The following is a 121950-nucleotide window of genomic DNA, read 5'->3' on the forward strand; positions in this document are numbered from 1 at the left end:
TTATATCCAAGTTTTATTTCTATAGTGTTGTCCCATGAAAAGATATAATAAAATATTTGCAGAAATGTGAGGGGTGTACTCACTTTTGTGATACACTGTAAATATATAACCCCAAAGATACACTCATAAATGGTAAATAACCCCAAAGATACACTCATAAATGGTATAAAACCCCAAAGATACACTCATAAATGGTATATAACTCCAAAGATACACTCATAAAAGATATATAACCCCAAAGGTACACTCATAAATGGCATATAACCTTAAAGATACACTCATAAATGGTATAAAACCCCAAAGATAAACCCATAAATGGCATATAACCCCAAAGATACACTCATAAATGGTATAAAACCTTAAAGATACACTCATAAATGGCACATAGCCCCAAAGATACACTCATAAATGGCATATAACCCCAAAGATACACTCAAAAATGGTTTAAACCCCAAAGATACACTCATAAATCGTATATAACCCCAAAGATACACTCATAAATGACATACAGTGGAACCTTGACTTACGAGTTTAATTCGTTCTGTGACCAAGCTCGTAACTCAATTTGCTCGTATATCAAATCAAATTTTCCCATTAAAATGAATTGAAACGCTATTAATCCGTTCCAGCCCCCCAAAAACCACACAGATTTTTTTGTTACGTGTTTTTAAATAAGAAAAATGTATTTTATAAATAACAAATAATGTATCAAAAATAATAATACATAATAAAAGAGAATGTAGAGAAATAAACTGTTTTAATTAAGTGTATTTACCTTAAAAATCAGACGAAGATGCTGGCGGAGGTGGAGATTGGCGGAGGAAGTTGGGGGAGTGTTTCATTTCGTGCTCCATCACTTAACTTACTCGCTACACACTTAATGCTACAATATATTGCTAAATTTAACTTACACACTATGCTACACTTTATCGCTAAACATAATTGCGACTTTTTTACTTCACTTAATCTTATTCTTCACTGACTTTTGGCTTTTTCGTCACATTTTCCTCTCTTTCACTTGCTTGTACGGCAAGATAACCAGGTGAACTGAACTCAGCTGAGCTCGTAACTCAGATCTCGGCTCGTATCACAAAGCAAAAAATCGACCAAGCGACAGCTCGTATCTCAGAAAATTCGTAAGTTGGGTCACTCGTAAGTCAAGGTTCCACTGTATAACCCCAAAGATACACTCATAAATAACATATAACCCTAAGATAGACTCATAAATAGCATATAACCCCAAAGATACACTCATAAATGGTATAAACCCCAAAGACACACTCATATATGGTATAAACCCCAAAGATACACTCATAAATGGTATATAACCCCAAAGATACACTCATAAATGGTATATAACCCCAAAGACACACTCATAAATAAAATATAACCCCAAAGATACACTTATAAATGGTATATAACCCTACAGATACACTCATAAATGGCATATAACCCCAAAGATACACTCATAAATGGCATATAACCCCAAAGATACACTCATAAATGGTATATAACACCAAAGATACACTCATAAATTGTATATAACACCAAAGATACACTCATAAATGGTATATAACCCCAAAGATACACTCATAAATAACATATAACACCAAAGATACACTCATAAATGGTATATAACCCCAAAGATACACTCATAAATGGTATATAACACCAAAGATACACTCATAAATGGTATATAACCCCAAAGATACCCTCATAAATGGTATAGAACTAATTAATGACATCAAGTCAATACAGATTCAAGATGACTATAATAAAAAGAATTTACTTTTTGCAGCATTGTGGTTCATTTTTGACACAGCACTCTTGGCAAACCATCTTACATCCATTTGATCAACTCCTTCACCTTCTTTTTTTAAATGAGTCCTAAGTATGTGAGTTTAGTTTTGTTGTTGAGTTGTCATCTTGCTGAAATGCCCAAATAATACGAAGTTTTATTTAAACGTACCCTGGTACATCACCTTAATAATTATTCTTTCCCTTATCCATTTTGAGATGGCTCCATCTTTCTCTGACTCTGTCAACCTCTTCCAGCTGTACCAAACCCATGCCAAGATGGATTTCTGGCCAATCCAGGCTGTTACTGATGTGTGAAACCACTGGCTGCATCTCAATACCGGCCAGCAGCAGAACATTCGGGTGCCTTGATCAGACAGAATAGAGTTACTGCTGAACCAGCAAGAATGTGATTCCCCAAGTGGTAGACACAGCTAATTAAGTCTGTAGAGTACCAGACCAGGCTGGTGGCACTGCCAGGACCTGAACCTCAGTCTCAGATCTGGGCTACTGTATTGCTTATCAATTATGACTTTTAAACCTATCTTTGTTTATGCATTAAATAAAGTAAACAAAAGCGGTTTATTACTTGTTTTTCCTCACCCTATTTGACAGTTTTACTCTACACCGATCAGCCATAACATTAAAACCACCTCCTTGTTTCTACACTCACTGTCCATTTTATCAGCTCCACTTACCATATAGAAGCACTTTGTAGTTCTACAATTACTGACTGTAGTCCATCTGTTTCTCTGCATGCTTTGTTAGCCCCTTTTCATGCTGTTCTTCAATGGCCAGGACTCTCCCAGGACCCCCACAGAGCAGGTATTATTTGGGTGGTGGATCATTCTCAGCACTGCAGTGACACTGACATGATGGTGGTGTGTTAGTGTGTGTTGTGCTGGTATGAGTGGATAAAACACAGCAATGCTGATGTAGTTTTTAAACACCTCACTGTCACTGCTGGACTGAGCATAGTCCACCAACCAAAAATATCCAGCCAACAGCACCCCGTGGGCAGCGTCCTGTGACCACTGATGAAGGTCTAGAAGATGACCAACTCAAACAGCAGCAATAGACGAGCGATCGTCTCTGACTTTACATCTACAAGGTGGACCAACTAGGTAGGAGTGACTAATAGAGTGGACAGTGAGTGGACACGGTATTTAAAAACTCCAGCAGCGCTGCTGTGTCTGATCCACTCATACCAGCACAACACACACTAACACACCACCACCATGTCAGTGTCACTGCAGTGCTGAGAATCATCCACCACCCAAATAATAACTGCTCTGTGGTGGTCCTGACTATTGAAAAACAGGGTGAAAGCAGGTTAAAAAAGTATGTAGACAAATAGATGGACTGCAGTCAGTAATTGTAGAACTACAAAGTGCTTCTATATGGTAGATGGAGCTGATAAAATGGACAGTGAGTGTAGAAACAAGGAGGTGGTTTTAATGTTATGGCTGATCAGTGTAATTGCCATTAATATACTGTCTAGGTTGTAGTCCCAGTGCTGCGCTCAGTGGTTTAAAGGTCACGTCTTAAACTAATGTGACCTTAATCATAATGCACCAATTACATGAGTAAATAATGTGACATTTCTGATCTTTGGGCCTTCAAATACTGCATCTTTTGGTTTGGAAAAATAAAAAAGGCTTTGGTTGAGAAATGTGTGTGTGTGTGTGTGTGTGTGTGTGTGTGTGTGTGTGTGTGTGTGTGTGTGTGTGTGTGTGATTAATGTCTAATGTTCACGTCATTATTCTTGCAGCATATCAGACAGAGGAATTTCATGGGTCATTAAAAAGGTCAAATTCCAAAGCCATCTGAGTGGTCTTATCAGTGCATACCTCCATTACCTACAGCCAGGGTAGCACAGAAAAACGTATTCATTCATTTGCACTTACTGCTTCATCCTGGTCAGGGTTGCAGTGGAACTATAAACTCTTGGTGGACCAAGGCAACAAGGCAAAGCATAACTCACTCACTCACGCACTTTCTTAACCGCTTATTCAATCAGGGTGCTGGAGCCTATCCCAGCTTTTCAATGGACGCAAGGCACACCCAGTCCATCGGAGGGCAGACACACATACACACACACAAACCCATTCACCTATAGTGCAATTCAGTGTCTCCAGTTAACCTGACTGCATGTTTTTGGACTGTGGGAGGAAACCGGAGCTCCAGGAGAAAACCCACGCAGACACAGGGAGAACATGCAAACTCCACACAGAAAGGACCTGGACCGCCCCACCTAGGGGTTTAATCCAGGACCTTCTTGCTGTGAGGTGACAGTGCTACCCACCGAGCCAACGTGCCGCCCCAAAGCAAAACTGCACACACTAATTTACTCACTTACTCGTTTCTAGGTGCTATGCAGAGAATACATACAACCACATGTGAGGTGGACCGAATTCATTTGGCTAATCTTGCTAAAATCCGGGGCGGCACAGTGGCTAAGTGGGTAGCACTGTTGCCTCACAGCAAGAAGGTTCTGGGTTCGATCCCCAGACGGGGCGGTCCGGGTCCTTTCTGTGCGGAGTTTGCATGTTCTCCCCTGTGTCTGAGTGGGTTTCCTCCGGCAGTCCAAAAACATGCAGCCAGGCTAATTGGAGACACTGAATTGTCCTATAGATACCTAGCCGCTAGATGCACAAACCAGTGCATTGTAGTGCAGGTCCCAAGCCCGGATAAAATAGGGAGGGTTGTGTCAGGAAGGGCATCCGGCATAAAAACTGCCAGATTAATAATGTGGATCTTGATGCGCTGGCGACCCTTAACGGGAAGAAGCAGAGGAAATTGATTGATTGATTGAATCTTGCTAAAATCATAACATTAATGTGAGCCCTGTGAGCTACCATCTTAGATTAAAGGGGGTTTAATTTCCTGGCAACATAATTTAACCCAGTGACCTGAGCCACAGGCAGAATGCTAGAAATGCTAATTAGCTAGGGGCTTCTTAAGTAAGAGAAGAAACGATGTTTTAATGTTTTAATGATGAATGTGCTATCCTAAAACAAATGTTCACATAATAAAGCAAACACTTGAGCCCGAATGTCGCTTAGAAAATCTCTCAGCATAAAGTGCTACAAATTTTAAATGTGTTGTAGTTTTGAATGTTAGTGTTTCTGGCTAGCTGGGTACACCAGACCAGAACAGCCAAACCCCTTCCCATGCTGATTTCACAAGCTGGCAGGAGTGTGCTTAGTTATCACAAAAAAAATGGACAAAACATTGCCGCTCTGTTTGCATGGATGATGCCAGCTCACTGGATGCAAATCCAGCTCAGCCCTTATTTCCTAACCCTGGGCTGTGTGAGAAATTTAAATACACAGAGCAAAGCGGCATTACGTCACGCCATCCATCCTCCCCGTTCTCGCCATCCCTCCCTGCTCCAGGCAACTCCAGGGTTCTTTCTCTTACCGTGCCTCTTTATTGCCCCTTGAAGCTTCTTTAGGAGGTCTTTGAAATGTCAAAGAGGTCTTCAGGTGTAAAGCTGCACTACACAGTTGCTGCAGCTGCCACAGTCTGTTTTTTATTAGAAATAAATTAAGTCAAGCTAAGTGTCTGTTTTCTGTCTCGCTTGTAGAGCGACCTTGCTGTGAGGCTGATAAATCAACCACAGACACTCCCATATCTCTGTTTCCAGCCATTGGTAAGTACCACAAACTACATACCTTCACACAGTGCTCATCATGGAGCAATTTTGGCTCTGCAAGGTTTGTTGTGAAGCTGTGGTTTACAGAAATTTCAAAGTCTCGCCACTAGTGTACAAAGAGGGGTTAAGATCAGGACTCTGACTGGGTTGCAAAGCTCAAGGAGATCAGTTTACTTAATGAAGCTATTCTATTATTGTTTTGTCATGGTTGCTTTACATTGTTAATAGAAAGCAAATTGGCCCAGATTCCCAGTATTGAAAATCTGTCCACCGTGTCGTCTGTTCATTTTCCAATTGACCCTGTTAGTCCCTGCTGCTAAACAGCATTCCGATAAACATGATGCTACCACCACCATATTTTACAGTAAGTTCTCTTCCAAGAAGCCTTTCAAGGAATGTTTTGCATATTCTTTGTATTAGCTTCTTTCAGTTAAAGGTCTTTTTGTTGGAGTCTTGTGGACCCAATAAAGAGTGGCATGTGCTGTCACCATTCTGACGTATGCCATTCTAGTTGGGAGACTAGGTTTAGAAAGACTGCCTGACCTAGACAGTGTGAATGTAGTTTTATATTTCTTCTACATTTCTGTATGATGGACTAAACTGAGCCCTTAGGTTATATTTAATGCCTTTAAGTTGTGCTTCTCTAGATTTGTGTTTTTCAACGATAGATGCCTGACTTGCTGAAACTCAAGTTACAGTGGTACCTTGAAACTCACGTCAGTTGGTTCTGGGAGTGGCGTTGAGTTTAAAAGGCGTTGAGTTTAAAAGGCGTTGAGTTTTAAGGTATTTTTTCCCATAAGGATGTATGGAAAACCTGTTAATGTGTTCCATGGTCTTGTGGAGCTGCATATATTTAAGGCTAATGTAAAATAATGGGTTATCTTTGACACTTATACACTGAAACTAACACAAGTATAATATAAAAAAAACACTGAAATACAATTAAAACAGTTAAAAATCAATAAAAAAATATAATAAAACCTGCACGTTACCTTTACTTCTTTATTGTTTCCTTATGCTTCTTAATTAGTGAAAATACCTTATCAGCAGTAATAATTAAGAGAGGTTTAGTGTTTTAATCTCGTTCTTTTAATACATTAATTCACATTAAGCTTTTTTTAACAATAAGTGTTTTAGACTCCCTCAGAAAAGCTAATTCTCACAATTTCTCAAAACCTTGTGCTATAACACAAGTTTAAAAGTGAAACAGTAAGGAAAATCCAGCAAACACAGGTACATGTGGACGCTTTCAGGCTGGATTTGATGGTTATTCCACACAAATGCAGACTCGTCTCACATTCACACTTTGATGACGTTTTACCACACAGCTCAAGCCGAGCGCTGAACAGAGCATCAGTCACACACACGTTGAGTTTAAGGAAAATGTTGAGTTTAAGGGTACAAATTTCTTGATGAAGGGTGTTCAGTTTCAAAGATTTTGAGTTTAGGGGACGTTGAGTTACAAGGTACTACTGTACTTAAAAAAGTTGCCAAATAATGCAAAAAAAACAAGCAAAAGAAAAAAGACTTTCATAATATTTTGTAATATTTCAAATGTAAAATCTGAGAGCTTGGGGTGAATGCTTTATCATGGCACTATACTGGGACTACATACAGTTACCTCTTGTCTGTCTTTTTTCAGAAGGTACTAGTACATCTGAGGCATCGGTTCTTCTCTCCTCTCTGATTCTTCTTCTCTTTTTGGTACCCGTGGCTGGTGCAGTGGTTGGGGTGTTGCTATGGAGACGGGGACCTTGCACCTCTTCTCGGAGTGAGTCCTGTGATTTGTCTTTGAGTCTCGCTCCAGTGTTTCTTGTATTGATCTGAATTCTGGCATCTCATCATGATGGATCACGATGGGAGGAGACTGAGAAGGGAACTAAATTAATTTGATATTTTGTGTGTGTGTTGCGTTGTGTAGATGTGGAGCGGACACTGTCTCACTATTCTGGAGAGGTGGAGAACATTTATGAAAATCCTGAGGACCTGCGACAGGTGATTCATCTTGTCCATCTCATGTTTTGGTGCAAACACACCTCCAAACTGTCACTTTTGTTAACTGTTTTCTTTTTATTCTTTTGCATTTCCTCAGTCTCCTCCAAGTGCAGTGTATATGGTGAGTTATAAATGCCTGTCAAAAATACAGCAGATAGACTACATTTTCAAAAGTATGTGGACACCACTTTAAAACCAGGTTTGAAACTATCTCTGGGGATTTGGGATTTCTTGGCAAAGCAGTTACATACACAGATCAGCCATAACATTAAAACCACCTCCTTGTTTCTACACTCACTGTCCATTTTATCAGTTTCACTTACCATATAGAAGCACTTTGTAATTCTACAATTACTGACTGTAGTCCATCTGTTTCTCTGCATACTTTTTTACCTGCTTTCACCCTGTTCTTTAATGGTCAGGACCCCCACAGGACCACCACAGAGCAGGTATTATTTGGGTGGTGGATCATTCTCAGCACTGCAGTGACACTGACATGGTGGTGGTGTGTTAGTGTGTGTTGTGCTGGTATGAGTGGATAAGACACAGCAGCGCTGATGGAGTTTTTAAATACCGTGTCCACTCTATTAGACACTCCTACCTAGTTGGTCCACCTTGTAGATGTAAAGTCAGAGACAATCGCTCATCTATTGCTGCTGTTTGAGTTGGTCATCTTTTAGACCTTCATCAGTGGTCACAGGACGCTGCCCATGGGGCACTGTTTAATGGATATATTTGGTTGGTGGACTATTGTCAGTCCAGCAGTGACAGTGATGTGTTTAAAAACTCCATCAGCGCTGCTGTGTCTTATCCACTCATACCAGCACAACACACACTAACACACCACCACCATGTCAGTGTCACTGCAGTGCTGAGAATGATCCACCACCCAAATAATACCTGCTCTGTGGTGGTCCTGGGAGAGTCCTGACCATTAAAGAACAGGGTGAAAGCAGGCTTTCAAAGCATGCAGAGAAATAGATGGACTACAGTCAGTAATTGTAGAACAACAAAGTGCTTCTATATGGTAAGTTAAGCCGATAAAATGGACAGTGAGTGTAAAAACAAGGAGGTGGTTTTAATGTCATGGCAGATCATGCACAATTCCAGGAGTAAAGCACAAAAATATTGGTCTCTGGGGTGATGGATTACATTTCACAATCTAGCAGCTTGTCCAACAATTCCTGTTTTGATTTATTTTAAATCCATAGTGCTGTCTTTAATATGTGGTAGAGAATAAATAATAAACAGAGGCTATTTGTGATGACGAGCTCTACTGTAAGATGATCTTAATGCTAAAACATTTAATAACATTGTAATAAATTGGAGTTACAGTGGCAACGTTTGGGGAAGGCCCTTTCCTGTTTCAAAGCAGGGTCAATAAATAAATGTTTTGTGCTGTGAAAGAACTTGACTGGCATACAAAAAGCTCTGACACTTGCCCCATCCAACAGCTTTGGGATTAATTATAACAGTGACATGTCATAATTGACATTCAACTGACATGCATCAGTGCTCGAACAGAATCCCTGCAGTCAAGCTCCAAGATTTAATGAAAAGCCTTCCCATAGGAGTAGACACTTTATTAATTAATATCGATGTTTTTTTGATGAAGGCGGTATGATAGAGCAGTGGGGAGCACTGTCACCCCATCGAAAGGAGGATCTGGGTTTGATTGCCCAGCCAGGCATCTAGGGTCAGCCTGTGTGAAGTTTGCATGTTCTCCTTGAGACTGTGTGGGTTTCCTCTAGGACATAGAGTCAGGCAGTCAGGCCAACTGGAGCTACTAGAAACTGCTGTAAGCATGCGCGTGTGTGTAATTGGGTATGGGTGTTGGTGTGTGCCTGCCCTGACTGGCTGGTTCTTACCTTTTTCCCAATGAATCAGACCCACCACAACCCTGACCAGGATAAACCAATGGTAAAACAAACAATAAATGAATTAATAAATGTTGAAACGGTTAACAAGCAGAGGTTTAAGCAATTAAACGTTTGGGTGTCCGTTTGGGGACCGTTCTGTTAACATTGTCAAACCTGCATTAGCAATATTACCAGATGAATTTGGTCAAGCCAGTGTCAATCCATAAAGCTAAAACATAGATAGAGAAGTGGGTAGCACTGTCGCCTCATAGCAAGAAAGATCTGGGTTCGATTTTCCTGCCTGTGTGAAGTTTGTATGTTCTCCCTGAGTCCGTGTGGGTCTAGGTGCTCCAGTTTCCACCCACAATCAAAAGACATGCAGTCAGGTCAACTGGAGCTACTAAAAACTGCCCTAAGTACGAGTGTGAGTGTGTAACTGGGTATGGGTGTTGGTGTGTGCCTGGTCTGACTGGCTGGTTCTGACCTTTTTCCCAATGAATCAGACCCACCACAACCCTGACCAGGATAAACCAATGGTAAAACAGACAATACATGAATTAATAAATGTTGAGACTGTTAACAAGCAGACGTTTAAGCAATTAAACGTTTGGGTCCACATACTTTTGGAGTTTGCATGTTCTCCCTGAGTCCGTGTGAGTCTAGGTGCACCAGTTTCCACCCACAGTCTAAAGACATGAAGTCAGGCCAACTGAAGCTACTGGAAATTGCCCTATGTATGAGTGTGAGTGTGTAACTGGGTATGGGTGTTGGTGTGTGCCTGCCCTGACTGACTGTTTCTGACCTTTTTCCCAATGAATCAGACCCACCACAATCCTGACCAGGATGAAACAATGACAAACATTGATAGACAGTAAATGAATTAATAAATGTTCTGTGATTAATTTAATGTCTGGGTGTCCACATACTTTTGAACCCATTCTGTTAGCATTGTCAAACCTACATTAGCAATATTACCAGATGAATTTGGTCAAGCCAGTGTCAATCCATAAATCTAAAACGCTCATCTATCTCTCGCACTGTTTATAACCATCCCCTCCCCTCTGTTTCCCTCCCCTCTGATCCCCTCCCCTCCACCCCTGCAGGATTTGAAGCTCACTGGAGAGACAGATGTTTATAGGGAATTAGACAGGTGAGAAAAGATTGATGCCAAGTGCCATGAAGAGCGTGACCTAGTGATGTCACTGTCCCTATAACTACCCCCTTCAGTTCATTTATCATTACAGATCAGCACCAATATCACTCCTCGATCAATGTGTGTGTGTTTTCATTGCAGATATGACCAGTGTTGCGGTTAAACCACAGCAGGATGGATACAGGGTGGCAAAGGCCACATATCTATGTAATTAATCAGTATTTTATGGTTATTGATCATTACTGCACATTAGCTTGGTATTGTAAGCAATAAACACAGATTCAGTCCTAATAAAATATGATTTCATGTTGCTATGCAGTGGTATCATGACCTGCTTTATGACCCTGTTTATGATTAAAAGCTAGGCTGTCTGACACAACCAATAAATACATTCTCTACATGTTTACAACAAACAAATCAGTATTATGTAGCAGACATCCCGGAAGTTCCGGGAGTCTCCCGCATATACATAGCGGCTCCCTGATACCCGCAAGTCAGATAAAATCAACCGGAATCTAGAACGAGCGGCCAAGAGCGACACAAACGCGCACGCAGGCGACACTGACTTTTTTCCCGATCGCGTATTAAATCCGTTATCTGATATACAATCTAGCGCACTGTGTAGGGAACATAAATCAATTGTCTAATATACTGTCTAGTGCACTATGTAGGGAGCATAAATCCAGTATCTGATATACAATTTAGTGCACTATGTAGGGAACATAATTAATTATGTAATACACTATCTAGTGCACTATGTAGGGAACATAATTAATAATGTAATACACTATCTAGTGCACTATGTAAGGAACACAAATCATCATCTAGTTATACTTTCTAGTGCACTATGTAGTGAACATGAATGCATTATCTAATACACTATCTAGTGCACTATGTAGGGAACATAAATCCGTGATCTGATATATAATCTAGTGCACTGTGTAGGGAACCTTAATCCGTTAACTAATACGCTACCTAAAGCATTATATAAGAAACATAAGTCTATTATCTAGTACACTATCTAGTGCACTACGTAGGGAACATAAATTCATATCTAAAATACTATCTAGTGCACTATGTAGGGAACATAAATCCGTTATCTGATATACAATTTAGTGCACTATGTAGGGAACCTAAATCCGTTAACTAATACGCTACCTAAAGCATTGTGTAAGAAACATAAGTCTATTATCTAGTACACTATCTAGTGCACTAAGTAAGGAACATAAATTCTTTTCTAATATACAATCTAGTGCACTATGTAGGGAACATAAATCTATTATCTTTCACACTATCTAGTGCACTATGTAGTACACATTAATGTGTTTGTGATGCGAACAGTTAGCTTAGTAGCTCAATTAGCAGCTCCTAAAAGTTCTGTTATCACCCATATCCTTTGGTGTGTGCGAGAGGTTTTTTAGCTTTTTTTTTTTTTGGGCTTGGGGGGTCGAGGTCTGGGTCCGGGGGTACCTCCCTGAAATGAGTTTTTGCTAGTCTGCTAGTCACCCAGAGAATCCGCTTAACCAGGCTCTGAAGATCCATGCTCTGTCTTCCTGACTTAATTCACATCTACCATAGGCTCTTCTCTGGATCCTGGACAGCACAAGCATGGATCTTGACTCTTTGTGCCGAGTGGTTGGTTAGGAATATTGTATCACAGCCTCTGTACCACAAGTAACCATGTGGATGGTCTAAACAATTAAGCCCAGGTGCCCAGTCTAGGATTTCCATTGCAATATACACCGATCAGGCATAACATTATGACCACCTCCTTGTTTCTACACTCACTGTCCATTTTATCAGCTCCACTTACCATATAGGAACACTTTGTAGTTCTACAATTACTGACTGTAGTCCATCTATTTCTCTGCATACTTATTTAGCCTGCTTTCACCCTGTTTTTCAATGGTCAGGACCCCCACAGGACCACTACAGAGCAGGTATTATTTAGGTGGTGGATCATTCTCAGCACTGCAGTGACACTGACATGGTGGTGGTGTGTTAGTGTGTCTTGTGCTGGTATGAGTGGAGTTTTAAAACACCTCACTGTCACTGCTGGACTGAGAATAGTCCACCAACCATAAAGTGGGCTGTGTCCTGTGACCACTGATGAAGGTCTAGAAGATGACCAACTCAAACAGCAGCAATAGATGAGCGATCGTCTCTGAATTTACATCTACAAGGTGGACCAACTAGGTAGGAGTGTCTAATAGAGTGGACAGTGAGTGGACACGGTATTTAAAAACTACAATAGCGCTGCTGTATCTGATCCACTCATACCAGCACAACAAACACTAACACACCACCACCATGTCAGTGTCACTGCAGTGCTGAGAATGATCATTAAAGAACAGGGCGAAAGCAGGCTAAAAAGGTATGTAGAGAATGGACTACAGTCAGTAATTGTAGAACTACAAAGTGCTCCCATATGGTAAGTGGAGCTGATAAAATGGACAGTGTGTGTAGAAACAAGGAGGTGGTTTTAATGTTATGGCTGATCAGTGTACATACTCATTATGTCTCATTATGTCAGACCACATTAACTATCCTTCTGCAGTGCACCCACTATTTGTGACTGGATCCTGTGGAATTCAGGTTGCCATGCCAGCTGAGCCATTCCTTCTGGACCTCTGTAGGAATTTGCAGAGATGGCACCCACACTGAACATAATCTTAAGAAACTAGGCACTTGAGCACTTAACAGACACAATTGGTCAGATGGAGAATCACTTCCTTGCTGCTGCAAAAGCAACTCCTGCTATTTGGTTTAGGCTTTGGATTGGTGAAAAATACAGGGAGTATAGTGTGATCCTCCATATGTGTTAGGCTTTCTGTGAGAAACTGGCACTGATCAGCTTTAAAAAAGAGGTCTGCAGCTTCACACAGATTTTAGGAGTAGTGCTCTAGTGTGTAGCTTTCTTGGCCAGAGTAGGTGTTGTGCAATCAGCAGGGGTTACCAAAGTTCACATGGGAATTGGATATATTCAAGGAAAATGCTGAATAAAAAAAATATAATGATCCAATTGTCCCTGTATGTTTGAATCCAACATTATAAAAAAGCCCTTTACTATTAGTCATGTCTGCATTTGAATTCTGGCATGCTGAAAAACTTGAGCAACATGCAACATACCTGGGTACCTGGGTTTAATAACCTAGCAGGGTGGCACGGTGGCTCAGTGGGTAGCACTGTCGCCTCACAGCAAGAAGGTCCTGTGTTCGATCACCAGGTGAGGCGGACCGGGTCCTTTCTGTGTGGAGTTTGCATGTTGTCTGCGTGGGTTTCCTTCAGAAAGCTCCAGTTTTCTCAGACTGTCCAAAATTTGTTAGTTTGTTTATTGGGATTTTAACGTCATGTTTTACAATTTTGGTTACATTCATGACAGGAACGGTAGTTACTCGTTACACAAGATTCATCAGTTCTCAAGGTTATATCGAACACAGTCATGGACAATTTTGTATCTCCAATTCACCTCACTTGCATGTCTTTGGACTGTGGGAGGAAACCGGAGCACCCGGAGGAAACCCACGCAGACATAGGGAGAACATGCAAACTTCACACAGAAAGGACCCGGACCGCCCCACCTGGGGATCTAACCCAGGACCTTCTTGCTGTGACAGGTGACAGTGCTACCCACTTAGCCACCGTGCCACCCCATAGTCCAAAGACATGCAGTCAGGTTAATTGGAGACAAAATTGTCCATGACTGTGTTTGACATTGAACTTGTGAACTGATGTATCAAGTAACTACCGATTCTGTCATGAATGTAACAAAAGTGTGTAAAACATGACGTTAAAATCCTAATAAACAAATAATAACCTAGCATTTCTACTGGTGCTCTGGTATCATCCTACATGTGCATATATGCATTGGCTTTTAGGAAATGATTTAGGAAGTGTAATTGTGTAATGCCTTTGAATGAACTGAAACCCTGTCCAGACTGTGTTTTGCATGGTGCTCAGTGTATTTAGGATGGGCTCCAGAGCATATTCCTTTACTCATACCAGGAGCTATTTAAAGTAGGGAGGTAGGAGGAAACTGAAGTACCTGGGGGAAACTCATTCAGACATTGGAGGGATGAGTAAAGCTTTGCAAGTATGTGAGGAACACATAAGCAGTGCTGAGATTTTAATTGATTTCTAGGTTGCCTGCCGTTGTGTCACCCAAAGGACAAACGTACTGAGGGAAATACGTGTTGAGATGGCTCCCCCTTGTGACTGTCAAATTTACAACCCTCAGCAATGTTTCTCGAGAGATTCAACCTCAATCTGTTAAAACAACGCTGAGTTTTCTTCTAAATGTTTGATGATAGAGCTGGGTGGTATGACCAAAAAATTGTATCACAGTATTTTTTGTATGACTGGGACTTTTTATATTTCTGTGGTTGATTCTACTGTCACAAATTTTATTGTTTACTTAATATTTAAGTATTATACAATTACCTTTAGCTCCCCCTTTAACAAATAAAATGACATTTGCAATCTCCCAGTCACCACTGATGAAGTGCACAGTTACACTGATCAACCATAACATTAAAACCACCTCCTTGTTTCTACACTCACTGTCCATTTTATCAGCTCCACTTACCATATAGGAGCACTTTGTAGTTCTACAATTACTGACTGTAGTCCATCTGTTTCTCTGCATGCTTTGTTAGTTTCCTTTCATGCTGTTCTTCAATAGTAAGGACTCTCCCAGGACCACTACAGAGCAGGTATTATTTGGGTGGTGGATCATTCTCAGCACTGCAGTAACACTGACATGGTGGTGGTGTGTGAGTGTGTGTTGTGCTGGTATGAGTGGATCAGACACAGCAGCGCTGCTGGAGTTTTTAAACACCTCATTGTCCCTGCTAAGAATAGTCCACCAACTAAAAATTTATCCAGCCAACAGCGCCCCGCGGGCAGCGTCCTGTGACCACTGATGAAGGTCTAGAAGATGACCAACTCAAACAGCAGCAATAGATGAGCGATCGTCTCTGACTTTACATCTACAAGGTGGACCAACTAGGTAGGAGTGTCCAATAGAGTGGACAGTGAGTGGACACGGTATTTAAAAACTCCAGCAGCGCTGCTGTATCTGATCCACTCATGCCAGTACAACACACACAAACACACCACCACCATGTCAGTGTCACTGCAGTGCTGAGAATGATCCACCACCTAAATAATACCTGCTCTGTGGTGGTCCTGTGGGGGTCCTGACCATTGAAGAACAGCATGAAAGGGGGCTAAAAAGCGTGTAGAGAAACAGATGGACTACAGTCAGTAATTGTAGAACTACAAAGTGCTCCTATATGGTAAGTGGAGCTGATAAAATGGACAGTGAGTGTAGAAACAAGGAGGTGGTTTTAATGTTATGGCTGATCGGTGTATACCGTTATACTGAGGTATGACTCCACTCTACAACTTGATCACAGGTCTGTTGTAGAAGAGTTGCTTCCAGCTTGCTTCAGTGTTGTTGGTATAACATCGGTATAGCAATTAAACTGAAGTACAGTATTTTTGGCCAGTAGTCGCTCCACCGTGGCTTGACAAACCGTACAGTATATAGTGTTTTAATCTGTGTCGGAAACAAAAAAAACTTTCAATGCAAATTTTTTTTGGCAGGTCCTTCTCGTGCAACTTTGGTCTCCCTCTCTTCATCCTCCATCTGTTTTCTGTTTTTATTTATTTTTTCCCCACCATATCAAGAAAACCACTCTCATCTATTAACTCTGTCATGTTAACGCTACCTGGCTAACTAGTGAGCTGTGCCCAATCTGCACAGCGCTCCATAGCGCTTTTAGCGACGAACAATATTATATGATTTGCGTCCTATTGAAGTCTATAGCTGTTGTATTAACTATGCTACTATCTATACCGTACGAGGAATTAAAGCTGGTATACCGAATGTACCATCATACCCCCCAGCACTGCTTGATGAGATTGAGAGCACTGATAAATCCAGAATCTCTTCAGATCCTTGAGATTTCTAGGTGCTCTCTTGTAGACTTTCCTCTACAGCTCAACATTAAGCTTTCCAGTGGGGTTTAGGGACTAAGATGACCATAACAAAAGCCTGATTCTAGTCATAGCAGATTTTTTTTAATTAAAAATCTACTGGTTCTTTGTGGAGTCCGAAAATGTATAAAAATAAAGCTGCCCTAACGGAAGCAGACGAACGAAGAGGAACTGTCACCTTATGATTCAGAATCAGCTAAATAAAACCACATTTGACTGGATGAGAATAGAAGGCTTAAAATGTGCCCAATCAGTTGATAGGGATTTGTGAGGTCAGGCACAAGATGTTCCAGTTTATACCAAAGCTGTTCACTGGTAAGGACTACTTGAGTTTCTCAATACCAAACTTGTCAAACCATGTCTTAATAGAACATGAATGCCTTTATTTGTCATATAGACATATACAGTTGTACAGTAAAAAGAAATTCTTTCTTCACATATCCCAGCTTGTTTGGATGCTGGGGTCAGAGCACAGGATCAGCCATATTACGGCACCCCTGGAGCAGAGGGGGTTAAGGGCCTTGCTCAAGGGCCCAACAGTGGCTGCATGGCAGAGCTTTCAATTGATAGTCCAAAGCTCTACCCACTATGCTACCACTGTCCCAGTGGACTATGCATTGTGCATAATGGCATGGTCGTTCTAAAACAGACAAGGCAATTTCTCAAACTGTTCCCCAAACAAATAAGTGAGTGTAGGGAGTGTAAGCATGCCCATATATATCGTTCCCTTTTTTTAGTCAAACCTGTAAAAATATCACCTGGAGAAGGCACAGTGGTACAGCTGGCAGTGTGGGTGCCACACAACAACATACACTATATTGCCAAAAGTATTCACTCACCCATCCAAATCATTGAATTCAGGTGTTCTTATCACCTCCATGGCCACAGGTTTATAAAACCAAGCACCTAGGCATGCAGACTGCTTCTACAAACAGTTGTAAAAGAACGGGTCGCTCTCAGGAGCTCAGTGAATTCCAGCGTGGTACCGTGATAGGATGCCACGTGCGCAACAAGTCCAGTCGTGAAATTTTCCTCGCTACTAAATATTCCACAGTCAGCTGTCAGTGGTATTATAACAAAGTGGAAGTGATTGGGAACGACAGCAGCTCGGCCACAAAGTGCTAGGCCACGTAAAATGACAGATGCTGAGGCGCATAGTGCGCAGAGGTCGCCAACTTTCTGCAGAGTCAATGGTGTGGGGTTGATTTTCAGGAGTTGGGCTCGGCCCCGTAGTTCCAGTAAAATGAACTCTTAATGCTTCAGCATACCAAGAGATTTTGGACAATTTCATACTCCCAACTTTGTGGGAACAGTTTGGGGATGACCCTTTCCTGTTCCAACATGACTGCGCACCAGTGCACAAAGCAAGGTTCATAAAGACATGGATGAGCGAGTTTGGTGTGGTACAACTTGACTGGCCTGCACAGAATCCTGACCTTAACCCAATAGAACGCCTCTGGGATGAATTAGAGTGAAGACTGCGAACCAGGCCTTCTCGTCCAACATCAGTGTCTGACCTCACAAATGCGCTTCTGGAAGAATGGTCAAAAATTCCCATAAACACACTCCTAAACCTTGTGGAAAGCCTTCCCAGAAGAGTTGAAGCTGTTATAGCTGCAAAGGGTGGGCCGACATCATATAAAACCCTATGGATTAAGAATGGGATGTCACTCAAGTGCATATGCGTGTGAAGGTAGACCAGCGAATACTTTTGGCAATATAGTGTAGGTCTGGGATTTGATCTTTACCTTCAGTCTGATTTTTTACTTTGTCTGCCTAAGGTTTTAATGGATACCTTTTCTTACCTCCTCTAACTGGCTGCTTAAATTTTGACACCGAATTGGCACACTGTCCTGGTATTACTGGCTCCAAACCAATTGTGACCCAGGATGGAACACTTAGTACACAATTAACGAATAAATTAATACTAAATGATTGAATATACAGTAAAACAAACAAATAAAGACAATGTCGTGAATTTGACTGGCAGATTTTGTGCTAAACTGAAATGATTCCCTCTAAACGACTCTTTCCATACGAATCGAATAGGTTGACATATCTGGTTTCGACTCGCGCTGTACTGAACCACACGGTTTCCGTAGTTGTCTGAGTAAGAATGGCTGTTTCACTATGGTTCCGCTGCTTGTTTGGTCCCAATCTGCACCGGATTCACCGCCCACCGGATCACTCCCGACCCGATCACAGGACCGTAAGGAGGGTGCGCAATCTGCTCTTTACCAACACCTCCACAAACCAACCGTTTCATCTTTAATTCAGTCCGGTTTCTGTAAAAGTGTTTGGCTGCGTTTCAACCCGCATACTACCGTACTAGTTTGCATAAATACTACTGTACTAGATAGTATGCAAGAGTTCTGCGTCTTTATTGGTATCTTACTGTCGTTCCATACTGCTTAGTACGCTAGTATGCGGTTTCTGACGTAGCCTGTGATGTTTGACAGTGCGCGGGGCTGCTTAGGCTCTGGCTAGTTAGCATGCTAATGTCAATAAAGGTTGAGAGCTCTGTCGGTGACTTCAAAAATAGGTTTTAAACTACATTTTAAAGCTGATATGAATTTATGTAATGCAAGTTCAGAAAAGACAAAACCCCCGAACATTTAGGTATATAAAGGTGGTTTTTCCATTCATTTAGTATTTATTCTTGGCTGAATCCCAAATGCTTCTTGACTCTCTACATAGTGCACTACAGTGAGTGTGAAATAAAGGCTTGTACACTCTACGTAGTGCACATCGGAAGTGTACTTTCTATACACACTTATTGGCTATTTTTTCAGGTACACCTACCACATACAGACGGGGGACACATAAAAGGAAAATTAGTATCATAAAATATAATTAAATGACTAATTAAATTTAGCAGGTTGTCAGGTAACAGAGGATTGTGCACTACATTTACGAGGTGATTTAATCCAAAGCGACAGTTGTGGCTGAATACAAAGCAAGCACTTAATTTCAACAGTGGATAACTTGGTGGTGGTGAGACTTGAACCAGTCTCATTCTGATAAAAAGTCCAGTACCTTTACAGCTAAACTAGAATAAAATGGCAGATAAGCATGATACAGATTTACAAATTTTATGGCCTATAGGATTAATTGTGCTAATCTGCTACAGTAGAAGTATTTGAAGATGAAGAACCATGCATAGGTCAGTTAGGTGTTGTGCATACCCTGTATCCCAAATTGAACAAAGAACAAGCAGTTTTGGTCTGGGTCCTTTCTGTGTAGTTTGCATGTTCTCCCTGTGTCTGGGTGGGTTTCCTCCAGGTGCTCCAATTTCTTCCCACAGTCCAAAGACATGCAGGCGAGGTGAATTGGAGATACAAAATTGTCCATGACTGTGTTTGATATTACCTTGTGAACTGATTAACCTTGTGTAACCGGTAACTACCGTTCCTGTCATAAATGTAACCAAAAGTGTAAAACATGACGTTAAAATCCTAATAAAACAAACAAACAAACCAGTTTGGGCAGTCAGGTGACGTAGCGGAGGGCTGACATCTTAAACTCATGAGTTCAAATCTCAGCTCTGCTACACAAACAATGATTGGCTTGTCCGTCGGGTTGAATGCCGAAGGGGACTCCTCACAAAAGATGCAATTATGACCTCTGCTGGCTAATAGATGGTGCCTGCAGAGAGACGGGGGATAATGGAGATCAGTGCATGACTCTCCGAGACCGAGCCCCATATGAACCCGCCTCCATGTGTCAGAGGGGGCTCTTCTCATTCAGGAGTGGAAGTCAGCAGCAGCTGAGATTAAGCAAAATCAATAGGCTAATTGGATAGGACCAGATTGGGAGGAAGAAGCTGTCTATATACACAATATATTCATTAATGGTCATGGTCGTGGCAGGTCTGGTGCCACTGGGAAACACTAGGTGCATGGCAGGAATACCCTGGACAGGGTGCCAATGGCTAGCTTAATAGACCACTACACCACCTTAGCACCCATTCACAATATATTCATATTTATTCGCAGGGTGTAGATTACCAGCCAAGAAGTTTGGAAAGACACACTGACAGTATCATTGGTTGGGTAAGTTGTTTTCTTTCAAAGTTTTAATCTCACACCACACCAACACATCTGATTTAACTTAAGATGTATTTAATGTAAGAGAACATAAAGTTTGTTGCCTCTATGATGGACTGAGAACAACTGGTTTACTTAGTAAGAATGCCTGCTTTTCTTGAGAGGCTTGTGTGGCTAACCAATGTATACATTTTTCTCTGCAGGCGTTATTGTTGTGGTCCCTGTCATATTACAGCTCCCCACTTCTTCTGTGCTATCTCTATAGGAAAGGTAAACACACACAACACTTCTGGATCAGATGAGATGTGATTTCCCTATTTTTGCATTCATTCATAAACTAAGTTTTAAATTGATACCAATACAGATTTAATTTCTTTTATAAGTTTATTGTGTGCCTTCTGACAATTTTCTGGGTCAAAATATACAGTGCTGTGATTTGTTCTCTTTCTGATTTCTTTAATATGTTTCAGTTAGTTGTTTTAATTATTAAATAAAATTAGTCACTTGACTGGCCTTGAGTAATCCAAAAAAAAACCTTAGTTACTTGATCAACTGGTTTACAACCAAATTTAATTGGTAATCTGTTTTATGGCTCAGAGGTCTTAACAAGCAGCACACAATGCCATGATTACACCGCTATTTCTAAGACTTTAGGACTCCAGCGAACCACAATGGGGAAAAATTACAACAGTGGTGATTCTTTCCAGTACTGAAATTCTACCAGATGCTCATATGCAGAGATGGGTCCATGCTGAGTCTGGTTTCTCTGAAGGTTTCTTTGTGTAATTTAAGGGAGTTTTCATTTCCTCTGCCACCCTTGGCTCGCTCAGCAGGGGGTTTTTGGTCTGTTGGTCCTGGATACTGTAAAGTTCCTTTGAGAAAAAGCACTGTACAAATACATTTAACTTGAATTGTCCAGTTATGATACCTGCTTGTGCATTATAGATGCTTTTAACAGTGCACAGAAGGTAGCATGGGCACTTTGACTGGCCTGCAACTACACAGCCCCATACACATAAGTCTTCGATGCACTGTGTGTTGTGACAGCTTCAGCTCAACACCAGTATTAAAATAATCTGCAGTTTGAGCCACATTAGTTTGTCTGTTAGTCCGTACCAGACGAAATAACCTTCACATTTTAGCATCAGTGAGTATTGGCTGCGTAGCAATCTGTCAGCAGTTCATGGCTTGTCCCTCAGTCAGACCACTGTCACTGGGTACTCACCTGCCTTTGAGCGCCCCTTGCTCCACAATGGCATATAAGCGAGAATTATTAAGATCACAGAGAGAAGAAAAACAACATTTCAGCCAACACTAAAATACAAGGCCCCCCACATTTTCAGCAGATGTTTCCAGGAATTACATAAAAGACTATTATTGTGTGATATTCTTAAAAGTCTAATATTCAGTCATTTAAAATTAAAATAAGTTACTTTTACTTTGAAATATTCAAGTTTTTCCTCTTTTTAATAAAAAACTTTTATTCATTATCTCTTTACGCTGAGTTAGTTGATTTCAGTTCTTGGAGAACTTTTTTTTACGTTCCACCTACTGTGTCAGGCAATCAAGGTAGCAGACTCGAGGTTGATTGCGTCTTTATGCCGGAACATTTGATAGACTGTGGTATGTCGCAGTATGAGAACTGATTATAATGGTGGTATAATCAAACCTAATCAGACCAGATGAGCCACGTGCTAGAGTGATTACTGTCGTACCTCTGCCTGGGAAATTCCTTAATGCCACTCATGCACACAATAGCATAAATATAGTTGTTTACAGCTTGTACATCTGAAGTGGCTTTATTAATAAATGATGAGAACTAGAAGGGAAGTGAATTGTCTGGGCTAGATTTACTGGTACACTTTACAGGCAATATACAGGCGGCACAGTGGCTCGGTAGGTAGCACTGTCACCTCACAGCAAGAAGGTCCTGGGTTCGATCCCCAGTTGGGGTGGTCCGGGTCCTTTCTGTGTAGAGTTTGCATGTTCTCCCCGTGTCTGTGTGTGTTTCTTACGGGACAAGACATGCAGTCAGGTTATTTAGAGATACAAAATTGTTAGTGACTGTGTTTGAACTGATGAATCTTCAGTAATGAGTAACTTACCTGTTCTGTCATAAATGTAACTAAAGTGTGTAAAACATTACTCTAAAATCCTATTAGAGACGTGTACAAGCAAGTACATATATATACCGATCAGGCATAACATTATGACCACTGACAGGTGACGTGAATTACGACCTGTTAGTGGGTGGACTATATTAGGCAGCAAGTGAACATTTTATCCTCAAAGCTGATGTTGTTAGAAGCGGAAAAAATGGACAAGCGTAAGGATTTAAGTGAGTTTGACAAGGGCCAAATTGTGATGGCTAGAGCTGTTGTGGGGTGTTCCCGGTCTGCAGTGGTCAGTATATATCAAAAGTGGTCCAAGGAAGGAACAGTGGTAAACCGGCGACAGGGTCATGATGCATGTGGGGAGCGAAGGCTGGCCCGTGTGCTCTGATCCAACAGACGAGCACCTGTAGCTCAAATTGCTGAAGAAGTTAATGCTGGTTCTGATAGAAAGGTGTCAGAATACACAGTGCATCACAGTTTGTTGCGTATGGAGCTGCATAGCCGCAGACCAGTCAGGGTGCCCATGCTGACCCCTGTCCACCGCTGAAAACGCCAACAATGGGCACGTGAGCATCGGAACTGGACCACGGAGCAATGAAAGTAGGTGGCCTGGTCTGATGAATCACGTTTTCTTTTACATCACGTGGATGGCCGGGTGCGTGTGTATTCCCTGATGGCTGTGGCCTCTTTCAGCAGGATAATGCGCCCCCACAAAGCAGAAATTGTTCAGGTTGGGTTGTGAAATGGTTGTGCTCAGTTTGGGGAGCACAACAACGAGTTTTGAGGTGTTGACTTGGCCTCCAAATTCCCCAGATGTCAATCCAATCGAGCATCTGTGGGATGTGCTGGAGAAACAAGTCCAATCCATGGAGGCCCCACCTCAGAACTTACAGGAGTTAAAGGATCTGCTGGTAACATCTTGGCCAGATACCACAGCACACCTTCAGGGGTCTAGTGGAGTCCATGCCTCGATGGGTCAGGGCTGTTTTGGCAGCAATAGGGGGACCAACACAATATTAGGAAGGTGGTCATATTGTTAATAGCAATAGATTGCAATAGATTCTCTTCATAACATTATTTTTTCTATACAGTTTTTATCTGAAAGTATTTTAGTCCTATATAGGTTTTAAAAGGATGCACTGTCACCAAAAATGAGTCTAGGAAATGACATTTTTCAAGTGCTTTACAGACATTTTGGTTAAATTGATTTGACTCATTGTGTTATGTGGAAATCTTTTAATGATTGATGCTTTTTTGTTTCAGGTTATATCTGCTCCAGTAAGCTTGTTCCTTTTAGCCAGTACGTTGGCACAGCACTGGTCTGTTTGCTGGGTGTGGCCTGTCTGAGAGGTGAGTTCTTCATTGCTAATCAAACAACATCTCCCATCTATCTGAAAATGTATGCATTGGTTGTGTGGTGTGATGGTTAGAGCAGTGGTAACATCAGTGCGTAAGTTCTGGGGGTTTGAATCCTGGACTGTGTTCACAAATACAGAACATGCATGGCAGTACATAGACCTAGCCATTCGGGGGATACATATCAGCGCAATCTTAGTGCTGGTTCCAAGCCCGGATAAAAAGGAGGGTTGCATCAAGAAGGACATCTATCATAAAAAGTGTGCCGAATTAAATATGTGGACTAATGAGTCACTGCGGCGACCCCTAACGGGAGCAGCCGAGAGGAATCATTATGGTTCATATGGCGAAAACGTACTATTGTGGTGTGTCATTATATCATTGTAACTGTATACATAGTTGAGCCAAAACATTAGGACCACCCTTTAAAAATGTGCAGGGCAATGAGTATTTCTTACAGTTGTACGTGTGATGGTTTATGTTGAGGGGATATATTGAATGCACATTGCCTCCTCTGACACCTGTGAATCTGCATTCTTTACACCAGCCAGCCAGAGCCTCATATACAGATGACCATGCTGTTCTTTCTGTATTCTTCAGCCACTCGCTGGCGCCTTAGCCCAGGTGGGCTAGCATATTAGACTCTAAACACCTCTGTTAAACCAGACTTCACTGTAGGCTAAGTCTGAGATTTTGATTTTCAATTGACAGCTATTTCATAATCAGCATGTTTGGCCTTGCAAGACTAATTTAGAGCTTCTACTCCTCTGCCCAGCTACAAAACTTAGTGTGGATGCACCATTGTCATTTATGTTTTCACCAGGAATTAGGTTAAAACTGATCTGGTCCTGATCCGCTGATATCCTCATCACCCTGTCTGAAATATTTCGGCCAAACCGAAAAAGTCAGAGTTTTGTTTAATACTTTGTATGTTTTTGTTGGGTTGTTGTCAGGCTTGGGACGCTGGAGAAACTCTGAGTATGTTCAGTTCATCTCCATCCTGGATGAGACCAGGAAGAACCACACGCCTAGCAACAAGGTGAGAACGGAGCCCCATGAGAACAACGTTCCCAGTGAGACCAGCTCACTGATGTAATCTGCTCGCTTGTTATGGTTGTACCTAACCATGTTTGTGCTCTGTCCTCTTCAGAAAAAACTTTCTGCATATGATTTCGACTTCTCACACTGGCCAGCAGATTTCAGCTGGAATGAAGCAGGCAGTCAGTAAGTTGTGTGTGTTTGTGATGGTGTCTGTGTGTGTTGGGAAGGCTAATGACTAATTGATTAACCAATAACTGACATCTAAATGAAAATGAAAATCGATTTCCGTCCACTGACGCTTGATATTTATGCTGAGACTGGAGCTGTGGATCTCGCACATCACTTCCACGGATAGAGAAATCTAGTACTGTCTGGAAATTGGCCTCGACCCCTCTGTGCACATACGCAGCTGTAGTGTTATGCAGAATTCTGTATGCGTGCTGTCAGTTGCATCCCCTATTTGGGAAAGCGCATTGCCATAGGGTATTATACACAGCTCATGTGTAGCTCTCATGTCTTAACAATTACAGGATATGACTGGAATGCAGAACTGATGACATGACATTAATCGTTGTTAACAGTAGCTCTGATATGCGTTTTGTATTTTTTTCCCTAATTTTCCTCCCAATCTAGTTGCATCAAATTACCCAATTGCATTATGCTTCCTCTCTACTGATGTTGAACTCTACTCTGACTGAGGAGAGCCATGACTAACACACGCCCCCTTCGACACATGTGCAGTAGCCGACTGCATGTTTTCATGAAATAGCTTCCTCTTGCTGCCACTCATCTAGAAAGGCCTGTACAGGATTTTGGACTGTCAGTGGCAATTTGTGACCTTTCAGTCAAAAGAACATTTTAAGGTCAGTCACTCATGATGGATAAAAAGGCCTGGTTTGCAATTGATGATCCAAGTCATTTAGGCAAAACGTAGCCTAGTGGTTAAAATTACTGGACTAGTAATCAGAAGGTCGCTGGTACAAGCCCCATCACTGCCAGGTTGCTGCTGTTGGGCCCTTGAGCAAGGCTCTAACCCTCAATTGCTCAGACTGTATACTGTAATTGTAATGTAAGTCGAGTTGGATTAAGGCGTCTGCTAGATCCCAAAAATGTCAATTAAAATTTTGCAGTGTGTGTGCTTGTGCCTGTTTTTTCATTGGCTTTTGTTGTGTTGACAGGAAGTCAAAAGGGGGCGTTTCACTGCTGAAGCCAGAGCCCAAACACAGAGGCGCAGCAGACAGTCTGCTGGGTTCAGTACGGACATTACCATGTCATATCATCAGGTAATACACACTCTTCTCGTCACTTCACCATAATTCTGAATTTGAAATCACTTTGAATATCAGGTCACACACCACTCGACAAAATCCACATCATTATTGTTATTATTAAGTGCCGTTGAGTTGATTCTGACTCCTGGTGCCCATATGGACTGTACTTTTATTTCGTAACATGGACACAGTGCTGCCTTTTGATATAAATGTGCCAGTTTTTAGCCCAAGTACCTGATCTAAAGACATGTGTGTGTCTGACACAGTGGCTCGGTGGGTAGCACTGTTGCCTCACAGCAAGAAGGGTTCGATTCCCAGGTGGAGCGTTCTGGGTCTTTTCTGTGTGGAGTTTGCATGTTCTCCCTGTATCTGCGTGGGTTTCCTCCTGGAGCTCCGGTTTCCTCCCACAGTCCAAAAACATGAAAGTGAGGTAAATTGGAGATACAAAATTGTCCATGACTGTGTTTGACATTATAAACTTAAACTGATTAATCTTGTGTAACCAGTAACTACCTGTTCTGTCATGAATGTAACCAAAGTGTGTAAAACACAACGTTAAAATTCTAATAAATTAATAAGAACAGATTTAGGCATTTAAAGTGCTTAACTGGTACCCAAAAGGGAGAAGGTCAACCACTTGGTATTTACCACATGTGGTAAAATAGACTAGGTCTTCCATTCCTTTTATTAGCAGTTCTAGTCACTGTGATTGGTGTATTTGTGTTGTAGCTATCTCATAACCCACTCGTTTGGTCGGAGGATGCTCTACCCGGGCTCTGTGGGGCTGCTGCAGAAGGCCATGAGACCCATGCTGAGAGAAGGCCAAGCCAAGCTTATTGAAGACGTAACTAAAACACACACACACTCACACACTAGCTCTATACCTGAATCAAATATGCAGCATTGGGATATAAATACATTTCTTTACTTTTGTACTTTTTCTATTTGCTTTAGTACGGTGGGCAGAGAAACAAGCTGATGGCGTGTGACGGAAATGAAATTGATACTATGTTTGTGGATCGGAGAGAAACCAGAGGTTCAAACAGCAAAACTTTGGTAAGACTGGTAGAGAGAGAATGAGACATGGACCTGTATTACATTAATGTCTGTATTTATACCATTTAGCGGACTCTATATGCCACATGTGTCAAACTCAAGGCCCGCCACGTCATTTTATGTGGCCCGCGAGAGCTTAAAAGACGTATGATTGTCTTAAAATACACTGTAACATCATACATAAACTCCATCTCCCACCGCAAAGTGACTGCATCCCGCCGCTAGATGGCAGAGTTTCCACATCAGCGTTTAACTGAGGTGGTTTTTCAACAAGTGATGTTGAGAAATATTTACAATTAATCCCAAAATGTACAAGAAGAGAAAATTGAAGCAGAAAGAAGGGAATTTAATTAAAGATGGGAAAGTGAATACAAGTTTGTGCTTCAAGAAGAAGAAAAACCGGTACGTCCCTTGTGTTATAAGGCCGTGTCTGTGGTAAAGGAGTACAATATAAATGTAGATATACATTATTAATATACAGTATAAATTTGGCATTTTGACACCAAACACAGAATTTAGCCTCCAAGAAAAACAACAAATTGTCCAAGACGTAAAAGGCAGACTGCAATCACAGCATGATGCGGGGCCACCATAATGCAGATGTGGCCCTCTGTGAAAATGAGTTTGACACCCCTGATATATATCACATAAAGTGATGTACTATTGTGGAAAAAATTACAATGCATGTACAGTGTATCACAAAAGTGAGTACACCCCTCACATTTCTGCAGATATTTAAGTATATATTTTCATGGGACAACACTGACAAAATGACACTTTGACACAATGAAAAGTAGTCTGTGTGCAGCTTATATAACAGTGTAAATTTATTCTTCCCTCAAAATAACTCAATATACAGCCATTAATGTCTAAACCACCGGCAACAAAAGTGAGTACACCCCTTAGTGAAAGTTCCTGAAGTGTCAATATTTTGTGTGGCCACCATTATTTCCCAGAACTGCCTTAACTCTCCTGGGCATGGAGTTTACCAGAGCTTCACAGGTTGCCACTGGAATGCTTTTCCACTCCTCCATGACGACATCACGGAGCTGGCGGATATTCGAGACTTTGCGCTCCTCCACCTTCCGCTTGAGGATGCCCCAAAGATGTTCTATTGGGTTTAGGTCTGGAGACATGCTTGGCCAGTCCATCACCTTTACCCTCAGCCTCTTCAATAAAGCAGTGGTCGTCTTAGAGGTGTGTTTGGGGTCATTATCATGCTGGAACACTGCCCTGCGACCCAGTTTCCGGAGGGAGGGGATCATGCTCTGCTTCAGTATTTCACAGTACATATTGGAGTTAATGTGTCCCTCAATGAAATGTAACTCCCCAACACCTGCTGCACTCATGCAGCCCCAGACCATGGCATTCCCACCACCATGCTTGACTGTAGGCATGACACACTTATCTTTGTACTCCTCACCTGATTGCCGCCACACATGCTTGAGACCATCTGAACCAAACAAATTAATCTTGGTCTCATCAGACCATAGGACATGGTTCAGAAGAGGCTTCCTTCTGGGGTGACAGCCATGCAGACCAATTTGATGTAGTGTGCGGCGTATGGTCTGAGCACTGACAGGCTGACCCCCCACCTTTTCAATCTCTGCAGCAATGCTGACAGCACTCCTGCGCCTATCTTTCAAAGACAGCAGTTGGATGTGACGCTGAGCACGTGCACTCGGCTTCTTTGGACGACCGACGCGAGGTCTGTTCTGAGTGGACCCTGCTCTTTTAAAACACTGGATGATCTTGGCCACTGTGCTGCAGCTCAGTTTCAGGGTGTTGGCAATCTTCTTGTAGCCTTGGCCATCTTCATGTAGCGCAACAGTTCGTCTTTTAAGATCCTCAGAGAGTTCTTTGCCATGAGGTGCCATGTTGGAACTTTCAGTGACCAGTATGAGAGAGTGTGAGAGCTGTACTACTAAATTGAACACACCTGCTCCCTATGCACACCTGAGACCTAGTAACACTAACAAATCACATGACATTTTGGAGGGAAAATGACAAGCAGTGCTCAATTTGGACATTTAGGGGTGTAGTCTCTTAGGGGTGTACTCACTTTTGTTGCCGGTGGTTTAGACATTAATGGCTGTATATTGAGTTATTTTGAGGGAAGAATAAATTTACACTGTTATATAAGCTGCACACAGACTACTTTTCATTGTGTCAAAGTGTCATTTTGTCAGTGTTGTCCCATGAAAAGATATACTTAAATATCTGCAGAAATGTGAGGGGTGTACTCACTTTTGTGATACACTGTATTTACCACATTGAGATTTGGGCTATGCTCAGGACCCCAACAGTGGAAGCTTGGCAGTGGAGAGGCTTGAACCAGAAACCTTTTGATTCAGTACCTTAACCGCTATACTAGAATGTAATAACTTTGAGTAAATCAAAGTGTCAAAAAATGGAAATGATTTGCTTTGCGTTGTCTACATTGAGTTTGTAATGTCACTTAAAAATGGCCGCTCAGGTGGCACAGCAGTAAAAACACACTCTGAACACCAGAGCTGGAATCTCGAATACATCGTATCGAATCTCAGCTCTGCCTGCCGGCTGGGCTGAGCGGCCACATGAACGACGATTGGCCTGTTTGTTCAGATAGGGGTGGGATATTAAGCCGGCTAGGGACTCTCTCATAACTAATGCAATTATGGCCTATGCTTACTGATTGATGGCGCCTGCACAGAGATGGGAGAGTGCTGTCAGGGTGTGTCTCTTCGTACACAGTGCTGATCCGAATTGCTCTTGTCAAAGTGTAGGTGACAAAATGCATACGGCTGCTGCCCACTTGTCAAATGGGGCGTGGGTTAGCTTAGTTCTCCTCAATCAGAGCGGGGATTGGCATTGGTGGAGAGGAAGCATGGGCAATTGGATGCGCTACAAGGGAGAGAAAGGGGAGAAAATGCATAAACAAAATATTTTTAAAAATGTATTTTGTGGCACAGGTGATCTGTTGTGAGGGGAATGCAGGCTTCTATGAAGTGGGCTGCATGAACACTCCACTGGAAGGTAAAAGATGTGGTTCATCCTGGCCAATGGCGATAAATGTTCATTTAGCATTTTAATTATTCTGTGCATGTCAACAAAATAGTGTATTGTATATGATGTCCTGAAAACACCTATGTAGTTTGCTTACCTCTGTCTCATCCACCCTTTTCTCAGGTGGGTACTCAGTCCTGGGCTGGAATCATCCAGGATTTGCTGGCAGTACAGTAAGTGCACATCACTGATCACAATTTCAGACGCACACACCTCTGCATCATAGCCATACTATGGTTTATCACACTATTAGGTGTTCCTGATGCTTATCTTGCGGCGGGTGATAAATCAAGCAGCGATGGTGAAACAAACCTCAGTGTTTGTCTGTAATAGTCATAATAACCTGTCTGTTAAAATCAGGAGTGATATAAAGCAAATCATAAGGCATTGGAGTTTCTTCCATCTGGCTATGGATACAATTTGCCATCATGTAAAACAAACTCCTTAGTCCTGGCTGCCAATGGCCTTTTAAATAACTCAATGGGATTTTGATGTTGTAGTCATATTCAAACCCAGCAGGTTAAATGATGGTCGCTTGTTTGTTTTGTGTGGAAACTGCTGACTGCACTGCAAATTGCTCCTCAGGGTAATGCAGTTATCCTTGATAACACATCTCTCACTTTCTATACTACCTTTCCTGCCGTGAATATAACCACTGTGTAAACACTGCAAAAAACATCTATAAATAAATAAACACACTTTCTATATCTATGTCCTTTCTTTTTTTTCAGGGTGTGCCGTTTCCTCAGAACGAAGCCAACGCGATGGACGTGGTCATCCAGTTCGCTGTGCACAAATTGGGATTCAGTTTGAGTGACATTGTTGTGTATGCCTGGTCAATAGGAGGCTTTACGGGTAAGCAACCCTAAGAAATAAATTACTATTAGGGACGTACCACGCTGTACCTCGCAGCAATAAAATGAAAATGAAAATATAAATGGACCCTCAATATACACTGATCAGCCATTATCTCTCTGGTGGTGCAGTTTATCATGTATACGTTTTTTGCAGCTTCTTGGGCAGTAATGTCCTATCCTGAGATTCAAGCCGTGGTTCTAGACGCTTCATTTGATGACCTCCTGCCCCTCGCCTTGAAGGTCATGCCCGACAGCTGGCGTGAGTGCACATGCTTAAAATCAGAACACACATTACAACCTGTTAAGCACTAGTGTACACGTTTTTTGTAATTCTGCTTGATTTGTGCTTGTTCCTGTTCAAACAGGACCGTTGGTGACTTACACAGTCCGGCAGTACATGAACCTCAACAACGCAGAGCAGCTGTGCAAGTAAGAATTAGCACATTAATACATGGATGGATGACAAATTAAAGAAAAATAACACAAGGTCTTTTTATGAGGTACTAGGCCATTCCGACCCACTTGAACCCTGATATGTTCTACAAGTCTTTGGAACTGTGTTGAATCTGGAACTGTTTTTTCCCCCAAAAAAGGTTTTTTTTCTCAGTTGGTGTTTTGAAGGTGATTGAGAGTGCAGTCTAACACTGGTCCAAAATCTTTTGTAGATATTTAACTTGATTGATATCTGGTATATCTTTATGTGATAACAAATAATTAACATTACATTTTTACATGCCATAAGGGATGCACATTTTTCCAATTTCTTATATTTCCCAGTCCCCAGTCTAGTCATTTTCAATTTTCAATTTTCAATCTTTGGCCTTTATTATTGCCCACCAGTGTTGGGTTTTTACACAGAGCCTTATTGCATACTGAAAGCTATGCTAGGCTTCAAGCAACCTCTTGTGTGTGCAGAAAGGTCTGTACCTTTAGATCAGCCATCAGAAATGAATTAAAGCATTTGTAATCGACAACATTAATTGAAAACTGTCTTTTTGATTGGTTATTGCTTAACTAATTATTGAATGAGTCCCTGCATGCCATAGGTACTAAAATGACGCTGATTGCCTAAATAGTAGTACACCTGTCTAGGGTTTTCCTTTAATTTAAGTCTGTTACCTGCATGTAACTCTATACATATGAGCTAAACTGAATTAAAAAAATTTCACTTTGATCCTTCCAGGTATAACGGACCAGTGCTGTTGATCAGAAGAACTAAAGATGAAATCATCACCACAACGTATAGCTCTCATGCACTACACCACAGCACTTTCAATAATCTTTTCTCATCCAAATAGTTCTTATTACAATCCTAATGTAATACTGTTATAATCTTAATATAAGAATGTTCATAATCCTTTCATGTCTGATATCATAAATAATAAGTAATAATGAGTATTACAACAGTGTTATGATACTAGGACAGCTCTGGTCATTTTCGTCACAACTACATAAGATGTGTCATAAACTGTAACATTACACTGAAAGCTTTCATGACAATGATACTGGTAATGTAACATTGAGTAGGTAGAGGATCTGACCACATATGGTCGCGTCTGATGTGTCAGGTTTAAGACATCATGTTAGCGTTAGGACTTCAACTAAAGCTTTACCCTGTTTTAAATCTGCACTGTTTGTGTGCTATGCTTTTATTTTAGGGGACCAGAGGACATAATGTCCAACCGAGGCAATGACCTGCTGCTCAGACTACTTCACTTTAGGTACAAGAGCACTTTGTTCATTTCTATTTTATATTACGGTGAGATATAGCTAGTGTAGCGAATGTAGCCGAGATTGTACTTTGTACATCTCAACTCTCTCTCTTGATTTTGTGATTCAGGTATCCTAAGGTAATGACCGAGGACAGCGTCAATGCGGTCAGAGAATGGCTGGCAGCCACTTCAACCCGAAATGCAGGTAGGTGTGTTCATATACACTGATCAGCCATAACATTAAAACCACCTCCTTGTTTCTACGCTCACTGTCCATTTTATCAGCTCCACTTACCATATAGAAGCACTTTGTAGTTCTACAATTACTGACTGTAGTCCAGCAGCGCTGCTGGAGTTTTTAAACACCGTGTCCACTCTATCAGACACTTCTACCTAGTTGGTTCACTTGGTCATCTTCTAGACCTTCATCAGTGGTCACAGGACGCTGCTCACGGGGCGCTGTTGGCTAGATGTTTTTGGTTGGTGGACTATTCTCAGTCCAGCAGTGACAGTGGTGTTTAAAAACTCCATCAGCACTGCTGTGTCTTATCCACTCATACCAGCACAACACACACTAACACACCACCCCAATGTCATTGTCACTGCAGTGCTGAGAAAGATCCACCACCCAAATAATACCTGCTCTGTAGTGGTCCTGGGAGAGTCCTGACCATTGACAAACAGCTTGAAAGGGGGCTAACAAAGCATGCAGAGAAACAGATGGACTACAGTCAGTAATTGTAGAACTACAAAGTGCTTCTATATGGTAAGTGGAGCTGATAAAATGGACAGTGAGTGTAGAAACAAGGTGGTTTTAATGTTATGGCTGATCAGTGTATAACATGCCTCATCTCTATCTGCTGCTGGTGCTCATCACTGAAAATGTTAGGGCATTAGACTACAGCAGAAGTCATTCATGACGAGTCATTGACACTGAATCATTGGGGATTTGACACTGTTGTCTAATGCTAAAAACCCTGAATCAAACGTGACATGGCCTTTAATTAGAAGATTTTATCAATTTCAATTTGTTAATGCATAATGCATATTATTATAAACTTGGCCTTAAATGTCAATTCTATAACATTATATTTTTATATATTTTGTATACAGACATCCTGATTATTGTTCTTTTGTTTGTTTGTTTTTTTCAGAGTTGGTGTACTCCAAATTTCAGGTGGATGATGACTGGTGTCTACCTGTTCTTCAGTCCTATCAGTCAGACAAGGAAGCACCTTTCCCCTGGAGTGTCGGTAATTAAACCAGCACTTATTAGGGTGTTCAGTCTGCAGTGTGGACTATTTAGTCTTGCTTACTTGCTTACTAAATGTCCAAAACAGGGGTCAAAAATTCTGAGACCACTAGTGAAAGGGCTTCTGTTTTGCTTTTTTGAATGTACTAGTGTTTTTAGTAACAGTAACACAAATTTCCTACTATTTGGTGCATTCATGTTGATAATAAGTGATCAAGGGCTGCAGATTTATGAACTTAAACAGCAATTCTGATGAGTCAATCAAATCTACCTGCTTAATGTCGTATGAGCATGTGCTTTTAATGGGAATGAATAAGGAAATCTGACCTTCATATAAAGGAATTAACATGGTCGATTTTCACAAATGTTTTAGTATACTGCAAAATTCTGAAATTCATATATTTCTTCCAAGATTCAACATTTTACTCAAATTGTTGATTTATTTATAATAAAACACATGATTACATTCGAGAAAAATACTACATTTGTATACTTTGCAGTAGCAGTAACTTACTAGGATGACAGCAGTAGAGGCAATAGTTTGATATAATTTGGTTGCCACATGGTGCAAAATCCACTGTATTCATAATCTATTCTGTTGTCAGGTGAGGACATGACAATGGAAGGCAGACGGCAGCTTGCACTCTTCCTGGTAAGGAAAAAATACACTTGATATTTACCAGCACTCTTAGTGACAGTTCAGTTGTACACCTAGTCAATGAGCCACAGCTGACATAGCTAATAAGTAGAACTGAAAGCTACTCAGTTTTATATCACAATTAATAGATCACTTAACTGAAACATTGCTCTTGAAATAAATCTCCATTAATAGGATGTAGCCATCAAGCCAGCTGTAATCATAAACTCTAAAGATGTACGCTGGCTAATATTTCATTGTTAATACTATTATCTGGACAACACAATAAACTAGAATTATTAAAGCAAGTGGTTCATAAGTCTGAGAAAACAGAATCTAAACAACACAAAGTTTGACCGGCTTGTTTACATTCTTTTTTTTAGTCATGTTGTAAACAACCCTTCTGGAGTCTTTCACGTTCAATACTTTCTTGCTAAATGGCTTTCATTTTGTGATACTGTGATTATGGATGAAAATGTAATCTGGGGCTTTAGAGCACCTTGTACCAACTAGAGCAGCAGGATATTTCACTAGCACACCAGTACCGAGATTCTGAACACCTCGGTTCAAATCTCGGCTCTGCTAATGGTCGGCTGGGCGCCAACTAGCAGGCACAATTGGTAGTGCCTGCAGCAGACAATATTTGGCCACCGTGTCTGCTGGGTGGGATGACTGGACTAAGTTAGTGGGGTCTTTAAGGGCTGTGTAAGGACCCTGGTTAGCAGATAGAGAAGAAGGTCCAAAGGGGGCGAAAAGAAGGGGTCCGCTAGGACACTGCGCATGTGTCTGAGGAGGCGTGAGCACCAGTATACCATCCTTGAATACAATCAGGGATCCCCAGCAGCAGAAGACAAATTGACTACGATAAATCAGGAGAAAATGCATAAATAAATAGAAAGAAACTGTCACAAAGTATTAATGACTCCACTAAACCAAGGAAACCTGGGACAGCTGAAAGACTACCTAGCCTGCAAACAAAATATGATTTTAAGGGCCTGGCAATAATTAATCCAAGAAGTTACTAAAAGCTGTAGATGAAACTGAAGAACTGCAGACGTCTCTGTCCTCAGAGTCTGGGAACATTTAGCAAGAAGGAGACCACTTAAACAGAACCGGGATCATCGCAGAATCTACTTGGGTTTATTTTTTAATGAACAGATGATTCAAAACTGAAACCAAGAGAATTTTGTACCAAGAGAATATTATGTCTGGTTTCTTTGGAATGTCATCTGTCTGTGAGTCAAAGCTGAGATGTGAGGCATGTGATCCAAAATTCAAAAGCAAGTTTTGGAGTGGCTTGTTCAAAGTTCTGAAAAGTTCATGCCTAAAAATCCAGCAGTGCTGCTAAAGGTGGTGGACTGTCCAGTTACCCTATTGCATTACACTTTCTCTTTACTGATGCTGATCTCCACTTCTGCTTGAGGAGAGCGAGACACGTTTGCAGTAGCCGACTGCATCTTTTCACCTGCACGAGGCGAGTTAATATGCAGATCAGCATATTTGTGTGTGGAGAGCCACACCCTGATTAATGCATTATTCCCCGTCTCTGTGCAGAGGCCGTAATTGCATCAGTTATGAGGTCCCTCTCCGGCTCCCCCTTTTATGAACAACAAGCTAATCGTTGTTGATGTAGCCGCCCAGCCGGATGGCAGAGCCGAGTTTCAAACCGACGAGTTTGAAATGTCAGCTCCGGTGTGCTAGTGTGTTTTACCGCTGCGCCACCTGAGCGGCCAGGCTATTACTCTAATATGTGAGTGATGATATTTGTCTTGTATAACTCTGTTACATAAATTGTTGAACAAAATCAGGAGTTTTATTTGTTTAAAATTGTGTTTATGAACTAAAATTGTTACCAGGCAATCAGATGGGGGTACATACTTTTTCCACATCATTCTAGCTCTTATAACCAGATACTGCAGTCTTATTCGGGTTTATTATGCTTTCTCCCAGGCTCAAAAGTACATGAGGAATTTTGAGACGACGCACTGCACTCCACTTCCCATCTCAGAGTTCCGTGTTCCCTGGAAGCTGTAAAGAACCGGACGGGTGGAGGCAAAAAGTAGAACCGTGGTAAAAATACTGACGGAATACAGTGAGGATTTACAGTCTGTGTTCTGAGTGATGGGTAAAATATGTCATTGTGGTTTGCTTGTGTAACAGTACAATCTGGAAAGCTCTGTTCTAGTCAGTTGGCTGCTCCAGGGTTAGGGTTGTTTGGGAGAAGACTTTGGAATTTGGCACTCCTCTTATGTCCCATTTCTTCCGGTCAGGTTTTCATCCTTTTGTTTTGGGAGCGCTCTCATTCTGAATTTGAATCTTACTTATAAATAATGACCTCAACGTTATTGTGTTGTAATTCCTTAATAAACGTATGGTTGGTTTGTGCCACCAGCAGTTCACTTGATCAGCTTATTTATTTCTGAGAGAACCTAGTGCTTAAAAGCATCACTTTATTAGGAACACCTGCTTTTCTTTAATCAGTCATGTGTCAGCAGCACCATTCAGATATCATACACACCTGGGTTATGAGCTTCATGAACTTAATTTATTTAAGTTTATTAAGAATTTCAAAAATAAATGGCATAACTTTTCTACACAGTCACATTCCCATGCATTTTCCCAGCATCATTCCAACTTTTTAATGCCACCAGCAAAAAACTTTTCTGGTTCAGCGGTTTTATCTGGTTTTATCAGCTCCATTTACCATATAGAAGCACTTTGTAGTTCTACAATTACTGACTGTAGTCTATCTGTTTCTCTCTCCCAGGACCACTACAGAGCAGGTATTACTTGGGTGGTGGGTCATTCTCAGCACTGCAGTGACACTGACATGGTGGTGGTGTGTTAGTGTGTGTTGTGCTGGTATGAGTGGATCAGACACAGCAGCACTTATGGAGTTTTTTTAAACACCTCACTGACCCTGCTGGACTAAAAGGCTAAAAAAGCATGCAGAGAAACAAATTGACTACAGTCAGTAATTGTAGAACTACAAAGTGCTTCTATATGGTAAATGGAGCTGATAAAATAGACAGTGAGTGTAGAAACAAGGAGGTGGTTTTAATATTATGGCTGATCAGTGTATCCCTGTCCATTCAGCAATTTCCAGCTAAAAGTCTTAGGTTGTATTGTAAGTGTAGCTATGAGAATCTAAGACATCAAGATGAAGTAAAGTTTGCACACTTACAAAAGACAGTTGAACAAGCTAAGCTAATGTTAGTATTTAATTCCCTGTGTTAACCCAGTTAGACAGAAGACAGTGTTTTACAGCCACATGATGCAGATAAACGGTGTAAAAAATCAAACAACTGCAGGGAATCTGTGGAATTAGATGTTACATCATTTTTCTGAAGTTCTCGATGGCTTCCTTTACTTTCTGCAGTTCCGTCTGACTCTGCCTCAGCTGCACAGAGAAAAATTAATAACACTTCACACAGTAAAATGGAAAGTAAAATTAAATATACACAATGAAATACTGAAATGTTGCTAGTGTTTGCACTGCAGTCTAAGAGCTTGGTTCTGATTAATGTGGCTGGATTGAAGAATGGGATGGAAGATCTATTCATTTCATAAATGAATTTTGTGTTAGGCAGGCATATATCATTAAAACAACCAATGTATCTGTGAAGTGAGAAATATGGAGGTAAATCTGGCTCTGGTAAATCCTGCTTTTCTCTCCTCTTTTCACAGTCTAGGCTTTATTCATATTCTTTTTATTTTATTCATTCTTCTTTATTACTTCTCATCTTCAATCTTCTCTCAACATCCTCGCTGTGGTTCTTTATGGATGTGAAAACTGAACAATAAGGACAACAGCAGGACAGAAGGAATACTGATACCTTTGAACTTTGGTGCTGGTGCAGACTTTTGAGAGCACCTTGAGCAACAAAGAAGACTAACAAATGGATCCTTGATGAAATCGGTATTAACTTATCATCCGAAGTCCAGATTAACAAATTGAAGCTCCGTGTTTCTGGACACATTATGAGAAGAACCAATTTCTTGGAAAACCTAATGCCAGGTTCACACTACATAACTGGATCTCTTGTAACTGGGAGTCTTTCAAGTCGGTGTGTATTTCACACTACACGACTGATCGGCGATAGGGGGTTTCACACTACACCATCTATCACCAACTGGAGTCGCAGGCGAGCTTCTCTGATCTCCCAAACTACGTTTTGTCACGGAAACAAACGCGAGAATTGACGAGGGGTTAAATGATACCACGTCCAAAAATGCACGTCAACAAGTGGCGAGCGATCAAAGTGTGTGCGCTGATGTGCAGCGTAAAACAAGTAGGAAAAATAAGAACAGCATGGATTGTTCTATAGTGAGTTGGAGATTAATAAATGTTTTGTAGAGAACGATAAGGTCAGAAATACTGTAAAACCTGTGTGTGTATGCCGATGTATTCTGATTTAAACTATATTATGCCCCGTCCCAACTTTTATACAACTCCTCCCCTGCGTTTCCCCTCACCCCGTATCTTGCATTCTCATTGGCTGTTCGACACAGCACTCATTACCAGTCGGGCAACTCAGATCCAGATATTCGACAAGCTAAATATCTCTCTTCGGTCACCGAGTGCTCGGATCGAGTTGTTGAACAGTTCACACATAGTGATTGAGAGCCGAGCAAACGCCGAGTTGCTCCCGAGCCGGCAAATCTAGCACCGGCCAGTCAGCAAGAGAAAATCAGGGCAAATATCGTGTAGTGTGAACTAGGCATAACGATGCTTGTAAAAGTTGAAAGGACGGCCAGCAAAGTGATGGACGGACACAATTAAAGGAACAATGAGCAAGTCTAAGGACCCAAATAGACGATGTGCACATCTTGTCCTTACTTGCTCTATACAAGATGTAACATAAAGCCTCCACAAGGGGGCGGTCATGTACAAGTTTATTTAATTATTATTATTTTTCTCTGCGACCCATTTTTTTCAACCTTGAAAAGCCCTGGCCTAGAACAAACACTATCCATATGGTCGCCAGGAGTCAGTGTCGACTTGAAGGCACTTAATAGTAATATTAAGTGTGTGTTTCCATTCAGTTAAAAGAGCACATGTGGAGGGGGGTTAACATATGAGCTCTGAGCAGGCCACTTGAGTTCCTTTACACATGCCCCACTTTGTACTCAAAGGGCAAAGTCATAAAAAGGCAAGGAATAGGAAAGTTATCCAAAATGTCGCCACCAGGCTGAAAGCATTAATTTTCTCTAATTTATTCTACACCCCTCTTAGCACCGGGTATGGCTAAAGAGAATACTGGGTTTGGTATTCCTATCTGCAGTGTGAACACGACATGGTTTGTAAAAGATTGACATGACGTGAATAGTGTCAAATGAAATGCTCTCTCTTCTCACCTTCTCAGTATCCTGCTCCTGCACCTTGGCTGGAACCTTCTCCTTGTAATCGTTCTTCTTTATTTTCTCCTCCAGTTTCTCCATCTGCTTCTCCAGCTCGCTCTTCTTTGTCGTCAGTTTAGCCACCTCTTTTTCTACGTCAATTAAGCCCTGATGCAAAGAATAAAAATCGCACAGAAATCACAACCCACTACACACAATGATGTAAGAAACGGATGTAACATTAACCCCTTCACCTGCATCAAGTTATTGTAGCTTTGGGTTTGGGTCTGTTGTGTTTTCAAACAATGCAATTAAATTGTTCTTTACTACATCCTGGTACATTGTGCCAGTCTTCGTTCATGCCCAAAGAGACCTATAATTATTTAATCCGACTGGTACATTGTCACTGTATGGTAAGTGTTTCATGAGGGTTGTTTGAACAGGTTGATTAGCATGTTTGCTCTCGTTTTGCAGGTTTTTTCCCCCCATTCTTTCCATGATGTTTCAGTTGCCCAATCTTTATGACTATAACAGCCTCCATGCCTTATAACATACACTATATGGCCAAAAGTAAGTGGACACCTGACCATGAGTTTGCCGTACATCCAAATCTACCATTAGTCTAGGAAGGGAAGGCTTTCATTTAGAATTTGAAATGTGTCTGCATGAATTTGTGCCAGTAAAAAGAGAATTTGTGAAGTCAGTCACTGATGTTTAACATAAAGGCCAAATTCATCCCAAAAGTGATCAGTTGGGTTGAGGTCAGGGCTTTGTACGAGACGAATGTCTTTTTGGACCTCGTTTGGGTCTATCCCAAACTGCTGCCACAAAGTTGGAAGCATAACCTCATTGCAATGGATAAAGCACCTGAGCTTCATAATTAGGCAGGGTGACCACATACTTTTGGCCATATACTATAAATGCAATATTGGTGTAATAGTGATATTAAATATTTAAATAACAAAACAAATTATGTATTAACAAGACGGCTTTTCCCCCCTCACTGCTTCACCCCCTGCTTTAAAGGTGCCTTGTGTGATTCTGAACAATGAATTCTCACCTTGAGCATGAGATGGACAGTGCATCTGTCAGAGGCGATGGCCACCGCACAGCCTGCTGGGATAGCGCTGTCGCCCCCGGTGATCAAATGGATGGCCTGAGAGTAGGACAGAGTCTGGATCTGCAGGCTGTATTTCTCCACCAGAGATGCTGTATCAGAGTCGATGCACTGCAGATAACCTGGGAGAAAATGCGTCATGCATCATAAGTATGTGGACACCCAAACTCAAATTGAATATATTCATTACAGTTTTTTAAGAATTAACAGAGGCTGAATAGTAAAAAAAAATTAGTACATTAACCGAGAGAAGTGCGTTTAGTCGTGTCCAATTTCCATGACTACAGTGATATTGCTTAACACCGATGCTGGACAAGAAAGGCCCTGGCTAGCCAATGCCATTAAAAAGGGAAAGTTTACTGAAAGCCTCAGTATGTATGGAGCATCATAATATACTCAATGTATTACTCTGCATTCGTCCCTGGACCACAACCAGACAGTAGGTGTCACTGTTATTGCAGCATGTAAGTGGCTCTACAACTGACCTCATCCTTTTCAAACACAACCAAATGTGTTTAGCTGCAAAGAGCTTCATTATTTCGAGCCCAGTCCAAATTTACACATGGACACAAAGTGACAACTGCAACCGAGTTTGCAATATACTGCGAATGGCTAACCAGCTGCAGGTTTGAGTTCTTGAGGAACAGAGGCTAAATAGTATATAAAATTATTTTATGCAGTATTATACAGTATTATGTGGTTTGGGACACCATATTCAGAAATGTCTTTAGATAATGTTGACATTTTTTCCCTTTTTATCCCAGTCTAAGTTCCCAGTTCAATTTTAATGACTACATTGATATTGCTTAACACCCATGCTGGCAGTAAAAGGTCCCGACTAGCCAATGCCATCAAACAGGGAAAGTTTACAGCGAGCCTCAATATGTATGGAGGATCATAATATGCTCAATGTATTCCTCTGCATTCGTCCCTGGACCTCGACCAGACAGTAGGTGTCACTGTTGCACAGCATGGAAGTGGCTCTTTAACTGACCTTATCCCTCTCAAACATGACCAAATGTGTTCAGAGTGCCTGTGTTTGAGGGCACTGTAAAGCGCTTTAGACTGCTATGCCACCCGCCAACCCAAGGTCACTTTTTGTAATATGTTGGCAACAATTTCATTGATGTTGGTCAGGTTAAAAACAAATAACCACAGTCTGTTAGAATGGTCAATGCTCTTACAGTCTGCGCGGGTCTTGGTCAGGTTGTAGTCGGCCCTGAGAGATCGAATGGTTCTGATTACGGTCATCACAAACTCCATCTGTTGATCCACCTCTTCACTGTGCCAGCAGAACTGTAAACCAAACCACCAAACAGTCAGTAACCAGATGAGAATGACTTGGCAGTCTGTAAACGAATAGTAGAGGAATATACTTTATGACCAAAAGTATGTGGACACCCCATAAAAACGCATGTTGATGAGTTTGGCGTGAAGGCACTACAGCATAAAACCAAGACCTTAACTGCAGTGAACGTTTCTGGAATGAATCTGAACCGAGCTTTCTAAGCCAAATGTTTGTCCTCTTTTGACTGAATAGGCCCAAATGCCCACAGACACATTTCTAAATCTTTCCAGAAGAGTGAAGGCTGTTACAGCCAGAAAAGGAGGAGAGATAGGAGCATCTCCAAATAATAGCTGATTTAGATGTTTTTGGAATAAGATACAACAAGCTTCTAACCAGGTGTCGACATAGTTTTGGCTTTATTGTGCAACCCTGAAACTCACCTCTGAGCTTTCTGGGTAAGGGGTGACAGAGATGCTGGGGGGGCTGTCCTGTGGCCGTCTGCGTGGCAAGCGCTGGAAAAGCTCCTCAGAGACAAAAGGCATGATGGGAGAAAGGAGACGAAGCCCCACATCCAGACACGTGTAGAGGGTCTGTCTGCAAACGTCGGCCTGCTTCTGACCTTCAGCGTCGGTTCTGCTCAACACAGGCTTCACACTTTCCTACAGACACGTTTATAGATCAGGTGAGACGTCACATTCAGAATTACGCACAGATCAGACGTAGAAGAAAGGAGGAGTCTACTACCAGATAGACGTCACACAGCTCATACAGCCAGAAGCTGTAAATGGCTGTGGTGATCCCCGGGAAATCGTAGGCTTGGAATCCGTTCCCGCACTGAACCACGGCGGCACTGAGACGGGACAAAATCCAGCGATCGGAAACATTCTCCCTGCCACACAGCTGAGAGAAAAACAAACAGTAAGGAGTTACAATCAGGCAAGGAAGTACAGTGGTACCCCTATACTCAAAATCTTTGAAACTCAACACACTTTGTGGAGCAATTTGTACCCTTAAACTCAACGTGTTAGTTTTTTTTTTTTAAATAAACATCCGCTTTGGGACCATGGAACGCATCAACAGGTTTTTTATACATCCTTATGGGAAACTCAATGCTACTCCCAAAACCCAAAAAGAGTATCAAGATACCACTGAAAATAACACTCAGCCCAAAGATAAGTCTTGATTAGACTATGGATCATACTGGCACAGCAAGCTCATACGCTACACCGGGTCTCGGCACACCCTCCGGCCTGGTCACGGTCGCAGTCCTGTATGCTAACTACCATCACTGAAAGATTGAGCTCTCGGCCGGGCACTTAACAGACACGCCTGGCTGTGTCAGTGGGAGGGAGGGTGTGGTGGCGTTTCTCATAACTGCCACCACAACAGCAACCTCTGCTGTCTGGTTATGGCGCCAGCACAAGTAGTAAAGGATACACAGTTGTCTGTCAGAATCTGTGGTAGTGGTAGTGGGTGTTCCGCAAGGGCTCCTCTCTGACGGTGTGTGGGTGGTGTAAGCGGCAAATAATTTTTTGCAAAAAGCAATTTTTATTGGTCTGTGATCTATAAGGAACTTAGGTAGAGCTTTAATATAACCATACTGGAGCAAAGGGCTTTTTCCGGCAGCTTTCAAATCCATGTCGATATAAAGCTGGCTTGACTGTGGACAGTATCATACTAATTCATGGCAGAGCTGTTTTTGCTGGTTCTTGGATTATATCCAGATATATATACTATTTCCCGGCTACAAGAAACCATTGGGATGTCTGGGTATCATGGGTGAAGTCAGCTAGCCCTGTTTTTATGGGCGTAGAGAAGGCACCAGCTGTAGTTTATTTATTTCTTAATCACTGGTACACTGGGAGAACATGCAAACTCCACACAAAAAAGGACCCGGATCGCTTCACCTGGGAATCGAACCCAGGACCATCTTGCTGTGAGGCGACAGTGCTACCCACCAAGCCACCGTGCCGGCCACCAGCTGGCCACTACATGCCCAAATCAAAACTCCCAAGTTGTTGTATTTACTATACTATAAATACAGCTATATACTATAATAATACAGCTGTATGCCACAGAGCTTTTATCTCCCAGCATTCTCACCTGTGCTTTCTCCCAGGGTTTGAACCCCTCACCCAGCGTCCTCATGGCAAACTTCACAGCGTTCCAAAGCTTGTTACAGAAATGCCTGTATCCCAGGATCCTGTTCACATCCAGATTAATGTCCCGTCCTAAATAAACAAAGGGAAACTATTCAAACCTTCAAATATTTTATTCCTGCATAGTAAATAGTTCCAGGGGGTTTGTGTGCCCAGGAAACAACCTGGGAACTAATGCATGGCCAAAAGTAGGTGGAAACCCAATTCCACCAATTACAAGCTAGCTGGACAGATATAAACATATACAGTGTATCACAAAAGTGAGTACACCCCTCACATTTCTGCAAATATTTCATTATATCTTTTCATGGGACAACACTATAGACATGAAACTTGGATATAACTTAGAGTAGTCAGTGTACAGCTTGTATAGCAGTATAGATTTACTGTCTTCTGAAAATAACTCAACACACAGCCATTAATGTCTAAATAGCTGGCAACATAAGTGAGTACACCCCACAGTGAACATGTCCAAATTGTGCCCAAATGTGTCGTTGTCCCTCCCTGGTGTCATGTGTCAAGGTCCCAGGTGTAAATGGGGAGCAGGGCTGTTAAATTTGGTGTTTTGGGTACAATTCTCTCATACTGGCCACTGGATATTCAACATGGCACCTCATGGCAAAGAACTCTCTGAGGATGTGAGAAATAGAATTGTTGCTCTCCACAAAGATGGCCTGGGCTATAAGAAGATTGCTAACACCCTGAAACTGAGCTACAGCATGGTGGCCAAGGTCATACAGCGGTTTTCCAGGACAGGTTCCACTCGGAACAGGCTTCGCCAGGGTCGACCAAAGAAGTTGAGTCCACGTGTTCGGCGTCATATCCAGAGGTTGGCTTTAAAAAATAGACACATGAGTGCTGCCAGCATTGCTGCAGAGGTTGAAGACGTGGGAGGTCAGCCTGTCAGTGCTCAGACCATACGCCGCACACTGCATCAACTCGGTCTGCATGGTCGTCATCCCAGAAGGAAGCTGACGCACAAGAAAGCCAGCAAACAGTTTGCTGAAGACAAGCAGTCCAAGATAAACGAGACCAAGATAAACTTGTTTGGCTCAGATGGTGTCCAGCATGTGTGGCGGCGCCCTGGTGAGAAGTACCAAGACAACTGTATCTTGCCTACAGTCAAGCATGGTGGTGGTAGCATCATGGTTTTGGGCTGCATGAGTGTTGCTGGCACTGGGGAGCTGCAGTTCATTGAAGGAAACATGAATTCCAACATGTACTGTGACATTCTGAAACAGAGCATGATCCCCTCCCTTCGAAAACTGGGCCTCATGGCAGTTTTCCAACAGGATAACGACCCCAAACACAACCTCCAAGATGACAACTGCCTTGCTGAGGAAGCTGAAGGTAAAGGTGATGGACTAAACCCAATTGAGCACCTGTGGCGCATCCTCAAGTGGAAGGTGGAGGAGTTCAAGGTGTCTAACATCCACCAGCTCCGTGATGTCATCATGGAGGGGTGGAAGAGGATTCCAGTAGCAACCTGTACAGCTCTGGTGAATTCCATGCCCAGGAGGGTTAAGGCAGCGCTGGATAATAATGGTGGTCACACAAAATATTGACACTTTGGGCACAATTTGGACATGTTCACTGTGGGGTGTACTCACTTATGTTGCCAGCTATTTAGACATTAATGGCTGTGTGTTGAGTTATTTTCAGAAGACAGTAAATCTACACTGCTATACAAGTTGTACACTGACTACTCTAAGTTATATCCAAGTTTTATTTCTATAGTGTTGTCCCATGAAAAGATATAATAAAATATTTGCAGAAATGTGAGGGGTGTACTCACTTTTGTGATACACTGTACACATGTACACTCACTCACTCACTTTCTTAACCGCTTATCCAATTAGGGTCACGATTGAGGGGTGCTGAAGCCTATCCCAGCTTTTCAATGGGTGCAAAGCACACAGTAACACTCTGGATGGGGTGCCAGTCCATCGCAGGGCAGACACACACACACACACACACATTCACCTAAGGTCTCCAATTAACCTAACTGCATGTTTTTGGACTGTGGGAGGAAACCGGAGCTCCCGAGGGAAACCCATGCAGACACGGGGAGAACATGCAAACTCCGCACAGAAAGGACCCGGACCGCCCCGCCTGGGGATCAAACCCAGGACCTTCTTGCTGTGAGGCGACAGTGCTACCCACCGAGCCACGGTGCCGCCCTACACATGTACATTATAATAAAATGTTTTTTCCCCCACATTTCCCAGCTTGATTGGATGCTGGGGTCAGAGCACAGGGTCAGCCACTGTACAGCACCCCTGGAGCCAAAAGGGTTAAGGGCCTTGCTCGAGGGCCCAAGAGTGGCTGCATTGCAGAGCTTGGATTTGAACCCACAATCCTACAACTGATAGCCCAAAGCTCTACCCAGTAGGCCACCACTGTCCCTACCACTGGACATGTCATTTGAAAACAACGTCTTAATACAGAGTGTTACAGCCTAGCTATTATATCTCACCTTGGCTGGTATAGGCACACAGTGCGAATCTGAGCGCATCAGTTCCACATTCCGGAATTCCATTAGGGTAATCAGATTTCTAGCATAAAAAGGACAAAAAGTTAAACATATGACAACTACGCTTTAATTGAATTAAAACTGTTTGTTATATGATTAGAAGAGGAATACCTGTCCTTGTTTGGCCCTCTCAACCTCAACTGGGTCTAGATTGCTGTTCAGCAGTTGAGCATGAAGACCCTGTATGCACACACACACACACACACACACACACATTTGATAAGCACTTGCAAAAAACCCTGCAATGTCTTTGTTTTTATTTAAATAATGAGATGTGACAGTTTTTGTACCTCTAATGAGATTCCAGTGATGACGTCTAGTGGATCGATGACGTTACCCAAAGATTTGCTCATTTTCCTGCCATGAGCATCTCTCACCACAGCGTGCAGATACACCTGAAACAAAGCATAAACTCTTCACTACTGTATTTTATTATTATATTATAAAATATCATGTGCTTGTTTTTTAAAAATCACATCTTGGACGTTTTGTCTAACCGATTGCTAATGTAACTGAGCGTCTTTAGAGTTTGCTGAGTTTATAAAGAAAGAAAGAAACTGTACATAATCTATTGGGTGCATAATACTTTACTGGCTTGTTTTTTTGATACGCAGCACACAGAGATGATCACGTGTGTAGAGAAGCACACTTTTCCATTGATTATGGAATCCCCAAAGGGACAAAATGCCCTCAATATTTACACACATGCATCAAACATTATCAGCGCACTTCACCACAGAAAAGTCTGTTACATTTACAACACATACAACTTAATTGCCGTATGATTGCTAGGACCGCTCATATTGCGCCTCATTTCATACGCTATGCAAATGAACAATGTTAAATTGCTAAACACAAACCTTACATTTTAAATTTCACAGCAAACCACATAATTTATAGGAAAAGGCTCATTTCACAGTCTGTGATGCTAATTTCACGGTCATGAATTAGGTAGGGTCTTATCCATAACTACATAGATGAGCTAATACATTAGGACCTCCCATTTAATTTGCTCTAAAAACTGCTCTGTCTCACAAAGACATGGGCTTCACAAGACATCTGAAAGTGTCCTATGATGTCTGGTACCATAACTTTACCACCAGGTCCTTTATTACTATTCATTACAAGGTGGATCAAAGCGTTAAAGAATGCACACGTGCCCAGCCGTCAACATAATCTTAATGACATGAAAACAGGATTTGTAGGTCCAGTTGACCTACTTCCACTGCTCCACTGAATAGTTTTGATGTCTACTTGCACATTGGAAGTGCTTTCAACAGTGGACAAGAGTGAGCATTGGGCACTCTGACAGGTCGTCAGTTGTCTGGCCAGAACAAGTCACTAAGGTCTTTATGCTGATCATATAACTACTACCATCAGCCCAACGTGTATTATATCCCTGCCTGTCACATGCACAACATTTGAGGATGATCCTAATGTTTTGGTTCATTTGCATTTGCATTGTTTCAGCTCTATATACAGAACTCAACAGAAGACTATGTTAAAGACTAATACACACCTCCTTGAATGGGAGTTTTCCCGTGAGTTGGAGGCCCATCATGACCATCCGTGCCACCCAGAAGAACAGAATATCGTGGCCTGTTTCCAACAGAGTGCCGGGGTAAAATACACTTAGGTCCTCGCACTAACACACACACACACACACAGACACACACGCACAGACACACACACACACACAGACACACATATTAGTTTTAGAATTGTATTTATCACGCTGATTTAAATGTAGAAAGTCACATGACTGGTTGGGAGTCAGCTTACTTCATTTGGCCATCCAAAGATAGAGAAGGGAAAGATTCCAGAGGAGAACCAGGTATCCAAAACGTCCTCATCTAATACACAAAAACAGACATTCATTTAGTCATTTATTTTTTGTAGTGAGCATGAAGCGCAATAGTTTCAGTAAGGTCATTATGATACACCCTGACTGTGGTTTGTACTTTAGTGGTCATAGCTAAGCCCTAACTCCTGTGAAAGAATAAATCATTTATAGTAAGGTCTCTAAAGGGACTTACTTCCAACATCATGTCCAAAGGAGTCCAATCCTGAGGACCCACTGTCCTACTCAAATTTAAAATGTCCAGTTTAACACTCTTAACCTAATTTCTCATGAACTGAGTTGTATCAGGTATGTTTGGGAGCAGGACGGTCCCCCAGACGGAAATCTTTCACATAAAAGCTTGTTACATTCATTCATTCGCTTCACCTCTACCGATACAACCCTCCGCTGCTGACTGAGGAGCTTCGCAACTGACACACGCCCCCTCCGACACGTGTGCAGTACCAGCCGCATGTTTTCACCTGCACAAGGCGAGTTCATATGCGGATCAGCTTTGTGTACGGAGAGCCAAACCCTGCTCCACATTATTTCTCAACTCTGTGCAGGTGCCAGCAGCCAGCAGAGGTTGTAATTGCACCAATTATGAGGAACCCGGTCCAGCTTTTCCCACCCTGTGAACAACAGCCAATCGCCGTTCATGTAGGCGCCCAGCCCAGACGGATGGCAGAGCTGAGACTCGATACGATGTGTTTTCAGTTTTATATTCAGGAAGAGTTTGAGTACGGTTCCAGCTTTAACTTGAAGATTTCTCTCATGGTTTGGGGAGAAGCAATTCTTTGTTGCGCTTGTAGATACTTGGGACAGTCAATTAGAATATGCCTAATGGAGACAGGTACTTAACAGGAGCTTTTTTTTTATGAAGTGGGAATGTGTTAAAACAGTATGTCCTATTCGGCACCTAGTGTATACTCATCAGCCTACTTTAAGATCAGAAACAATGCCATGTATTACATACATCTGTGGTATTTAGGTTTTTTGGCAAATTTTCAGCACAAAATTTATTGTGTAGGCTAGTATGTACTAGTATGTACTGTGGCATGTCACTACATTTGTACCGCATGTTAAATACATGCTTCTAGTGAAAGTGTGAGGGTGGCATTACCCTGGCGCAGGGAGATTTTGTCGGTGGTTACATTGAAGCGCTTGGCCGCTTTCTCTCTGGCTTCTTCCTCTGACCGAGCACTAATCCAGTAATGACCATCCACATCCTAAAATTGCGTACACATAAATAAACACCCACTACAAAGTAAGTGATGTCAGTCATTTTTCAATATCTAGCAGTGGGCGTGCTCCTACCTCTCCTGGTTTGACTGATGGATCGTTAATTGTGACGAAATACGACGGGATCCTGTGACCCCACCACAACTGGCGAGAGATACACCAATCCCTGGACACACAACACAGAAGAGCAACTGTAACAAAAATGTTTTGTTTTGTACTACACTTGGCAAGAGACCACTGTTCCATGTAATATACACACACACATCCTAACCTGATATTATCCATCCAGTTGAACCAGGTCTTCAGGTGGTGCTCTGGTATAATCTTCAGCTCTCCGTTCCTCACAGCATCAGCTGCCTGCTTCCCCATCTCTGAACATTTAACGTACCACTGTGGCTTCAGCAGGGGCTCCACGATGTCCTTTGAGCGGCTGCACAAAAAATTAAAGCATTTCTCAGCGCAATCACATTAAGTGATTCAAATAAGCTTCAAAATGTGAGAAGATGCTGAGTGCTTCTTTCCACCAACCAGTAGTAGATTCTCAGAGAGGGAACCCTATCCTACCTTCCCTTTCTCAGACACAAACTGTGTTTGTTAAGCACCTGACCAGGCCGGTAACCCTGCTGGGACTGGAACTATGATTTGCTTATGGCACATTCTGATTTCTTTCAAGCAGTGGTTTTCAACCTTGGGTTGGGACCCCACATGAGATTGTGTTATATACAGTGGGCTCACAGGAGTTCTTTACAAATATATTGATATGCCGTTTTAGGCAAACAAATCTAGCTTTTGTGTTCTTTTTGAATAACAGAGACAGTATTGGAAAACTAGCTGACAGGGTAATCAACAGGATTGTCGTGGGATCTTAAAAATGAGCCAATAACTGGACAATAAAAAAATGAGCCACTGTTTTAAGGCCAAATAGACCAAGTATATAAGTACATAAGAGAATGTATCAAGCATGCAGGACATGGTCATGTGGTTCATTTATATCTGCAAGAGTGTAGTTATTACATGCTTTCATTATGATTGGCTGTTAACTCTGATGGTCCTGCTACAAGGAGTGTGGAATGAATAGGAATACCTCAAACTTGTTTCACCAACGCACAACAGGGCCAGTCAAAAATGTACTCAAGGTCAGGATCAGTCTAACCACAATAGTCCCCTGTGGTACAGCTTTAATAGCTCTTGTGGTGCTGCTGAATGATGGAGTTTTGACTGACCTGCACACAGGCACCACCATGGGGTTATCTTTAATCTCTTTAAATTGGCCTTTGTCCTTCAGAGCCTGGAGCACAGCTTTCCTAGCCTCAAACCGCTTCATGCCCTGAAGAAGAAAACACACACACACACACACACACAATTTTAATCCAAGCTCTCTTCATGTCAGCTTTTTAGTAAAACTGGAACACACAAAAAATTTAAGCCTATTTCCGGGGTCGTCTTCTGTCTGTCTGATCTCAAGACTACCATCTAATGCATGTTTTGCACTACAAGGGCCACTTTATTACCTATGACCTGAGAGCTGGCTAGAAAGGTATGCTCTTGTGAACATTTGAACTGCACCTTGAGAAAGACGGCATTTTTTAAAGATCAGTGAGGGGGTGGTGGTTGTTCCTGCATCACTATTTTTGGGCTCTGTTAAGTCAGTTTATCTGAACACTGAGATGGCTACTATGTGACTGCGGGTCACAAGTACAAAGTGGATACACTAAAAAAAGAGCTAATTCACGTCCCCACATGAAGACGACTCAAGATGATTCCGGCATGCTATTTCAAACACAATTTTTTGTTATTAATATTTTTTGGTGCAGTTAAGTGTGGGTAACTAAAACCATGGAAAGCAAATGCATGGTATAATACCAAGCCTAAATCACAGAAAGGCCAAATAGGGAATCCTAATGCCTAGTTCACACTACACGATTTTCGCCCTGATTTTCGCTCGCCGACAGGTCGCCCCTAGCTGTGGCAGCTCGGAAGCAACTCGCATATGCTCGGGGATCGAAACTCTGCTCTTGAACATTGTGTGAGAACTGTTCAATGATTCGATCCGAGCGGCTCGCCTAGCATGTTAAATATCTGAACCGGTCAGTGAGTCAAAATCCTGTAGTGTGAAAGATCTGTAGTTGCGAATAGGTTGCGAGTGGCAGCGAGTGCCATGTCGAACTACAGCCAATGAGAACGCCAGATACGGGGTGATGGGAAAACCGGGGGAGGAGTGTAAAAACGTGGGACAGGGGTGTAATATAGTTTATAGTCAGAATACATCAGCACACACACAAGCTTTACAGTATTTGTGACTTATCGTCCACGCCAAACCATACTACCCACGCTGCATTGCAAAAAATATTTATTTACCTCCAACTCACTACAGAACAGACAATTCGTGCTGGTCGTGTAGCCCAATCCACTTGGATTCATTTATTTTTCCGACTTGCTTTTAGGCTACACATCAGTGCACAAACAACTTTGATCGCTCGCTTATTGTTGACGTGCATGTTAGGACGTGGTATCATTAAACCCTTTGTCACTTCTTGTGTGTGTTTTCGTGACAGAACGTAGTTTGGGAGACCAGACAGACCGGCTGTGATTCCACCTGATGGTAGATCGTGTAGTGTGTGACCCCCTATTGCCAAACAGTCGTGTAGTGTGAAATCCACAACGACTCAAAAGACTCCCGATTGCAAAAGATCCAGTCATGTAGTGTGAACTGTACAGTGGTCTGACGACTTGAAAGTCGTGTAGTGTGAACTTGGCATAACAGGGATTACTACTACTAGTACTGTCAGGTTGGGGTGCCAGTACGAACAGTGAAGGAATATAGAAAAAGTAGCGGTAAAAAAGGCTGCAAGGCTTTCTGGAAGAAGGGGGTGTATGCTAGCCTGTAAACCTGCCTGGTCATTGAGGGTGTTATGCAACTGGGTAATCGAGTATATAAAATTGGTTGTATTATTAAAATTGAGCTGTATTATTTTAGTGGGTCATCTGTTGTAACACCTGCAAGTGTTTAAGTATGTGCGTACCAGGAATGGAGGAGGAACATTGATGAGGAATCCGTTCTCGTCCAGGATGTTAATAAAAGGCAGGTTGTGCCTCACGCCCACTTCGTAGTCATTTTGGTCATGAGCGGGCGTGATCTTCACCGCACCTGCAGAAACAATGTTGAGTTTAGAAAACCAGTCAACTAAATGAACTAGCCAACAACAGGACATCAGTGTCACGCAATACGGTTATTAAATTAAATCTAAAACTAGATTTTCCCTGATATGTATGTGTATGTTATAAAAATTGCCCAGTTCTGATTTCTTTGGATTTGGTTCACTGTATGGTTGCAGATGATTGTAGAGAATGTAATATGAGACAAAGGAGAACATGCAACACCTTAATCAAGGAATTTTGGTATGCCAACCTATGGTAAAATTAACTGATGGTTGCACACAAAATAAACAACATCATGGACAACATGACAATGAAATAAACTTAAAGAAAATAGTGGCAATCTGGTCCCACTGTGGTTTACAAGATGTAACATAAAGCCTCCACAAGGGGGCATACATGTTCATTTCATTTACAGCATTTAGCAGACGCTCTTATCCAAAGCCACTTACAGTTATGAGTGAAAACAACTCAAGCAATTGAGATGTAAAGGCCTTGCTCAGGGACCCCACAGCGGCAGGGCTTGAACCGGCAACCTTCTGATTACTAGTTCAGTGCCTTAACTGCTAAGCTACACCTGCCCATGTGCCTGTTATTATTATTTTTCTCTGCAACCCATTTGTAGACCCATCTGTACAATGTAGTCCTTCTGCTGGTTAAGACACCATACCCCTCATGTCCTTTAGCACTAATAAGTCTTGGCCGCCCAACAACCTGTCAGCAGTTCAAGGATTGGCCCTATTCAGATCACTGTCTGTGGGTTCTGACCATGGCTACCCATGAGCACCCTTGCATTTCTGAGATACTTCAACCCAGTCTGGTCTTTATGCTGATCATATCTGCTGCATTTAACACGTGAACTTCCAGTAAAATCCTTTTAACTGTGCATGTGACGATAGTTAATCAGTTTGCAAAAGTATTACATGTACCGTGTTGTGGTGCAGTTCTACATTTAGTAAAAGAAAGCACCTGTTCCAAAGTTTATGTCCACAAAGCTGTCGAACACAATGGGCATCTTGCGATCACAGAACGGGTGAAGCACCATCTTTCCTTTCAGGTGCTAAAGAGAACAACAAAAAAACTAAAACATTTTGTAAACACCCACAAAAATGGCATTTAAAACTGAAGCAGGGAAATCCCTGATACCTGATATCTGGGATCGTCAGGATGGACCGCTACAGCTGTATCACCCAACATGGTCTCGATACGTGTCGTCGCTACAACCACCTCTTCATCTAAACCATAAAAGCATCACAATATGGACTGATTTGAACTGTTTTCTCATTTGAAAGTGAATACTTGTACTACACAGTAAATTCGGTCCTACCAAATCCTTCAATCTTGTAGGCGAAAGACACCAGAACTCCAAACTCCACCTTCTCCTTATAGCCCGGCACTGGAAGCAGCGTTCGGCCTGTCAGCTCCTTCTTATCCACCTGAACAAGTGCAGAAATCGTTTACTAAAGCAAGGACTGCACTACCAGTGTGTTTACAAATCAAATTCAAAACTACACAGTAAACAAAAGGCAAAACGTATTTTTAGGACACAGCTATCGTCATGAGGACAAAAAAATAAAGACGCAGATGAGACGCAAAGGACAGATGTGTTTTCTCTGTGGAGCGTTCACATAGTAAAGTGAACATGAGAGTACAATTAATCTTGTTCGGTTTGGAATGTGACTTTCCGATATGTGTGAAATGTCTTCTTTGTCCCCAGCCAGCAGCAGATTTGCAAGTGTGATTGCTGAACGGGTTTGCACATGCAACTGGATCAAATCTGAACCCGCTTTCCCCCCAAACACTGAATTATTTACATTTTCTGCATTTTAACAGACACCTTTATCCAAAGCAACTCACAGTGGGGCTTGAAACAGCAACCTTCTGATTACTAGTCCAGTACCTTAACCACTAGGCTATAACATCCCTATGTGAACGAGAATTATGTTCTGTTACAGCTACAACTGGCTTAATTCTACCTACAGGACACAGTTATTACAGTTGTGTTTTTTCAGAACAGATGTGCACAACAGTGTGAGCTGAGATAAACAAGCATACCTCAATATCAGAAATGGCAGAGTTGAGGGTGCAGGACCAGTTCACGAGCCTCTTGCTTCTGTAGATCACTCCCTCTTCATGCATACGGATGAAAGCCTCCTGAACTGCATATGACAATTTCTGCATCCATCGAGATTTACAGTTAATTAATAAATTTCTAATGAATGCATATATGAACAGGGTGGATTGCTTTAATCTGATGTGGTTTTTAATCACATGATTAGTTTCATCTACATGGACATTGGGGAAGGACGCATCGGCTGCAATGTGGGTCAGATCAAGGACACTTAATAGTGGAACTAGGACATCAGAAATGAGATTTTTGGTGTGGATGATTTGAGAAGCAAAATGCAGAGGGACACACTTTTTTTTGCATTTTTCCCCATTTTTCTCCCAACCTAGTCATATCCAATTACCCAATTGCATTATGCTTCCTCTCTACTGATGCTGACCTCCACTACTGATTGAGGTGAGCGAGACTAACACACACCCCCTCCAACACGTGTGCAGTAGCCGATTGCATCTGTTCACCTGCATGAGGCAAGTTCATATGTGGATCAGCTTTGTGTATGGACAGCCACACCCTGATCAATGCATTATTCCTCGACTTGGTCAGCCAGCAGAGATCGTAATTGCATCATGAGGATATGAGGTCCCTATCCAGCTTCCCACCCTGTATGAACAACAAGCCAATCGTTGTTTATGTAGGTGCCCAGCCCAGAAGGATGGCAGAGCTCAGTTTCGAAACGACGAGTTCTAAATGTCAGCTCTGGTGTGCTAGTGTGTTTTACGACTGAATGATATAGTGCAGAAGTCCCCAATCTTTTTTGCACCATGGACCAGTTTAATTTAAAATATAAATTCACGGAACAGCAGGGATGGGAGGATTTAAAATAAAATTATACAATGATCATAATAAAAAACACTAGCTGTTATCTGGCAACCCTGCTAATAAAGTAAAGTGGCCATGGGCAAGCCTACTAGTAACAGGCACAGTGCAATTTGAAAAACATGAGATGAAGAATCCTTGGTAGTGGGAACATAATGCAAGATCTTTCTTATATATGTAGTGTGTCATAGACTCACAGAATCCATAGTGAAACACGCCCTGTCCCAGTCCAAAGAGGAGCCAAGTTTCTTCAGCTGGTGGTAGATCCGATCTCCCTTTCTAAGGACAGAACACAAAGAATATAAATCTCAAAGCACTGTCAGCATTCATTGATCTTCTTTGGTCCTAAAGTAGCATGAAAGAGTATGAATGCTGCAGTATGTTGCATTCTCCACATAGATCCAAACTAAATGGCACAGCATGTTGCTTTTACACTGGTACTTGTCCTTTGAGACAAGTTGTTTTGCTGATTGCTGTTATTCGCTTCTAAATCAGCACATTCTGTATCTGTGAAGAAGTTGCTATTCATTCTGTTAGTGAACAAAGCCTTATATATTTGTATTGGTCTTCTGATGTTGTTGTCACTTCTGGTCTGCTTGGCAAAGCAATTTTAAAGTGCCTTGCATTGCTTCCCTAAAAATCTTCAATTTTATCAACGATTTCATGCAGAGAAAGCCCCTCAATACTCAAAAAAATATTGCTCTTCTGACACAGTTACTTAATTCTGATGCCATCTTGTTATACTTACTCATCCTTCCACTTCCACACCTCCTGGATGAAGTTCTCTCGGCCGAGGTCGTGTCTAGACATCCCTCTCTCCCTCATCAGCTTTTTCTCCACCACCACCTGAGTTGCGATGCCAGCATGATCACAGCCAGGGTTCCACAGTGTGGTCTCACCTTTCATCCTGTGCCTATTGATTATAAGATTAACTAATTTAGTATGTGTCATCAAATTGCAGTGATCTAAAATACCCATAGTTTCCTTGTTTTTAATGTTTTTTTGCATACACACGCCCACTCCAATATGTGTGTAATACACAACTGCTTATTTTCACCTGCTCAAGACTGATTGCCACAGGGATCAGTACCGCTTATGGAGAGACACGGACTAATCTCCATTCTTGCCCGTCTCTGTGCAGGCGCCAAAGACCAGCCAGCAGAGGCTGTAATTCCACCACCACCCTTCAGTCCCCCCATATGTTCCACTGCTCCACCAGCCCAGCATTAAAACATAGCTTTACACAATGGGAACTTCAGTAAAACAATTCATATTAAAAATCATTTATAGGGCACCCAGGTGACGCAGCGGGATATTCTGCTAGCACATCAGCACCGAGATTCTGAACACCCCGGTTCGAATCTCGGCTCTGCTACCAGTCGCCATCTAGCGGACACAATTGGCAGTGCCTGCAGCAGACACAAAATTGGCCACTGTGTCTGCTGGGTGGGGAAATGACTGGACTAAGTGGGCGGGATCTGCAAACGCTGTGCAAGGACCCTGGTTAGCAGACCGAGGCGCCTGTGCAGAAGCAGGGGCATAAAAAAGGGGTCCGCTAGGACTGCGCACACACCAGAGGGCACGTGAGCAACACTATACCCTCCTTGAATGCAATCAGGGATCCACATCAGTGGAAGACAAATTGACTACGCTAAATTGGGAGAAAATGCATAAATAATAAATTAATATAAGCAACACATACATCACCCTGGTAAAAAGTCACTGCCTCTAAACCTAAAATCTGATTGTAGCACCTTTAGCACTTGCACATGTGTGAAGAAACCCCTCTTAAACTCACCCCTCTATAAAGAACTTTAAATTAGACACCCTGCTAGATCTTTCACCACAAAAACCTCTTACTGGGCTCATGTCAGGTTTTTAATTACCGCTGGCATAATAGTACTGTGAGTGCAGGGAAAAACACAATCTGCTGCTGTAATTCACCTTGTTCTACCTTATGTATTTCCTTATTTAATAACAAAATCCCCTGCTGAAATGATTAAAGTTACCATCTGGTCAGGCAGTCCTGAATGGCATTGGTTAAAGCATGGCCCAAATGAAGAGAGCCGGTCACATTGGGCGGAGGAATGCACATCATGAAAATCCCACAAGGGTTCGGCTCACTGACGCTCTTCCGCTGGTGAATAACAAACCAAACAAAGACATAAGAAACTGAACAGAGTTAAAAATGCATTATTAGATTTAATGTATTCAGGGTGCATTTCTTACCCCATACTCAGGTTTAAAGAAGCCCTGTTTCTCCCACCATGAGTACCAGGCTGCTTCTACATACTGAGGACTGTACGAGTCTGGCAGAGGACTTAGCACATCTGTGTGTGGCGTTAGATCGAAAAGCAGAAAGATAAATACAAGGAAACATCACACAAATGTGACAGTGTATATAATAATGATGAGAATACAGCACCATGTCTATGTACACACCTTTTTTCTCTCCAGTCGGGGTAGAGATGTTGTATGTAATCACTCCCAGTTCCTTCTTTTCTGGTTTGGCTTTTTTCTACACAGCAGACAGAGCAGAAAACATTTCTGTAAGTTCTCTTACTGACTAAAGCCTGTGCAATAGACATCAAATATTAAACAAATATTATTTGTATTAATATTATCATCAAATATTATTATCTGAGACAGTGGTAGCCTAGTGGGTAGAGCTTTGGGCTATCAACCGGAAGATTGGCGGTTTAAATCCTGGCTCTGCTATGCAGCCACTGTTGGGTCCTTGAGCAAGACCCTTAACCCTGTCTACTCCAGGGGCGCCGTACGTTGGCTGACCCTGCGCTCTGACCCAGCTTCCAAACAAGCTGGGATACGCGAAAAAAGAATTTCATTGTACTATACACCTTTATATGTATATATGACAAATAAAGGATATCTTATCTTATCTAAACATCACAAAATATCATGTTAAACTAGGATGATTCATGGATGAGCCAAAACATTATGAAAAATGAGCATGGGAATTACTATTTCATAGCAGTTGTGCATATGACGGCCAGTATTTTTACCCCCTGCATCAGCGTACCTCTGACTGAGACTGCATTTGCTTCTTCTTCTCCTCCATCTCCTTCTTTTGCTGGAACTTCTCCATCTTCTCACGCTTTTTAGCCTCCTTTTTCAGCTGTGCTTCAGTCTTGGGTGGACCTGAAAAAACACCAACAATATTTTTACCGATGAGATGAGAGGTTATTTCAGATTGGGTGCTGCCCTTATATGGCAGTTATTCATGCTAACACAAAAGCATCCTCACCATTAGCAGGTGTGCTGTCGGGTGTGCCATTGTTTGTAGCGGCACTGTTTGTAGCGGCACCATTGGTGGCGGAGCTGGGTTTCGAGGACACAGGTGCCATTTTCTGACAGAGTGCGATTTTGCCCAGCACCTTCAGGAACTGTGGCTGGTTTATACAGGTATCGAACCACCTGCTGACATTCATTACAGACTTTCTGTCCGATAGCTCAAGTGCCTGAGGAAAAAAATTTTTTACATATTATTTTTTCTTTGTTTCAGTGTCAAATGTATGTGGACACCTGACCATGAGCTTGTTGGACACACCACTTCAAAGCAGTGGGATTTAATAAGAAGTTGCCTCTCTAAGGACATTTGTGTCCATGGTTTGCTATTGATGGTTCAGTGCTCAGTGCAGGCCACCTCTTGACTTTGACTTTGTAGAGTTTGCTTTGAGCACAGGGGCAAAAGTCAAGCAGGAACAGGAACGAGCCATGCCCAAACTGATGCCAGAAAGTTGACAGCATTTATGTTGCTTATGTTTGTGTTATGTTCCCTATGCTAACAGGTGTATGTACCTACAAAGCATCTACTGTACGTTGACTAGTGACTTACATATTTGAAAGGCAGCAGCACAGCCATAGCAACAGCAATATCAGCCAGGGACAAACTTTCTCCAACCAGGAACGTTCGCGGCTCCAACGCCTGATCCAGAACCTTCAGGACACGTAACAGCTCTCCACGAGAACTCTGCTGCAGCTGATGAAACACAAAGCATTAGATACCATATACAAAGATCAGCCATAACATTAAAACCACCTCCTTGTTTCTACACACATTGTCCATTTTATCGGCTTCACTTACCATATAGGAGCACTTTATAGTTCTACAATTACTGATTGTAGTCCATCTGTTTCTCTGCATGCTTTGTTAGCCCCCTTTCATGCTGTTCTTCAATGGTCAGGACCACTACAGAGCAAGTATTATTTAGGTGGTGGATCATTCTCAGCACTGCAGTGACACTGACATGGTGGTGGTGTGTTAGTGTGTGTTGTGCTGGTATGTGTGGATAAGACACAGCAATGCTGATGGAGTTTTTAAACACCTCACTGTCACTGCTGGACTGAGAATTGTCCACCAACCACCAGCCATCAGCGCCCCATAAGCAGCGTCCTGTGACCACTGATGAAGGTCTAGAAGATGACCAACTCAAACAGCAGCAATAGATGAGCAATCGTCTCTGACTTTACATCTACAAGGTGGACCAACTAGTGTCTAATAGAGTGGACAGTGAGTGGACACAGTATTTAAAAACTCCAGTAGCGCTGCTGTGTCTGATCCACTCATGCCAGCACAACACACACTAACACACCACCACCATGTCAGTGTCACTGCAGTGCTGAGAATGATCCACCACCTAAATAATACCTGCTCTGTGGTGGTCCTGTGGGGGTCCTGACCATTAAAGAACAGGGTGAAAGCAGGCTAAAAAGGTATGTAGAGAAATAGATGGACTACAGTCAGTAATTGTAGAACTAAAAAGTGCTTATATATGGTAAGTGGAGCTGATAAAATAGACAGTGAGTTTAGAAACAAGTAGGTGGTTTTAATGTTATGGCTGATCAGTGTATAAACATGTACTAGTCTATGACACATCAGCCAAAGCATTGAGACCAACCCCAAAATCTGCATGCCTGTTACATAACATTTGTGCATGGGATGGTCAGGGATATTACTTGTTTGTCTGATAATAGTTACTCATAGTTATGCAAAAATGATCAGCATAAAGACCTAAGTGACTCTGATTCGATTTCACCAGCCAGTGAAATTCCTACCTTCCATTATTCCTACCCAAATATTAAATGGTTCTCTTAAAGAGGTCATTCTGGAAGACAACATGACACATTAAAGAATGACCAACACACACACCTTTTTGTCCATGCCCATCACTCCTAACAGAGGAAAGACCACGGCACAGGCTACAGGAACGAGCTCGTTCTCAGCAAAGCTCAGCCACTGCCACACCTGACTCTGCTGCTTTTCATCGCTGCCAGTCCTCTTGCCGGCTGAAGCTAGGTACCAACCGACCGCGCTGGCACCACACAGCGCTGTGCCCTCTGCACTCCCCAGAACCAGTGCAGGATGAGACCGACTTACACTAGCAGGAGGCTCCTCGTGGTGTACCCGTGGGCGAGAGGAAGAGTATTCAGCAGCAATGAGGACCAGCAAACTCCTGAAGTCGTCAGGGTGGGAGGACACGTACAGAGAATCCATCTCTAACTAAATATGAAAGAGGAAGAGAGACAGTTTATGTCCACTTTACATTTACACACAATGTCTTGAAATTTACATAATAGGTCAAAATGATGTAGACACCCTCCTAATTATCAGCGGTTTTAGTCAGGTGTATTAAATAAATGCTATTTAAGATATTTCTCAATATACATTTACATGTTCAGCATTTAGCAGACACTTTTATCCAAAGCAACTTACAGTACTGTGAGAGTATACTGTCTAAGCAATTGAGGGTTAAGGGCCTTGCTCAAGGGCCCAAAAGTGGTAACCTGGCAGTGGTGGGGCTTGAAACAGCAACCTTTTGATTACTAGTCCAGTACCTAAACCACTAGGCTACAACTGCCCTGTATATAGTGATATAGTGAGGAATTCGCCCTGATATAGTGGCAGTGGTGGGGCTTGAACCAGTGACCTTTTGATTACTAGTCCAGTACCTTAACAGGTAGGCTACAACTGCCCTGTATTAGTGATACAGTAAGGAATTTGCCTCGATATAGTGGCAGTGGTGGGGCTTGAACCAGTGACCTTTTGATTACTAGTCCAGTACCTTAACTGCTAGGCTACAGCTGCCCTGTATATAGTGATATAGTGAGGAATCTGCCCTGAAATAATCAGGAACTTGTGGCAACAATTTGGGAAAGCTTTTTCCAGTTTCAGCATGAGCGTCCTGTGTATAACGCCACAGTTTGACCAGCCTGGTGTGTAGAAACTTCACTGGCCTCAGCCCCACCGAACACCTTTGGGATGAACTGGAAAGCTGTTAGCAAGCCAGCTCTTTTTGGTTAACATCAGTGCCTGACTGGCAAAGAAATCTTTAACTGAATGGGCACAAACACCCACAGACACACTGCAATACCTTAAAGCAGTGGTCCCCAAACTTTTTTTGCACCACGGACCGGTTTCATATAAGATATAATTTCACAGACCGGCAGGAGCAGGGGGATTTAAAATAGAATAACTGTACTACTCACAAATTAGCTTTTTTTGCTGCAATAAGACGCTGCTCCCATCTAGGGGTGATTGGAGACAATAACACCCGTAAAAAGTAGTGTTTCCATTGCTGATGTACCGATCTGTAATTACTTATTCTTTCTGTGCTGCCCGGTAATAAATGACCCCCGGACCCCTGGGCCCGGTGGTTGGGGACCACTGCCTTAAAGGCTTTTGGCTCAATATTAATTCCAATGGTGGCCAGGTAATAACGTCCTGGTACCAGATAACACAGAACTCCTTTAGTTGTCTTGTGGAGTCCATGTCTCAGCGGGTCTGTTTTACATTTACATTTACATTTTCGGCATTTAGCAGACGCTTTTATCCAAAGCGACTCACAGTACTGTGACAGCATACTGTCTAAGCAATTGAGGGTTAAGGGCCTTGCTCAAGGGCCCAACAGTGGCAACCTGGCAGTGGTGGGGCTTGAACCAACAACCTTTCGATTACTAGTCCAGTACCTTAACCACTAGGCTACAGCTGCTATACTGTTTTGACAGCATAATTGTTGGGTGGGTTTAATGTTTTGGCTTATCTATGTATTTATTACGTTTCAGGTTATTTTATATTTTATAAAAGCACTTGAACACAGCATGACAATACAGCTAAACAGCTAATTACACAATCACAAATATTGATCAAAATACTACAACAAACTCACAAAGTTATCTGTTTTTGTTCTATATAATGTATAACAGTAGATAATTTGAGTTATATAACAGAACAACGAATGTAACTATAACAGTTACACATGTACATGTTGATTCATTTAGCTGTACATAAGGAACCGGCAGAAGTTGGAACACTTTGAATGAATCTAATCATTTGTTTATGAGTGTATTCACGTTTCATACAGTGGTGACATTAAGCGTCCTGTGTTACATTAATAAATGATACAGTAATATTTGGACTCACCGGTTAATGTTGTAGTTAGAGACGTCAGAACAAACCCACATGCAATGAAAGCGAATGTTACACCACTGCCGTAAAGCTGTTTCAACCGACGTAAAAACGCAAAGCTGATTTGACTGATGCAATAAAACAACACTGCGTACTACATTCTGTATACTACATAGTACCTACTACATATAGCCTGATGCATACTGCATAGTGCCTACTAAATACTACATACTACATGATGCCTACTACATATTACATAACGCCTACTACAAATTAATACAAATTAATAATTAACTACATACTGCTATAACAATCCACATTCTACATACCTAAAGAATACTACATAATGCCTACTACATATTACATAATGCCTACTACAAATTAATATTACATACTGCTATAACAATCCACATTCTACATACATAAAGAATACTACATAATGCCTACTACATATTACATAATGCCTACTACAAATTAATATTACATACTGCTATAACAATCCACATTCTACATACATAAAGAATACTACATAATGCCTACTACATATTACATAACGCCTACTACAAATTAATACAAATTAATAATTAACTACATACTGCTATAACAATCCACATTCTACATACCTAAAGAATACTACATAATGCCTACTACATATTACATAATGCCTACTACAAATTAATATTACATACTGCTATAACAATCCACATTCTACATACATAAAGAATACTACATAATGCCTACTACATATTACATAATGCCTACTACAAATTAATATTACATACTGCTATAACAATCCACATTCTACATACCTAAAGAATACTACATAATGCCTACTACATATTACATAATGCCTACTACAAATTAATATTACATACTGCTATAACAATCCACATTCTACATACATAAAGAATACTACATAATGCCTACTACATATTACATAATGCCTACTACAAATTAATATTACATACTGCTATAACAATCCACATTCTACATACATAAAGAATACTACATAATGCCTACTACATATTACATAATGCCTACTACAAATTAATATTACATACTGCTATAACAATCCACATTCTACATACATAAAGAATACTACATAATGCCTACTACATATTACATAACACCTACTACAGACTAATATTACATACTACATACTGCTATAACAATCCACATTCTACATACATAAAGAATACTACATAATGCCTAATACATATTACATAACACCTACTACAGACTAATATTACATACTACATACTGCTATAACAATCCACATTCTACATACATAAAGAATACTACATAATGCCTACTACATATTACATAACACCTACTACAGACTAATATTACATACTACATACTGCTATAACAATCCACATTCTACATACACAATGTTTGTTTATTGTTTGTTTATTAGGATTTTAACGTCATGTTTTACACTTTGGTTACATTCATGACAGGAATGGTAGTTACTCATTACACAAGTTTCTTCAGTTCACAAGGTTATATCAAACACAGTCATGGACAATTTAGCATTTCACAATTCCAATTCACCTCACTTGCATGTCTTTGGACAGTGGAGGAAAATGGAGCACCCGGAGGAAACCCACTCAGACAAGGGGAGAACATGCAAACTCCACACAGAAAGGACCCGGACTGCCCCAACTGGGGATAGAACCCAGGACCTTCTTGCTAAGAGGTGAAAGTGCTACCCACTTAGCCTCCGTGCCACCCTTCTACATTCATAAAGAATACTACATAATGCCTACTACATAATATAACACCTACTACAAACTAATATTACATACTTCATACTGCTATTACAATCCACATTCTGCATACATAATGAATAATACGAAATGCCTATTACATAATACATACTGCCTACTCCATAATGCATACTACAATTACTACTACACTGCATAATGCATAATATATACTACATCCTGCTACTACGTACTACTTAAGTCATATCTTCTACTACATTATTTACTGCCTGTTACGTACTACAGACTGCACACTACATATTACAAACTGTCTACTGTATACATACTGCTTACTGCACACTGCTCTAATTGTAATTAAAAAGATCATCTAGCAAAAAAAAAGCAGGAATACTGATTAATTTTGACTTTTATTTTTTTGGAAAGTTGCCTTTTAAATGGTTCATATAAATTAGTTACATTTTAAGTTACTATGTTAATTGGTGGTCACTTAGCACAGCTGCTAGCATAGCTCCCCGGGTAATGATTTGATCTTAGCTTTCAATCACTGTCTGTGAGAAAAATGGTTGTTGTAGCCCCGTCCACAAAATCTTCCCCAGATAGTCTTTATTTCCCAAACCTCCCAAAAACATAAAGAAGGTAGATTTACTCCACTAAATTGCCCAAGGGGTAAGTAAGGGAGCAAATTTGTGAGGGTGTGAAATAGCTATTGAAAATTTAAAGGGAATTAAAGTTACAAGTTTCAAACTACAGTACAGCATGCAATTACCAACTACCATTTTAATTTACTTTGAGATGCAGTTTCTCTATAATCACTTTGTATATACAACAGTATTCTAATATGCTGCATACTATCTACTGCCTACTACTTACTACACAGTACATATTGCATGCTACCAGTAGTGAACCGTAAGTCTTAAACCTCGGCCCCTTTTCCACTTTATTCTTGAAATATTACAACCTTAGTCTCTAAGTCAAATATAAAAAAATTTACAGTGAACCTAATACACTGTTGTAGTGTCCTCTCCTAAAATGCAAAACTGGATTTTTCTCCATTCTTGCTTGACATAATACTTCAGCTGCTGTGGTCGCTGTTATCTGATTCTCCTCTTCATGCTGCACCATACATTTTAAATAGGAAACAGATCTGGACTGCAGTCAGGCAAGTTAGGCACATGCACTCTGTGTTTACAAAGCCACACTGTTGTAGCACTGTCTTGCTAAAATAACCATGGACTTTCTGGGAAAAGATGCATCTTGCAATATATGCCTCAGTGTCAATGGTATTTTCACACATATGCAAGTCACCCATATCTTTTAGTCACCGTACTAATGCAGCCCCATACTATAACAAATGTTGGCTCTTGCACCATTAACTGATAACATGATAAGATGTAAAACTACTGTACTACTGTAACATATTTTAGTTATTATAAATAAAATATTAACAGATCTATGTAGCTGAGAACACTTTGTAAAGAAAAATAACAAAATATGTAAGATTTTGTTTTTATGGCTGTGGCAGTGGCACATTGATGGAACATCTGTACCTTACTAAGGACAAAATAAAGTCTGGCTGTTATTATACACTGATCAGCCATAACATTAAAACCACCTTTTTGTTTCTACACACATTGTCCATTTTATCAGCGCCACTTACCATATAGAAACACTTTGTAGCTCTACAATTACTGACTGCAGTCCATCTATTTCTCTACATACTTTTTTTAGCCTGCTTTCACCCTGTTCTCCAGTGTTCAGAACCTCCATAGGACCACCAGAGAGCAGGTATTATTTAGGTGGTGGATCATTCTCAGCACTGCAGTGACAATGACATGGTGGTGGTGTGTTAGTGTGTGTTGTGCTGGTGTATGAGTGGATCAGACACAACCTGAGAGCTGATAAAATGGACAGTGAGTGTAAAAACAAGGAGGTGGTCATAATGTTATGCCTGTTCGGGGTATATTGAAAATTTTGGCACTTGCCTTTTCATTTCAGCTGCATGTTGTTTGTCCACAGGAGGGCATCCATCCATCTATTCACCCATCCATCCATCCAGCCACCCATCCATCCATCCATGCATCAACCAAACAGATGACAAATGCATCCAAAAAAGTAATTCAAGGCTTTGTTTAGACATAACTCATTTATTTAATTCCAGTTATCCTTCAGCACATCACATCTGGATTTCTTACAGTTTAACTGTGGGGTGGAAGTTTCAGGTTTCATCGGTTGGGTAGCATGTGACTTCACAAAAACATGATATTTTTGATATTTTGTGTGATTACTAATGCAAATGATTCAGCAATTAAATTATTTAAAGAGATTTAAGAAACATATGAGATGCCATGTACTTTAATAAGCAATTCTTTAATATAGGAGCCCTAATCCTTCTCCACACAGTCACTCACACAGAAACTTATAGGACTTGAGATTCTAGACTCTTACTCTAGTGAATTGAAGCAAGCTTGTTTTTTTCAGGCTGTGTTTGATGAAAGCTGCAAGGCATAGTGGTGTGGTGGTGGGTAGCACTGTCGTCTCACAGCAAGAAGTTTGCATGTTCTCCCTGTGTCTGTGTGTCCACGTTGAAAAATGAAAGTGAATTAACCCTGAACCCCAAGTTCTGTTAGTTCCATTGTGGACAGTGTAGAGAATAAGTAGTGACGTTTAAGGTGCTAGTCTAACAAAGAAACATTCTGGTGCCAGTACCCTGTTCCGAAACATTTTACAATGAAATAAATGCTCTATGAAGCCATCCATATTTACTTTTAGGACCAGCATATTTATTTTAGTACCTATATAATGCAATTTTGACCTACTAACTTCTGATGGCGCCAGTTGTATGCACCCAACCTACACCAACAACTCACCAAAAAAGTACATAATTTAGACACCAATCCCATACAAGATACTCGTTTCAGTTGCAAAAATGCTGAATATCCCAATCCGAACATGTGCAAATATTTTTGTGCATGTGTTCACATTTGACATGCTTTAACACTGATGATAATGCACTGCTTAGTCTATGTAGATGCACACACATGCACCAAAATTAACCAACTCTTTCCCCGGCTACTCTTCTCTAAAGGCTTCCCTTACGTTTTCCACCGTGTTTCCCACCACTCCTCCTATAATGCTCAAAACTCCACCAAACACGTTACCGACTCCCCTCATTCCCCTCCAGATTAGCGTGCCAACCCCTTGTCCTACAGACGAGCCCTGCTGGCCCATCTCTGATCCTACGCTGCCCACAAACCCACCCAAGCTCCGGCACGCAGACCCACCAATGCCTGTACCCAAATCCAAGACTTTCACTAGTGTATCAGTTGCCAGCCCGAGAATGTCACATGTTAGCGTGCCTGTACCTGCCAATCCCTCATAACATGAGCTCAGCAGAGTGCCAGTTAAGGTGCTTGTGAAGTCATAGAGCGAACACACACTGTGTTCGGTTACGTGGTATGCAACACTTCCAACATTTTCAACACCCTTGGCTACACCTGAACCGAGATTTCGGACCAGACGGACACTGTCCATGGGTAGCGATGCGAGCACAGCAGCGTCCTTTTGGAGCACAAAGCCGACTTGAGAGGGGATATTAGTCAGGGTGGAGACGACTGGAGAAATGAGGAGAGACATGGATGTGGACAGGGCATTTAAAATTAAGCTCTCTGTGGCATTGGCACTTTCTTCTACACCAGATTCATCTATCTGCTCTGTTTTGCTGGATGCTTTTTTTTTTACACTTTTCTGCACAGCTGTCTCAGCTCTTTCTTCCTCTTCGACATCTGAATCGTCGGTTTCAACAATTTCTTGCTCCTCTTCAGAGTCTGAAACCACCTCCTTCTCATCTGTAAGATGCTGTAAATCTGCTAGACCCTCCGAATGCCCACACCCTCCTGCAAAAAGTTCTTTGACCCCTACCAGTTTCTCCAGCTCCTCAATACTCATAACCTTCAGATTCTTATGGTCATCTTGTACCACTCCCATACTGAAGCTGCCCTGTCCATTGGGAACTGCACAGCATACTGCTGACCACAGCACACCCTCCTGGCTGCCTTTTAACCCACCTACACCGCTCTGCACATAGACATCCCCCTCTGCATCAGAGCAACGTGGTACAGTCTTGCTCTTTACCAGCTTTGCAGTATGAGTGTCCAATTTCTGTAGAGGGGAGGCTGAGTCAGATGGAGCTGCATTTTGGTCCCTTTTGTATAGAGCTGGGATGTAAAACTTGGACTCCTCACTTTTTTCATCTGTTTCATCCTGTGGAAACATACAGAAACACATTTTTTATTGGAGTTCCACAAAAAAAATAAGATAAATAAATAAAGCAGTTCCAAGTCACTGCCATTAGGTGGAAACAAAGGGACATGCTTGTTATGGCTTTGTCTTAAAGATTTAATGATATATTCAGCTGTTTGCAAACGTTTTATTTGTTAAAAGGAGAGCTAAGGGTGATTGTACAATACTTAAATATTAAATAAACAAAAAAAATTGTATTTATTGCCACTGTTTCACGCAGACTGATTCCATCATACACCAATCAGCCATAACATTAAAACCACCTCCTTGTTTTTACACTCACTGTCCATTCTATCAGCTCCACTTACCATATAGAAGCACTTTGTAGTTTTACAATTACTGACTGATGTCCATCTGTTTCTCTGCATGCTTTGTTAGCCCCCTTTCATGTTGTTCTTCAATGGTCAGGACTCTCCCAGGACCACCACAGAGCAGGTATTATTTGGGTGGTGGATCATTCTCAGCACTGCAGTGACACTGACATGGTGGTGGTGTGTTAGTGTGTGTTGTGCTGGTATGAGTGAATCAGACACAGCAATGCTGATGGAGTTTTTAAACACCTCACTGTCACTGCTGGACTGAGAATAGTCCACCAACTAAAATTATCCAGCCAACAGCGCCCCATGGGCAGCGTCCTGTGACCACTGATGAAGGTCTAGAAGATGACCAACTCAAACAGCAGCAATAGATGAGAGATTGTCTATGAATTTACATCTACAAGGTGGACCAACCAGGTAGGAGTGTCTAATAGAGTGGACAGTGAGTGGACACGGTATTTAAAAACTCTAGCAGCGCTGCTGTGTCTGATCCACTCTTACCAGCACAACACACACTAACACACCACCACCAAGTCATTGTAACTGCAGTGCTGAGAATGATCCACCACCTAAATAATACCTGCTCTGTGGTGGTCCTGACCATTGAAGAACAGGGTGAGAGGAGGTTAAAAAGGTATGTAGAGAAACAGATGGACTACAGTCAGTAATTTTAGAACTAAAAGTGCTTCTATATGGTAAGTGGAGCTGATAAAATGGACAGTGTGTGTAGAAACAAGGAGATGGTTTTAATGTTATGGTTGATCGGTGTACTCTGAAAGGGTCATTTACATTTAATATGACCTAAATCAACCATCCAGTAATGTTTAACTATTTAAACTTTCAGTTTTTCTTTTCTTTAGTTAATGATTTGGTACTGAGACACTTTTTTCTTCTTATATCCTCTTACTACATCTTTGTATTTTGAAGCAGTGCTTCACATTCAACCACTAGAATCTACTAAGAAATGAAAAGAGAGTTTTCTTTGTGGCTGAAAGAAAGAAAGAATCTATTCTGACTCTCTAATGTATGCAACAGTGATAAATGGGTCCTTTCACTGAACGTGACAGGGCTATTAGGAAATTTGTCTAGTTTGCTTTTTTAACCCCTCTGCCATAATTTACATTTTTATATGCATACAATTCAATACATACACTCTTGGCAAAATAGGATACAAATTTGTAATATGTCTTTGGTTAATAAGCTTCATGTTAAATGAAGAGAAATGAGAGAGATTAATGAGATGAATGAAAGTCGACATGCAATTATTGTAAGAAAACTGATTGGAACCAGGTACGTTCCAATGAGACAAAAAGTGCTTTTCTTGTAATAAATGTTCTAGAAAGGGATAGTTATACATAGAGTACTTTTTTTCACAGGATCTAGAATAATTTGGAAGCACTTTTTTCCAAGTCAAACATATATAATTTACAAAAAATAGTTTGAAGCCATTGACAGAAAATCAAACTTCCCCATAACCATCATTGTCCCCTGACCTGAACTTCATTGAAAACCAATGGTGCAAGGCGGAAAGGACAGTCTACAGAAGAGGTACTGAAAACCTGTGTGATCTGGAGAGAAGGTGCTAATATTTCTGAAGATAGATGAAGCTTTTTATAGAGTGCCGTTATTTTAAACATTTATGTTAGTTTATCTGTATCTTTAGATCACAACACCACCCGAGGTGGTTCTGACGGAAACCTGTTTACCCACTGTCATGCCAACAATGCTGCTCCTGCTAGATTTGACGGGATTTGACATGAACTGGAATAGTCAGCCACCAGTCAAAGGATTTCACAGATTTTTTGGCCCTGTGAATGAAGGGTTCAGAATATACAGAATGGTAAACAGAATGGTAAACAGTCCAGATTGACAGGATTTCACCCGACGTAACTCAGACATATGACACTGGTCAGTCTCAAGTCTTATTGCCTAGTGGCTGGGAACGAATATCAAACAAGAATAACAATAAATAATTGAAATAAAATTTTCTCTAAAAGCTTAAGTCTTTAAACACTGATGGAAATCTGACAGGATTGGTGCTGTGATTTAAGCAAAAGGAGGTGTAACCAAGTATTTAAGACAAACTGAAAGGCCGCTCAGGTGGCGCAGTGGTAAAACACACGCTAGCACACCGGAGCTGGGATCTCGAATACATCGTATCAAATCTCAGCTCTGCTGAGTGGCCACATGAACAACGATTGGCCTGTTGTTCATATAGGGGTGGGGTAGTAGTAAGCCGGATAGGGTCTCCTCGTAACTGATGCAACTACGACCTCGACTGGCTGATTGATGGCGCCTGCACAGGGGTGGGGAAGGAGTGCGTTGATCAGGGTGTGTCTCTCCGTACACAGGGCCGATCCGCATTAGCACTCGCCTAGTGCAGGTGAAAAAGTGCATACAGCTGCTGCCCACATGTCGGAGGGGTCGTGGGTTAGCTTCGTTCTCCTCAATCAGAGCAGGGATCGGCATTAGTGGAGAGAAAGCATGATGCAATCGGGCAATTAGACACGCTGAAAGTCGAGAGAAAAAGGGGAGAAAATGCATAAAAACAAAATACAAAAAAAGACAAATTGAAAGAGTTTTTAAATCCAATCACAATCACTGTTGACCCATGCTGCTAGCTCCACCTCTTAAACTTCATAGGTTTGTTTTAGTGTCAAAGCTAAACGGGAACATATGGCCCTAAAAGAGTTACCTAGGAAATTAGCACAGTTCCAGTCCTAAATGTGACATTACAAACACTACCAACAAAGCAAGTAAATGATTTGTTTATGGTTACACATTTGACTCTTAGTTACCTCACACTGTCTGGCTGACAATGACGAATAATGATTAGCAAAGAAAAGAACCAAAACAGATTTTATTACCTTTCCCTCTTTTGTTCCTTTGCCCCATGCGTTGTGCTGGCCTACACGGAGAGCAGTGTAGACATTGGCCTGACTTTCTGGGTGGTACAATGAAACGAATTGCCGTCCATCGCCCAGGCTGTGGCATCTCCTCTCCAGGCCTGACTCGGTGACCCTCTGTGGTGGAGTGTTTTTATAGAAGCTCTTCTCACACTCTGAAGCACTGATAGTCTGAGCCAGACAGAACAGGCCCACAATCAAAGGTGCTAGCCCACACACAGGTCTCTGTGGCATGCTCAGCATGGTCAAAACACTCCCCACTGCAGTGTGCAGGCACAGGCTGTTACTGACAGCACCGAGGCAGCTTATTTCACTCGACAAGATCCTGCAAGTCAGCCTCTCTCGCCCTCTCTCTCGCTTCTTCTCTCCCCCACTCTCCAATATCCAATACGCTCTGCTCTTGCTCAGTCAAGAGTGCAGAATGAGTTTGGTTGTTTTCCTTCTCCTCTGCTCCTCCTTTGCTCGTTCTCTGTCTTGTTATTTATGTGTATTCAGGTCTGAAATCAGTTCCCCTGGCAGCAGCTTCAATGTACTCTAACCTGTGCGCACACCCTCTCACGCCCATCGTCTCTACCTGTAAGTCAGCATTCCCAAAAACACACCCCTACATGGTACATAATCACCATTTCTTTCACATACCTTAGTTTACAATTGTTATGAGGGTTTTACTAACTCGTGTATTTATTACATGACAAAATAGTCCTATATCTAATCCACTTATTAGAAGGTCTGTGCATATTTATGGCCAAGTAAGATACTTTTAAAAAATAATGCCATATCCAATCTAAAAATAAAAGATTTGCAACATGCATTTTGTCATGTCAGAAATTATTAGTTTTTAAACTAGTTAAAAGTGGTGTCTACATACTTCTGACTTGTTACACTTGTTAGAGGCTGTATCTACATATAGAATAGATAATAGAATAGAATGTCTTTATTTGTCATATACACTGATCAACCATAACATTAAAACCACCTACTTGTTTCTACACTCACTGTCCATTTTATCAGCTCCACTTACCATACAGAAGCACTTTATAGTTCTACAATTACTGACTGTAGTCCATCTGTTTCTCTACATACCTTTTTAACCTGCTTTTACTTCTTTTACTGTTCTTCAAATGGTCAGGACCCCCACAGGACCACCACAGAGCAGGTATTATTTAGGTGGTGGGTCATTCTCAGCAATGCAGTGACAATGACACGGTGGTGGTGTGTTAGTGTGTGTTGTGCTGGTATGAGTGGATCAGACACAGCAGCACTGCTGGAGTTTTTAAATACCATGTCCACTCACTGTCCACACTATTAGACACTCCTACCTAGCTGGTCCACCTTGTAGATGTAAAGTCAGAGACGATCGCTCATCTGTCGCTGCTGTTTGAGTTGGTCATCTTCTAGACCTTCATCAGTGTTCACAGGACACTGCCCACGGGGCGCTGTTGGCTGATATTTTTGGTTGGTGGACTATTCTCAGTCCAGCAGTGACAGTGAGGTGTTTTTTTTTTTTTTTTTTTTTTTTTTTTTACCCCTTTTTCTCCCCTTTTTAGCACATCCAATTGTTTAATTAGCATCGTGCTTCCTCTCTGTCTATGCCGAACACTGCCCTGACGGAGGTGATTGAAGCTAACCCGTATCCCCTCCGAAACACGAGCAGCAGCCAGATGCATCTTTGCCACCCACACATTGACAAGTTTGGCGCCACCTAGCGTTGCATGCGGAGAGACACACCCTAAGGGCACCCTCTCCCATCTCTGTGTAAGCGCCTCCAATCAGCCGGCAGAGAACGCAATCGCATTCTGACAGAGAGAGACCCACATCCGGTTCTTTGTCCCACCCCCCATATGAGCAACCGGCCAATCGTTGCTCATATAGCCACTCAGCTTCGAACCGGTAAAGCAAGGCTGGATTCGATACCACGTTCTCAGAATCCAGCCCTGGTTGCAGCGCGTTTCTTTTTACCGCTGCGCCACCTGAGCGGCGACAGTGAGGTGTTTAAAAACCTACATGCTTATGTGCATTTAAAGCATTAACAACATAATGGAAGAAATTTACTTACTTGTAAAAATAGGTGTCTACATACTTTTGCTTATTAAACATACTTGCAAAATAATGCTAAAATTAATCCACTTGGAAGAAAGAGTGTCTATGTACTTTTGGCCATGTAGGATATTTGCAAAAGAATGCTACATTTAAGCCACTTGTATCTAAGAGGGGGTGTCCACATACTTTTGGCCTGTAAGATATTAGCAAATATCTAGCCGACAGGTCTGGTTAAGAAACACCCTGGTGGCAAAATAAATGATTTGTTTGATTATATTATATAAAAGATAAGGATTTCAAATTGGTGGGGGTGTGCCCAACTCTGTCACTATGACAACAGAGAGGCATGTGTGTGGTGCAACTCCACACTGCATAGTTTCATGTCCGAACTGGTCTCTTAAGCTCAGGGGAAGATAGGTGTGTCTGCAAGACTGAGTAACTGGAACTACCTTTCTCACCTCCCAGTGATCTAAGATGCACCCTGACGTGACACCCTTTGGGCCTGTCCATTGCACTCACCAGTTTAAAGGGAACACCTACCATACAGGTGCAATCTGTTAGTGTCACTATCTGTACATATGCACTTACCACTATGTTCATATGCCTGTCATTTGATGGAAAAGGACCTATGAAAGCACCACCGTCTAGTATAGGGGTGAAAAATATAGCAGCCTAATGCACTAGCCCATTACTGCAAGGGTTCAAACTTTCGAGTGTTACCAACTTTGGTGCTACCAGCCTGGCCAGGTGCTCAGCTGACTTTATCACTGTGTCTGAAGAAAGGAAGGTCAGATGGTAGCTTTTTCCATTACCTGCATTTGTAGTGAAAGTTGTAGAGAACAGCATGACTCTCTGTGCATGGTATCTGTCTACAAAAACAACTCGCCCCGTCTAAGGAAGGGAAGCGCAACAGTGACTCCTACTGTCTAGTAAAGGCACTGACAGGATAGCAAGCATAGCGTAATACTTCGCATGTTAGATACCGCTGTAAGATTCCGCCACTGTGTAATGACGCAGCCAGTGACTGCACATGTATCTGAGTGGACAGGTGCCAGTCCGCTGCCCACCTTGACAAGTGTGGGGGTGGTGCAAGTGGCGGAGGAATTGTGGTGGCATCCCTTGTAAGATTGCAGGCCCACCTTGATGACTGAGAGAAGCCACAGGCTAGAACAAGGTCTATCTGCCACCAAATGCTTCTTTATACCGGCCAGCGATGGAATCTCACCCTAATGTGTATGGACGATCATGCTATAATCCATGTGTTCCTCCTTTTCTCATTCCAGTGCCTCGAACAGACAGAGTGTTGCTCTTCCGGCTCCATCTGTGCCTTCCTCCCTCTGACACTGCCAACTGTGTGTGCGGAGCGACCCGATTAGGCCAGTGACGAACCTGAAACTCAAACACCCACAATAACTTATGGAATGCTGTCATACAAGTCCTGACCATTCCAGTTCTTCGAAGACAGAAGGAGGTGGAGATCAATGTCCGCACCTCAAAAATGATGTTTAAATCTAGTACAAATAGAAAAGGCAGCTGACCTTACTTGGTGTTCTTTGTATAGGTATCAAGACAAAATTGCTTTGCACCATAGGGTGCACATGCATCTGTAAAATTGCCTCATATTCACTGGCTGATGTTGGATCACTGGCTGATGATGGGGAATGGGGGGTGTGGGTGTGTATTGAAGCCATTCTTCAGTAATAGGTAATAAAAAAAATGTAAACATGATATTATACTTAGTGTTTTCCATTGCTCAGGGGTCCAGAGTATGTACTCCCTACATCAAATTATGAATCTTTAAGTGTTAGCTTTAGCTAGAACTTTAAACCCTTAGACAATAGTGCCATCTTTTGGCCACAAAAAAACAAAGATGTGCCTGGATGTAAACAGTGCCATCAAAACCAGATCTGAACATGGGTACTTTCCAGTCAAGCAGGCTTGACATCACCCTGGGCTTAGTGGCTGATGATCCTCCTGCACCTGCTTTTTCTTTGTCCATATAATGAGCGACAAACTTCGTTAAACCTACTTCTCATTCCAAAGCATTTGGGGTTTTTTTCTCGGGTGACGATTTAAAGCTTGCTCGACTGTGGACAGTCTCACCCAGGTTTCAGCTATTAATTCATGGCATGACCTTTTTTATTATTATATTTTTATGCATTTTCTCCCACTCTAGTGTAGTCAATTTATCTTCCGCTGCTGGGGGATCCCTGATTTTTTTGCGGTTGAGGGGGGTATATTGCTGCTCACGCCTCCCCCGACCCGTGTGCAGCCCTTAACGGAACCCTTTTCCACCAATGCACTCTGCACAGGCGCCTCTATCCGCCAATCAGGGTCCTTATACAGCGTTCGAAGACCCTGCCCACATAATCCGGTCATTTATGCTCGCTAGATGGCGCCCAGCCGACCAGTGGCAACGCCGAGTTTCGAACCCAGGAGTTCAGAATCTCGGAATATCCTGCTGTGCCACTTGGGCACCTTGGCATGACCTGTTTATGGTGGTTCTTGGATTACATTTGACCATCTGGACAATTTTTCTCTTGGTATAAAATGACAGCTAGAGGGTTCTTTTCTGATCACTGTTCTACTTACCATTTTGGTGGGTACTAGTTTGACTGCCCAATTTGTATGGACGCTAAGAAGTTGTAATTAATCAAAATTTTTTGAAGAAAAAGAATGATGCATTCTAAATATTCAGTCATAGTAAAATAATAGTTGCATACATGTCCATAAGTAAATGGAAACATTATACACTGTAAATGCAAAAATGAATGTCAGGAAAAAATAAGTTCATAATTTTTTTATTACATGATCTCCGCCATAGGAGCTGGTAAAAAAATAGCACAGTGTCAAATGGCAAGTGCCTATCGAATAACAACACGACATTTTACCACATGCTGGAGGGCGTGGAGCAACAGTCTTTTCTGCTAGCCCGGGTTTCAAATCTCAGTAGTACTGTCAGCCGGCTGGGCATCTACACAGACATAATTGGCTTTAACTAAGGGGTGGCGGAGTTGGTGAAGCCCTGTGATGATTTGGCGCACTGTCCTGGGTTTTCCTGCCTTGCACCCAGTGTTTCCCCGTTGAACCAGGCTTGACACGTCCCTGACCAGGATAAAGTGATTAATGAACATGAAATGAATGAACAATATTGACATACAGGCATTTTTTTCCCATTCCTCCCAATCTAGTCGTATCCAATTACCTGACTGCATTACGCTTCCTCTCTACTGATGCTGATCTCCACTTCTGATTGAAATAAGTGAGACTGACACACACCCCCTCCGACTCGTGTGCAGTAGCCGACTGCATCTTTTCACCTGCATGAGGGGAGTTCATATGCGGATCAGCTTTGTGTACAGAGAGCCACACCCTGATTAACGCATTATTCCTTGACCCTGTGCAGGCACCATCGATCAGCCAGCAGAGGTCATAATTGCATCAGTTATGAGGTCCCTATCTGGCTACCCATCCTGTATGAACAACAAGCCAATCGTCGATCATGTAGGCGCCCAGCCCAGCCGGATGGCAGAGCTGAGTTTCAAACCGATGAGTCTGGTGTGCTAGCATGTTTTACCGCTGCGCCACCTAAGCGACCTGACATAGACATTTTTAATAAAACAATATGAAATTGACATCAGATGCTCATGATTCCTTAAGTAATGTAAGCCCCAAAGTTCACATCAGACTGAAATACACTCTATAGCCAAAAGTATGTGGACATCTGAAACAAAACCATTCCTAAGTGTAACAGCCTCCGCTCTTCTGACATGAGTTTTTCCACAGGATTTTGGAATGTATCTGTGGAAACTTGTGGTCATTTAGAAAAAAAAGAAAACATTCGTGAGGTCAAGTGTTAATACTGGATGAAAAGGCCTGACTCATAGTGAACAATCAAATTAAAGTTTAAAAGGGTTGAGGTGGAAGTTTTGTGCTGGCCTAGATTCCTCGTCATTATTTATTTATTTATTAGGATTTTAACGTCATGTTTTACATTTTGGTTACATTCATGACAGAAATGGTAGTTACTCATTACACAAGATTCATCATTTCATAAGATTAACGTCAAACACAGTCGTCTACTCACAGTCTTTGGACTGTGGGAGGAAATCGTAGCTTCCAGAGGAAACCCATGCAGACACGGGGAGAACATGCAAATTCCACACAGAAAGGACCTGGGGATCGAACCCAGGAGCTTCTTGCTGTGAGGCGACAGTGCTACCCCCCTCGTCATTAAACTCCTCAGAGCATGTATTTCTGGACCTCACCTTGTGCACAAGAGCTGAAAGTAAATAGCTATTTATTCACCTGTTAGCAATGGGTATGGCTAAAACACCTGTCCACATACTTTTGGCTATATATGCATGAAGCTCATTCTTTCTTGCCTCGCTGGATATTAAAAGTCGGAACTCTTACTAGGCTCATTCATTACACAATCATTACACAGACGTAATAACGGTGTAATATTTCGACTAATATTTGGCAGAGTAAGGTTGTTCAGTTCACCATCACTCATTAGGAATGTCAATAACCAGTTCTGCATCGTCTACTTCTCCTCTCTCCTCATCTCCTCCATCGCTTTCTCCTTCGCTGTCTTCGTCCTCCTCCGCTGCATCTCCACTCAGCATTTGCCGCGGGACCCAGCTGAATGAACCCGCACCAGGCGCACCACCTGCTGGGTAGTTAGATGCTAAAGGAGGCACAACCTGGGAAATCAAAAAGTGTAGGGATAATAAGCAAATCGGCTACAGATATTAACAGTGTATCTACAACAGTGGTGCTCAACTCAACCTGAGGCTAAAACAGTCCTGTAGCTCTTAATATAAATTAATAATTTGTTTAATTATTAATATTTCATGTTGCTTGATGTTGAAAGCGGAGGTTAAAAGCTTTTCAGCTCACTGTCCCAACGGCCCAATGAGAAAAATATATATATATTTTTTTATTTGACTTATTGACTATTTGGTACAGCAGTGTGCGGTTTGGACACAGCCCAACATGCCCTTTAAATAAAAGCCTCGCCTAGTACTGTAAATACAGTACAGTTTGTTTCGATTTGGCTATTGTTGTTACAAATGCGGATGGCACGGTGGCTCCGTGGGTAGCACTGTCGCCTCACAGCAAGAAGGTCCTGGGTTCGATCCCCAGGCGGCGCGGTCTGGGTCCTTTCTGTGTGGAGTTTGCATGTTCTCCCAGTGTCTGCGTGAGTTTCCTCCGGGAGCTCCGGTTTCCTCCCACAGTCCAAAAACATGCAATCAGGTTAATTGGAGACACTGAATTGCCCTATAGGTGAATGGATGTGTGGGGGTGTGTGTGTGTAAGTATGTGTGTCTGTCCAGCGATGGACTGGCACCCCGTCTAGGGTGTTACTGTGTGCCTTGCGCCCATTGAAAAGCTGGGATAGGCTCCAGCACCCCCTCCAGTGAGTGAGTGTTACAAATGCAATTAATACAATGATAATAATTATGGCTACAACATAATATTCCTAAACCCGTGACAGATGCAAACCATCACACTGTGGTATGCAAAAGTCTGGGCATATACTATTCAAATTCCTGCAGCCAGTCAGGAGGCTGTCTAGCCTCAGCCATAATACCCACACTTCCATGCACACTGCATCTGGATATTTTTGACCCCTTTGGTATATTTGTAAGTCACTTTCAGTTTGACTTACTGTTTCTTCACTTCCAAAATAAACAGATTTTTAGTCTAATCCATTCTTCCATCTACATGTGTAATGTTTCCTGTGTCACTGGCTTCCACACAACCCAAAGCATAACAGTGCCACCACCATACCTAACATATGTTGCATTTTTTTTTTTTATCTTGTTAAAATATCTTTGTTGGTTGTTTCTGACATGTATTTAGTTTTGTAAGATGTTTAGGTAAGTTCTCCTTTTGATGACTTTTTTTATGCAATTCATGTTTGTGCAGGCAATATTACAACATCAGAATAATGAGGCACCACTCCTCTGTCAGCTAAACCTTCCTGCAGATCCAATGCAATTATATGAGTTTTGCTTGGTCTTACTGGCTAGCATACAAGCAGTTCTTGCTTTGGGCTTTGCTTAAGGCTGGATGCAGTTTGATATTTTTAATAGCTATGTCCTGCTTCGTAAGCATTAGTTAGCTTTGTTGTCAGATCCACAGGCAGCCCCTTAAAGGAGACAATGGTGAGTATGCCAGAATAACCGTTTAGATTTATCAAATATATAGTAACTGTGCATTAACAAACATTCTTTTTTACAGTTGGCTATTATTTGAATATAATTATTTTAACAAAATCCATTGTGCATTCCTCTTTTACTGGAGTGTATATATATATATATATATACAGTATATATATATATGAGATGGCACATAGGTCAAATCCTCATATTTAAATAAGGGAAACAATTTAAATAATGGAAACGTGTACTGACACTCATGTCAGGGAATGGCTTTACTGGCATGAAAATCCTCATATCTACTGTTCCAATCAACTGTAACTAAGATAAACTTGCCTGGATGCCGACTTAAGTTTGGTTTGTCCCTATGCACAGTACAAAGGATGATTAAAAAAAAAAGAGAAAAGTTAAAAAAAGCATCTTGGGGTTAATCAATCTCCATGCAAACGGAAATTTAAAGGGCTCACTGAGGGAAAAGCCTTTCCTGTCATCTAACCACAAATGTAAGCACCTACAGTTTTCTAAACACTACTGGGACTTTGACCTGAACCATGGTCGATAGTCAGATGAAATGGGAATTACATTTTTGGCAATAAATACTCAAGGTGGGTTTGGTGTAAAAATAAGGATGACTAGACTGAAAAGTACATAATGCCCACTGTGAAGTATGGTGGAGGGTGATGGTCTGGGGCCAATAATTTTGTCAGGAGCTGTATGCTTTTATTAAGGGTACAGATGGAGAGAGTTTTCCTTTATACCTTTGTAAGGCAAAATAAACCCAACAGGCTATTAATAAATTAATTACACAAATTATGTACTTTAATACTTTTTGCTTTACTGTATCTTGAGCTGCTGTAATAACTGACTTTCCCTATGGGATTAATAAAGTGGTCGGTCGGTCGGTCGGTCGGTCGGTCCATTCGTCCGTCCGTCCGTCCATCTATCTATCTATCTGTCTGTCCGCCCGTTCATCTATCCATCTATCCGTCCGTCCGTCCATCTGTCCATCCATCGATCTATCTATCTATCTATCTATCCCACTAGCAGCAACCAGAATATTAAAAATAAAAATAAGCTATTATATATTATTATATATTACAACTATTTTTTATTTATAAAAATAAATCACGTCTTTTTATTCAGCCTGGGCTGTTTTCAAGCTCTCTCTCACCTTTCCTGCAGGCTCTTTTCTCGGTTTGGCTGGTTTTGGTTTTCTGTCTTTCTTCACTCGCTCAGCAGAGGGAGCCAAATAGTCAGGAGGAAAGGGTAACTGTTTACCACCACACCCACCGCCGTGTCCACACACAGTCCCCCACCCCCAAAAAGATCCACAGTAGGTCCAAAACAAGCAGATGATGTGACAACAGAAAATAAAAAGAAAACAATGAATCAAATGACAAAATAATGTATGACAAAACTATATGCAAAAATCAACACGCAATGAAACAAAATAATGAGCCGATGTTGGTGAGGCCAGTGGTATTGACCGAGATGTATAATCTACTCACCGTGTTTAGATACTGAGCGGGAGCTGTGGACTGAAGAGCTTTTGCTCCGGAGAGATGCTGGGATGAGGATGACGAGAAGGAGGGAACTCCTGGACTCCGTCTTCTACAGAGACAAAATGTTTCTCTTCATTTGTGACTTTTTTAATTACAAATGTAGTACAAATTACAAACATTTTAAAGCTTATAAGTGTTATTTTTTATAGTTTATCTAGATTATTTTTGATACTTCAAACATTAACATTTGTGATGAGGTAAAACAGTGCACCATAACTCCTGTGTCAGCTGAACTTTTTTGCCGGCCCTGTGTTCATTATAATTTTGCTTGGCCTGTCTGGACTTATTATTAAGTTATAGTTATTTTTAGGTAATATTAGCTGATAAACTGTACTCACTTCTTGACTGGTTCTCGTTCCTGCTCTCTCTGTACCTCTGCCTCACTATCTGACGAAGCTGTGGCATCTGAATCTAAAACATATCCATAATAGTCATTTATTACAATTAATAACGCATTAACATGCTGTTAGTAATAGAACTTCAGTTTGATTATGTGATAGACTTACCCGACGAGTCCTCATCTACTCGCTCATACTGTAGCAATCTGTCCAGTAGAAAACTTAAACAGAGAAAGCTAATTAGTGTTCATGTACACTAAGCATTAATAATACTTACCATTAATAATCCAAATGTTTAGACAATTTTGTTTGTTAGGCTGTACATAATAGCATTTTACTAGGGAATCATTTAAAATTACTGTATTCAGTTTTTTGACTTGGCTTGTGCATAAGATTCATTAGACTTTATTCAGGCATTAGATTTGTCTTAGGGGCTGTCAGAACACCAATGTTTTAATAATACTAAGTTTAATTCTCGTTACACTGTTCCATACATTGATGAGACAAAACATTATGACCACTCCCCAAAAATGTCCATGGTAATGCCTATTTTGTAACAATTGTGCATGGCATGATATGACATATTAAATGCTGGGCTGATGGTAGTTAAATACAGCAGATCTGATCAGCATAAAGACCTGAGTGACTTTGATAAGGACCAAATAGTTCTGGCCAGACAACTGGGTTGAAGTATCTCCATACCAGCACAAACAGCTGTTTTGTAGTGAGTACCCACCAACAGAGGACAGAGGAGAGACAAGTCATGAACCGCAGAGATATTGTTGTGAGGCCAAGACTCATTAATGCTAGAGGATTTGAGGGCTTTGGCATAGAACCCTTTTTTTGTATGGAGTTGTGTAACTGCAATTAAGTCAAAGTGCCCATGCACCGGAAGTAGACATTGAAGCAATGAAAGAAGTGTGACTGGCCAGACAAGTCCTGTTTTCTCCAAGATCATCTGAATGGCTGGACATACACTATATTGCCAAAAGTATTCGCTCGCCTGCCTTCACACGCATACGAACTTGAGTTCATCCTAAAAAACTTACCATATAGAAGCACTTTGTAGTTCTACAATTACTGACTGTAATCCATCGGTTTCTCTACATACTTTTTAACCTGCTTTCACCCTGTTCTTCAATGATCAGGACCCCCCACAGGACCACCACAAAGCAGGTATTATTTAGGTGATGGATCATTCTCAGCACTGCAGTGACACTGACATGGTGGTGGTGTGTTAGTGTGTGGTGTGCTGGTATGAGTGGATCAGACACATCAGCGCAGACACACAGTCACTGCTGGACTGAGAATCGTCCACCAACCAAAAACATCCAGCCAACAGCGCCCCGTGAGCAGCGTCCTGTGACCACTGATGAAGGTCTAGAAGATGACCGACTCAAACTGCAGCAATAGATGAACGATCATCTCTGACTTTACATCTACAAGGTGGACCAATTAGGTAGGTGTGTCTAATAGAGTGGACAGTGAGTGGATACGGTGTTTAAAAACTCCAGCAGTGCTGCTGTGTCTGATCCACTCATACCAGCACAACACACACTAACACACCACCACCATGTCAGTGTCACTGCAGTGCTGAGAATGATCCATCACCTAAATAATACCTACTCTGTGGGACCATTAAAGAACAGGGTGAAAGCAGGTTAAAAAGTATGTACAGAAACAGATGGATTACAGTCAGTAATTGTAGAACTACAAAGTGCTTCTATATGGTAAGTTTTTCAGGATGAACTCAAGTTCATATGCGTGTGAAGGCAGGCGAGTAAATACTTTTGGCAATATAGTGTATGTGCATTTAATTGCAGAAGAGACAGCACCAAGACAACATTGCAACATACAAAAATTAAAGGACCTGAGGTAATGTCCCGGTTCCGGATACCCTAAGACACCCTTAGATGTTTTGTGGAGTCTGTAGTTTTGACAGCCTATTAGGCACACAGTTCTTATATCTTGGCTAGTCTGTGCATTCAATGGCAAATATAATCTTGCATTTTGTCATTTTACTTGCCTCATATTAAGTCTAGCCAAAAGCCAAATGGTGTGCTACAACTACCATTAAAGCCTTGCCAGTTTGGAGAAGCACACACAAAGTGGAGAAAATCAGATTTGGGCCACTTTGAGTTACTTGCAGTCTGACCATACCCTTAATCAAAATGAATGCAATTATTTAGCAGAAAAGTGTTGTACCTTTTGTCTCTGGAAACCTTGAGCAGCTTTCTCTGGGCTCTCCTGAGCTCCTCTTGAAAACATTCTTGCTCCTAAAATTAAAAAGGTAAAAATACACAAGTGAGCAATAGAAATAATGGAAAAAACACAAACAAAATCATACATAAGTACTTACATAAACCAAAAACTTTAGTTTACGCTTGAGGTTTTTATACTTCCGCTTGTAATCCACATCTAGCTCTGCCTGGCCATTCATCCCTGATGGAAAAGAAAACCCCAGCATGAGTTTAGTTGACACTTTAAATACCGTCAAGCATGGTAGTAAGTTCTAAAAATGTTTATCTGCAAGTATCTATGTGCACTGAAAATATTACCTTAAAATCCTTAAATCTTTTACACAAGTACGTGTTATAATGGGACATCATAAGCATGTCATCAGTTAACTGTTAAATAATGGTGATCAGTTATTGTTTAAAATGATTGCATCCCTACAAACCGTCTGTAAATCATTTTAAAACTGCACCATTAGGAGAAAATTACACTTGTGGAATGGGCTTCCTAAAGTCCTGATCTTAACCACATCACAGATTTGTGGACTGCATTTAAAACTGTCGACTTAGTTCCAGAAAACACTGGTTGCTATATTTCAATTTCGCCAAGAAAGGTGGTCGAAGTGGTCAAACAGAGGTGTGCCAAAAGCTAAAAGCTTAATAAAAATCCACAAAAATACTGAGTTTCACTCAAATAGTCATAAAAAGTAAAAATCATTCTATAGTTGTAGCACATTGTTAAGGTACTGGACAAGTAATCATACCACTATTGGTCCCCTGAGCAAGTCCCTTAACCTTCAATTGCTCAAACTCGCTGTGAATAAAACCGCTCGCTAAATGTCATAAATGTAAATGGTACAAAACATTAAAGGCGTGTTAAAATTGCAAAAAAATAAATATTCACTCAGATTTCTTATTTGGAATAACTGAAAAGGCTGCTGTGTTCATCTGTAAAACGCGAGCTAAAACTAACGCTAAAGATCACGTGATTTACAAATCATACACGTACATCATGTGTTGTACACATCCTTTGTAGATCTACGAATTTGATAGCTACATTAGCTGGAAGCGACTCTGCAAAGCATAGATTATGTTATACGTTAAATTAAATTTCACCATTAATATGCAGAAACAGAACGTAATTTAGTAATATGCATACCTGAATTACAGACGTTTAAATATAATTCGGCTGAGAAGATTTATTGTAAATAAGGAAATCAAGATGAACAAACACGTTTTGTTTATCTTAAGAGTCGTCCATACGCGCGGAAATGACGTAGGACTACTACGCTTCTTCTTCTTCTTTCTTTGTGTTTATAGGCTGTTGGCACTCCAGCTTAATGGTGCATTACCGCTACTTACTGTACTGGGTTTGGCACACCAATAATACACTGCCTGGCCAAAAAAAAGGTCACCGCCTGGATTTAACTAAGCAAATAGGTAAGAGCCTTCCATTGGATACTTACTGCATGGGTGATTGTTTCAGCTGGCAACAAGTTATTTAACCCCAACTGATGCAGTGAGTAGCTTCTCATTTGTTAAACAACCATGTCGAAAGACACATCCTGTGGTCGTGGAAAAGATGTTAATCTGTTTCAGAAGGGTAAAATTATTGGCATGCATCAAGCAGAGAAAACATCTAAGGAGAAGCTGAAACTACTAAAATCGGGTTAAGAACTGTCCAACGCATTATTAAAAAGTGGAAGGACAGTGGGGAAACATTATCTTCGAGAAAGGAATGTGATGAGTCCAGATTTACCCCGTTCCAGAGTGATGGGCACATCAGGGTAAGAAGAGAGGCGGCTGAAGTGATGCACCCATCATGCCTAGTGCCTACCGCACAAGCCTGTGGGGGCACTGCTATGATCTGGGGTTGCTGCAGTTGGTCAGGTCTAGGTTCAGCAACGTTATGTGCCCAAAGAATGAGGTCAGCTGACTACCTGAATATACTGAACGACCAGGTTATTCCATCAATGGATTTTTTCTTCCCTGATGGCACGGGCATATTCCAAGATGACAATGCCAGGATTCATCGGGCTCAAATTGTGAAAGAGGGTTCAGGGAGCATGAGACATTATTTCAGTCCAGACCTGAACCCCATTGAGAATCTTTGGGATGTGCTGGAGAAGACTTTGTGCAGTGGTCCAAATCTCCCATCATCAATACAAGATCTTGGGGAAAAATTAATGCAACTCTGGACAGAAATAAATGTTGTGACATTGCAGAATCTTGTGGAAACGATGCCACAGCGAATGCGCGCCGTAATCAAAGCGGTCCAACCAAATATTAGAGTGTGTGAGCTTTTTTTTGGGCCAGGCAGTGTATATACTACATTGTTTCTGTTAGATTGTTTCGGCTAGACCTGCATGCATTGTTTGTTGTGTATCTGTGCACTAGCTTTTTCTCTCTGTTCATTTACTGCCTGGTTACAGTGTCCTGTTGATTTTAGTCTAAAGTAAATATAATCTTTAGTGTGCTCAATTTCATGATTTCTTATTTGAATATGTGTTTTGTTCCCTGAGATCTTGGTCTTTTCTGGAAGATAATTTTAGTCTTTTTGAGGTTGACTGTCAGGGCCCAGGTCTGACAGTAATTCTGCAGCAGGTCCAGATTCTGTTGTAGACCATGAGCGATGGGGGAGACAGCAGGACAAGATCATCTGCATACATTCATATATTCATTAATATAGATGTTGAATTGAGCTGGACTTAAACAGCAGCCCTGTCTCACTCCACTCTCCTGAGAGATGAGATGTGTTCTCTTATTGCCAATTTTTACTCCGCACTGGTTTTCTGTGGACATGGATTTAATGAGATCATATGTTTTCACACTTTCAAACATTTAATAAAACAATCTTTTATGCCAAATTGAGTCAGAAAGTACACTGAGATCTTAGAGCAACATATGCTGCCTTAAAGACGTCATCTTTTCCAGGGACGTCCATGCATTTTTCAACAAGACAATGCAAAACCACATGCTGCACACATTACAAAGGCATGTAATGTGTGCAGCAGAAGGCAGAAGTAGAGGGTACGGGTACTGGACTGGCCTGCCTGCAGTCCTGACCTGTCCCCAATAGAGAATGTGTGGAGAATTTTGAAACGAAAAATGCAACAACAACGACCCCGTACTGTTTCACATCTTAAGATGTGTTTGCAGGAAGAATGAGACAAAATAAAACCTGAAACACTAAATAAGTTGGTCTCCTAGGTGCCAAAACATCTTTTAAGTGTGGTGAAAAGGAATAGCAACATTACAAAGTGATAAATGCTTTTTTGTACCAACATTTTTTGGAATGCTCTCAGGGCACCTTCGGGCTGAGGTGCTCCCAGGGCACATTCGAGCTGGGGTGCTCCCAGGGCACCTTCAGGCTGGGGTGCTCCCAGGGCACCTTCGGGCTGGGTGCTCCCAGGGCACTTTTGGGATGGGGTGCTCCCAGGGCACATTCGGGCTTGCTTATTTCTATTATTTTCTATATTACTATTATTATTGTACATTTAACATTACAATATAGAATGCCACGTTGGTAAATGTGTTATCATTTTACCATTTCGAAGATATCCTTACCAGTTGTTTTTGTGCCTGTGTTTGAAATCATACCTTTGCCAAAGATACAATTCTGGGTTGTGAGATCTATACACTGTATTGTATTGTATTGTATAATTAATGGATTTACAGTCAAAGTAAAGTTTACAGTGGAACTGTTAAATGTCATAATGAAATAATCAATCTGGTTTACAGTTTTACTATAAAACTGTTTATAGTACAACTGTAAAATAATTCATGGTTAAACTGTGAAACTTCACAGTGAAACTGTCAAATAGATTGCTATGAAATATCACAGTAGAGACATGAAGTGGCCAAATTTCAATTTATAGTAGAACTGTAAAATAATTCAGTTTTACTATGACATTTTTTATAGTAGAACTGTGAAATATTTAATAGTTTTACTGTGCAAGTGCATAGTGGAACTGTCAACTAGATTACCATGAAGTGGCCAAATTAACATCAAAAATTCATAGTAAAACTGTAAAATAATTCACAGTTTTACTATTAAATTTCACAGTACATTTTTTTCCTTAAAAGTCAAAGTAAATGTAAGAAATTCTGTGTTTTTTTTATTATTTACATTTTCATTGCTGTCCCAACTTTATCTGATTTAGGGTTGTAGTAAAAGAAGAAAACATAGACCCTATTTTCAAGTAACAATCATGTTTTGGTTAATTATTGCAATTCATTTGAACTACTCAATCAAATCAAACACTGAAATTTATCAACAAGCCTATGTCTCTCTCTTGCTTACATCTTTGGTGCTCAGACTGTAGAATAGATTGGCTGCAGTTTTTAGGTATTCTGCCAGGCTCTTTTCTTTTACAACGTAGTGTAAAAAACTAAATTAAGCTTTTGTAGGTTTTGTAGTCCTGACTTGAATCCTATTGAGATGTTGTGACAAGACCTTAAACATTGAGTTCATGCTCAAAAGCCCATCAGTGTAACCAAACTAAAACAATTATGTACAACAAAGTGGGCCAAAATGTATTCACAGCAATGTTAAAGACTCATAAACGTTTTAAAAATGTTTGCAATGGCACTCAGGGGGCACGGCAATAAAACACGCTAGCACACCAGAGCTGACATTTCGAACTCCTCAGTTCCAAACTCAGCTCTGCCTTATGGCTGGACTGGGCACCTAAATGAACAATGATTAGTTGTTGTTCAAACAGGGTGGGAGCTTAATAGGGACTCCTCATAACTGAGGCATTTACGACGTCTGCTTGCTGATTAATGGTGCCTGCGCAGAGTTGGGGAATAATGCTGATCAGGGTGTGGCTTATTGTACATAAAGTTGATCCACATATGAACTCGCCTTGTGCAGGTGTCAGAGGGGACGTGTGTCAGTCTCGGTCTCCTCAATCAGGGCGGAAATCAGCATCAGTATATGAGGCTCTGTATATCTGTATTTATTTATTGTCTTTATTACCACCACTTTATCCTGATCAGGGTCACAGTGGGTCTGATTTATTGTGAGAAAAATATGGAAAACCGCCAAAACACCGGTCTATCATAGGACACACATACACACACACGCACAGAGGCCAACATTTAATAGCTCCAATTGGTCTGACCGAATGTCTTTGGACTTGTGGGAGGAAACCAGAGGACAAAAACTTAGAAACAGACAAAGGGAGAACATGCAAACTCCACACAGTTGCTCCACAAAGCCTGGCCATCCATGAATTCAAATTTTAGAGTGGCCATGTCATCTGTTAGAGGAAATTCTGGGATAGGACCTAAAATATACAGTTCATGCAAAGCAAAATCCAGAACTGTGTCTAATATAAGGCAGTCATTCAAAGATAGGTGACATAAAATACGTTACAGAGAGTACTGTATATCAAATTATGATCTATACGTTTTTCAGTCATGATGCTGAATGTGGTGCAGCCAGTTATGGAGTTAGAAATAATAAAGCTGGCATGAATGTTTATTAACTGTTAATTAATGAAATGAAATCATGCTTTATAGAATGTGTTTTTATTTCAGCTCCTTTTGTGAAATATCATTCAGTGTGACAAATAACAGGAGCAATAACAGGAGTAAACAGAAGAGGGACCAGCAGCTTTACACTGTATCACTGTATGGACAGGTGAACGGTGGCTGATGTGCTACGTCACGCTATATGGCTGCACTCGCGCAGCGGCTGTATTGTGACGTCACAGTCAGCGCTACTTTATAAGCGCGTGATTCGATCGTGGATTCATTTGGTGAGTGGTGAGCGCGAGAGAGACTCAACTTTTATTTCTGCTTCAAATGTGGCGCAACAGAAACGAGATAAATGTGAGTAAATGTAACAAACATGTTTCTTTATTTCATCTACACTGGTGTGTTTAATGTTCACAAACACTGAGAGATTAGTAGAGACAATAATGGCATATTCCAGCCTCTGGACCAGTATATGTACTGGTTTAAATCTATTACTTTAATGTCAGCAGTTATGATAATATAACAATATTAAAATATCTAGACAGAAATGTTCTGAACTTTGGTAGTGTGAGTTTCTCTAAAAAGCACTGATATAAAATTGAACATGATGGTGTTTCTTATGCAATCTCCAGATGTCCTGCAAGGACGAAACCAATGTTACTGGACCAGCTATGAACCCGAAAGACCCAGTGGTTCCTGATTCAGTAAGGCGTTTGCTTCACTACTACAGGGGCAAATTAGGAGACAGTGTAAGTGTACAAACAGATTTTGCTCTTAATTATTAGATTTGATACATTTACAATTGTTTGTTTCCTCTGACATATTGTGCTGCACATATTCTTTTTCCAATAGCTGAATGTTAAACCTGCAGAATTTGATCTGTCAGACCCACTCATGCATGTGACGTGTGGATCTTATAACAGCCTCCACGATCCACTCATAAAGAAGTTTTATAACCAGCCTCAGAGAAAAAAGCTTCTGCTTAAACAGGGCCTCATCAATGAGGAGGATCAGGTACACAGATCTTCACAAAAACTGTTGGAAAGAACTGTTTACTGTTTTTTATCCTTAAATTTTAGATCATAGTTTAAACTGGTGCTTCCTTCTTTTAAGGTGCTCTGCTCACTGAAAGACTTTACCCAGTATGTGGAATACCTCAGAAAAGTTGATCTTGGCTGGCAAAAACTGCATCAGCAAGAACAGGTAATGTACAGTAGAACTTTTTGTTTAACAGATGTACACAATCATGATCAGAAGCTATTTTAGTAACAATCTGATAAAAGTATTTGCTGTAAATGTGTGAAATTTCTGTATTAAATCATGACTGCTCACTTTCTTCCTCTCTGAATACAGCTCCATTTAATTTATGCTATTTAAGAAGAAGTGTAAAAGCATGACAGTGGGCTCATGGTCTTTACTGTTATAATTTGGGTTTATCTTGTTGTAGAAGCAGCTGCTGAAAGTGGCAGCAGGTGAAGTTCCTGAGAACATTAATGCTGCCCATGCAAAGGAGTTGCTTATCTCCAGAGGCAGGACCACCTTCAGGAACAAGTGTGTTACTGCTTTGCTACTTAAAATAATTTAGATCCCAAACAACTTTCTGTGCAATTCTATTGACCCTCATTGACCATCGTGTTTGTTTTCTATTTGTAGCTTCAAAACATTCATGAACTCGAGCAGTAATCAGAAACCTGCTGAACTGGTAAATGGAGCATTTTAGTACAATATAACTAAATACAAGCAACTGTTGTTGAATAATAATGGTTCTTTTAATTTTAATAATGTTCAGGCATGGGAGGTGAACCAACGTCTCCAGCTGGAGAAACTAGAGAAAGAAGTGATTCGAGAGCTTCAACTGGAACAACGACTTGAGCCGATTCCTACTCAGTCTGTAATTTCAGGACCTGGAATACCTTGTACATCTGGTCCATCTTCATCTAGAGCTGATGACCAGGGAATGGTCACTTTGTTAGACCAGGATTCAAGCAGTTCTGGTTCACCCAGATTGTCTCTAGTGGACCATTTTAATGGAAAATGCAATTTGTAAGTGCTTTCAACATTCAATCTAGCATTAAGCGTATTTAGTGAATACAAATTGTGACATTTTGTTTGAGACTAAAATGCTTTGGTTTGGGTTTCCATTTGTAGGATAAACAGTGAAAGTTCTGAAAAAGTACCAAGTGGGGTGGTGAGTTAATAATACAATTCTGTAAATAAATCTACAGACTTGGTATTTTGTTTCAAATTAAAATAACCTCTGAACAGGTGTGGTTAAACTATTTGTATTCTATTCTTGTTTAGGTCACAGTGCAAAAACTGCAGAATTTTGTTAGTGGAATTCAAGCCACTATTACAGAGGAGGTCCAGAAGAATCTGCTTCCTGCTCTGGTGGAGTATTTGCAGCCTGTGCAACCCTACAGTGCGGATGTGCAAGAATTAGGAATTACTCCTACTGAAGCCCTGGACAATATAAAATTGGATAGTGCTAGAAATAAAATGGAAAGCCTTGAAGATCTTAATCACTCAGCTTCAGCTTCCTCCGCTGACAACTCCATACATCAGTCGTCCTTGTTTTCAACAGCTGAGTTGTTGGTGCTGGATGTGCTGAACGCTTCAGTGTCTCAGATAAAAAGTCAGCAACATGAGAGATATGAAGAGACTGCAAATGATGTTGAGATCCTGGAATTGGCCAGTCAATTTAGCAATCAAGAAGTTTTCTTTGAGCTAACAGAGTGGAAGACAGATGCCAACTGTCAATTTTCCAGCTCTGAGGAATCCCTCATCAATCAGGTGCCATCTGTTGAATATTGCTATCCTGGAATAATTCGGTCACAGACAACCACAACTGACAAGATTACAGAGGAAAATGAAATTGATGAGATCAGTGAAGAAACTGTTAAACAAACCCTTGAGTCTGTGATCTCCATCCTTGAAAGCCAAGGACTTCTGTCATCTGAGTCTGATGAAGTTACGCCAAGTAAATCCAGTAGCTCAGACTCAGTTAGTTGGGCATCTGTTACATTATCATCAAACCTGAACAGCTTAGAGAGTATCAACTCTACAAATATAAGCCCAAGTCCAACCCTGCGCACAGGCTCTGGCTCTCCTATCCAGCTGAGTGCAAACTCAAAAGAGGTCCTGACTAAGACTTTGGTGGAAATCCAAAGAAAATTATCGAATCATGAACCGTCTGTGTCACCTCGACAAATCGTCTCACCAGACAACACTGATGCCATCATGGACCTCATTAGTGGCATACTGAGACGAATTCAGGAATCTTCAAGCTCAGATTCCAGTCTGCAGGGATCTTCCACTTCCTTGAAGAGTACCACCACTCCTATGTTTAATAATCCGATGGTTCAGTTGAATAAGCAAGAACTGCATAGACAAAAATCAATCAAATCTGATTCCCTCAGCAGCCTTGAGTCTGTAAACAAAGGCTGTAAAGTCATATTGGTAAAATCTGCTGACATGTCTGCACGATCTGGAATAAGCTTGGATGAGAGACCAAGGACTTGTCCCTTAACAAAGAAGGACAGTACTGACCTCAAGGAAACCATGAGGCAGATACTTAGTAAATTTGACAGCGAAAAATACCAGCAGGAAGCTGATGATAATCTGACTGATTTGCTGTCTGATGCCCTCTACAAACACATTCAGAGTAAATGCCAATCTGAGATTTCAGGGCTAAATGAATGCACCAGCTCTCAGAATGAGTGCAATCTTTCACCCAGCGACAGTGTTACATCAAGTGATATTGAAGTGGCCTCCTCTGCACTGACCGAACTGGTGTTGAATGACCTCAAGGGCACCTTTGATAAAAAGGTGGAGAACTTCAAATCCAGCCAGATTGACATCAAACCAGAGATAGAACCGACTTTAGAGAAGCTCCTCGACCAGCCACACAGGAGCGAGACTGACCTGATCATCACTGAAGTCACAGACGAGGACTTTTCTTCTGAAGGAAGTATCAGTGATGTTGATGATAGCAACCATTGTCCTGAAGTAGCTAGTAAGATCATTGGGTGTTTTGGGTACGACCAAATTCTGAAAAAAGCAGTGGACAAAACTGCTAGAAAAGTTCTTATAGAGTTTAGCTTGCCTGAGTCATTATCTGTCAAAGAGTTTTCTCCTGATACAGAATGGCTCAGATCCCTGACTTCAGAGGCTATACGGTTGCGATCTTTGATTGTGGGAGGGGTTTTAGAAAATCTATCTCAAAACGGTAAGTGTTTAATAATTTATACTGATATATGTTATATATGATATAATTTATATGATATATGACTTTTTATTACCATTTCTAAATAAATGTAAATATAAACTCTTGTATTAAAAATGATTTTGTTTATTGTTTATTTTTTTTAAGCAACAGCAAGTAAGGATGCAAAAGACGAGTCCAGTGAACATAAACAGTCCATGCCAACACCAGATGCCAACACAGCTGGAAATTATACAGATGCTCTGGGTGTAGAAGTAGAATCAGCCAACAATGTGCCTAAGAACCAAAACGGTAAGTAAAATCATGAATAGAAGTAATAGTAATAGATTTCAAATTTGTCTAATACATTTCTGTATCTCTTTTCTTATACAAAGGCTTCAAGCAAAAAAAGAGAACTATCCGTGCCTTCTTTAGGAGAGCCTGGCAGGCAGTAAAGCAGACCTTTACCCTCAGCAAGAAACGATCCAACAAGATTTTTCCTGCCTGATTTTTTTAACCCTCTTCATCTACAAATGCCATTTTTAGGAAAAAGACATTTGCAAGGACATTTTTGGTGAAGGCATTTTTGGTTCTTTCTCGTTATGGTACTCTCCACCGTACCACAATTGTCTTTAACATCTTCTGTGTATAGTTCTCTTCAGTGTAATAAAGCTATTCAATAAATGTAATGCCTGGTCATTTTGAGAAATGGATAATTGATTAAATAGAGGCAAGTCTATATACGACTTATGGTTTAAGTTGGTTTAAGACTTTGTGTAGTGTGTGAGCTAAGCTTTGATGTTGAGTTTCTCCCATACTCTGATAGATAGATAGATAGATAGATAGATAGATAGATAGATAGATAGATAGATAGATAGATAGATAGATAGATAGATAGATAGATAGATAGATAGATAGATAGATAGAACGACAGAATTCATTTTGTCTGATTTTAAAATGGTTATAACTGTGGTGATATTATGTCAAGCATCACGTGACATTGGTATGATGGTGGACATAGTACGTACGAGGTTTCATGTATACTGCACACTTGCATACTGAAAGAGCTTACTGCTTTCCGTTTACATTTTATGTTTTCAGCATTTAGCAGATGCTTTTATCCAAAAAAATGTACAGCTGTGACAGTATACAATCTAAGCAATTAAGGGTTAAGGGCCTTGCTTAAGGGCCCAACAGTGGCAACCTGGCAGTGGTGAGGCTTGAACCAGCAACCTTCTGATTACTGGACCAGTACCTTAACCACTAGGCTACAAATGTGCACTGCTTCTGCTTACCCCTCTGCACTGAGCAGTGCGCACTGCCTTAAATTTAGTACGTACTGTTTAAGTATTCGATTTCAGTCGCAGCTTATGTCTTTGGACTGTGGGAGGAAACTGGAGTACCCGGGAGGAAACCCACACAGACATGAGAGAACATGGAAACTTTACACAGAAAGGACCCAGATTGCTCCACCTGGGAATCAAACCTAGGACCTTCTTGCTGTGAGGTGACAGTGCTACCCACCACCTTATTCCACTAATATTTATTTAATGTTCATTCCTATTGTTTATGTTAACATTTTGCATTAGTGCTTTTATATTAGGCTTTACAGAATTACTAAGAATCAGTCCTGAACTAATATCCATCCATCATAAATCAAAATAATGACTTAAAACTACAATAAGCTTTGATGAAGTCAAAACCCCGCCTCTACTGTCATCTTAACCAATAAGATTACTCCCAGACAGGGCGATATGTTCGCACCGCCCACTTCTTAACCCCGCCTCGTTCTGGATTCAGACCAGGAATATAAAGTCTTTGTGCGGCTGCTCCTCACCGCACCGTTACATCTGTACTCACCACCTTTAATAACCTAAGCGCTCATCATGAGGGAGATTGTGCACATGCAGGCTGGTCAGTGCGGTAACCAGATTGGTGCCAAGGTAAGAAAAGTACTTTTATTTCTTTCGAGAAAATGTTGGACTGAAGGAAAACGTACATTTGGAAGCTTGAGATGTAACAATGAAATCCAGACTTGAGGAGTGGCCATCATGCATCAAAACCGTTATATACGTATATGTGTGTGTGTGTATATATAGAATTCATTTCGCATTTCTATACAGTTAAAACACATGTTCCAGGTTATGAATTTTAAGTTGTGTGTATCTAACAAGGAATTTCTTTAAACTTGTTGGGTTAAATAAGCAAAGAAGTACTGATGTGTGCAACCGTGCGGAACACTGTGAATCTGTCATCCCATCACAGTGTTACGCACATTGACGTTTTTATAGTTCATATATCTAGGTCATTAAAACAAATAAATCAAGTACAAACTGTTTTTTTTTCTTAACTCGGTTCTGCTAATAGGAGGAGACCACCCAGTTATTAAAATTATAATATTTACTACTGTATTTGATATGGTGTGTACGGAAAACCGTGACCGAACGGTGAACGGTAAAGGTCTAAAGTCGGTTGTACGTATTTGTACGTTTTTTAACATATATTTTTTTACATTGTACATTTAATCTTAAAACTACTGTAAGATTTTTCCTTAAATTTATTACTCATTAAATAATAATAATTATTATTATTAGAATAATAATAATAAACAGCCAACAACTAGGCATTAAAATACGTATAATTTAAATACAGGGTGGAATTTAGTTGTATTTATTTTTTATTTTTTCCTTCACAGCCACATCCCATGTCGCATACTAGCACATTCTATACTCTAAATATTACAAATCTACTAATAAAAAACATACATTTGTCTCAATATGTAATTTTTGCTTGAATTCACTTTGTATTTACTGCTTCTCCTGGTTCAGACATCATGAAGGGTGGGGCAGGGGGCTCATGGACAAAGAAAAACCCATTCCCAGCCTAGCAAAATACAAATCTTTACTATAATTACATAATTCACTGTAAATTACCCCATGTTAGTGTTCAACAGTTTTTTGGTGTTTTCCTATAAACCATGTGTAGTCGCTTCAGATTTGAATAAGAACAATGGGCTGAACTCTAGACTCAGTTCAGACTCCAGCCATGATGGGTGTGGAGTACAAGCAATAATCTGTTGCTTACTCTTAACATTTAGGACACATTTGATCTTATTTTCCAATCAAAAGTAGCCTGGTAAGAAGATTGTGTAGTTTCTAAACTGCAGTGGACCGATTTATGGCAGGAATTTTCAACCTTTTTATTGAGCCATTATAAGGATTGAAGGTTTTCATAACTCCAATAAGAATAATCCCTCCCTCATGACCTTTTTATTCCAGTGCACCACTGTGAATGAGTGTACATTTCATTGAATGTTGCTGAATAATAATCTATTAATAATTACTTTTACTGAAGACGGAAGAGTGAATCTAAATTGGCAACCTCTTTAACAGGGCTTATTATTTAGCTATCCACATTAAAGCATATCATTTAGTAAAATAATAAAACTGTGTAAATTTGAAAGTCAGGATTATAAGTTAAGACCAACAAATGGATTAATATTTTTGCAACTGAATATGCTTACCCACTTGGGAAAGCCAGTCAGTATAATCACAATTTAAATTCATTTTTGATAAATAACTTTGCAGTCTACACAACTACACAGCCTCCATACTTTACCACATCAATACATTATTTGTGCTTTGCAAGACTTTCCGAGACCAACCTCCTTTACCAGGCAAAAAATAAAATGAAATGAATATATAATTACATTTACATTTTCAACATTCAGCAGACGCTTTTATCCAAAGCGACTTACAGTACTGTGACAGCACATATTGTCTAAGCAATTTAGGGTTAAGGGCCTTGCTCAAGGGTCCAATAGTGGCAACCTGGCTGTGGTGGGGCCTGAACCAGCAACCTTTTGATTACTAGTTTACTAATTATAACTATTATTAACTGCCCTAATTAGTCTGAAAAGGTTTCACATACAATAAAAACATTACTGATCAGCCATAAAATTGCAGCCAACAACAGTTAAAGTGAATAACATTACATATCTTGTTAAAGTGACCTATATAGGCATAGGATATATTAGAGAGCAAGTAAACAGTTAGTTTTTGAGGTCCATGTGTTGGAAAAAATGGGCAGATGTGAGCCAGATGTGGTGGCTAGATGACTGGGCCAGTGCAACCTCAAAACAGTAGGTCTTGTGTAGTGTTTTCGACATGCAGTGGTCAGTACTTACCAATAGTGGTCCAATAAAGGACAGCAGATGAATCAGCAAAAGGGTCGTGGGTGCCCAAGGCATGAGGAGCGAATGTTGGCCCATTTGGTCTGGCCTCAGACAAGAGCTACTATAGCACTAGTAGTTAAAATGTTAATGCTGGCTATGATTGACAGGTGTGACAAACTGTCAGAGTGCACATGCTGATTTACTGTCCACTGCCAAAAGTGCCTAGAATAGGTATGTGACCATTAGAACTGGACCATGGTGCAATAAAAGAAAGTGACCAGGTTTGATGATTCAGGTTTTCTTTTACCTCAGGCTGTTACTTTGACACGTCATCTTCCTAAACCTTGTTGCAGACTAAGTGCATACCTTCATGTCAAGGGCATTCCCTAATGACAGTGGCCTCTTTTAGCAGCATTAAGTGTCCAGCCTCACTTTAAAATCGTTCAGAAATGCTTTAAGAAACATGACAAAGAGTTTAAATTCCCAAGATCTTCATCCGACTGAGCTGGGCAAACATGTCTAATCTATGAAGTTCCCACCTTACAACAGGACTTAAAGGATATGCAAAAGTCAAGACATTCTTACAAAGACCCATGAGAAGCAGTCACATTTCAATAGGCTTGGTGTATCAAACCTAATTCATTCAAGATAAAGCCTTAAGTGTATTCAGGACTATGCATTGGTAGGCGTACTCGGACTGCTAAGTCATTGTATTGAATTAAGACTGCATGGGGAGGGGCAAGCACCAGCAGATGGGAGACGTGACTCTTGGATTGAGTCTGAACAGAGAATTCATAGTTTCATTTTATGTTTTTTCCCTGCCTGCAATACTGCAGCCCTAGCCAGACGGTAAAATATTTTAAGAATATGAGCAATTATTAATTTTTCCAGCTGTAGGTTTTTAATGACTGGTTCATACTCCAAGGAAGAAATATTTGGTGTATTGGAGATTTAACTGACAGGTTGGTTGAGAGCAGGGGTTTTGGCTTGGTGGTTTGACTAGTGTAATGGAATTAAGATCGTGGCATGCACTTCCCCCAAGTGCATGTTGTCCTCGTTCTTTCAAAACGATTATGCCACATGCACTTCAATATCCATTCTGTCCTGCCTTGACTCTCATTTTGCTATTTACTGTGTCTGGTATTCAGATTATGGTCATTAGGGCAGTTCTACAAAATGGATTATACTGTAGAATGTGCTAGTTATAAGATATGAGCCACTTTACAATTTACCTTCTATGTTATTTATAATCTTCAAACAAACACATATAACAGTATTGTCATAGACAGAAAGACTGGGCCACCACAAAACGCAGAGAAAAAAAGATCCTATGATCAGGATATTATGAGTTTGAGTCCCAAATGATGACACAACAAACTTCAGCTGGCGTATTGCATAATTTTATTGCCTGTTCTCTACTTTTTACAAAGATCATAGCATAATGTTAATTTAAATTCTAGTTGGGATAAATAAGTTCTTATTGTCTAATTGAAACACATTCTCGAATGACTATTTTACAGTTTTGGGAGGTGATCAGTGATGAGCATGGCATTGACCCAACAGGAACCTACCATGGTGACAGCGACCTTCAGCTTGACAGAATCAGCGTCTACTATAATGAAGCTACAGGTATTTTAGTGTAGCCAGTTCTCATCTCTTTAAAAAGCACATTTATTGGTACTAATGTTATTTTTTCTCCCTCTTTTCCTCCCACCCTTATTCTTTTAAATGGAGGAGGTAAATACGTCCCGAGAGCTATTCTGGTGGATCTGGAGCCTGGCACCATGGACTCAGTCCGCTCTGGTCCCTTCGGACAGATCTTCAGACCTGACAACTTTGTGTTTGGTAAGTGACTGGAAATAAGGCCAAACAGAATAGTAAGAAGTTTATTTACTTGATCTTGTTACATTATGGGATTCTGTGCACACAAAAAGCCTACCAAAAATCCTACACACAAAAAGACAAAGGTGCAGTTTTTTATTAATAAAGTGGTACCTTGTAACTCAACGTTCCCTTTAACTCAAAATCTTTGAAACTCAACGCCCTTCATTGAGAAATTTGTACCCTTAAACTCAATGTTTCCAATAAACTCATTGTGTTCAGTTTGTTTTTAAAAAATTTATTTATTTAATTTCAAATTAACAATGAACAGTCGCTTTGTTCAGCGCTTGGCTTGATTGGTGCGGTAATGCATCATAAAAGTGCGAATATGAGACGAAACTGCATTTGTGTGGAATAACTGTCAGATTCACTCTGAAAGCTCGACATGTATCTGTGTTTAGCTGGATTTTCCTTCTGCTTCACTTTTAAACTTGTGTTACAGCTCGGGCTGCTGAGAAATTGTGAGAATCAGCTTTGTATTTCAGAGTTTTTTTTATATTTAATATTATATTTGTATTATTTTAGTGTATAAGTGTGAAAAGTCTACGGGCCCATGAGTGTGACAAAGCATGCAGACCATTAAATTGATAATAACTGTGTACCTACAAAGTGCAGCTACAGGGGTTGGACAAAATAACTGAAACACCTGGTTTTAGACCACAATAATTTATTAGTATGGTGTAGGGCCTCCTTTTGCGGCCAATACAGCGTCAATTCGTCTTGGAAATGACATATACAAGTCCTGCACAGTGGTCAGAGGGATTTTAAGCCATTCTTCTTGCAGGATAGTGGCCAGGTCACTACGTGATGCTGGTGGAGGAAAACGTTTCCTGACTCGCTTCTCCAAAACACCCCAAAGTGGCTCAATAATATTTAGATCTGGTGACTGTGCAGGCCATGGGAGATGTTCAACTTCACTTTCATGTTCATCAAACCAATCTTTCACCAGTCTTGCTGTGTGTATTGGTGCATTGTCATCCTGATACACGGCACGGCTATTGGATGCACATGGTCCTCCAGAATGGTTCGGTAGTCCTTGGCAGTGACGCGCCCATCTAGCACAAGTATTGGGCCAAGGGAATGCCATGATATGGCAGCCCAAACCATCACTGATCCACCCCCATGCTTCACTCTGGGCATGCAACAGTCTGGGTGGTACGCTTCTTTGGGGCTTCTCCACACCGTAACTCTCCCGGATGTGGGGAAAACAGTAAAGGTGGACTCATCAGAGAACAATACATGTTTCACATTGTCCACAGCCCAAGATTTGCGCTCCTTGCACCATTGAAACCGACGTTTGGCATTGGCACGAGTGACCAAAGTTGGCTATAGCAGCCCGGCCGTGTATATTGACCCTGTGGAGCTCCCGACGGACAGTTCTGGTGGAAACAGGCGAGTTGAGGTGCACATTTAATTCTGCCGTGATTTGGGCAGCCGTGGTTTTATGTTTTTTGGATACAATCCGGGTTAGCACCCGAACATCCCTTTCAGACAGCTTCCTCTTGCGTCCACAGTTAATCCTGTTGGATGTGGTTTGTCCTTCTTGGTGGTATGCTGACATTACCCTGGATACCGTGGCTCTTGATACATCACAAAGACTTGCTGTCTTGGTCACAGATGCGCCAGCAAGACGTGCACCAACAATTTGTCCTCTTTTGAACTCTGGTATGTCACCCATAATGTTGTGTGCATTGCAATATTTTGAGCAAAACTGTGCTCTTACCCTGCTAATTGAACCTTCACACTCTGCTCTTACTGGTGCAATGTGCAATTAATGAAGATTGGCCACCAGACTGGTCCAATTTAGCCATGAAACCTCCCACACTAAAATGACAGGTGTTTCAGTTATTTTGTCCAACCCCTGTATATGGTAGGTGTAGCTCATGATGCTCCCAATTTTTGTACTTGTTATGTAGTTGGTCTGTACATAATTGACTACTTTTCTAATTGATTATAAGCTTTTTAAAAACATGTTTATTACTGTATACATTCGGATAAACAAGATTAGGAGCAAGTCTATTATAGGGAACAGCATAGGAAGGCAAGATTGACATGATTTGGGCATGTGCAAAGGAGGAATAAGAGTTATCTTCTGTTGCTGCACAGTTTGAAGCATATTATTTCCTTTAAATAATTGATTTATAACACCACTTAGCAACAGTTGTGGCTGAATCACATTATGTCAAAGTAAGAAGTGTAGTTTTTTTGTCAGGTAAAATAAAAAATACTACAAGGCTGAGAGAAATAAACTGCAGTTCTTAGTATTTACTGAATGGATATCTGATTTTTTCAGGTCAGAGCGGTGCTGGTAATAACTGGGCTAAAGGTCACTACACAGAGGGAGCAGAGTTGGTGGACTCTGTCCTAGATGTGGTCCGTAAGGAGTCGGAGAGCTGTGACTGCCTACAGGGCTTTCAGCTCACCCACTCGCTGGGCGGCGGGACCGGATCCGGCATGGGCACCCTGCTTATCAGCAAAATCCGTGAGGAGTACCCTGACCGCATCATGAACACCTTCAGCGTGGTTCCTTCTCCTAAAGTGTCCGACACCGTGGTGGAGCCCTACAACGCCACCCTGTCCGTCCATCAGCTAGTAGAAAACACGGATGAGACATACTGCATCGACAACGAAGCTCTGTACGATATTTGCTTCCGCACTCTCAAGCTTACCACGCCCACATACGGCGACCTCAACCACCTCGTGTCAGCCACCATGAGTGGCGTCACTACGTGCCTGCGTTTCCCTGGGCAGCTCAATGCCGACCTGCGCAAGCTGGCTGTCAACATGGTGCCCTTCCCTCGTCTGCACTTCTTCATGCCTGGATTTGCACCCTTGACCAGCAGGGGTAGCCAGCAGTACCGTGCACTCACGGTGCCTGAGCTTACTCAGCAGGTATTTGACGCTAAAAACATGATGGCCGCATGTGACCCGCGCCACGGCCGCTACCTTACGGTCGCCGCTGTCTTCCGTGGCCGCATGTCCATGAAAGAGGTGGATGAGCAGATGCTCAACGTGCAGAACAAGAACAGCAGCTACTTCGTCGAATGGATTCCCAACAACGTCAAGACCGCCGTCTGCGACATACCACCACGCGGCCTCAAGATGTCCGTCACCTTCATCGGCAACAGCACAGCCATCCAGGAGCTGTTCAAGCGCATCTCTGAGCAGTTCACCGCCATGTTCCGCCGCAAGGCTTTCCTGCACTGGTACACCGGAGAGGGTATGGATGAGATGGAGTTCACTGAGGCCGAGAGCAACATGAATGACCTGGTGTCCGAATACCAGCAGTACCAGGACGCCACCGCCGAGGAGGAGGGCGAGTTTGACGAGGAGGGTGAAGAGGTTGCCTAAGTAGAGAAAAGAATGGAAGCAGCATAGGGGTGTGGGAGGAAAATGTAGCAAGGCACATGCTGAATCTGATGTAGGTGTCTCAAATGAAGTAGAAAATAGCGCTAGATAAACAGGGCCAAAACAACCAGAGGAATCTCGAAAGTGTTCCTGAGCACAGAATAAAAAAGTTACATTAAATAAATGTACTCATTACTAGATCTTCATTAAAGTCTATGTTTACATTTTAATTATTTTACTTCACCGCATATGATGTCTCTTATGAAGTCTAGTCCTTTGTCCCTTTATCCTTTTTAACAGATGTCTGTCCAAATGGCATTAGTAGCACAACCATATGTCTGTACTACTTTACCAGCATAATCACACGTTCGTACAGCGTTAACAGCATAGTAATAACTGCATAAGAGCAAATGCCTGTATTACGTTATAAGCATTTAACAGATACACTGATCAGCCATAACATTAAAACCGCCTCCTTGTTTCTACACTAACTGTCCATTTTATCAGCTCCAACTTACCATACAGAAGCACTTTGTAGTTCCACAATTACTGACTGTAGTCCATCTGTTTCTCTGCATGCTTTATTAGCCCCCTTTTATGCTGTTCTTCAATGGTCAGGACCACTACAGAGCAGGTATTATTTGCAGTGATACTGACATGGTGGTGGTGTGTTAGTGTGTGTTGTGCTGGTATGAGTGGATCAGACACAGCAGTGCTGGTGGAGTTTTTAAACACCTCACTGTCCCTGCTGGACTGAGAATAGTCCACCAACCAAAAATATCCAGCCAACAGCGCCCCATAGGCAGCGTCTTGTGACCACTGATGAAGGTCTAAAAGATGACCAACTCAAACAGCAGCAATAGATGAACGATCGTCTCTGAGTGTCTAATAGAGTGGACAGTGAGTGGACACGGTATTTAAAAACTCCAGCAGCGCTGCTGTCTGATCCACTCATACCAGCACAACACACACTAACACACCACCACCATGTCATTGTCACTGCAGTGCTGAGAATGATCCACCACCTAAATAATACCTGCTTTGTGGTGGTCCTGTTGGGGTCCTGACCATTGAAGAACAGGGTGAAAACAGGTTCAAAAGATATGTAGAGAAACAGATGGACCACAGTCAGTAATTGTAGAACTACAAAGTGCCTCTATATGGTAAGTGGAGCTGATAAAATGGACAGTGTGTGTAGAAACAAGGAGGTGGTTTTAATGTTATGGCTGATCGGTGTATCTGTACTGCTTTATCAGATGTCCCAATTACATTTGTAGCATGAACAGACGTCTGCATTACGTTAATAGTCTTAACAGGTGTCCATATGGTTGTTTGACGTGCCATAAGAAATAAAAGCCACCATTTCTTTTTTTTCATTCCTTATGCTCTTACTTTTACTGTTTAAAGCTGCAGTGTCCATTATTTTTCGAAAATAGCCCTTTAAAAAAGGAAAAGCTCTCTAACATGACTTGACCATTAAACACCTACAATATCAGTACTAAGAGAGTAGTGTGGATTGGGAGACCAAAATACTGTGAGTTGCTTGCAATAACATAGTCAGCAACTTATCAAATGGTACAATATGCAGCTTTAAACAGACTGAAGTAAGGTGAAACTCTGAAATGATCTAAAAATAGTAAGTCTGAAATGTTTTTTGCACTATGATGGGAGAACTTTGCACAATGATGCCATTCACTATGTCTGTGAGGATATCAGTATTAGAGTCAATGGTTTACATGAATAACAGCAGATTGTGGAAACTGCAGTTAGAAAGTTGAGAGAATTATCACAACAGCTTTTAGTGTGAAACTTCCAGAACTTGAAACATGGCCTGTATCTGAGCCCAAAGCTTTTAAAAGTTGTTTGCTTTTTTTTTTTTTTTTTTTTGTAACATGAAGTGTTAAGATCCCTGTGTCCCTTATTTTTTATACTTTGATTTCCTATTGGAAAAACCTGAGCCTCTGGAAAAAAACACTCAATAAAAGAAATGTGAAATTTGTTTTATTTTGTCATGCCTGTTTTCTTATTCATACAATTAAGATGAATATATCGGAGATTTAAATTAGGCAGTTAACTTCTAATGCCAAGTTCACACTACACAACTTTCTAAGTCGTCAGGTCGCTGTACAGTTCACACTACACAACTGGATCTCTTGTAATCGGGAGTCTTTCAAGTCGGTGTGGCTTTCACACTACACGACTGATCGGTGATAGGGGGTTTCACACTACACGATCTATCACCAACTGGAATCACAGACGAGCTTCTCTGGTCTCCCAAACTACGTTTTGTCACGAAAACAAACTCGAGAAGTGATGAAAGGTTTAATGATACCACGTCCAAAAATGCACGTCAACAAGTAGCGAGCGATCAAAGTTGTTTGTGCGCTGATGTGCAGCATAAAATTAAAGAGAAAAATAAATGAATCCGAGTGGATTTGGCAACGCGATCAGCAGGGATTGTTTTGTTCTGTAGCGAGTTGGAGGTTAATAAATATTTGTTGTAATGCAGTGTTGGTATTATGGTTTGGCGTGGACAATAAGTTCACAAATGTTGTAAAGCTTGTGTGTGCCGATGTATTTAGATAGAAACTATATTATCCCCCTCACCACACGCAACCGACTGATCCAGATATTCAACATGCTAGATATCTCTCCTCAGTCGCCTAGTGCTCGGCGTGCCGCTCGGATCGAGTTGTTGAGTAGTTCACGCATAGCGATTGAGAGCCGAGTTTAGATCGCTGGGCGAACGCTGAGCTGCTCCCGAGCTGCCACATCTAGCGGCGACCAGTCGGGGAGCAAAAATCAGGGCACAAATCATGTAGTGTTAACTAGGCATTAGCATGCTCTGTAGCATGTATCCATTTGCTGTGCAGAAGTACCAGTATACCTATATTTTGGATCAAGATAGCCGGAGGAAAAAATCTCTGATTTTGGAGGTTGTTTTTGAAAATATAAGACACATTCAAAATCAAGAGGTAAGTAATAGAGTAAATTGGTCAGATAAGAATAGAGTGATTACTGGTATATCATAGACTCGACCCGCGAGAGGAAGAGTACTTAAAATTAATACCTAGTTACACTGATGACTGTTCACCGATCAGCCATAACACTAAAACCACCTCCTTGTTTAAACACTCACTGTCCATTTTATCAGCTCCACTTACTATATAGGAGCACTTTGTCTACAAGTACCGACTGTAGTCCATCTGTTTCACTACATATTTTTTTATCCTGCTTTCACCCTGTTCTTCAATGGTCAGGACCACCACAGAGCAGGTATTATTTGGGTGGTGGATGATTCTCTGCCCTGCCGTTACAATAACATGGTGGTGGTGTGTTAGTGTGTGTTGTGCTGGTATGAGTGGATCAAACACAGCAGTGCTACTGGAGTTTGTAAATATCATGTCCACTCACTGTCAATTCTATTAGACACTCCTACCTAGTTGGTCCACCGTGTAGATGTAAAGTCAGAGACGATCGCTCATCTATTGCTGCTGTTTGAGTTGGTTATCTTCTAGAACTTCATCAGTGGTCACAGGATGCTGCCCACAGGGCGCTGTTGGTTGGATATATATGGTTGGTGGATTATTCTCAGTCCAGCAGTGACAGTGAGGTGTTTAAAAACTCCAGCAGCATTACTGTGTCTAATCCACTCAAACCAGCACAACACACACTAACACACCACCAGTGTCACTGCAGTGCTGAGAATGATCCACCACCCAAATAATACCTACTCTGTAGTGGTCCTGGGAGAGTCCTGACCATTGAAGAACAGGGTGAAAGGGGGCTTACAAAGCATGCAGAAAAACAGATGGACTACAGTCAGTAATTGTGGAACTACAAAGTGCTTCTGTATGATAAGTGGAGCTGATAAAATGGACAATGTGTGTAGAAAAAAGTGATCCACAACAGTTGGTACACAACAAAAAGTATATCCTCGTGAACAAAAATAATCTGATTAAGATAAAACTCTAGCGGTAATCTGATTATTTAGAGGCTAATGTAACTACCTTTTTCTAATTAAGGACATTGACCACACTGAGAAATCAAGATTACTGACTGAATATTAACTTATGTAAACTAAAAAGTATTACTAAAATGTAACTGAATACTGAGTAATTAGAATCTCTTAACAGTATGAAAAGACAGAACTTCAGCTCTAAATGTAGAAGACCAAAGTCATGACAACAGGAGAGACGAATAACTATACCACTGATGGATAAGTGGAGTCACTTGAATCATTTATTAACAGCAAAGCATCCAGCAGTCAGGAAATACACAGACTGGTCCTTGGCAGAACAACAATGAAGAAACTGGAAATACCCAGCCTATGCTGGACGGTACAAAAGTGGTACAGGAATATTGATGCCTTTGAACTTTTATGCTGGCTAAGACTTATAAGAGTACCTAGGACAGCAAAGAAGACAAACAAATAGATCCTCAACCAAATCAATTGTAACCTCTCACTCGAAGCCCAGGTAACTGTTGCCCAGATAAGGAGGAGAACAGCCAGCAACAAGATGGATGGATACAATTAGAGGAACAATAAACGAGACATTATGAAGCCTGAAGACCCAAACAAAAGACAGGAGTGAGAATCGACATGATGACACTTAATTAAAAAAAAAATCATCATAATTTTATGTTGTCTTTATTTCATCTAGCCTTTTAATGTCCTACAGTAAAGCCTTTTTTTGGCCAACTAACACATGTAGTGCTAAAAAGTGAGCAGTCTGAACAAAACTAAAGGTCCTACAAATATCATGAGGATTGGTATAGAAAGGTAAATTAAATTTGCACCATCTGGCACTAAGAAGAAGACACGTGAAGACTGGATGGAGTAAAAAAAAAATACAAAAGCCACTTTGAAACTTTGTAAGACATCAAATTAATAATTTATAATCTAAGTAAAGTATGCATATTTTTGACCCAGTATAGTTTTAGTAAACCCACAATGAACACAGAGTAAATTAACCATATTTGTTTTATTTGATAAAATGTGATAAAATATGTTGATAAAATATGTTCCAATTATTAAGTCACAAAAAAATTTAAGTTTAGTTTAATTAAAATGACCCTTCAGTAGCTCAAGGAAATTATACTAGCTCACCACCGCTGAGATTCCGTTTCAAATTCAGTAGTGCTTTTGGCCGACCAGGTGTCTACACAGACATAACTGGCTATGTTTAAGGGAAAGGGGTGGTGACCAAAGCCCTGTGATGAACTGGTGTCCTATCCAGGGTATTCCTGTCCTGCGTCTAGTGAACCAGACCTACCATGACCCTGATCCAGATCGATACCAACTTTTTCAGCATTGCACACCACTACTGGGTAGCCCAAGCTTCAGTAAAGTCAAATGTTTTTTACACTTCTAAGGGCCATGCATATCATGGCGATCTTGGGATTTTAGTTATTCATTCATTCATTTACTTATTAATCACCAACCACTTTATCCGGATCAGGGTCATTGATGATGATTAATGAGCAAATGAATGTTTGACTGCCAGACTGAAGCCTCCTGAGACACTGATTTTGAGCCCCAGGTAATCATAGGAAAGGGTGTGATCTAGGGCGATGTCTCCTAGATTGAAAGCGTATCTGCCTTCCTGAGATCTGGCTTTCTTTTGGAAGATCATGATTTTAGATTTATCAGGATTTACTGTCAGGGCCCGTTTTCTGTGGGCGACAGCAGCATCAGGTCATTCGCGTAGAGGAGAAATTTAACTTCTGTTTTATTTGGATTTGCAGATCGCTCCAATAACACTGCTAAATCATTGATATAGATATTAAAGAGAGTAGGAGACAAGCTGCAACCCTGCCTGACACCATGCCCCTGAGTGAAGACCTCAGTCATTTTACTGCCAATTTTTACTCCACATTTATTATTGACATATATTGATTTAATGATGTCATAGACTTTTCCCCTACACCATTTTGGAGAATTTTATAATATAATCCTTCTTGCCAAATTAAATCAATCTATAAAACATGCAAAAACTTTAGCATTATTTTGCTTGTGTAGATGTTGGTGGATTAGGGTGTGTAGGGTGTAAATATGGTCAGTAGTGCGATGATATGGTAAAAATCTCTCTCTCTCTCTCACTGCTTCATGTGTTCGGTCTCTCGGTGCCCTTAGTCACGTGACGGTACCACAACAAAACCAGTGTTGCCAACTTAGCGACTTTTTTTCAAAAAAGCGACTAGCTACAAATCTAGCGACTTTTTCTGGTGTCATTGGAGACTTTTGGAGACTCTGACGTGAAAGCACATATCGTTCTGCAGTTATTGTCCTCAAAGAGCAGCTGGTGCTGTCGTTCTGTTGATTTATCCTACCGAGCATGCGCACATCGGTTTTTGACTCGTTATGTGGAACGCCTATAATTCTGTGCTACCTTTGCCTAATTTATTTCTGCTAGTGGTTAGTAATGTGTGTTTTTAGTTTTAATTCCTTTAAAAGTTTAAAGTTTAAGTGTATGTAATGCCGTTATGTGACTTATTTTTTAACTATGCAAGGTGATCAAATTGGCAATACTTAATTGCAAACAGTTGAATAACATATGTGTTTATCTAATGCTATGTGTTAACGTTTTATTTAACCACGTTTATACACGCGTTCAGTGATTTTAAAGCGTTTTTCATACATCTAGGGAGGCCAATCATTTTTATATAACCATCTGCGACCTTAACATTACGACAACACAATGTATTCGGTTATTTTTCAGTTGTGTGCTTTTTTAGCAGTTCAGCTGGTACAGTAAAGGTTGTGTCTAATAAAGTTAATTACTGAGTGAATATGTTGATCATTTATTACGTCATCTAGTACTTAGCTGTATACGTAAAACCATTTGTGTTGCTTTTCCCTTGCCAGTTCAGTTCTAATTATTTGTTTCTTATTGCATGTTTTTTTGTAGCTATAGATAAGATCTGTGTGATCTATAGTTCTGGGATCTTATCCAACAGGGTATGATAAATCACGGAGGTAAAACCTTAGAAGATATTCCTCAGTAAGGGTTAGCATATTATTTACTACAAAATGTTATACTGGCTAATTTTAATTTAATTTAAATCCTAATAAATAAATACATTTGAGCTATATGTCTGAGATACAGATCAATGGATCTATCGAGATGTGCTACCGATAGTGTATAATAATATATAGACCTATCGACATGTACTAACGCTTATGCAAATTAGGTGATGATGTCATTTAGCTACTTCTAGCGACTTTTTGCACAGCCAATAGCTACTATCCTTACTGAGGAGTTGGCAACACTGAACAAAACACAGCAGAGCAGGAGCAGTAAGGTGTGCATGTAAGATGTGAGAGGAGCGGTGTCTGTATAAACATGGTCTCTACTTTCTCATGAAAAGGGAGAAACGTATTTGGATCGATCCGCCCACCCCAGTAATAAGGTTAGAATAGCTGTGTGAAGGTGTCATTATCTAACCTAGCCAACTAGTTCACAGCTGAGATACTGACTAAACCCAAATAACTCACACCATAACTATTATTATTATGAAAGATATACAATAAAGACTTGTAATATTCTAATGAAAGACATTACGGCTGTGAGTTAATAGCCCAGAGTTTAACAACACCGGTACTTGTTAGCTTAGTCGCTAGTGTTAGCTGCTAGGCTAATTGCAGTGATTTTATAAGCACTCTGTATTTATAACTCTATCATATTAATATTGTAATACATACATTTTTGTCAGATTTCTTGTTTCTGTGTGCTTTGCTTTTTCACAACGTTACCATAATGGCATAATTTCCCTTGGGATAAGTGAAGTATCTATCACCACCAAGCGGCTAACTCGTAGTTGTGTTTGCTGGGTTAATAAATAAGTACATTTTTTAATAGTGACCGAATACATGTCATTATTAATTTAAAATAAAAAATAGATGCTAATCTGTTTACATTTATAAGCACAAAGTCAAAAGAAAAGAGCTTTCATTCACCAAAACACAAACACACGGAATAAGAGCCTCACTACGCATGCTCCGATTCACGAAACTGACCTACGTATTAGGCTCGTTTCATGAATTTGCGTAAGGTACGCAAAGTGCGTTTGTTCTTTATTTATGTATAATTTACACTATAATTTACATAAAGTTGCTCCTATTTCTGTATGTGCAAAGAAAAGTATTCAAAAACTTACAATCTTCTTTCAGAAATGAAAACAAAAATATTAGGTCCAAGAGTTTCAGCAGGGAGATTGATCTATGGTTCTGCTAGCTTTAAGTGGCATCAAGGACACAAAACATAACCATGAACTTGCATTATTTGTTTTTCTGATGATAATTAGGCCTACATTTCATAATGCACAGAAGCCTTTAAGTATACAAATGAACCATCGTCTCGGCTAAAGAACCAGTGTTTTTAAGAGTGTATGCAAATCAAGACAATAATCAAGTACAGTTATGTAAAATTTTAAATATATGTACGGTAGTTTATTTGTACTTGTAAATAGACAGACAAAAACTGAGTACTCTTTGTGCAACATAAGCATTATGAACAATACAAACAACAAACATTTACCCCTACAACATGGTCGCTGTTCCACCCGCTAGCAAACTTAGCTTATCAATGCTGTTAAAGATGATCATTTATCCAAACAACGATCCCTGGCATCCTAGCTAAGTTCGTCTCGGTTTGCTTTCCTCTCATTTCGCGTCTGCTTCTCCAGCTTTCACTGCTTTAAAAGCATAAATAAGTAACGCACATGTCTCTGCTGCTACTTTCACTAAACCGCAAACAAAACAACACAATAGCGCGTCGGCAACTAACTTTTTGGTGCATTACTGCCACCATCTGGACTGGAGTAAGAGTAAGAAACCAGTAGTTTATGTAACTTTAGTCTACTGTATATACAGTACTTATGCTCTGTTCACTAACCCTGTATCCTTCAAAAAAGAAAAAAAGAAACTTTCCCCTGCTCATTTTTTAGGATGTCCTGTACATTTAGCCTGAGCTTATTTTCTTCTAGTTGTTGAATTTGTCTAGCTGATAGATAGATAGATAGATAGATAGATAGATAGATAGATAGATAGATAGATAGACAGACAGACAGACAGACAGACAGACAGACAGACAGACAGACAGACAGACAGACAGATTAGATTGATAGATAGATGATAGATAGATAGATAGATAGATAAGATAGATAGATAGATAGATAGATAGATAGATAGATAGATAGATAGATAGATAGATAGATAGATAGATAGATAGATAGATAGATTAGATAGATTAGATAGATTAGATTGATAGATAGATGATAGATGATAGATAGTGTTAGGATGAATCTTTTGGTTCAAAAAGGTCCTGAAGAAAGCAGTCGAGAAGTCCAGAAAGTATTCTTTAAAACACTTTATTAAGTGTAAAAATAATCTGTGAATATATATATCAGAGCTAAGCCGGCCGGCGCTCCTTACTCCTGCAGTCTAGACACACCACGTAAGAAAGAGGCCGAACCTTTCTCCCCGCCAGTTTTTAAACTCAGCTAGGCTCCTCCTCCTTTACTGCTGGTGGAGCCAATGAAGTGTGCTAACAAGCCCCGGGCTCTGCCTCCCCCCCCCCTTCTGTAGGAGTCAGGGAGAGAGCCTAGCCGGCGACATGTTGAACAATAGACCATGTGGTCTGGATGTAATTTATGTTTAATAATGATGTTATGTTAAAAACCTAACAATAGATAGATTAGATATATTAGATAGATAGATAGATAGATAGATAGATAGATAGATAGATAGATAGATAGATAGATAGATAGATAGATAGATAGATAGCTATAGATAGATAGATAGATAGATAGATAGATAGATAGATAGATAGATAGATAGATAGATAGATAGATAGATAGATAGATAGATAGCTATAGATAGATAGATAGATAGATAGATAGATAGATAGATAGATAGATAGATCTTTCTCTAAGTCTTTTATCAAACCAAAGTACTTAAATGACTACTTTTCCAGCTCTTTCCCTGATATTTTAAGTTTTACATTTAAATCTGTTCTCTTTCTGAAAAAAAAAACATAGTTTTAGTTTTGTCGATTTATATTCTAAAACCCCACTGCAGGGCCCACTCTTGGACACTGTTTATAGCTTGCTGCATCTTGTTTACCACAAAACCCATATTTCTTCCTTTTTTCCACATACAGTGTATCACAAAAGTGAGTACACCCCTCACATTTCTGCAAATATTTCATTATATCTTTTCATGGGACAACACTATAGACATGAAACTTGGATATAACTTAGAGTAGTCAGTGTACAGCTTGTATAGCAGTGTAGATTTACTGTCTTCTGAAAATAACTCAACACACAGCCATTAATGTCTAAATAGCTGGCAACATAAGTGAGTACACCCCACAGTGAACATGTCCAAATTATGCCCAAATGTGTCGTTGTCCCTCCCTGGTGTCATGTGTCAAGGTCCCAGGTGTAAATGGGGAGCAGGGCTGTTAAATTTGGTGTTTTGGGTACAATTCTCTCATACTGGCCACTGGATATTCAACATGGCACCTCATGGCAAAGAACTCTCTGAGGATGTGAGAAATAGAATTGTTGCTCTCCACAAAGATGGCCTGGGCTATAAGAAGATTGCTAACACCCGGAAACTGAGCTACAGCATGGTGGCCAAGGTCATACAGCGGTTTTCCAGGACAGGTTCCACTCGGAACAGGCTTTGCCAGGGTCGACCAAAGAAGTTGAGTCCACGTGTTCGGCGTCATATCCAGAGGTTGGCTTTAAAAAATAGACACATGAGTGCTGCCAGCATTGCTGCAGAGGTTGAAGACGTGGGAGGTCAGCCTGTCAGTGCTCAGACCATACGCCGCACACTGCATCAACTCGGTCTGCATGGTCGTCATCCCAGAAGGAAGCTGATGCACAAGAAAGCCCACAAACAGTTTGCTGAAGACAAGCAGTCCAAGAACATGGATTACGGGAATGCCCTGTGGTCTGACGAGACCAAGATAAACTTGTTTGGCTCAGATGGTGTCCAGCATGTGTGGCGGCGCCCTGGTGAGAAGTACCAAGACAACTGTATCTTGCCTACAGTCAAGCATGGTGGTGGTAGCATCATGGTCTTGGGCTGCATGAGTGTTGCTGGCACTGGGGAGCTGTGGTTCATTGAGGGAAACATGAATTCCAACATGTACTGTGACATTCTGAAACAGAGCATGATCCCCTCCCTTCGAAAACTGGGCCTCATGGCAGTTTTCCAACAGGATAACGACCCCAAACACAACCTCCAAGATGACAACTGCCTTGCTGAGGAAGCTGAAGGTAAAGGTGATGGACTAAACCCAATTGAGCACCTGTGGCGCATCCTCAAGTGGAAGGTGGAGGAGTTCAAGGTGTCTAACATCCACCAGCTCCGTGATGTCATCATGGAGAACGTAAGTGGCGTCACACTACACTGGAGGTGTATAAGATTGCTTGGAAAGATGCTCTAACTGAGTATAAACATGCACTTATAAAAGCTAAATCTTTATATTATTCATCCCTAATAGAGAAAAATAAAAACAATCCTAGATTCCTTTTTGAGACAGTGTCCAAATTAACTAAAAACGTCAATGAAACTGAATCTAATATACCGCCTGACTGTACCAGTGATGATTTTTTAAAATTCTTTAATGACAAGATAGAAAAAATACGACTTCAGAGTCAGAGTGTGTCACTTGCCAATGTTAAGTATGGACTCACTCCGAGCAGCATTGGTGATAATAGTAACGAGTTAATCCAACTAAATTCCTTTAATCCAATCTCCCAAAATGAACTAACTGTGTTGATTAAATCATCGAAGTCATCATCGTGTATACTCGATCCTGTTCCAACTCGTTTACTTAAAGATTTACTCCCAGCTATTGTAGAGCCCCTGCTTACATTAATCAATGCATCCCTTAGCCTTGGGTATGTACCTAAATTGTTTAAAAGTGCTGTTATTAAACCCCTGATTAAAAAACCTAATCTTGATCCACATGTTTTATCTAATTATAGGCCAATTTCAAACCTTCCTTTTGTCTCAAAGATATTAGAAAAAGTCGTTTCCAAACAGCTATGTTCTTATTTGAATGAAAATTGTATTCATGAAAAATTTCAATCAGGATTTAGACCCAACCATAGTACCGAAACCGCATTAATTAGAGTAGTTAACGAGTTGTTAATGTCTTCTGATAATGGATGTGTCTCTTTTCTTGTTCTATTAGATCTTAGTGCAGCGTTTGATACGGTCGATCATAACATTTTACTGGAGAGGCTAGAAAATACAGTAGGTGTTAAAGGACTCGCACTCTCTTGGTTTCAATCATATTTGACTGACCGCTCTCAATTCGTTTATGTAAATAATAAATGCTCAGAAACTACAAAAGTAAAGTGTGGTGTTCCACAGGGGTCGGTACTTGGACCGCTATTATTTACACTCTATATGCTTCCACTAGGTGAAATTATTCATAAACATGGCATAAACTTTCACTGCTATGCAGATGACACACAGCTGTATATATCAGCCAAACCAAATGATACTGACACAATCAGTAAGATAGAAGATTGTGTAAACGACATAAAAAACTGGATGTCGTGTAATTTTCTTTTACTTAATTCAGATAAAACTGAGGTTTTACTTGTTGGCTCTAAAGCTGCAAGAGACAAGTTGTCTAACCTGGTGCTAAACTTAAACACGTTCTCTGTTACTCCCAGCCCAGATGTAAAAAACTTAGGTGTCACAATAGATTCAGATCTCTCCTTTGATACACACATTAATAATATTACTAGAGTTGCTTTCTATCATTTGCGTAATATCTCTAAAATAAGAAATATACTATCTGTTAATGACGCCGAAAAACTGATCCATGCGTTTATAACTTCTCGGTTAGATTATTGTAATGCTCTTCTAACTGGATGCTCTGGTAGATCCTTAAACAAACTCCAGTTAGTTCAAAATGCAGCAGCTCGAGTGCTAACTAGAACTAAAAAATTTGATCATATCACTCCTGTTCTATCATCTCTACACTGGCTGCCAGTTAAATTTCGCATTGATTACAAAATACTTTTACTAACCTATAAAGCGCTACATGGTCTGGCTCCACAGTATCTGAGTGAGCTTATTAATTACTACAACCCAGCACGTCCACTTCGTTCACAAGATGCAGGGTTACTTATAGTTCCTAAAATTAAAAAGACCAAAGCTGGTGGAAGAGCATTTTCTTACAAAGCTCCACAACTCTGGAATAATCTTCCTGCCTCTGTTCGGTATTCGGACACAGTCTCAATGTTTAAGTCTAAACTGAAAACATATTTATTTTCTCAGGCTTTTGATTAGTATAGACAAAGGCGCAGAGCTTGGGGGTTCTTGGTCATAGAAACTTGTGGTGATCAGGGATGTTGGGTCGCTGTCGTTCTGCCTCTCTTGTCCAATCACTCTGGTTTGGGTAGGAGAGGTGGGCGCTGATGTCCTGTGAAAGCCTTCATGACCTTGTTACCTGCTCGCTCTCCCTTTTAGTTATGCTGTAATAATTAGGGCTGCCGGAGTCTAAAACTCTCTGTAAAACTGTTTGTCAACTAGCATTGTACATTATTAACTACATTCTCTGTTGTTTTACCCCGAGGGCATTCTGATGGAAACCTGTTTACCCGCCGAGGTTAAGGATTAAAGTCGAGACTGCCGGGACAACGATGCTGCTCCTGTCAGATGTGACGGGTCTGGAGTAATTGCAACGACAAGAAATCACTACAGACTTTATTGAAGACTAGAGCGGATAACAACTCTATTATTATTTAATTGTTTATTTATCTATTTATTACCACTGTATGACTTTTAGATCATTCAATTCTGTGTTTGTATGATTTGTGTAAATCGTGTATTTATTTAAAGTATCCTCCAGACCACCCAAGAAGGATGGGCCCTGTTGAGTCTGGTTCCTCTCAAGGTTTCTTCCTGTAATTTTCAGGGAGTTTTTCCTTGCCACAGTCGCCCTCGGCTTGCTCAACAGGGGTTTTTGTATCTGTTGGTCCTGGATTTTGTAAAGTTGCTTTGAGACAATGTATATTGTAAAAAGCGCTATATAAATAAAGTTGACTTGACTTGACTTGGAGGAGTGGAAGAGGATTCCAGTAGCAACCTGTGCAGCTCTGGTGAATTCCATGCCCAGGAGGGTTAAGGCAGTGCTGGATAATAATGGTGGTCACACAAAATATTGACACTTTGGGCACAATTTGGACATGTTCACTGTGGGGTGTACTCACTTATGTTGCCAGCCATTTAGACATTAATGGCTGTGTGTTGAGTTATTTTCAGAAGACAGTAAATCTACACTGCTATACAAGTTGTACACTGACTACTCTAACTTATATCCAAGTTTTATCTCTATAGTGTTGTCCCATGAAAAGATATAATAAAATATTTGCAGAAATGTGAGGGGTGTACTCACTTTTGTGATACACTGTAGCTCCATCATCTGCAAACAGTGCAACACTTACCGACTGTCCTACATCTTTGAATATTTCATTTATCATCACAGAGAATAGAAAAGGACTAACAATACTTCCTTGTGGAACACCATTTTCAACTTCATACACTAAACACACGTGACTGGCAAAAACTTATGAGCAACTAGTAATAAACTATTGATTCTCTAAACCGACTCAGGTTTCACATTATTCATTTTAATGCGTATTATAAAATTGCTGATTTACATTTAAATGAAATCATTTATTGCAATTCCATATATGAAAATAATAATTTGTACTCGTTATTTATGACAGTTTTGATAATAAACAGAAATTTGACCAAATGAACCGTTTTCAGAATGTTTGTGGGGTTTCTGTGCCATAATGTGGATCTTTACTGAGGTAACTTGTCCAGTTGCTGGCTTGGATTAGCTTCCTGGGAGACCTACTATATAAAGAAGAGTAAATAAACATTAATCAAAGTGGCTGCACCGCAACAGCATCTGTACAGGAGCTCAAATACTAAAGAAAATAAAATTCAAAACGTTTCCATGTTGTGTTTTGAGTAGTGATGTCACCCTTGAATCTGAAGTTTCAAGGCGTAAGTCCAAAGAACGACGCGCGTTGCTTCGAATCACTGGGTGTGTTCAAAAACCTAGTGCGCTCTCTGCATAGACAGCATTTTACGTCATCCTATGCGCGCTCCCGAGAAGGAGGCTGTTCGAAATCCTAGATGCCTTAAAATGTTGTCTACTAAGGTGTCTTAAAATTTCAATGTTATTTTGACTCAAGAAGGAGTGAGCTTTTCTCACAGAAAAATAAAAAACATGGCGGACGTAGCGGAGAACCCAATGGAGTTCTTTTCAAATGTAAATAAATGATTATTGATTTTTAATTTGTATAAAAGTGTACAAGTGTATTTATTTGCAAACCTGTAAAAAACTTTTTGTAGTTCTTTTCCTAATGTAAGGAGGTTCTGCTGCACATTATTTAAAATAAGAGTTGTTTGTGAGCTATTCTTATAAAGGATATAGATAATTCAGATTTCTATTTTGTTTTATTGTTAATTATTGTGATATCATTATTGTCATAAAGTTTGAGTCCCTTAAAAGGATCATTATAGGTGGTGTTGTTACTATTTTTGCACTTCTGCAGTCTTTTAAATTACAATGCAAAAAAAAAAGAAATTTGAGTCTTATTTAAATTGCATTATACAAGAACATAAATTATCCCCACACAGGTCCTCTCTCTCAGCCCCATTCTCTCTCTCTCTCTCTCTCTCTCTCTCTCTCTACACACACATCTTTATGTAGAATTTAATGGCTAAGTTGGTCACAAGAGATTTTTTACATGTTGTGATATGAATTTGTTTAAAATAAAGTGTTGTTAAAAAGTTTAAAAAAAAGTCTCTCTCTCTCTCTCTGCTACATGTGCTTGGTCTCAGTGCCGCTTAATCATGTGATGGTACCACAACAAAACACAGCGGAGCAGGCGCAGTAAGGTGTGCATGTAAGATGTGAGAGGAGCGGTGTCTGTATAAACATGAGCTGCATCCGGAATCGCATACTTCCATACTCAATAGTACGCGAAATGAGTACGCGAGAGAGCGGTTAGTATGTCCGAATACATAGTATAAATATAGAGGTACGCGAGAAGTACCCGGATGACGTACTTATTGGGCAGCCATGTTTGAGTATGCAAGCGATGCACACTTGCGGTCCGCTAATGTATCCCATAATGCAACTGGAGCTGCGTAGGCATTCAAAGCGTAATAAGAAACAAGAAAGATAGCGGAAAACGGAGTCCTCTGTTCACAAGTGTAAGTAAGATAAATAAAATCAAACATTTTAAAGACGAATAAATAACAAAAACAATTTTGGCGAGTGGGGTTTGTAATGAGTCTGTAACTATGGTGATATTACGTCATCACGTCCTTACGTCATCACTTGACGTTGGCAAGATGGCGGATATAGTACGTAGCGGTGTTGTGTGCATACTGCATACTTCTGTACTGAAAGTATGTACTTTTTTACCGGCCGAGTAGTGCATACTTCCTCCAATCTAGTACGTACTCTGTAAGTATGCAATTCCAGACGCAGCTTAGGTCTCTACTTTGTGATAAAACGTGAGAAACGTACTGAATGTAGCTGAGAAAAAGTAAATCTGAAGTATCAATACTATCGATATTTGGATCGATCCGCCCATCACTAGTAATAAGGTTAGAACAGCCGTGTGAATGTATCAATACCTAACCTAGCCAACTAGTTCACAGCTGAGATACTGATTCAAACCCAAATAACTCATAAACCATAACTATTATTTTTATTATGTGCGCTGTGTGCAGTACACTAACTATACAAAAGATATTACAGCTGTGAGTTAAGATCCAAGTTCAACAACACTGTCACTAGTGTTAGCTGCTAAGCTAATTGCAGTGATTTCTGTTTCTATAAGCACTCTGTATTTATAACTCTATCATATTATTATTGTAATACATACATATTTGTAAGTAGCTGCTCTCAGTAGGGTTGTAGATAAATTCAGTTGTTAAAAGTTGTCTGAGTTCTTGTTTCTGGGTGCTTGACTTTCTCACAACATTACCATCATGGTGTATCACCACCAAGCCGGTAATTAACTCGTACCACGGTAGTTGTGTTTGCTGGATGAATAAATATGTACATTTCTAAAGGTGACCGAATATATGTGTCCTTGTTAATTTAAAATAAAAATAGATGCTATTCTGTTTACATTTATAAGCACAAAGTCAAAAGAAAAGAGCTTTCATTCACCCAAACACAAACACGGAATAAGAGCCTCACTACGCATGCGCAGACAGATTGATTCGTTTCCGTAGGGTGCGCAAAGTGCGTAAGGTGCGTCCGTACTTTACGTACGTATAGTTTACGCTATTATTTCCATAAAAT

The 121950-nt window shown here is 40.9% G+C and overlaps 7 protein-coding genes across 7 annotated transcripts in view; 4 read left to right on the plus strand and 3 right to left on the minus strand.

Moving 5' to 3' along the window:
• Nucleotides 1-10731, plus strand: part of g6fl (g6f-like) — a 37216-nt gene extending 26485 nt beyond the window's left edge. The window contains exons 7-12 of the mRNA XM_062991615.1: nt 5387-5452; nt 7098-7226; nt 7377-7450; nt 7548-7571; nt 10413-10459; nt 10604-10731. Coding sequence (XP_062847685.1) covers nt 5387-5452; nt 7098-7226; nt 7377-7450; nt 7548-7571; nt 10413-10459; nt 10604-10625 — 362 coding nt within the window. The 3' untranslated portion in view covers nt 10626-10731. The remainder of the gene's footprint in view (nt 1-5386; nt 5453-7097; nt 7227-7376; nt 7451-7547; nt 7572-10412; nt 10460-10603) is intronic.
• Nucleotides 10732-18571: 7840 nt separating this feature from the next.
• Nucleotides 18572-37248, plus strand: abhd16a (abhydrolase domain containing 16A, phospholipase). Its single transcript, XM_062991870.1, has 20 exons — nt 18572-18680; nt 20458-20514; nt 20712-20778; nt 23886-23972; nt 24932-25017; nt 25129-25202; nt 26198-26302; nt 27020-27134; nt 27245-27346; nt 30298-30361; nt 30515-30564; nt 31123-31246; nt 31403-31507; nt 31614-31677; nt 32432-32488; nt 32907-32969; nt 33089-33165; nt 34115-34213; nt 34818-34864; nt 36800-37248. The coding sequence occupies exons 1-20, from the start codon at nt 18579-18581 to the stop codon at nt 36881-36883; spliced, it is 1629 nt and encodes a 542-aa protein (XP_062847940.1). The 5' UTR covers nt 18572-18578; the 3' UTR covers nt 36884-37248.
• Nucleotides 37249-37372: 124 nt separating this feature from the next.
• On the minus strand, nt 37373-63930 carry vars1 (valyl-tRNA synthetase 1). Its single transcript, XM_062992745.1, has 31 exons — nt 63910-63930; nt 61639-61989; nt 60325-60468; nt 59734-59947; nt 59509-59627; nt 58911-58986; nt 58698-58798; nt 58478-58605; nt 57217-57381; nt 56666-56747; nt 55580-55699; nt 54852-54960; nt 54671-54759; nt 54494-54584; nt 53392-53516; nt 51592-51695; nt 50640-50798; nt 50444-50534; nt 50250-50355; nt 49069-49139; nt 48806-48931; nt 47577-47681; nt 47398-47466; nt 47230-47308; nt 44698-44825; nt 43339-43494; nt 43035-43253; nt 42491-42602; nt 41250-41428; nt 40208-40357; nt 37373-38249 (listed from the first exon to the last, which is right to left on the minus strand). Exons 2-31 carry the CDS (start codon nt 61981-61983, stop codon nt 38181-38183), a joined length of 3831 nt encoding a protein of 1276 aa, XP_062848815.1. The 5' UTR covers nt 61984-61989; nt 63910-63930; the 3' UTR covers nt 37373-38180.
• Nucleotides 63931-67751: 3821 nt separating this feature from the next.
• On the minus strand, nt 67752-73517 carry LOC134310099 (uncharacterized). Its single transcript, XM_062991616.1, has 2 exons — nt 73105-73517; nt 67752-69881 (listed from the first exon to the last, which is right to left on the minus strand). Exons 1-2 carry the CDS (start codon nt 73384-73386, stop codon nt 68691-68693), a joined length of 1473 nt encoding a protein of 490 aa, XP_062847686.1. The 5' UTR covers nt 73387-73517; the 3' UTR covers nt 67752-68690.
• Nucleotides 73518-77968: 4451 nt separating this feature from the next.
• Nucleotides 77969-86722, minus strand: ino80e (INO80 complex subunit E). Its single transcript, XM_062991871.1, has 8 exons — nt 86644-86722; nt 85610-85692; nt 85456-85526; nt 83419-83471; nt 83251-83323; nt 82859-82961; nt 82522-82620; nt 77969-79889 (listed from the first exon to the last, which is right to left on the minus strand). Exons 2-8 carry the CDS (start codon nt 85688-85690, stop codon nt 79692-79694), a joined length of 678 nt encoding a protein of 225 aa, XP_062847941.1. The 5' UTR covers nt 85691-85692; nt 86644-86722; the 3' UTR covers nt 77969-79691.
• A 4878-nt stretch (nt 86723-91600) lies between these two features.
• LOC134310100 (serine-rich adhesin for platelets-like) lies at nt 91601-95840 on the plus strand. Its single transcript, XM_062991617.1, has 10 exons — nt 91601-91717; nt 91821-91982; nt 92082-92171; nt 92416-92519; nt 92622-92670; nt 92758-93011; nt 93117-93156; nt 93270-95193; nt 95338-95481; nt 95565-95840. Exons 1-10 carry the CDS (start codon nt 91601-91603, stop codon nt 95675-95677), a joined length of 2997 nt encoding a protein of 998 aa, XP_062847687.1. The 3' UTR covers nt 95678-95840.
• A 1163-nt stretch (nt 95841-97003) lies between these two features.
• tubb5 (tubulin, beta 5) lies at nt 97004-104767 on the plus strand. Its single transcript, XM_062992746.1, has 4 exons — nt 97004-97112; nt 100864-100972; nt 101078-101188; nt 103518-104767. Exons 1-4 carry the CDS (start codon nt 97056-97058, stop codon nt 104573-104575), a joined length of 1335 nt encoding a protein of 444 aa, XP_062848816.1. The 5' UTR covers nt 97004-97055; the 3' UTR covers nt 104576-104767.
• The last annotated feature ends 17183 nt before the right edge of the window (nt 104768-121950 follow it).

The sequence above is a fragment of the Trichomycterus rosablanca genome, chromosome 3 (genome assembly GCF_030014385.1).
Source record: "Trichomycterus rosablanca isolate fTriRos1 chromosome 3, fTriRos1.hap1, whole genome shotgun sequence".
Taxonomy (NCBI): Eukaryota; Metazoa; Chordata; class Actinopteri; order Siluriformes; family Trichomycteridae; genus Trichomycterus; species Trichomycterus rosablanca.

Coding starts and splice junctions, on each gene's coding strand:
- abhd16a (XM_062991870.1), top strand. CDS start 18,579: ATGGCTGTTTCACTATGGTTCCGCTGCTTGTTTGGTCCCAATCTGCAC. Junction 27,347..30,297: donor GTTCAAACAGCAAAACTTTG/GTAAGACTGGTA, acceptor TTTGTGGCACAG/GTGATCTGTTGTGAGGGGAA. Junction 31,247..31,402: donor GTCAATAGGAGGCTTTACGG/GTAAGCAACCCT, acceptor CGTTTTTTGCAG/CTTCTTGGGCAGTAATGTCC.
- vars1 (XM_062992745.1), bottom strand. CDS start 61,983: ATGGATTCTCTGTACGTGTCCTCCCACCCTGACGACTTCAGGAGTTTG. Junction 54,585..54,670: donor CTGACGATCCCAGATATCAG/GTATCAGGGATT, acceptor TGTTCTCTTTAG/CACCTGAAAGGAAAGATGGT. Junction 50,535..50,639: donor AACTGGATGGATAATATCAG/GTTAGGATGTGT, acceptor TTGTGTGTCCAG/GGATTGGTGTATCTCTCGCC.
- LOC134310099 (XM_062991616.1), bottom strand. CDS start 73,386: ATGCTGAGCATGCCACAGAGACCTGTGTGTGGGCTAGCACCTTTGATT. Junction 69,882..73,104: donor AAGGAACAAAAGAGGGAAAG/GTAATAAAATCT, acceptor ATGTTTCCACAG/GATGAAACAGATGAAAAAAG.
- ino80e (XM_062991871.1), bottom strand. CDS start 85,690: ATGAATGGCCAGGCAGAGCTAGATGTGGATTACAAGCGGAAGTATAAA. Junction 83,324..83,418: donor AGTAGATGAGGACTCGTCGG/GTAAGTCTATCA, acceptor GATATGTTTTAG/ATTCAGATGCCACAGCTTCG. Junction 79,890..82,521: donor GAAAAGAGCCTGCAGGAAAG/GTGAGAGAGAGC, acceptor TTGATTTCCCAG/GTTGTGCCTCCTTTAGCATC.
- LOC134310100 (XM_062991617.1), top strand. CDS start 91,601: ATGTCCTGCAAGGACGAAACCAATGTTACTGGACCAGCTATGAACCCG. Junction 92,172..92,415: donor AACTGCATCAGCAAGAACAG/GTAATGTACAGT, acceptor ATCTTGTTGTAG/AAGCAGCTGCTGAAAGTGGC. Junction 95,194..95,337: donor AGAAAATCTATCTCAAAACG/GTAAGTGTTTAA, acceptor ATTTTTTTTAAG/CAACAGCAAGTAAGGATGCA.
- tubb5 (XM_062992746.1), top strand. CDS start 97,056: ATGAGGGAGATTGTGCACATGCAGGCTGGTCAGTGCGGTAACCAGATT. Junction 97,113..100,863: donor GTAACCAGATTGGTGCCAAG/GTAAGAAAAGTA, acceptor ACTATTTTACAG/TTTTGGGAGGTGATCAGTGA. Junction 101,189..103,517: donor ACCTGACAACTTTGTGTTTG/GTAAGTGACTGG, acceptor TGATTTTTTCAG/GTCAGAGCGGTGCTGGTAAT.